The following is a 144,179-nucleotide window of genomic DNA, read 5'->3' as shown; positions in this document are numbered from 1 at the left end:
GGTCGTTATAGATCTGTGTTCTATATTATGTAAAGCAGTATCTGTACCTATTATGCGGGTTTTGGTCTATGTGCATTGTGCACGTAGCTCGGTCCAGATTATTGCGTGCGCTATTTTCCTAGAGCTGCTTCGGCGCTTCGCGCAGCAATTGCTTCGAAAGACTGCTCAGGAATCTTATGCCTCCTCCACACTACTCGCGAAGTTCCTCGGCGAAGTACTCGGCCGAAGTTGACTGAAGTCCGCGGTGCTACACTACACACTCGTTCAACTTCGCGAGGAACGCATACGTTCATATTCAGAACGAACTTCAGGTAACTTCGTGCCCTTTGACTCGGGCGCAAAAACCGACAACAAATAGAAGTCGGCCGAGGCGAGGTAAAGTTGGACGAAGTAAGCCGAAGTGCCTCTCTACATTATTCTATTCGTCTAACCTCGTTCAACTTCGCGAGTAGTGTGGAGGAGGCATTAAACGTAAACTAACACTAATGGAAGTTACAATAATAATATTTTAAAGGAATTATAACTCACTCGTAATTTGGCTGTTTTAATCTCGATAAAGCTATCTATAAGAATAATTGACCTAGATAAAGTTAATGAGACACGGGCCTTCTATGAGGGTACAGGCACATCCACCACGCTGGCCAAGTGCGGGTTGGCGGATGACACATGTCGTCGAACTTTTGATTCTTCGACCTGTCGGTTTCCTCACGATGTTTCCCTTAACGTTCGAGCAGTGATGTTACAATATGCGCAGATAAATTGAAAAATCTATTTATTTTCTGTGCGCTCGCCTGGTCTCGAACCCCGGACTTATCGATTCGGTCTCATCACTGAGCCACTACTGGTCTATATTTTAGCAATAGCCGACCACTCCACGTTAAGCTGTTTCAGTAAAATATTATACAAAATGTAACAATAAAACAAATTGGCCATTATTCCAAGTGGTTATCTCAGTCAAAGGTGAACGTGGTCATTAGATGAATTACTTTTACAAAATTGAAATCTCAAGGCCGATGGTCCTTCGAATATCTAATTGGATCCTGCCTTTACGACTGAAAGGAATTCTTATCTATTTCAATTTAAGGCTGTGTTCATTGTGTTTGATTTTAAAAGAAATTATATAATTTAAAAAATTACGATTTCATTGATTAGTACGTAATATAGTACCTACTTACATAATAAAAAAATTGAAACTTGAAAGTTAAAAGTAATTGTGAATAGTAGAGTGAAAGTAGAATAGTATAAAACAAAGTCGCTTTCTCTGTCCCTATGTCCCTTTGTATGCTTAAATCTTTAAAACTATTTTTTTTTATTTTTTTATTAATAGATAGAGTGATTTCAGAGGAAGGTTTTAATGTATAATTTATTAGGTTTCAGATAAAGCGGGCGAAGCCGCGGGCGGAAAGCTAGTAAATGTATAAATACGATAACATTACTAAACAAATAATTAACTATTTAGATTTCAAGGAAAGCCAAATTCGGAGTACCTATATTTATTATTTTGAAAACAACCCAAAGAAAAAGGAATTTTTAAATATCCATAAAGGTCTCTAAATTATGACATAATCAGGCTTCACTTGGCTATTTATATACAAATATTTTTGCAAATCTGGCAGTTGTATGAAAAAAAAAGTTGATATCCTTGTGAACGAGCCTTTACGCCAAATGGACAATTTTCCGATACGAACAAAGAGGGCCCTGATGGTCCTGATTGTTATTGTATTAACAAAACAAATATCGAATAATCAAATAACGTTTTGATTTTGCGGTAAATTAATGAGATATTCTATATTATAAAGGTTATATCGAAAGCTAAATAAAGCTCGATCGAAATGTTCGTACTCATATTCAGTTGTAAGAGTATTATAATAGGTATGTATTTTATTATGAATATACTTTGGTATTACAACTATGAACCAAAAAAACGGTTAATAGTTATTATTATTACCTAATCTATAATATAAAATTGAATCGCAAAATGTGTTGGTAAGCATAACTCGAGAACGGCTGAACCGAATTCGATAATTCTTTTTTATAATATCCCACGGTTCTTATAGAGAGAAAACGTACCTTAACATGTACCACGATTACGGTATATTTGTACCGTGGCAAAGAAGTTTCACTTCTGACACGTGTGTTCGGCGCTCACGCTCTTTTTTACGAAACTTTTTTTGTCTGTATATTATTAAGCTATTGCATAGCTTCTAACGCGGGCCTTGAGCGCGGGGACCGAATCGAGAAATTCCGTAGGTAACGAAAAAACCTCACGCTCCCCACTCCGACGGGCGGAGGTGTGGCTTGAAGGCATAGCATGCAATAGCTTTACCGCGGCCGCGGCAGTCCCCGAGTGCTACACGTCTTTTTATGTATGTGTGTTAAAACACATTTTCCTGTATCTTAAACCCACACTAAGTACTGAATCCAAGAGGCGCTTGTCAATCTAATGGATTTGCGGATCAATATTTGGTCAGGCTTGCTGTAAGCTTGTGCAGCTTTGATCTTTGTAGAGGTAAATATTGTGTTTCAATTATAGGTGTGTGCTATCAACGATAGAGATGCAAATCTTAATATATATAAATCTCGTGTCACAATGTTTGTCCTCAATGGACTCCTAAACCACTTAACCGATTATAATAAAATTCGCACACCATGTGCAGTTCGATCCAACTTGAGAGATAGGATAGTTTAAACATGTAAGTATCACGGGCGAAGCCGGGGCGGACCGCTAGTAATTCTATAAATAAATGTGTAAATATAGAAATAATGTTTATTGAATAACTACGACACGCCAATAAAAACCAAGAACAAAAAAATGTGTGCGTGTACTAGTGTACACACGTAAGAAGTGAAACTTCTTTATCACCTTATTTTTCAAAAAATAATTTACTATATGCAACTTTACAGAAATACGTTGAATCACGCGTGGTAGGGATAATAAAAAGATGGCGCGTAACGAAAAATGTCACGTTTAACGAAAAAATGAAACACTAAATTTTCTTTCCAACCCCGATAAAGAAGTGTCACTTCAAAAAGGATGTGTTTGTTTCTTAGTTTGTTTATAAGTTTGAACTGATTATCTGATTTGCTGTTACAATTTCACGAGTAGTAAGTAGGTGTATTATTTCTCAACATAGATTTATTTTTTAGCTTTAAACCTGGCATGGTCGCTATTTTTAACCGACTTCAAAAAAAAAGGAGGAGGTTATCATTTCGGCCGGTATGATTTTTTTTTTTACCGATTACTCCGAAGTTTCTGAACCGATTTACGTGATTCTTTTTTTGTTCGATGCGGGATGGTGTCGAATTGGTCCCATAAAAATTTTATTCGGATAGGCCCAGTAGTTTTTATTTTATAAGCATTTTTGTCTGTAGGTATTTGTAAATTTTGCAAGTGCAAGTTTGAAGTCGGTTGTTTTTAACGCAGTTATCACTTGTGAGTAATATTATTTTTGAATATTCTTACAAAAAGGTCAATTTTAACAGAAGCAGAGTATATAATAAAAAAAGACGTGTGGCACTCTGGGACTGCCTCGGTAAAGCTATTGCATAGCATGCATTCAAGCCATACCTCCGTGCCCGTCGGAGGGGGGAGCGTGAGGTTTTTCGTTACGGAATTTCTGGATTAGGTCCCCGCGCTCAAGGCCCGCGATAGAAGCTATATATAAGCAATAACTTAAAAATGATATCATAAGCACCTGTTTGTAAATAGTCTGACAAGCTTATTTTCCCTAGCTTCCCAAAATACTACCAATAAGAAACAAACTACCTTCTACACGATGTTAAGAAAAACGTATATATCCGGTGGTTTAGTACAAGCAAAAACCACCCTTATTACAAGTTAATTAAAACTATACGTATTAGAATCTACGAAGCGAATATCTCTCACCGAAAACGGCCGAAACGTCAAACGGAAGAGATAAAGTTCGCACATAAATCGGCAACGTCGCACGATCGCGATAAGTTCGGCTGACTGTTACACCGAATTATAAGAGATAATGGTAATAGAATTAGTGGGGAATTAAAGTATTATGTGATAATATGATACGTTGTAATACAAGGCTGCATAATTAGTGTTGTTACACTGAAATGGAATTCAAAATTGTAATTGTTAGTAGAAAATAAAAATGGCTTTCGCTTTATGTTGCTCGTTGTAACGTAAGGTTAAAATTGTAGTAGTGACTATCCACTATACAGTGTGGCCCAGATTTGATGTAAAATCAAAGGAAGAAGGAGGAGTATTATTTTAGATGCTGATACTTTATCTGATAATGTATGAAAAATACGTAAATAATTGGCAAAAGGACTATCAGGGACATTCAATTAGCAAGCGGGGAATCAGCCCTAAGTATTGTAAAAAAGTACAGTTCGATTCAAACTCAAGGGCGGTTCGTTAGGTGCAGGTGCGAGTGCGGGTGCGCACAGGTAAACGTCCCGCTAATACCTTCCTTTCTGCGCATCGGATCGTACGATATTCCGAGCCGCCACTACTTACTAGTAAATCTTAGCTAAGAAATCTTGTACCTATACTCTTCTTGTTTTCTCCTTATAACTAAGTACATGTAAATCCTTTAAAACCATACTAAATTCTAGAACATTGTGACAGACAGTCGTTCCTCTACGTAGAGTCGCTTGACACCGGAATCTAGCAGTTTATGGTAATGGGATTAGTAGATTTCCATGTTTTACGGTTCTATACATCTAGAAATATCCTTGAAACTTCTTTTTGATTAGATTATATTGTATGGAAGTCAGGTCGTTTGTTAGGTTGGAGAAATTAGGTTTGTAACAAGAATAAGTGAATGAAGATGAAGAGCCATAGTATAAATATGCTGTTAAAACTAGATGTAGTTTTGTTAGGTTCGGAATGATGAGTGTGCAAGACTGGGGTCTTGGGGCTTCAAAAAATCAAACCATCTAAAGGTTCTAAAGTATATATTTTGATAGTTATTACAATGACTCGTACAAAATATATAATGAAAAGGACAATAGCACGCCTATAGGAGGCGTGTGTCGCGTACGACGCTCGAGGTAGAAGAGAACGGGGCCCCGGCTCTGAGGAGGGGCGCGGGGACGGCGCTCGATCGGGGAACCGGTTTCTTGATGCCGTCCCTGCGCCGCTGTCGCTAGGCGGATGCCTAGACATACTGGGGGCCGTTGGAGACTTCAGGCTCCAAAACCGTTTCTGCGTCATCCAGCAAGGGCAAAGGTACTTCACACCTCGCCTGTAGGAGCCGGAGGTGGTGGCGACTTCGGCCACTCGTAAAATTCCATCAGCTCCAGGGAAAAGCTTGGTTACGCGTTCGAACCTCCAGTTTAAGGGAGGAACATTGTCCTCCTTCACCAACACCAGGTCGCCTTGTTGCAGGCATCTGACGGGAAGACGCCATTTCGTCTGCTGCTGCAGCTCCGCGATGTACTCGAGGTCTCAGTGGCGCTAGAACTGCTGCCTGAATACTTCGAGTCTCTGAAGCCTATCTAAGCAGTTCTGGTTATGTCCGCCGCGCACGGCGATGGCAGCGACGTCAGCGCACGGCCGATGAGGAAGTGACCTGGAGTAAAAGGTTGGAATTCGTCTGGAGAGGAAGATAAAGGATCATAGGAAGGACATAAAGGTCGGCTGTTCAGGATGGCCTCTACTTGACTGAACGAAAAATGCCAACTCTTCAAATGTCAAAATGTGGGCATTCCCTAAAATTATTTTAAGATAAAACTTTGCGCATCGTACTCCTGATTCGACCAGGTCGAAAGAACGAGAAGAGAAAGCCGGTTCGAATTCAAACTTAATCCCCTCGTTTGAAGCAAATTCTGAAATTGAACTTGACTTTATAATATCGTTAAGCTATTGCTCCGACAAAAATTTAAACAAAATAAATTAATAAATTAAATAACATTTCGTTATTTTACATCCCCTCCCACGCATATAAGTAATAAAAAAAGGGACCGGCTAAGTCAACGCAACACTAATGAATGTGAACGCAAAAACGAATAGCAGCTGAGGAGCAGCACTGTAGTAAACGCTAGTGCTCCTGCTGAAACAACAACTTAGTCAGCTGAGGAGCAGCATTGTAGTAAACGCTAGTGCTCCTGCTGAAACAACAACTTAGTTAGCCGGTGCTTGGCATGGAGAAGAATGGGGTGACACATATCAAGTGTAAAATAATAAATAAAAATAAAAATGATTGGGTGTCGCGAAGAATTTTCAATTCATTGGGGAAACTATTCTGCTGTGCCAGCCTACACAAATGTTAAAGGACGAGTCAAGTTCCTCAGGCTGTAGAACACCGCTATGTTTATTATTTGTATATCGACAGTTATGAATAAATCGTAATAAATAAGCGAACGCGCGCTGTAATATCGTAAGTTTCGAATATCTGTCAAAATCAATAAAATTACCTACATATTTATTCCCCAATTAAATCATTAACGGCAACATTAACCCTTAATTCTAATAATAATAATGCTAATGTTCATTGCAAATCGCGGTCAGTTGCATAGAGGCTTATGTAAAAAAGACAAAACAAAAACAAAATCACAAATTAATATCAAATAGCCTACTACTACTACAGGCTTCAACACAATGCGATGCGTAATCAGCCGGGTTCATTGACGTGGGCACGTGACGCCATTCATCGTCTTCAGTAACTAAAATACTAGCAATGCGATTTGACACAAATGTTTTTAATTTACTATAACGAGATTTAAGCCAACCTGAAAAAGTTAATGAATCGGTTACATGAGTCTTGCCAAAATTTAGTCAGCGACTCGTTAAAACTGTGAAAGATGCACAGTGTATTGTATTGCAAAAATGAATTAAATAAAATGTCGCTTGATCTCGAAGGGGCGCTAACTGGCCCGGCAATTACCCAACCTAACTTCGACTTGCGCATAACCGGCATGCCCTGACCTAACGTAATCTGCTCGGATCCGATTAAACTCCAAAAAATGTCAGCACCGATTAATATATCAATTGGACCGGGCTGATTAAAATTGGGATCTGCGAGTTTGATGTTACGCGGCAAATTTAAATGAGACACGTCTATGTATTTATGCGGCAAATTAGCGGAAATATTAGGCAGAACTAAACACGATGTATCAAAAATGACATTATTGTCATGTATAGACCTAATTTGCAAGGCGCAACGTTCAGGAGTTTTAAACAATGAAATATTACCTACTCCTCTTAAATCATCAGAATTGTGTTGCGGCGTTAGTTGCAATCTATGTTTTAATTCATTAGTTATTATCGACGTCATACTGCCGGAGTCTAACATCGCTCGTGCCGTCACGTGGTCGTTGCTAACGGGATTGTATACATGAATGAGCGCTGTAGGCAACAACACCTGAGTTGAATGGGAGACGGCCATATGATTGGACGCGACTCCGGACTCGCTCCGCGACGGCGTGGGCGAGTCCATAGTTTGTGTATTATCAGCCTGAGTAACCTCCCTATGTAGTAAAGTATTGTGGCGCTTCTTACAAATACGACAGGGTCGAGATCGGCAACGGTGTGAGGTGTGCCCCGCCCTAAGACAGTTGAGGCAGAGCTTCAATCGAGCAGCGCCGGCGATTCGATCCTCGATGCTCAAGGACCGGAACGACGAACAGTCGTAAATGCGATGACCGCCGTTGCAGAAGAAACACGAAGCCGATGGGAAAGAAGAAGCAACGGGAGCGGCTGAAATTGTGAAGGTTTTCATGTTTACGGACTTGTCTGACTTGTTATGAGAAACAAAGTGTTCCCGCTTACTATTGTTATTATTAAACGATTTATCTAATAATTTATTGCGCTGTACTGATTCTAAAACGTCAGCACGACCCTTTAAAAATTTATTAAAATCAAATAATGACGGCATTTTATCGTCGTTGAAAGAAGTATTTTTAAATTCTTCCCACTTCAAATTAGTATTATTGTCGAGCTTAGCCGAAACCATATGTATAATTAAAGTATCCCAATGATCAGTGGGCTGCCCCAATGTATTTAAGGCGCGCAGATTTTTAGACACATGATCAACTAGGTAACGCAAAGATTTCGCCGACTCTCGGCCTATAGGTTGTACATTAAACAAAGAATTTAAATGGTAAAAAATTAATTGTCTTTTGTTGTTATATCTCTCGCAAAGGAGACGCCAAGCTACGATATAATTGCAATCGGTAACCTCTAAATTGCTTATAACTCGAGCTGCTTCACCTTCTAAGTACGAGTTCAAATAATGAAATTTATGAATGGACTTGATGCGCTCGTTATTGTGAATAAGCGATTCAAAGGTATCGCGAAACTCAAGCCATTTAAAATAAGAGCCATCAAAATTCCCTATATTTATCAAAGGTAATCTAAAATTGATTTCGTTACCTTGATGACCGCAATGAGCTTGATTTTCGGACTTTACACTTGCTAGTTCACAGTTATTCTTGTCAAGTAACTTTTGGGCGCTGGCTATTAGAGAAATAAAATCTTGTTCAATTTCATCCCTTGCATCAATTTCGGCTTCCATCGAGGTTGGATTCTCGATTTCGATGCGCGTTTGCACATCGTCGAACTGCGTGAACAATGCACGAAAACGATCCAACCTCAATGCAAGTTCATCCATTTCTTGCGAAGAAATATGATCGCTATTAAAAAGATTATTGATATAATTCTTAAATTTAGTTAAACGTCCCTTAATGGAGGATCTAGTATTTACGTAAGAAGTCATATTTCGAACAAAAATATATTAATTATAAATCGACAAGAAATGGAGGAAGAATTAAATTCAAATTAAGAAAAATAATATAAAAGAAATACGTAAATTAATCCGGCTTATATTCACTCGGCGCTGGCGCAGGGCGCGTGCGTAGTAACAGCTGGCGGCAGATAACGGGACTCGAGCCGAGTCACGCGGTCCGGCACTGGCAAGCAAAGCGAAGCGTTTAGGTATCTAATGCAAATTGCAATGGAATATTTACGTAGGAATTTATGAATTTTAGCTTTAAATTGATGGGATGAGTGCAAGTTTATTCAATAATTAAATGAAAATACTAATGCCATTTATGAAATAAAATAATAAGAGAATATAGACAAGCAGCTTTTAATTTAATAGTGCAAAAAATATTGCGAATAGCTCAAGTAAGCCTGTATAGCATGAAGCTAATTAATTTTAATGTAATGAAACTCCTCAAAAAAATAATAAGATAAAGATTTTATGCAGATATGTGCGAGCGGATCGATCGGCAATTTAGATAATTTCGAAAAATAAGGAAATTAAAGCCTGAAAAATCGATATTCACTTGCGCAGCATAGGCAATAAAAATGCGACTAAAGCTTGGCCTAGTGAAAGTAAGAGTGGCAGAGCTTGATAGTCAAGAAGAGAGGAAATTTGTATGGAAAGAAAAAAGGAATAAAAGGAGTGGTTCACTTCCCTGCTGGACCGTGGCTGCGGCACCTGGCGGCGTCGGCGGGTCGGCGGGTCGGCGGACGCTCCTGAGTCCTGGGTGACGTGGCGGGCTGCACGAAGCGACTGGGACGGCACGGCGAATAATTGCTGTCTTAGTCTTCGTACTCGGTCTTCCAAATTGGTCTTCCAAATTAATGTTCCACCCGAAGGCGTGGCAATCCGTGACCTTTGTCCGTCCTTCTGTGTGCCTTGCTATCACGTCGGGGTCACCATGTGCAACACTGGGGTGGTGACCCCGACGTGATAGCAAGGCACACAGAAGGACGGACAAAGGTCACGGATTGCCACGCCTTCGGATGGAACATTAATTATTGTACTACGTATTTGGAAGACCAATTTGGAGGACCGAATACGAAGACTAAGACAGCAATTATTCGCCGTGCCGTCCCAGTCGCTTCGTGCAGCCCGCCACGTCACCCAGGACTCAGGAGCATGTGCAAGACTGGGGTCTTGGGGCTTCAAAAAATCAAACCATCTAAAGGTTCTAAAGTATATATTTTGATAGTTATTACAATGACTCGTACAAAATATATAATGAAAAGGACAATAGCACGCCTATAGGAGGCGTGTGTCGCGTACGACGCTCGAGGTAGAAGAGAACGGGGCCCCGGCTCTGAGGAGGGGCGCGGGGACGGCGCTCGATCGGGGAACCGGTTTCTTGATGCCGTCCCTGCGCCGCTGTCGCTAGGCGGATGCCTAGACAATGAGGTTTGTAGCAAGAATTAGTTTATTCATAATGTGGTTCTACACCACAGCATAAAAAATGCTGTTACAATTAGATGTAGTTTTGCAACATGGCTTAACCATGTTGGTTTACGTGTATCAATTACCTTATATATTTTGTATCATTGAGCCTTACACAATATTTACATCAAAAAGAAAGTCTTGATAGTTTCACTTAAACTTGATAGAACTGAAGAAAGACTTTTAATGATATGTACTTAAAACATGAACAAAGGTTAAAAAAAGGGTCGGAGCCGAACAAGATTTAGAAACTAGTTAAGAGATAATACATAATTATTTTATTATTGTAGGTATAATGTAATTTAAATTTCCAAAAATATTAAATTTAAAACAAAATTTCAATATAGAAGATCTGGCAATATACCCTATACCTTTCTACCATAATATTGACTATAATGAATTATGAAACACATTAGGTATATAACTTATTGTTTAATGTATAATGCATTTCTATTAAAATTGGTAATATGGGAGATCTGGCTATACTATTTACCATAAAATTGTCAACAGGAAGTAAATATTCATACATTCACACCAAAAAGCAAGGCACAAAGGCCCCATTACTGCATCCAGACTCACCCAGGTGTATCTAAAAGCAGCCATATTTTAAGAGCATTATACTTCCATCGCGAAAATATTCTCTTTACGTTGAAGTGAGTATAATATTGAAAGCGTTGGTACAGCGCAAACCTTTGTCATCATAAAGATCTCTCTAAAAACTGGAGCTCCGTGTGGTATAAGTTAAAGTCAAGAGCGGATTTTATTATAATAAAATATATGTGGGAATAGGATAAAATATTAAGATGTATTTCATGATTACTAGTTTTATTTTTAGTCTGTGTTTTTCTATTATTTAATCTGTGGACATGTTATCTGTAGACTGTAGATTTTTGGTTGTCTATGACTTGACTTTGTGTTTTTTGGGTACGATGTAATGGAGGATTGTTAAAATGTATTTTTGATATGTAACCGGTGTCTGGGAAATAAATCGATTGGGCGAATTTGGCTTTTCATTTACACCATCCCCACATAATTTGGGGGCTCGTCCGGGATACGGGATGGTGGAATAAAGAAAAAACAGACGAAGACTATGATGCCGGTGATTTAACCTGATTAAGAATTTACGAATTACGAACGAAGACTAAGATTTAAAGAAGCGATTATACGATTACGACTTGAAGACTATAAAACTTTTTATTTACATTATTCAACATGCCGCCGAAACGAGTAAAAGATGATGATGATTGTGGTGAACCATCGCCGCGTATTTCCTTCAATGACTTAGAGAAATCAATGACGCCATTTTCGGGTGATGATGCCTATGGCATCGAAACATTCGTAAAAGATTTTGAAGATATTTCCTCTTTAATGCAATGGGGCGAAATAGAAAAACTCATATTTTCGAAGCGGCTTCTCGCGGGAACCGCCAAGCTATTTTTACGTTCACTAAGTGGGACCACCACGTGGGATACACTTAAGTCTGAGCTCCGTGAGGAATTTGGTAAGAAGTTGAACAGTGCAACTGTTCACAAGAGACTTTCAACTCGCCGGATGAAGATGAATGAGACTCATCAGCAATATTTTTTACATATGAAGGAACTTGCAGTACTTGGGAATGTTGAAGATGAAGCCCTGATGGAATATGTCATCGACGGTATTAAAGACAGTGAGTCCAACAAAAATATTTTATATGGCGCTTGTAACATTAAAGAATTCAGAAAGAAATTAGACATTTATTCAGAAATTAAGAAAAAATCATATTCACCTAATAAGATTCAAAGTAATTCAGTATCAAAGTCCATTGGCATGAAAATTCAAAAAACACTACGAGTAAAGAGATGTTTCAATTGTGGAGATTTAGATCATGAGTCGCCTAATTGTACTAAAGGCATTAAATGTTTTAAATGCAACTTGTTTGGCCATAAATCAACTGAATGTTCTAAAAGTATAAAAAAGAGTTTGGAAATTATGTCAACTAAAAATAATATTGATGTGAGACCTTTCAAGAAGCTGAAAATAAATAATATTGATGTAGAAGCCCTGATTGATACCGGAAGCGATGCTAATTTAATAATTATGTCTTATTTTAGGAAGATTCAAGGTGAAAAATTGTTATCTTATAGTTCAGGAACAACAGAAACTTTAACTGGAATAGCTGAAAAGGAAATTTATACAAAAGGATCTTTCACAGCAAAAATTGAAATTGATGATTGTTATTTTGAAACTTTATTTTATGTTGTTGATGATGGCGCTATCCCTGTCAACATTATATTAGGAAATCCTGTACTGAAAGAAGTAGAAATCAATTTTAAATCTGGAACTATCACTGCAACAAGAATATTACACCTTACAATGCTAGAGAATGAAAATGAAGATATCACAAATATTGAAAACAAAGAATATAAGAATAAAATACAGAATATTATAAAAGAATATAACCCCAAAAGATGTACTAAAGCATCAAATGTAAAACTTAAAATATTATTAACCGATGATGTACCAGTTTATCAGAATCCACGACGATTGTCACCTTTGGAGCTTAACATTGTTGACAAACAGATTAAAGAATGGCTTGATGAAGGAATAATAAAAACAAGTAAGTCTGATTATGCTAGTCCAATTGTGCTTGCAAAAAAGAAGAATGGAAACTATAGATTGTGTGTTGATTACAGGAAATTGAATAAGAAGATTATTAAAGAAAGATATCCACTACCACTCATTGAAGATCAATTAGACAGATTAACTTATGCAAAAATGTTTACCTCGCTTGATTTAAAAAATGGATTTTTACATGTGAATGTTCATATTAATAGTCAGAAGTATACATCATTTGTAACACCACGAGGTCAATATGAATTCATTAAGATGCCTTTTGGCTTATGCACTGCTCCTTCTGTTTTTCAGAGATTTATTAATGATATTTTTCAGGATCTTATTATGGATGGTATTGTTCTATCATATCTTGACGATCTCATTTTACCATTTCAATCTGCAGAGGAAGGATTTGTTAATTTACAAAAAGTATTTGACAGAGCTGAAGAGTATGGTTTATTATTTAACTGGGATAAATGTTATTTTATGCAAAAAAGTATTAATTACTTGGGTTATATTGTTTCAGAAGGTGAAATTAAACCTTCAGTGGAGAAAATTGCCGCTGTAGAACATTTTCAGACTCCTCACAATATAAAGTCACTTCAAAGTTTCCTCGGACTAACAGGTTATTTTAGAAAGTTTATAAAGGATTATTCTTTAATAGCAAAACCTCTGACTGATTTACTAAAGAAAGGTACTGTTTTTAATTTTAACTTAGACTGTGAAAAAGCATTTCAGAAATTAAAGTTTATTTTATGTCAATCTCCAGTTTTGAAGATTTATGATCAGAATTTAGAAACAGAACTACACACAGATGCAAGTGCTGAAGGATATGGTGCTGTATTATTGCAAAGGAGTTTAACAGATAATAAGATGCATCCCGTTTACTACATGAGCAAGAAGACATCCGCTACTGAAAAAAAGTATCACAGTTATTATTTAGAAATATTAGCTATTGTTGAAGCTGTTAAAAAGTTTAGAGTATACTTGCTAGGTATTAAATTTAAAATTGTTACAGACTGCTCCGCCTTGACTATGACATTGCAGAAAAAAGACTTACCTCCGAGAGTAGCTCGCTGGGCGCTCTTACTTGAAGAATATGACTACACGATTGAACATCGGCCTGCAGCAAGGATGAAACATGCAGATGCTCTCAGCCGACAGCCTATAAAGAATATAATTGTACTTACCGATACCGCAGCACGCCTGCGAAGAGCTCAAGATGATGATCTGCAAATAAAACTAATAAAGAAAGTATTAGAAAAGGAATCTTATGATGACTATGTTTTAGAGAATGGAATGTTATGGAAGATTAAGGATGGAAATAAATTAATGGTTGTACCTAAGAAAATGCAAAATGAAATTATAAGAAAACATCATGAAAACGGACATTTTGGTTGTGTTAAAACTGAGGAATTAATAAATAGAAATTATTATATAGAGAATTTAAAGGAAAAGATTAAAACAAACATTGATAATTGCGTGGAATGTATACTTAATTCAAATAAAAGAGGAAAGAAGGAGGGATTTCTACATGTAATAGATAAAGGAGATTTACCATTGTCTACTTACCATATTGATCATTTAGGACCGTTGACATCCACCAATAAAAATTATAAATACATTCTTACCGTTGTAGATGGATTCACAAAGTTTACATGGATTTATCCGACAAAGACACTATCCACCAATGAAGTAATAGATAAATTAAATATTCAACAACAGACGTTTGGCTCGCCGCAACGAATCATAAGCGATCGCAACACTTCATTTACATCCAACATGTTTAAAGAATACTGCGAAGAAGAAGGAATTATGCATCATACAATCACAACTGGTCAACCGAGAGGAAATGGTCAAGTTGAGAGAATACATAGAATTATTATTGAAGTTTTAAGCAAATTATCATCAGACGATCCTACAAAATGGTATAAACATATCAGTAAATTGCAAAGATGTTTGAATAACACATATCAGAGAAGTATAAAGATGTCACCTTTCCAACTTTTAACAGGAATCAAAATGAATGATAAAGATGATGATATTTACAATAAAATACAAGAAGAGTTTCAGCAACATTTTTACAACGACCGTGAAGAACTAAGAAGGATGGCGAAAGCAAATATTCAGAATATACAGGATGAAAACATTAAAAATTATAATAAAAGGAGAAAGAAGTCAAACAATTACGAAGTAGGTGATTTAGTAGCGATTAAAAGGACACAATTTGTACAAGGTTATAAACTTTATCCAAAATACCTCGGCCCGTATGAAGTTATTGAGAAGAAGAGAAATGAACGATATAATTTAAGGAAGATAGGTCAGGGTGAAGGCCCTCTGAGAACCTCAAGCTCAGCTGACATGATGAAGCCATGGGTAGCGACTGTTGACTCATCTGGGACAGATGATTCTGCAGGATGACCGTGTGGGAATAGGATAAAATATTAAGATGTATTTCATGATTACTAGTTTTATTTTTAGTCTGTGTTTTTCTATTATTTAATCTGTGGACATGTTATCTGTAGACTGTAGATTTTTGGTTGTCTATGACTTGACTTTGTGTTTTTTGGGTACGATGTAATGGAGGATTGTTAAAATGTATTTTTGATATGTAACCGGTGTCTGGGAAATAAATCGATTGGGCGAATTTGGCTTTTCATTTACACCATCCCCACATATATAAAATATTATAATTTAATAATAAAAACGGAAAACCATACTTTACTTTCTATTAATATTATGAAGTAAATAAATTACTTCATGATTAGTATTATTTGGATCCAGCTGTAGCATAAACGACTTTGTTATTTTAATTTGTGAGTAGGCGTCTACGTATTTCCAAGATACTTACGTAAAATTGAAACAGAAATAAAAAGGTTCTTAATTTATTATTAAAGCTTTTATTGTACATTGTTTTCATCATACTACTACCTATTGTACCTAACAGTTCATTTGGTATAAGGAAGAAATAATAATATTATTGGTTAGTTTAAACATTGATAAAATTGTTATAGGTTTTAACTTGAAATCGTTGAACATATTCTTCAACCCTTGTGATAAAGATACAAGTGTAGTACAAGATTCTAAGTGATAAAGATAAAGCAATAATAATAGATAATGTGTGACAAAATACATTTACCTGTAGAAATAATACAAATTAGAAAGCTAAAGCTTATAAATTAGACCACTTTTTAGTTGGAATTGGCGACGAGCCCCAACTTTTAAATCACGACGAGGCTGCCAATCGGGAGTTTTTATTTTACCTCCCCGATGGCTGAGACTCTATATATCTCTTTATTACTACAATAACGGGTAGAAATTCGTGAAAATTGGAATCTTCGTGAGGATTTGATAAAATGCTGATAAATTTTAAGTATACCTAGATTGCAAATTTTTTTGAAACTTTCCATTTAGGTAGATAATATTAAATGATAGGTATTTATTTGATTATTTTAATGATAATTTATTTATTTGCGAAATTGGTTCACTGGAAATGTAAAAATCCGTCTATTAGCAAGAACCTATAACAATGAACTTTCGCATATTATACTTACTTTCGCGAAATATGAATTATTTATGACTAAATATTCTGTTCTGAAATATTTACTTAAAAGCTACCTACGACATATCACAACGGGGGATAAGCCTCTAAAGGACAAAATTTGGTTAGACTCATATAAATGTAAGCAAGAAAGAAGATAAAAATGTTTTTATCTTCACATATTACGACTTATACCCGTTATATATAAACCGTTTATATATTAAACTTTTATATTATGAATAGCCAAGTTTATTTACTACCATATTCTCAAATCAAAGAATAGAAAGAAGAGCGTGTGTGCCCAGTACTCGGGTCAGAAGTGAAACTTCTTTGGTAAGATTCAAAGATACCAAAATCGTCGCCCTCCATGACGTGACTGTATTGCCATGAAATTTTACCCTCAACGCGCTTAAAGAAATTTTACTTCTAAACTAATCGTTTTTATTAATTTTATACTGGTACTTTTTATTGTATAATAAACGTTTAGACTTATATTTTTTTAAGTCTTACTAAAATTATACATTATCTATAATAAAGATGTAAGTAAAACAATTAACGAACTAATTAGGTATTTCAGAGCCTAGTTCCCTCGATGGCGAATACAAGGTGTGCTCGTTAAAAATATCTGCCTCTTGCCGTGACCTGATTTCGATTTTAATTTGCAATTCGTATTTATGCAGATCTAGCTCTCTGTACCTATACTTATTATAATGCATTGTTCGTTGAAATTCATTTTATTAAATTTCATTGTTTAGTTTTATCATGTTATATTGTATAAAAATTAATTACAGTAAGAACGATTTTAGCGTACCTACCATTCTTGTGTTTAAAATGTTATCATATAATATGATTGATTAATGATTATGATGAAGATGTTTTTTTTTAAGGAGCACATGATGTGATTAAAGAGAAATGGGCAAAAAACTAAACGAAAGAAGATATCAAAATAAATGTCATAACTAGAAGAAGGTGCTTCCTTTGGGATAATTGAAACATTTTTATGTAGGTAGGTACCTTTCACAGTCATTTTCAATGCCAGCTTTTCGAAAAAAAGGATACAAGATATTATTTAAACGTACGAAGATACTTTAAATACAATGTAACAGGAAATTATATTATTTTAATGTTATTTGCAAATTAAAGTAATATAAATTGACTTGAAAGACTTTTTAAATTATTACAATTTCAAGCTTAAAATTACCTACATATTGTTAGACATATGAAATAGACTCTAGCTCTAGCAAAATATGAAATACTACGAAAAATTCACCTTTCTTCACAGAAATATATCTCACGAAATAAATCCGCCTTTTCACTTACAACTGAAAGCTCTTCAAATTTGAAAGACACTATGTTACATAGAGCGTATAAGTAGATAGGTACCTACATTACTCTACACATCCCATTTTTCCTATTTAGGGGCCCCAACGTGAATATTTTTCGTACTGGACAACTATACTATGTAATGCGTTGTACATGTACATACCTGTTATAAAATACGTATGTCAATATTTAATTATGTACCACCAGTATGAAACTATATACCGAATCGTTGGTGAACTATTTTTTTATGTAACATGACGATTCAAGAAAGCTTTAAAAACGTTTAGAGAAAAAATTGTTGGACAATAAGTCCGATCCATAGTTTAAATAGATGTTCAAGCTAGTATACAATTTCAAAAAGTTAAATCAGCCAGAGAGTATTTTCAATAAATAGCATCTACGGAAATTGTCTAATAAGAGCAGTTGATGCTAAACTAATTGATTCATTCTTTAATAATAATAATTTCTAATCATCAAGAGGATTTTTTGCTTAGCGACCACCTAGTCCCGTAAATTCCATTAACAATCAACACTTAAATATAAAAAAATATAAATACAAACTACAGTAAACAATACAATCGTTTTAACTATAGAGGATACTTTTAAAATACTGGTTACGTTAATATCATAAGGAGCAATCGCAGATTCAATACACAATATTTTCTTTCAACCTCAAAATCAAAATGAAAGTCGTAGTAAAAAGTGAGAATGCAGAGCGTCGTCAAATTTCGAGTCAAATCTCATTGAAAACCAAATTCAGCCAAGTGTCCTTTCTCGTGATTTGCATAAGCAAAGCCTGATAACAGAGTCGGATTTGGTAGTTTGTTTTTCTTTTTCATGTTATGTTTGTTTTTTAAAGATATTTATTGAAATTAATGTGTCTTCTTTGGTTAGGTTCATAGATTCAGTTTGTAGATTAGTTTTATAGGTAATATTTATTCGAAATCAGAACGCCTCGTGTTTCGAAAGGAAAATAAAAAACGTTACACACACTGGTTTTTATGAAATATAATTAATAGCATAATAATATGCAACTTTAATTTTTAGTAAGTAATAATAATAATTAGGTATGTACTTAAATATTTCAAAATCGGTGAGTAGCTATGGATGTTTATTTGTTTTTATGCAAAATTTGCTTGTATAGTCTGAATAATTAGCGTAGGTCTATGTTACTTTTTAATCAGGTACCTACGTGTACCTACTTACCAAGTGGATAAAGTCGTTGTCTTTTTCTTATACTTAATATACTAAAGAAGTATCTTAATCAGAAATAAAATATAAATAACTTCAGGGCCCTAAATCTCCAAATCCGTCCCAACAAACGCCAGGTTAAGTTTTATCTCGAGCTGTGTCGAACTTCGAATGGGTGTGGGAACGAGCCATTTGTTAGAATTAATGCTTGCAAATACAATTTATAAGAGTATTTATTGTTTTCCATCTAACTTAGCAAGGCTTTGGGATCAGATAAAACTCGATTTTGTAAAGCTGTTTATAAGTGCTCGTTGAAAATGTACCTACCTACTCGTTTTTGTATCAAATGATTTAATTATGTACCTATTGCCTTACTAAGCTAGGGCCAGCTTTACCCGGGTCGACCCGAAATATTTGTTTTGCATAATAAAGGTACCTACTAATATTCAGTACCTACCTATAGAGTAAGGCTGGTTGCAGAGCTTGACCGACCGTCAGTGCGTACCGTCGGTCCTGACGATACGAATCAACAATTGTATGACTATGACACTAATGCGCATGACAATACCTACCTACGCGAGCGTATGGTCGGTCTAGCTATGAACGGTTTTATGAATTTCCATACATATGACAAGCGCGACTGACGTACGCACTGATGGTCGGTCGAGCTCTGCAACCAGCCTAAGATTTGGGTAGGTAATATAATTTGATATCGGTTCTATAGTTTTTGCGTTCAATTAGTTATTATTTAACTCATATACTACGTACTTAGCTACAAATAAACGAATAAATCGAATCTATTTTCTTTGTTATATTAATCTAGTAAACACACGCGGCTTTGAATGTTTTATAACTACGTGTGATTCCAAATTCAACAGACTTTCTCAATTCATTCCATATTTTTTGGCCTTCACATTTAAGCAATCTTTTATTACCTTCCTTTTTGATTATAAAGATCTTCACAAGAATATCTTCGTCATCCATCACGATCCGTAACTCCAAACTGACTTGCATATTCCGAATTCTGATAACTTTCTATAGGAATAAATCTGGGGACCTTTAAAAAGTTTTCCGATGAAGGAAACTTCGATTGATTCGTATTCATAATGTTAAAACGATTTGCTTCTGTTAGATTTTGGATTTTGATGTCTTCTCTCTAGCTACTTACGTCAAATTTTTGTGTTTTTTTAAACTATAGTCTGGCCGGTTGGCTTGGTTGGTAGTGGCCCTGCCTTCCAAGCCAGAGGTCGTGGGTTCGATCCCCACCCGAGGCAAATATTTGTGTGATGAACATAGAAGTTTGCTCTGTGTCTGGGTGTTAATTATCTATATAATTATTTATTTAGAATTATATATGTAAGTATGTTTATCAGCCATCTGGTTTCCATAACACAAGCGAAAGCTTAGTATGGGATCAGATGATCAGATCGTGCCGTGTGTGAAAATTGTCCTGAAATATTTATTTATTTTATAGTCACATTACAGTGCAGATTACATTATTTACTTTATAAGACATATTTTCTCTTTGAGTATTTAACTAACTTTAAATATAAGGAGGCTCACCATTGTCTTGTATGGTGAACTAGCTGAGCTCCGCGGTTTTATCCGCATAGCCCGCTCCTATTTGCCATGATTAAGCCTTCCTCGATAAATGGACTTAAAAGTAACATTGAAAGAATTTTTCAAATATGAGCCATAGTTCCTCGGATACGTACATTCTAGAAACAAACACACGTTTCAGTTCAGCTGTAATTTAGTCAATCTAAAATGATCTTTGACATCTTTACAATAAGGTATAAAATAAAACACAATGTCGTTGACTAATTATTTTTATTAGAATATTTCTCTATGTTTATAAAAATATCAATTACAGTAACAATATTCTAATACTGATTTATAAGTACATAAATAATGGCATCACATGATATAAAATTGATATTAAAATGCTTTTAGACGATAATAAATTCATAGGTATGTTTTTTGTCATTTACATAGATTTCTTGATAATAATTATATTTTGAATGAGTTTTATTTATCTTATAAAGACTTTGTTTTAGTATTGATTCGTCATAAAATAAAATAATAAATAAATGGTTAAAATAAAATAATTATAGTGATAACATTTCAAAATGGCCACAAATTCTAACAACCTACTTACTCTAAGATTATATCAATAATATAAGTATTTATTATTTACTAAAATAGTATTATTTACAATAATTATAAGATTAAACATTTATAATAGTGTAACTCAGACAATAATTTAAACCGAAAAAAAATCCATTGGTCTATGAGTGCTTAGTAGGTGCTCACTACACTTAACAAGCAGTAGCAGGTTCAAACCCATACTTGAGGTGTCCAACATAAACTAATAATATTATTAATTACTAGCTGCTCCGCGCGGTTTCACCCCCGTGGCTCCACTCCTGTTGGTCGTAGCGTGATGATATATAGCCTATAGCCTACCTCGATAAATGAGCTATCTAAACACCGATAGAATTTTTCAAATCTGACCAGTAGTTCCCGAGATTAGCGCGTTCAAACAAACAAACAAGCAAACAAACTCTTCAGTTTTATAATATTAGTATTGATTATGTATTGTTAGACGTAACTTTTGATTTAATATTTTTGTGGATGAATAGTTGTCAACATAGTTGTCATTATTAAAAGTCTGAACATGCTTAGCTGTCGAATACTATAAAAAGCCGCTTTCCTTTGTCTCGTGGCGCATTCGTACGAATCGTGCCTAGGGGCTCGGACGTTGTTTATACGACGTTCGACCCAACTACCTTCACTTTGCTAATAGTCGCTGACTCGCTGCGTTTTGTTATCAACTACCTACATCAATTAGGTAGCTGTGTAGAATCGCAGTACATTCTTATTACATTCAAATTAATATTTAACCCGGCCTCGCGTGTTATTTCTTACATCAGAAGCGGGATAGAATTCAAGCCCATACTTTTTAAATGTGTTTTGAGTTTACGTAGTTTTGTAACGGCATACTGGCGTTTGTGTTTTTTCGTGCGTTGTGTGAAGTAAAAGTTTGTTGCGTGGATTATTGTAACGGGAATGTAGTTCATCGAAGGAATTGTGTGTGCTATCCGGACTGCGCCCTGCGGTCCGGGGTAGTTGAGCCTTCATTTGTGTTAAGCGAACGTCGTGCCTATGTCACAAATGAGTAGGTGTTGTTCCCATGATACGCGAACGTAGTGCCTATGTCATGTGGATGTGATTGTTGTTCTGTAAGGTCAGTGTGGCCGAGGCAGGATGGTTGTGTAATCCCGAGATGAACTACCGTTGTACTGTAATACGAGAAAAGGCGTACGAGGACGTACGATTGTCAGTATGGCCGTGTTAGACGTAACTTTTGATTTAATATTTTTGTGGATGAATAGTTGTCAACATAGTTGTCATTATTAAAAGTCTGAACATGCTTAGCTGTCGAATACTATAAAAAGCCGCTTTCCTTTGTCTCGTGGCGCATTCGTACGAATCGTGCCTAGGGGCTCGGACGTTGTTTATACGACGTTCGACCCAACTACCTTCACTTTGCTAATAGTCGCTGACTCGCTGCGTTTTGTTATCAACTACCTACATCAATTAGGTAGCTGTGTAGAATCGCAGTACATTCTTATTACATTCAAATTAATATTTAACCCGGCCTCGCGTGTTATTTCTTACAGTATAATTAATGTTAAAATATTAACAATTAATTTCTCCAAAGATACAGAACTAATTTAAATTTATTTTTTATTAAACTAGACGTCTTTTATTATTAACACATACTTAGATAACAATAAAAGAAACAACTAGATAGTCCCTACTTTTAAAATAATGCTTTAGATAAGGCACAATACTACACAATTCATAAAATGTCTATATATGAATAATAATCACAGACAAACTGTCATTTAAGATTCCTAACTATTTCTAATCACTCATCTTCCCCATATTATAATTTCCTAATAAATAATTTTTATTTAAAACATTCCAAAAATATTTCATTATAATATTATTATCTATAAATAACACAACCCTGTACTGAAAAAAAAAGACGTGTGGCACTCGGGGCCAGCCGCGGTAAAGCTATTGCATGCTATGCCTTCAAGCCACACCTCCACCCGAGCGTGAGGTTTTTCGTTACGCAATTTCTGGATTCGGTCCCCGCGCTCAAGGCCCGCGATAGAAGCTATGCAATAGCTTAAAAACGAAAAATCATGTATACAATATGCTTTATTACAATGCTATAAGTAACAAGGTGTAGATAGGTTACCAACACAACATTCGATCTTCAAAAATGGCACACTAACGCACACACGATTAGACGTCAAAGTGAGATGGCATGATTCAACTATCGTGAGTGGAAAAGGGACACCTGAAGTAAAATGAGGCTAAATAGCCCTTTGAACAGAGCGGATAGAACGTTCGGCATATTGTTGGATGACGAGTTGTTCTTTAGTCATTCAATTAAATGTGGTCATTCAATAATCACTCTAGTCTTCAATCAAATAGCAAATTCCTCCAGATAACTGCGACATATCTAGTATCTTATTAACCACATTTCAATGTGCCATTCCGGAGCGATGACATCCTATCTACATCTTTTTACATATTATAATATCATTGGATAATTATTAAAAAAAAATATTCCAATTTCGATATGATTCTAACAAAATAAAGAGATAAGTGGAATATATTTAGTAGACGTAAGTAATGATTCTGATATTATGAGGCTCTAAACAAACTTGTTTGTATAACAGGAAAAACAAAAGTATATTAGAATATTTTTACATTAGATAGGTAACAATAAACATTCCTCGTTTTTATCACAGCGCCATCTAGTCCTAAACTAAGAAAAGCTTGTACTACAGAAACATAATATTGATACGCACAAAATTCATATAAATTAGAATATTCATCATAAATACATATATATATATTATTATTTATTACCAAGCCACTAGAAGACTACAATATTGTCTTCAATAGCAATGAAATCCAGAGCCACTAGAAGACTACATAATATTATGGTCTTTAGTAGCAATCAAATCCACACAATTTATTGTAATAGTCATAGACCATTACAAAAATACGTCCATACTATTATAAATTTTTATACATCTCCACTTTTAAAAAGTTTTACAAGATGTGAGACAGAGATATACAACATTTTGAATAATCACCTCTATTACGCTATCTCTCTCATACTTCAAAATACATTTTTTTTTATTCTTCAAAGCTAGTATAAAATGCGAATTCATCTATTTCATTCATTGCTTCTATTGAATAAAAGCTAATAAAAGGCACCTTTCTCTTTAGATCATCTTTCAAAACCTGTACAATCCCTGTATTGTCACACACATACAAAAACTGCTCTCTAATAAATAAATTACACTAACAATCTCAACACGTCATAGTCTCGTCCTCATAGGGGACATTTTGCTATCGTACACATCAAATATTTTACTATTATTAGTAGAAAACACCGGTTTTAGCGCCGGTTTTTCATCTTCGACTATCGTCTCAATAGTTTTGTCAGAAGGTTCTTTTTCCTCTGACGTTTTTTCGCGTTCCACAGTAGTGAATGTACGCTGTCTTCCGGGCATTTTTCGCGCGATTTTGGCCACTAATGGATGTATGAGGCGTTCGTCGAAATTGTCCTCGTCCGTGCCTGTGATGTAGCCAATCACGATGCCGCAAAATACGCACACAAGCGTGCCTATAACGGCATACCACATGTATGATATTGAGTAGACTTTCATGAGCGTGTCAAATCTGGAAAAACAATGTTTATAATTTTATATTAATGTTACATTTGAAAGACTATGTATGTAAGTATGTATGTATGTAAATAAATCTATACTAATATTGTAAAGCTGAAGAGTTTGTTTGTTTGAACGCGCTAATCTCGGGAACTACCTACTGGTCCGATTTGAAAAATTCTTTCGGTGTTAGATAGCCCATTTATCGAGGAAGGTTATAGGCTATATAATACCATCACGCTACGACCAACAGGAGCTTAGCCACGCGGGTGAAACCGCGCGGCAGTAAGCTAGTAAGAAATAATTAGATTAATTAGAAAATGATCGTAAGTATTAAAATATGTTTAAACCATGGCAATTAAAACAGGTACATTGTAACTAAAATTTTACACTTGAAATAGAGAAGAAAGCTAAGAAATATTCGAAAAAAGGGAAGAAAGATAATTTATTTATTACCACAGATTAATAAAATAAAAATAATAGACTTATGACTAAACAGTCGGTGCTAAAAGGGCAAATACTCAGCATGTGCTACTTGATGTGAAACTCTGATTTTCAGTAGTAACTTATTATTCATTGAATATACTCACAATAGATTCTCAGTGGGCGGTCTAGGTGTGTGCGTGCTGTCTATAGCGTCGAATACCGTCGCGTACTGTGTGAGTGTGCGGTTTACAACTACCGCCATTGGTTTGGGATTTAGTGCGCTTAGTGTTGCGTTTGGACATGACTGGAAGGTAAAACGATGGTGTTAAAATTAAGTCTGAGATGATTGAATGTTACACATAACTTGTGTAAAGGCTCTAATGTAATAAAACTCAATGTACATGTAGCAACAATGCGCATTTGTAATGTTATCCATTCAAAAATCTTAACTAAGTTAAAAAAAATTCAATCGGATAAATCTACATAATTTCATTATTCTTGAATTAAGGCATCTTCTAGATTTCGCTCCAGAATTAAAATCAAATTATTATTTTCCTATTCATGTAAATCCAACAGGAACACGCCGAGCAGAGCACTTGATGTTGCTGACGTCACTAGAATGTTCTTCAACTCCTAAAATCATCTATAACATGATTCTTACCTCAACAGAAAGCGGCAGCATGGCCATCTTCGCGTCCACATAAATAAGTCTCCCCAGTGCCATCCAAACAGTCAGAACATGCGATATGATCATCCCGCACAAAGCTCCCTTGGCATTGGCCATCGGGAACAGAGCGCCCAATAGGAACACGCCAAGCAGAGCGCCGGATGTTGTTGACGTCACTAGCATGTTCCTCAATTCCTAAAATTATCTATTATAACATTATCCTTACCTCAACAGACAGTGGCAGCATGGCCATCTTCGCGTCCACATAAATAAGTCTCCCCAGTGCCAACCAGACGGTCAGAACATGCGATATGATCATCCCGCACAAGGCCCCCTTCGCATTGGCCATCGGGAACAGAGCGGCCAATAGGAACACGCCGAGCAGAGCACCTGATGTTGCTGACGTCACTAGCATGTTCGCTTCTACTACGCCGTTGACCAGACTCACGAATAGCGACATGCCCATTATTGTTACAGCTGGAAGAAAAAATAATTTATTATGAGACTAGTTTTCTATCCGCGTAATCAAGGGAAAACCTGCATAGTTCACGTTCGTTTGGAATTTTTGGGATGAATCATTTTTCAGGTCTCAAACAATCTTTGTACTAAATTTCATCCAAATCGGTTCAGTAGGTAGCTTAAGAAAAGACAAACAGATTTAGTTTCGCATTTATAATATTAATTACCATAAGTTTTATGGACGGGCAGAACTTATGGAGCAGGTACGATAAGTTTTATGTTTTACGACCTCTAGATATTATGTTCTATTTAGCCATGTGATTTAGCTCTGTCAGTATATTGTCATTCAAGTCTATATTGTCATTCAAGATAATATTATAGACTATTATCAGATTTATCGGTAAATGATACATACAGCCTTAGTAAGACGTTTATCGAAGAGACGTTAGTTATTAAAATTTCTCTAATCCTAAGTTAGAGATAGAAACTACATATAAAAATATATTTTTTTGCGTTTTTGTTTGTATCTTCTGATTCGATTAGTTAGACAGATTGATTAATTAATTATTAATGGAGGTGTGTGGATTCGATTATATTAATCCAATCAAAAAAAAACAAATTCTCGTTACAAAAATGGCATTTAAAGTAAATCATGCTTACCGTAAATGACGCCAATGACCTTAATGATCGTCAATTGTTGTTTGTCACTTATGCCCCTGAACGCTGGTGCAGTTGAGATAAAATCTTCCCATGTAACCGTGGACAATGAGTTTATATTGGAAACCATAAAACTGTAACAATATTATATGAGAATACATCAATTACTTGTGTTGTTAAAGTAGTACAGAACATACATACAGACTATCCTCATCTATCAACACAAAAAAAGACTATCAACATCATTAAAAAAAATGTGTGCGTGTACACACGTAAGAAGTGAAACTTCTTTATGACCTTATTTTTCAAAAAATAATTTACTATATAATATGCAACTTTATAGAAATACGCCGAATCACGCGTGGTAGGGATAAGAAAAAGATGGCGCTAACGGAAAAATGTCACGCGTAACGAAAAAATGTTACACTAAATTTTTTTCCAACCCCGATAAGAAGTTTCACTTCAATAATATTTTAAGTAGATATCAATGAAGATTGTCTTACTAAAAAATTATAATAAATCGAATTTATTATAGTATAACAAAAGAAAAACATAACAAAGACGTGCATGTGTTGATTTATAATGGGAAAAAATACTTCAACTCAGGAACAGAATTTTACTGAGCGGTATTTACTAAACAAATATTTTAATAATAGGTGAAATTAATTAAAAAGTTGCGGAACCAGGGCAAAACAATTTTTTCAATCGTAAAGTAACCTAATACATTATGAGTCGTGCAATATTTTTAGCATCATCCAAACCAATGACCTATTATACTAGTAGACGCGGCATACGCCAACATCATTGCACTAAAAAACAGCGTAATTAATACATACCTACTTACTAACGCATTATCACCAATACAGTTGTTCTCTCTTTCACTCTCACGCACGAGACATAATACATGTCTCACTCATGTACTTCGTAATAACAACTGCCGATTAAAATACAAAAAGAACGTCCAGCCACGACGCTGAATGGTGCGTGACTAAGTGAAACTCGGGCACTTACCTGAGTTTTTTCTTGCCAAAATAGAGAGCGGGTAATGTATCTAGCTCTTTTATAATATATCATAGATCCAAACATTATATGTAAACAAACGAAAAATGAATAATTATACAAAACTAGGTATATCTCACCTCAAAGCGCCATTGAAGATACTGCCCAAGAACAACCCTAGCATTCCAGGCAAGAAACCAAACTGATCTTGCACATAAAAAGGCAAAACTTCATCGGGTTCACTAATTCTACCGCTCATTAGCGGATCACAATATCTATATAGACCATATAGCGCCATTCCAACAACCCAGGACAAACTGAATAGAATACAGAAGGCAGGAACATTGGCCAAGAGTATCTTCCTGACTTTGGCTTCGCTTGGCATGGAACAATAACGTTGGACCAATGTTTGTTGGCAACCGTAGATGGATACGGACATGAAGAGTTGGCCAAGGATGGCCGAGAATGTGTCCACTCGTACTGTTGGGTCCCACGTGAAACTGGAATGTAAATAGATGAATTTTTTTTTAATATTTCGGGACAATTTTCACACACGGCACGATCTGATCCCATACTAAGCTTTCGCTTGTGTTATGGAAACCAGATGGCTGATAAACATACATAAATATAATTTTAAATAAATATGTATTGGATAGATAATTAACACCCAGACACAGAGCAAAAATCTATGTTCATCACACAAAAAAAATTGATAGGAGTTAAAAATATTATTGGGAGTTATTGATTCAGATAGAGAGTTTGGATTATTAGTATCAGTCCATCTAATTTTAATTAAGCATGATGTTATTGGTTTGGTCAATTTTATTTTGACTTGTTAGTTTAAATATGAATGTCAAATCGTGTGGGAATTAAACTGGGTATTTTAAACTTTACTAGCTGCGATTCGCGGTTTCACCCGCATGGCTCCGCTCCTGTTGGTCTTAGCGTAATGATATGCCATCCTCGATAAATGGGCTATCCGAAAGAATTTTGCAAAATAAATCGGATCAGTAGTTCCTGAGATTAGCGCGTTCAAACAAACAAACAAACTCTTCAGCTTTATAATATTATATAGTTTAGATTAAAATGCGACTTAGAAATGACTTTTTTAGTTATGGCTTATGCAATCAGCAATAATAATATTATAAAAACATAATTAAGTAGGTAAAATTAATAAAAAAACAGCCTGTAGTAATAAATCATGTTATCAACTCACTTGAAGAAGTTCATCCTTCCTCCCTCAATATTATCTCTTACAACCTTTACTGGACCACCAGACTTGATCGTAGCCTGTATTATAAACGCACCGCTCACTAAAACCATTGTCAACGTTTGTATGACATCAGCTCTGAAAAAAAAACATTAATCATTATGTTTGTACATTTTTAGTCGAAAAAGATTAGGCAGGAATATCATTAAAAAATAATCAATTTCTTTCTTTTTAGATTGCACTTTTGTCGGTTCCATTGCAATTAACACATCATTCACTGAATCGAAAACTTCAAACTTAAGCTTGTTCAAAATATGAGTAGTTTTCGGAAATATAGACATTATTAACTATTTCCATGGAGTAATTCCACAAGAATATTTTGTTTCATTACCTACATAATATTATCTAAATTCCTTTTTTTTATAGTGGGGAAATCTTCCAAAGATACCCACGGCCCCCGGGGAAGGAGCCGTGGGTTATGTCGGATTCTCACCGACTAAAACCCCACTGTGTTCCGTCGAGCCGCTTTAATGATGGGGCCGCGGGTATTGGTTAGAATTCTTCCGCGACGACAGCGAGGTACCTCCTTATATTTTATGTCAATTACTCTAAAGACATACATCATTCAAGGCTTTTTTCAATGACTTACCGTATAGCAGCAGCCAAGCCGCCAAGTAAGTTGAAAACCACAGCCACAACTGTGAGCGCAGCAGCCGATGCCCAATGAGGTAACCCCAGAATAGCATGTAAGGCTACTGTAGGAGTATATACTGTGACAGCGAGGTTCAGAATCTGACGTAGGAGAAATGTAGCGGCCGCCATACGACGGACTGATTTAGACCCGAATCGCATCTGAAAGGAAATAATTAGATAAATAATAAGAAATAAATCGTTTAATAATTTGTTACAAACATTTAATGACCTAGGCTCCTAGTCTATGTATACTAATATTATAAAGCTGAAGAGTTTGTTTGTTTGAACGCACTAATATCAGGAACTACTGGTCCGATTTGAAAAATTATTTCGGTGTTAGATAGCTCATTTATCAAGGAAGACTATAGACTATATATCATCACGCTAATAGCAACAGGAGCGGAGCAACGCGCGTAAAACCGCGGGGCACAGCTAGTTTAGTTATAAATTGAAGATCTATTAATGTTTATAACTGACTATATTACAATTAAATTGGATGTTTTCTTATGCGAGTTTTTATATAGTCAAGTTTTTGTACGCCATATAAATAATTTTAGGTTACGAATTATGTATTGAATTGTGGTGACCTTTAGTTTAGACTTTGTTCTTGTTTCTTTTTCCAAAGAAGGATCATTTTTATCTCTATTATTTATTAATAAGAATACACTGAAGTCCACCAATTAAATAACTAATTTACATTCATACTAGCGAATTTATCCAATTATAAGCAACTGGCTAAAACCTAACAAATTACATACATACTAAAATCTTCCTCGAGAATAACTGTCTATCAAAAAAAAACGCATCAAAATCCGGTGCGTAGTTTTAAAGAGCATAGTGACTTTGTTTTATACTATACTAGCTTACCGCCCGTGGCTTCGCCCGCTTTGTCTAAAACTTAATAAATTATATACTAAAACCTCCCTCTTGAATCACTCTATCTATTAAAAAAACCGCATCAAAATCCGTTGCGTAATTTTAAAGATTTAAGCATACAAAGGGACATAGGGGCAGAGAAAGCGACTTTGTTTTATAATATGTAGTGATGATGATTGTAGTGTAATAAAGAGTTTTAAAACATACCTCCAAATACTCATAAACAGAATTGGTTTGCAGTCTAAAGTACACCGGTATGAAGACCCAGCAAACAATGGGAAAGGCTAAGATCATGCCGTACAGAGTCTCCCACATTGCAGATCCGAAGTACACCAGCTCGGAGGGGAAGCCTGGAATTTACATTACATTTTTTATAAGATCATAAAAGAGCATTTCTTCATTTTGCTTTGCATTACTTAAGGCGTGCGTTTGTTATTAATAATTTGTTATCTATACCTACTATAATATATAATACTAGCGGTCCGCCCCGGCTTCGCCCGTGATACATGTTTACGTTTTATCTACATAAGATCCATCCTCGTACTTCAAGAAATATAATAAAAAAAGTATTATCTAAATCGGTTCCGCCGTTCTCGAGTTATGCGCTTACCAACACATTTTGCTATTCATTTTTATATATAAGATTATAGAAGCTGAAGAGTTTGTTTGTTTGAACGCGTTAATATCGGGAAATACTGGCGCGATTAGAAAAATTATTTCGGTGTTAGATAGCCCATTTATCGAAGAAGGTTATAGGCTATATCCCTTAATTACTCGCGTGGGGTATATCTGACCCCACGGCGTATTTGAAGCGTCGTATCTCCGCCATTTTTAAAGCTACCTGCGTGCCGTTCTTAGTAGCTGCCTAAATACCTTCCCCGCCGCGAATCAGTCGCGAGCGCCGCGTCAGGAGATCGCGTCTGGGGTATATATTGCCCCACGCGAGTATTCGTGCAACTTTTTTTGGACGAGTGAGTATGTGTATTTTTATTTTATAATGTGCAGTACATATACTAAATAGTTCGTTTTTTACTTATCTTTGTTTTCTGTTTATTTGTTTTAGGTTAGAACATCTAAAATGGCAATTAAGCGTCTTTCTGACTACCAGATTGTTAAGCGTTTGGAAGACGACGAAGAAAGCATCATAGATAGTCTCGATGAAGATGAGGTAGACGAGGACGTGATCCAGAGTTACCACAACTCAACCAAATGTGTGTTAGCTATAACGTCGGCAAAATACGTACAAAATATGGCCTATGGTTATATTTACCACACTGCCTAGGGCCATACAAAAACGGCTAAAAAATGCTCAAGTTCAGGATCCTAGCCCCACTTCCAGAGGTGGTCCATCGACAACTTATAAAAGGTGCCATATCTGTCCAAGGTCAAAGGATAAAAAAATAAGATTTATGTGTGCAAAATGCCACCAGCAAGTTTGTCACGACCATTCCACTATGATATGTGATAAATGTATTGATTAAAAACTTCCTAAATTTAAAGTTTCATCTTTAAAAGTTTATTACATTTATATTGATTAAAGATAGTAAATAATTTAGAACAATGTTGTCTCTTTCTAATTTTTATAATAAAAATAAAAGTATGTCATTAAAAATATGTTTTATTGTACCTTTAAAATTGGGGTTAAATATACCCCACGCGAGCGTAAGTGTAACTATATGGACGCGAGTAATTAAGGGATATTATATCATCTCGCTGACAACAACAGGAGAGGAGCAATGCGGGTGAAACCGTGCGGCACAGCTAGTACCCAATATGTATGACAAAACTAATCGGAATTTCCGTTATATTTCACAAGAATAACAAAATACCTACATAAACTAAAAAAATAAATTACAAATTTTCACATCATTGTAAATTTTAAGATATTCAACATCCGGATTGTAACAAAGCAACAATTTAATAAATTAACAATTTACTAATTCTCAGTTTAAACAAAAACTATTAATAATATAACTACGAATAATTAAAATATTGAGTTGAAACTAGTTTCTCAAATATCAAATTTAGCGCACATGAGGCTTTGTTTTTTTTATAATTTAGCGAACTTGATCATTAGTGACATTAAGATAAAGAAAAAAGTATAAACTAAGCGCAATACACATTGAACTCGCCGGGCCGCCGACTGTCGGAAACTTTTGTCAGCGGTCTAGTTGCCGGCTTCACTTATTACAAGCCGGAAAATTTTGTCGGCGGCTTGAGATCAGAAATTTATTTGGCAATCAACTACAGGTCGAGCGTCGCCAGGCCCACAGAACTATATATATCTCGATATAGTTCTGTGGCCAGGCCACTGAGCGCAGGCGTACCCACGCCGCCAACATGTCAGCGGGTAACACGCGCAGGCGCATGTTGCCGACATGCGACATGATTCTTTTCATACAGGAAGCCGCGGTGTTGTATCGCCGGGCTATATCGGCGGGTACTTCTTGTCAAGGAATCTTTTTTTATATTTTACCTATCGCTCAGTCTTCACTTCATTGATTGATTTTCTTTGCATTTCTTAGTATTGAAAATAATGTAAACAAAAATGCGTCTGTCAACAGGGTTTTTATTTTTGCAATTTGGAAATAAAACGAAGTTGTTTTATGAATACCTATGTGTGTTTGGCAAAAAATAATTATCTTTATACTTACCTAACAGATTTGACGTTATATAATAGATTACTTGTTGTACGAAAAAGTGTTAAAATACCTATGTATAACAATTAACAGACAATAATTAATTTTAATTGTATATATTAGACGTGAATAATTCTAACATAAGTATTACATTTAGGAATTAAACTATTAAAATATATAAAGTAGGTACCTACTTACCTACTTTTATATTTATCCCGACACTTCAAACATAGGTTTATAATTTATTCAAGTATTAAACACATTGGTTTATTAATTTTTAATTGCTTCACTTATCATATTATCTGCTAGTACAAAACTATCACAAGAAAATGCTAACATATTTCATGTTATTTTTGGATTAATTGATCCAAAACTAAGCATCTTAATAAAAAATTTATATATTATGTTTATACCACACTATACATAAGTACCTATAAATGTATTGTAACTGAGACTTTGAACTAAATTATGATATAACGTATTTCTATATAATTACTAATAAATCACCAAGCGCCAGGGAATCGGTAAAACCCATATGAATAAAACTCTTATAAGTATTCATTTACTGATAATCAAATTACTTTAGATGTGGGTAATTTAGTATGAAATTGCGATATTGATTGCAAGAAATAATTATGGGAACACCATTTTTGTATATATATTTTCATGCACTACCTTCTACCTGAGAGGTAGAAATATATATGTATAATTGCATAACTAGCTGTGCCCCGCGGTTTTACCTTCAATACCTACTCTGCTCCTGTTGGTCTTAGCGTGGTTACTGATGATATAATATTATAGCCTATAAGCCTTCCCCGATAAATGGGCTATCTAACACCGAAAGAATTTTTCAAATCGGACCTAGTTCCTGAGATTAGCGCGTTGAAACAAACAAACAAACTCTTCAGCTTTATAATATTAGTTATTGGAGTTGAGGATAATATGGACGATTTATGCTTTGGTCCGTAATTACTCATTTCTTACTAAAGCCTTATTATAATATCTTATAACGAGTTTAATTTATACTTGAACTTCCTCGTTTTTGTGAATTTGTTGAATGATAAATATATTTTCAAATTCCTGATAATTTATTAAAATTATTTACCTATTGCACAAAATATCAATCGATGGACGAATAATTAAAGAATTATTATCCATAGATATTTCCAACGATCGCGTATGTTTCCGTTATACTTTTATTCAATTTAAATAAAAGTAAAAAATGTGAAATTGTCCGTTCTATTATACAAAATATATGATTAGCAATAATAATTGTACAGTAAAAGACTAATATAGAGTGTAAATAAATTATGTATTAAGATTAGTATAGTCATTAAACGCGAGCTGTCAACCGAAACGCGAGTAGATATAAACTATAGCTGCCCCCCTAGCCAAGTGGCTTTCTGTTAGCGTAGCGTTCAAAAGAATAGACTATAGACTACGAATGTATGAGATTGACGTAAGCTGTAGATAAACGTTATCTACAGCTTACGTCAATCACAGCTTACGTCAATCTCATACATTCGTAGTCTATAGTCTATTCTTTTGAACGCTACGCTAACAGAAAGCCACTTGGCTAGGGGGGCTTTTAGTGTTAAAAAAATTCTATAAAAGTGTCAAATGATGCAACTCATATTTTGTTTCTGCTAAAGTAACATGCAACCCCCCCTTAATATCAAATATAATATGTAATACCACTTACCCAAAAACAATCTGACTCCCAGCGTGCCTCTAGCCACAGATAAAACCATAGCCAGCACGGACACCCCTCCCCCTGCGAAGATGTACGCTCGCTTCGCGTTCCCGCCCGCCTTCGCGTCCTTCTTGCGTTTCCATAGCGGCGCGAACGACGAAGCGAACACGAATATGCCAAACACGACGCACTCCCATACTAGCCAGCCGGTGTTCATGATTTCTGTAATAAAATGCAAATATGGTAAAATATAACAGAATCCAAACTAATATTATAAGTGAGAAAGTAGCTCTGTCTGTCTGTGTCTTCTCAACGCTTCTACCACTGAATCGATTTGGATGAAATTTGGTACAGATATAACTTAAGACCTGACAAATGACAAAGGATAGGTTTTATCCTGGAAATTAAACGGCAACGGGAACTATGCGGGTTATTGATGAATACGCGGACGGAAAGCTAGTAACTAATAGATATTGAAAGCTTTTATTTCTACTTTATATAAAAAAACCCTATTAAAATTCAATTTTGCATATTATAGATAGGTAGGTCAGGTCACATAATAAAATACCAGATAACGTGTATTGCACGTGTTTATCAAAACTAGTTTTGCCATTCATAAAAATAAAAGGTTTTCGACTAAGTAGACGATATTTACAAAATGTATCAAAGTTCAAAAATCTAAGGTCTTTGGCGCGTCCTTCACTTTGTTTTTGAGATTTTTTTTATAGATATTTTATTGTTAAATTATTCTATTTAACAGGTTTTTTCTATATTAAGAATTTTTCAACTATTTGTTTTTAACAATTTTTAATATGATTTTATATTGTTATATTTTTTGAATAAAGTTATTGATATTATACTCCTACTAATATTATAAATGCGAAAGTTTGTGAGGATGTGTGTGTGTGTGTGTGTGTTTGTTACTCTTTCACGCAAATACTACTGAACCGATTACAGTGAAATTTAGCACACAATATACAGGGTGTAATCGTTAAGTGTGCACAGGCGATTTTTCCGTAACTATTACAGATATCAAAAAACTTTAAACTGATATCGAAAGTATTTAACCTAATGAGTAAAATGGCCATAATAAATTTTTAAAAATAAATATCTAAAAAATTAACGTGAAACCCTCCCATACATTTAGTATGAGATACGAATTTCCCATGTACATGGGTTGATCCAAAAGTAATGATAATCAATATTAAACAAGGCCATTACAGTTATAATAATTATGTAGTTCTCTAGATAGTTATTCTAACTAGAAAATATACTTCAATATTTTTTTTCCTAAACTTAAAAAAAAACTTTGACTTCATCCACAAAAACCCCTCCACGCGGCCATCACTTCGCTGTCGTCTTAAAATAATTTATTGCTAAGAAAAGTGTTTCTTGTGCCGAGGAAAGAGATAAAAGTAAATAGGAGCTAGATCTAAAAAATAGGGTTCAATAGGTGTTCAAGCATTTGGAATGCCGATTTTTGAATGGCAGCCGTCGCAACTGACGCTTTGTGATCTGGTGCGTTGTCTTGGTGAAACAGCGTTCAGGTCCGCAGTTTGCCATGTCTCTTTTCCTTACTAACCTACCGCAATATTTTAATTTGGTCTGTTTAGTAAGAGCCCAATAAAGTGGCTACCTTTTTAAAATATTCCACCATAATTATTCCTTCAGCGTCCCAAAAAACTACCGCTTTAATCTAACCTACTGATTTTCACTTTGAATTTCTTCATCGTCACTTTGGTAGCTCGCATCCAGGACATTGATTGTTTTTTGGTTTCATTTTTGGATCACAAAACGTGACAAAAAATTATCCTGATATCGTTAAAAATTTAGAAATTTACCCTCTACATGTCGAATCGTTGTTTCTTCTTTTCGTCGGGAAACATTCTGGCACGCACGGTTCACATTCAAATTAATGTAAATAATTGGAAACGTGGCCTGTTGATATGATTTTTTTGTGATTACTTAGTGAATACATGAGCAAGCAAAAAATATTTATTTTATATTTTTATGTGCACAGAAAATACCCAATTATCATTACTTTTGGATCAACCTAGTACATTTAATATGAAAGATTTTAGCTTTTTCTGTCTTTTTTTGGTTTTCTGCTTTAATTACTTCGCAAATTTGAAGGGAAGTTCATTTAGAAACTGTAAATAGAGCTCCTCATTGTATTGCAAAATGAGGACATCACTTCGAAAATCTGCTATGAATACAAAATGTATGGGAAATAAAATGTATGGGAGCGTTTAATGTAACATTTTTGGATATTTCTCGTTTTATATTTAAAAAATTATTATGGCCATTTTACTCATTAGGTTTAGTACTTTCGATATCAGTTTAAAGTTTTGTGGTATCTGCAATAGTTACGGAATAATCGCTTGTGCACACTTAACGATTACACCCTGTATAGAGGGTAACTTGGGGAACGGGAACTATGCGGGTTTTTCTTTAAAAACGCGGGCGAAGCCGCAGGTGGAAAGCTAGTTATTGATATTTTGACAATTGGCGTATTTGTGCAGTCTCAGTCGTCAATTGACAATTACCTACATCATTAGGTGCACAGTTTTTCTGGATGTGCTACGTGTTCTAATTTATTTGGCAGTGTAGTTTTGAGAACGAACAAAAATACTGATAAAAAGATATTTATTATATCATACTAATGAATTTAGTTGTTTAGCAGGTAGCTTAGGTAGATGTGTCATATTATGATTTGTAAGAAAAAGGGCGCAAGGGCGCGTTGAAATTAAAAACTTTCAAAATTTGGTATTCTACACGATAATATTGCCGAATGCACTATTTCTGTGTTCATTAACTTTAACATAGATTAAAAATAATAGAAAAAAAATTAAAAAAAAAATTTCAATATTTGTATGACGCAAAAAATGGCCTTCAAAATTATGGTCAACGGCCTCTTAATTATTGTCAAGTCAAAAGGTAAATAATTTTGAATAAATCATCGTCACATTTTTTACTCCCCAATCATTATTTGCATTCATTTATCAAATGAATTAAATGATAAATCATATAGGTAATTATTTGAGATAAAATGCACATGTAGTTATGTAGGTACTAGATAAGTAGGTACATACATTGAATTAATGTAATAGATTATAATAATTACTAGCCTTCCGCCCGCGGCTTCGCCCGCGTTTTCAAAGAAAAACCCGTTCCCGTAGGATTTCCGGGATAAAACCTATACCTTTCTCGGGTATCAAAATATCTCTATACCTCATGCAAATTGGTTCAGTAGTTAAGGAGTGATGGAGTAACAGACAGACAGACAGATAATTCTAAATATTATTATGAATTCATGACATTTTCATGTTGGAATGAAAATCTATTTTTAGGCAAGCTCTGTAGCGTAAACATCTTCGAATCGGCTTATTTATGATGATTTGTTATTTATTTGAATTTTATTACAATTTATTTAATTCAATCTATAAGTGACTTTACAACTTAATTTACAACTAACTTATCAGACGATTTGTATTAAAATAACTAATTTGTTTAAAAAAACAGGTTATTCAACGTCAAAAGTCAAAGGGATTTTCCTTTGGGCGAAATAATTTATGCGTGACGTCACGTATCAAACTAAATTAAAAAACTATATAGGTGTGTATATATTCTGTCTGTACAATTTATTGTCTGTTACCTGAATTAAATGTAATAAATAAATAAAAATAAATAAAAATAAATAAAAATAAAAAAATAGCAGAAAATGTGAATACGTCATGTTTGTGTAAGCAAATATTTGTTGATAAAGCCGTTATTTCATTCAACGAAGAAAATTAAGTTATCATTAATTATTATTTAAACGTATAAGTCTTATAAATAAATATCTTAAAATATGAAAAAATCCTACTATAGTATTAATACGATCTAAAAATATAAGTGAATGCTAATATTTGGGAACAGAATATTATAATGTTATTGTTATATAGTAGAATTAAAAAAAAATGTGTGCTTGTACTAGTGTACACACGTAAGAAGTGAAACTTCTTTATGACCTTATTTTTCAAAAATAATAATTAACTATATATGCAATTTTACAGAAATACGTCGAATCACGCGTAGTAGGGATAAGAATGGCGCGGCGCGTAACGAAAAAATGTTACACTAATTTTTTTTCCAACCCCGATAAAGAAGTTTCACTTCAATAAAATAAATGGGAAGTTATTGGTTAGTGGTTAGTGCCCGTATTCGCCACTTAGGGGTATAAAAAATAGATGTTGGCCGATTCTCAGATCTCGCCAACGAACGGCCAAACAAACAAAACACAATTTCATATAAAATTTCATGAGAATCGGTTCAGCCTTTTCGGATGAATAGGTATGGTTGCTAACATTGTGACACAAAAATCTATACTTAATATTATAAAGGTGAAAAGTTTGTTCGTTTGTTTGAACGCGCTAATCTCACGAACTATTGGTCTGATTTGAAAAATTATTTCTGTGTTAGATAGCCCATTTATCGAGGTAGGATGTAGGCATTATATCATCACGCTTAGACGAACAGAAGCGGAGCACTGTGGGTAAAACCGCGGGGCACAGTTAGTACTGCATATAACCACTGCACCAATGCGACAATAATGGATCCGTACCCGTAGCAAATGTCTGCAGTTACGCAAATCATCGCACAAAGGGTTATTGTTTTCTCGTCAGCTTGCTCACAATATAACACATTATATAATATGCATGTATATGTTATGTAATAGTTACAATAAAACGGTATTATCATAACTCAAAGTCCTTGGTCGCTGCAAGTTAGTTTTTAACTGTAGATATCTATAAAGAACATTTCTAGTGATATTATATTATTGGAGTCATCAATGTAGGGGCTTGTTATGTGCGGGTGTAATAAAAGATGAAGGTTATATTTCGTTAACTACATATATTTATCCGTATGTAATTAATATTCGACCTAATGCGACCCACCCGCGTCCCGACAAGCCCGTGACTGTCCGTGTACAGGGCACGAACTGTTTATATACGAGTTACCGTGTGAACTTTCTTTGGGCTACACTTGAAATTCGATAACCCGTAAATTGGCTTGTCGTCGCTACAATATTATCACCACATTATCAAAGTTATGTGTTGTAGAAACTTCTTCGATGAAATTAAACTCATTTGATCGATTAAACTATTTTTTTATTTTTTTTTTTTTGGTATAGGTCTTTACTGTAAATTCTAAAATATGAATGTCCTGGAAGAATAACGTTTAGTTTGCTTTATGTAATACTAGCGGTCCACCCAAACCCACGGGTAAGAAGCAAGTATTTTTACAGGTTATGTGTTATTATGGTAGGTAAATAAGCTACATTACTGCAATATATCATAAAAATCCAATCAGCTGTTTTCGCGTGAAAGACGAACAAACTTATATACCTACCTATATACTTTCACGTAATAATATTAGGAAGAATAAAGATACATCTAACTACGTACGTTTTCTGTGTTAAAAATATTTATATTTATTCCTTATTCATTAATTAATATTATTTCAATGTCAGCGTCCAGCAATATGATCTATACAGGGTGTCCCACTGTTGGTATACTAAGCTCAAAGGAGGTTATAGTTTTGCATACGCTGAGTACGTAAAAAATACTTATAAAATTCCAGACGCATTTTTTTCAAATAGATGAATTCTTAAATTCTATGTGTATACCCATAACAATCAACCCGCCCAACTTTGCCACCAGCACGTGAGCTATCGTTTTAGATTATGTTTTCATAGACAAAATGCTCACATTAGAGAAGCGGTACATATGCCAGCTGCGCGAAGCTAGAGAAGAAAACATGAACTTTCAGGAAAAATTTAACAAAAAACATTTTGACGTAATTTTGTTGTTTAATTATTTTTAACGTGATCAGTGTATGCAAAACTACAAGTCCCTTGATCCCTTCGCGCTTAGTATACCAATAGTGGGACACCCTGTATAAGGTAAGCATAGTTTAATTGTTCACATTATAGTACATATAAACGATACATCACAGCTCTTTTACATACGGCTAAAATGCCAAGTAATTATGATAAATGCTACAGCTGTGAACATTTTTAATAGCAACACCTATTATTTATTTAACAATACTAGAAATTATGTTTAAACACCCTGTTTATCGAGGTCTTTAGATAAGGATTATGATTTATGATTTACCAAAAGCTTTCTTTTGATTTTTTTCTGGGTGTAAAAGGGTGAGGCTAAACTTATTTTCAATGCCAAGCGGACCTAAATTTGAAGTCCCATGTCCCCAGTGGGGTAAGGGGCAGATGTATTATTCAAACATCTGTTTCACTGATCGATTTTATTTAGGGACAAGTTGGTGATCAGCCTTCTACCGGCTGCCAGACCGAGACATTTTTTTTCTACGTCTCCACCGGGAATCGAACCCACACGAACCCCTCGGTTCTACGCTCACGCGTCAACCATTGTACCAAGGAGGCAGCGGACAAGCTAGTCTATAAAGAATAAGAAACAATAAAAAAATATGTAATGGACAATCGCGAAAATTTAACGGCACCTGATTGTTTCTTCCAAAGATACATCTGAAGCTTTATTTTCAATTTTCATTCCAGGTAAATTCGAGCGAAGCAGGCATTTATTTTCAGAATATACGACGTTTTATGGATCAGCTAGTACCTATATACATTAAATATGTACCTACATCATGCAATTGGTAAATAGTCGACATACAGTATCTTGCGAATTGGGTAATTCTGTGAGATTACTATGACCTTGAACAGGTAACAGATTATGTCGAATCAACGAGTCTTTGAGCATCTGTGAATAGCATCTGCGAAATAAAAGTGATATGTAACAGCCGTGAAAAAGAGGAGACATGCATGTTAAAACGCATTATAACCATAACAAACATTTACCTATATAATGCATAATGGCATATTAATACATGCACAAAGCAATATTACATAGTAGGTATAATATTACCTATGACATAGTAATATTAAATACTAGCTGTTCCCCGCGGTTTCACCCGCATTACTCCGCTCCTGTTGGTCTTAGCGTGGTTATTCCTGGATAAATGGGCTATCTCACACTGAAAGAATTTTTCAAATCGGACCAGTAGTTCCTGAGATTAGCGCGTACAAACAAACAATGAAACAAACTCTTCAGCAATATAATATTTCATACAGAAAAATTCGTCGTTTTTAAATCGTTTCGGAGTTTGGTAATAATAATAAACAATGTGACAATTTTTACATAATAATATTATAGATAATAATATAATGATAATATGTAAGGATGTTCGTAGAGCCTGCAAATTGCTAACCCATTACCTAGTTTGGTTTAATAACATTATTATGTTAAGTCGTGTAAACGTTATTTGTGAGATTAAATTGGTATTTATAACTATTTTTGAATCCACCTTACTTACTTAAAAACTTCATCCGAATCAGTCTAGTCATTTTAGAGTTCAGTCATATTTATACGTATACAAAATTGAAACAGAAAAGAGAAAATCAATGCAGGTATGTATTATGTAATTCGATCATTGGATTAAGTTACTCCTTTTAGCAACAGCTATCTGTCAGTGAAAGTCCCGTCAAAATCGGTACAGCCGTTCAAGAGATTAACCGGAACAAACAGACGGACATTTTTTTTTAAATATGTACTATTTTGGTAAATGCACCGTGCATTTACAATTTTATTATTGGTGTTGATAAGCAATATAAACAACTAAATAAACGCAGGGTCAAAGGTCAACTAGGCGTCATATTTCTTACTAGCATTGGAGTACGGCCAATTTTATTTGCCGTCACGTGGCGCCTAGATGTTACATTATGTAAATAATAAATAATAACAAAGCTGTACATAGTTTGAAATTGTCTGAAAATTCAATATTTCTCCGATAATTACTTGGTATATTTTTTTTGAGAATCTTAGAGAATTAAACCAACTTGGGAATCGACGAGTATGATTTGGGTTTAATTTTTATCAATAAAAGTTATTTTTAATCAATAAAAGTTTTTTTTATTCAATAAATAATTTAGTATTTTTTTAGTTTAACTGTTACCTAGTAAATCTTTTATCTTAATAATATTAATGTCAAATACTCTAAATAGTTCTTACCGCCTACTACCTACGTACCTATCTAAGAACTATATTAGAGTAAGTTTATATTTTGTTCTACAGTCTACTATTTTTCTTCTGGCTCCTGCTGTTCTTAGCGATGAATGGGCTATCTAACACCGAAATAATTTTTCAAGTCGGACCCGTAGTTCCCGAGATTAGCGCGTTCAAACAAACAAACAAACTCTTCAGCTTTATAATATTAAGTATAGATGTGCCAACCGGATATGTAAATTATGTCACGTATTATTGTTATTTGTAAGTATTTTCATCTGAGAAGAAAGAAAGAAAGAAATAACACGATCGATCGATCTCACGAAATGAGACAGTTTTATAATAACTTACATAATAATATAACATAATTATTAGATATTGTTTAACAAATCCGTAACATTAAAATAACAATGCGATATTATACCCATTGAAAACTATTAAAATAACTCTGATATATTATCCCATAACTAAGTATATAAGTACCTATGTTATTAATTATTATTATCTATTATCTTGATTTTCTATTAATATTGATATTCTTTTGTTTAACTTTACTTCAAATATATCTATTTAGAAAAGGATTTATTACATAACTAGCTTTCCGCCCGCGGCTTCGCCCGCGTTTTGAAAGAAAAACCTGAATAGTTCCCGTTCCCGTGGGATTTCCGGGATGAAACCTATCCTATGTGTTAATCCAAGTTACCCTCTATATGTGTGCTAGATTTCAGTAGCATAATTTGCGTGAAAGAGTAACAAACACACACACACACACACACACATTGAGTATTGGCACATCCTCACAAACTTTCGCATTTATAATGAAGTTAATTATAGTAGGATTCGAATGGGATTTGTTAATTGTGTTTTTAATACGTCAAGAATTTTAATAAAATATACATTTTTTACATTATAATTTAGGTAAATATAGTTTTAAACTGTAGGTACGTAGTAAGTGAATGAAATACATTCCATTGAAAACGGTGAAAAATTCAATTACGAAGGTATAGTTCATAAAAAATAAAAATGTCATAAACATGTGCTATTTCAAAATATCTACTATTTTTCTTGCAGTTTACAAGGAATAAAATAAAACTACGTAACCTAGGTACTATCTAGAATATATTATGTAACAAGTAATAACCGGGAAATCTCTCTTTTCATATTGCATTATAATGTTGATTTTAATTTTTAACGAAGGCTACAACGATTTCGCAGAGTTCACGTAAGAGCAATGTCGCTCACCATTGTAGGTACCTACCTACGGAATAATTATATCCACACAATATAATAAACATACTGGCATTTTTAATTATATGAAACATGTGACTTTTCAATATTCATACATAATTAAACGTGTCGTTGAAAAAATAAGCAGTACATTAGATTAATTAAACATCAACTCATAGCCATAAAAAAAAAATAAAAAAAAATAAAAAAATTGGTGATAATACGAAAATAATGGTCGCTAATATAAATGTCTGACAATTGAATTGGTAGGTTCATGCTCATAAAACGAACGATTACTTTTTTATTAATGTGTAAGTACCATATATTTAAAAACTAGACTATCATCATATTGCTAACAAGTTATAACTGCGTTAAAAACAACCGACTTCAAACTTGCACTTGCAACATTTACAAATTCACACAAAAATGCTCATAAAATAAAAACTACTGGGCCTATCCGAATAAAATTTTTATGGGACCAATTCGACACCATCCCGCATCGAACAAAAAAAGAATCACGTAAATCGGTTCAGAAACCTCGAAGTAATCGGTGTACATACATAAAAAAAACATACCGGCCGAATTGATAACCTCCTCCTTTTTGTTTGAAGTCGGTTAAAAACCCCTACTAACAAGGAGTTAATTTTGAATACATTTTCCTCTTTTACATAGGTAAAACATGTTAAAATGTAGGTAAAATTAGACTTAAGAATATTTCTCAACCAATTTGTTCCATAACGGATTAAAAGAAAACCAACGAAGTGGAATAATGACTGAACATGCGGACAATGCAATAATCTATACTAATGTTATAGAGGTTAAATATTTTTTGTATGTTTGTATATCTAAGCTCCGAAACTTCTTAAACGATCTTGAAAATTCTTTCACTTGGAGAAAGCTACCAGCAGCACGCAGGAAATATCGGTTTTATAAATAGTAATATAAATAGTATATGATATATCAGATAAATAAATAGTTCAAAACGGGAAAAGGCCTCGCTAGTCTAGATATATCCTAGCTATTAAATAAAACCATTCCTATCCTTCTTCACTACCTACATAACTAGTATAGAACAAAGTTTCTTTCTCTGTCCCTATGTCCCTACCGTATGCTTAAGTCTTCATTACCTCATACATACCTAGTATAGAACAGTTTCTTTCTCCGTCCCTATTAGGTAGTCCCTATGCGTATGCTTAAATCTTTAAAACTACGCAACGGATTTTGATGTGGTTTTATTTTATAGATAGAGTGATTGAAGAGAAAAGTTTTAGTATAAAATTTGTTAGGTTTTAGACAAAGCGGGCCGCGGGCGATTTGAATTTCAGAAAATCAGGCAATTCAGCCCATAAATTTGAAGACGCACTGAGAAAATAGGTTTTAAAACAAGCTGGTACCATATTACATACATTATATCATAATATATTATCTATACGTAGGTACATAAGGTATATTATAAAATAATAGGCATTTTTATTTAAATAGAAATGTAACACAATGAATTTTAAACGTACCAAAAAGCCTTTTATCTTTCGAATTTTATATACCTACATAACTATATAGGTACCTAGTAGGTAGGTACTACGTAGCGCAATTTGCAACAAGTTTTACATTATATCCAAAATTTCGCAGACAATGCCCAATTAGGTATACCAGTATATTATATTCGAATATAAGAAAAGTAAAAAAATAAGTGCCTCCATGGTTCAGTGATTACCATAAGCGTAACAAAGTTCTAAGTTCATTTGTAATAAAAAATACTATATGACAACATAATACTATTAAAGTCTAATCATTATTGTAAAATATATTATGTTCACTAGTTTGTTGACCCGACTCCAGTCGGGTAACGATTTTAAGTATTTTTGCAAGCTAGCGGAGATAAATCCAACAGATTAAAAAGTAAAAACATTTAAAATATTAATTAACGAATCGTCAAAATTCTTTCAACCGTACTCGTATCTAATTAAAATTTTTAGATTAAAGATTAAGTGGTCTAATTAACCTGATTTTCTTTACATAAATACCTAGGTTTCTTCTTTCATACATAAATAGGTAGATACTTTTCATACACTACATACCTACCTACCGAAAATTAAGTTTACCGGATCTATCCATACTAATATTATAAATGCGAAAGTAACTCTGTCTGTCTGTCTGTTACTTAATCACGCCTAAACTACTGAACCAATTTTAATGAAATTTGGTATGGAGATTTTTTTGATACCCGAGAAAGGACATAGGCTACTTTTTATCCCGGAAAATGACGCAATCCCGGAAATCCCACGGGAACGGGAACAATGCCGGTTTTTCTTTGACTGCGCGGGCGAAGCCGCGGGCGGAAACCTAGTTGGTTATAAACGAACGAAGCCGCATCAGCAAGATATATTTTTCTAGAAAATTATAATTAGAACTTCCGTCATCTCTCAAATTAATTGATATAAAACAACATAGTTAGGTACGCAAGCTTAAAATTAATTAAAGTTTTTTGTTCGGGTTAAAATTTACAACCTGTTTTGTTTGTAAATTGTAACCAACCGAGTTTGTTCAAGATTTTACCTATACCAGCTATTTTATATAGAAAAAAATAACTAATTGTTATGTATTCTTATGTAATAAGTATTAACGTTTATTCTAGAATAAAATTTAAATTATAATTTATAAACTGTAAAAAAAAAAGAAAAACAAACTATCTTTTCGTTTTCATTGCTCTAAATATGTTAATGAATGCATTTTTTTATAGGTACTGAAATGCACATACCTACTAATATTTTTATTAAACCTTATTATACAAAAAATTGAGAATGTTCTACCTTACTGTTATTATTCTACCTTTATTATAATTAATATTCTCTTAATAATTGTAAACATATTTAATAAACTTCAATTTTTGTCCAAAAGAGAAGACAATAAATCCACTTTTCAACACGTCCAAAACCTTAAAAACATATCCCAAAAGAAACAAAAGCGTACACTCATTTAAAAACATACAAACGTTAATATAATTTTTGATACGCAATCACTACAACCGAATGACACAGCACAAACACATGAACACATAATAAATAATATGCACTTACTTCCGTATTTGAAATAGATTTGGCTATAATCCACACGTAGTATTTATTACGACACGTGCGCACTGTACGAGATCCCGCGGCGGAATGAAAACTGCCGCCAAAATAAGACAAATCTACTAATATAGTGCACAGAGTAAATAGATTAGGCGGGCGGATTGAGATTTTTCGACTACAGTTTGTCAGTGTCTATGATTATTGATTTGTTAGTTTGTTTGTAACGTATGTTTGTGATAGCCGATGGGTAAGATTATCTTTTATTTGAAATTTAAAACTTAGAATTTTTGTATAATTAACTATGTAACTACTTTGAAATGAATAGACGCAATAAGTAATCAATGCGAAACTTTCGTTCAACACAGAAAATAAACTCCTCCAAAATAGCTTGATTGATTTTAGTGATAATTTGTGTCAATTCGCTAGTTATGAGAATAAATCGTAGTGTTCTGACAGAAAAAAGTTTCAGAAGATGTAGAAGTGGTAAATAATTTTTATTAACATAATATTATTATAACTAATACCTACCAAACACTACGTTTATATTTTGGAGGGAGTAAGGATTATTAATGCCAATAGCACGAAATTTATGAAAATTAAGTGTCACAATTGAATTACTTACATGAATAAACGGAAATGTCACTGGGTGACTGGAGACATACCAAAAGCTTAAAAAACAAACTTTAATCTTTATTGTTTCATTATTATCATGCAAGTTTTTAAAACCGTTTATTTAAAAGAAAAGCAATGTTTTTTTTGTCTATGACGCACTGACTCTATAGGTAAGTACGCAAATTGTTTTTTTTTTTCGTTCTAAATGCTTTTTACATGAGTTGTCTTTTTTTCTAATTAATTTACACATGACTCAATTATGAAAAAAAAAATTGATAAGCTCAAGTTTTTTTTTATGACACATAAAAAATGTATGAATAATAATGAATGAATGAGAAATATTTTTATGGTTCAGGTGGAAATAAATGTCGAATTTTTACTATATTGTTGTTTTATTGAATAACTAGCTGTGCCGCGCGGTTTCACCCACGTGGCTCCGCTCCTGTTGGTCTTAGCGTCATGATAGCCTATAGGCTATCATGCATAATGCCTATAGGCTATCATATCAGGAAGGCTATAGCCTTCCTTGATAAATGGGCTATCCAACACCGAAAGAATTTTTCAAATCAGACCAGTAGTTCCCGAGATTAACGCGTTCAAACAAACAAACAAACAAACTCTTCAAAGCTTTATAATATTAGTATAGGTAGATGAATGGACAAGGAAAAATCTAAGGAAAGAGTCATTAGCATTAATCTATTTCTGGGGAGCTGTAACAACGGAAAATTGCTTCAATGAGTAATATTACACCTACAAGCAATCCTGCATTTAAATGGCAATTGAAATATGCGGGTTTAAATCATTGACGTACAATAAACAACTAGACAAACAAATAACAAGCAAATAACAATCACAAAAATGGTCAAGCTCATACCCAACCTTTATTTATTCAATATACATCTTCTAGAAACCTGAGAAGCACTTTTGAATCGTCATTACAAATTTTTAAAATTTACCAACGATTTGGAAAGCAGTTTCTTGCCGCTTCTACTCAAATTGAAATTCAAATTGTCTTTATTTGCTGAATGTAGTTACATAGCTGAGGTAGGTACAATCTCCATAGATCTCCATAGATATATGGAGAAGAAGCGGGAAGAAACTCCATATATGCTCTTATCATGTCAATAATACATTTTAATTTTACAAATTAATATGAAACTACATAATATCTTAATAATGATGCCAAAGAACTGTCCTGCGGTTCTTACGCGCTTGTCGGAAGCAACAGCTGCAAAACTCTGCCTGCACATCCATTGGGCAGAGTTTTCTAATGAGCGATAAAAGCAATCAACCATATCAACTTTTAAAAATAATATATAATTCCAGAAAGCATGACTATATCCATGGACTATATCTTTATGATTATTTAGGTGCATTGAAAAAATGTAGATAAATTTGTATTTACGTCAAAATAAAAAAAAATACATCGAGTTTTACGGTAAGTCTATTGGATCGTACGACCGAAACACATACTTAATACACAGACGTAATAATATAATATCTAAGTACTTAATTAATACTTAATTAATATCTATTAACTATATTACATATGTATAACATCTATATTCTATAATAATATCTATATGCTAGCATTGGCTAGCACATACACATAGTATTATTTTGGTATTATTTATAACACAGATTTATAATAATCTTTTTATTATCTGTGATAATATATTCATCTACCCGCCATTATGTTGCTAATGTCAATTTTTGCCGGTATTACCTAATGTCAATTTGTAAACAATTTAAACAAAACACATTTACACATAGAGATTTCGATAACGTAAAATAACTATATATTCTGGATAATAGTTTGAAAGGAATATTAAGTAGGTACCTAAGTACCTGGTTTATTGATACAGGAAGATGCTCGCGAGAGTAACAACACTGTGATATTTTTTTTGCAAAGTGAGTATTTAATTTTATTTCATTTTATAAACAACTAGCTGTTGCCCGCAACTTTGCACGCTGGAAAAGAAACGTTTTCATGATACAAACATTCATGTCCTGTTTTGTAGCCTTGGGGATTGAATTGATCAAAATATTAGCGGAATTTTTTTACTTAGAAGTACCTAAGTAAAAAAATTCAGGCAGTTCTAGTTCATTTACATATAATAAATCATGACTTCATTAGATAATTTTTGTTTTAATGAAAATAGTATTGTTATTATAATATTATACGGAGATAGTTTTAATTAAAAAAAAAAAACATGACATTGATATAATATGTATAGGATTTCAAAAAATGTAAAAATTAGTACATAGTGAGACAAAATGTAAATAATTTAGGTTGTGTTGCCTGGTTTGACACAAAATAAATATAGATTTATCTATAACTAGCTGTGCTCCGCGGTTTCACCTGCATTGCTCTGCTTCAGTTGGTCTTAGCGTGATGATATATAGCCTTCCTCAATAAATGGGCTATCTAACACTGAAATAATTTTTCAAATCGGACCAGTAGTTCCTGAGATTAGCACGTTCAAACAAACTTCAGCTTTATAATATTAGTATAGATTTTAACTTAAAATTGTATAAAACTTAACAAATCATCATAGTGATGCATTTATAAATTTTGACTTAAATTCATGTACCTATATAATCTTTTTGTTTGCCTAAGAATACAGTGTATCTGCCATTTAGGAGAGAACTTGCTATGTTAATAGCATATAAAATTATTAACAAGTCTGGTACATGTTCGGTATCAGACCCTGGATGTACTATAATTTCTATGTACACCTATCATAAATTTTGGAAATAAAGTTATTGTTTATTATGTAGTAGTAATTATAAACACTAACCTAGGTTAGGTGTTGACAGAAAGTCTAGCCCTAAGCTAGACTTAAACTAGTATATATGTATAAGAAAACAGCTAAGCAACCTTTTTCCATTGTACTTACATCAAAATATTTAAAGCTTGGCTAGCAAATTAATAGGAATAGAATTATTTTTAATTACTTAAATGTTATTATCAATGCATTATTGTGAGTTGTGACTAAATTAAATGATTGTAAGTACAATAATTATGAAAGAGAATTTAAACCTTTTTTGTATAATAAAAAAAAATGAGACAAAACGTTAAACTTTATTTTCATTTATTTTATTTTTATTACCTAAGTATATCAAATTTTTTTAGTTTCTAACAATTTAATAACTCAGGCCCCGGAACCACAGACACAATAGAAAATCTATTGTGTCCGGGACCGATCGGGTCGCTTGGGGCTCAATGGGTTAATATTTACTACTAAAACGAAATTCCAAGGTTTTAAAGTTTTTCCAGGATACAAATTAATTTCAACGGATATACTTTAAACTAGTTTTCGGTATTACATAAACGACCTACTTCCTTTATCAATTAATACTTACGTTCCGGATATGATTCATACACACTGATAAATAATTCGGAAGGCTTTTAAATGCATTATAGTTCTGATCTAATTTTCTTTCATGGCAGCCCAATTTTTATTGAAACTGTATAGGAAGCAGCTTAGTTTAGTTACTAACATAGTTGCATTCCGTTGCCTGTCCGTCCCTATGTATGCTTAACTTAAAAACTGCGCAACGAATTTTGATGCGGTTTTTCTCATATACAAAACAGAGTGATTCTTTGGTATACAATTTGTTAAATTTTAGACAAAGCGGACGAAGCTGTGAGCGAAAAGCTAAAAAAAGGACAAATCACGTGAAAGAACTAGGTAATTAGTATTATAGGCAAGTTTTACGAGAACTACGAATACAAAACTCAAACATTCGTTTATTCAATTAGACTACTATTTAGTAGCACTTTCGAATCGTCATTATATAAGTATTTTTTACATTTACCACCGATTCGGAAAGCAGTATCTATGGAGAAGAACCGACAAGAAACTCCATAGTTAGTTGCTCTTTTAAAATCATGTCAATATTACATAATATGTAACTTATATCTAACTACATAATATATCATAATATATGCCAAAGAATTACTGTGGTTTTTACGCGACAACCCTCCATGGGTTTTTATCGTCTTATGTATCGAATTATGTATTATGTAGTTATAAATTAATAGATTCTATGTACAACCTGATATTTGATAACGGCGTTATACAACATTGAGACAATGCCGTATATTCACGTTATTCAATGAATTAAAAAACTTTACGTAGGTACTATAGAATATACCTTTAGAGTTTGTTTGTTTGTTTGAGCGCAATAATCACTGGGAACTAGTGGTTCGATTTTGAAAAATTATTTCGGATTAATAAAAGGAGCGGAGCAATGCAATTTTCGAGATAAATACTTTCCTATGTGTTAATCCAAATTACCTTGTATGTTTGTGCCAAATTACATGAAAATCTTAAAACAATATTTAGTAGGATATTAGTCTTTCTGTATTTCTTTCTTTCTAGCTTGTTTTATATGAATCAGGGCAGAGTCATAATTATTAATCAAATAGATTATGCACATTTCACCGCAACATGAGTCACATGTACTACATCACGCGGTACCCACGGTGTTTGGCCGGATTTCCATGTAAATATTTGTTATTTATCTTCGGATCAGTCTGCTGTTGATCCTCTTGTTTGTACTTTGCATTCGATTCATAATTTAGTATTACGGTGACGTATGGAAGGCATTTTAGATAACATGGGAGTAAATTTAGAAGCAGGTTTGGAGTTCGATTTCACTTCTGAAAAGGTGGATTATATTATAAATTTATTTTTATTAATGTAATCTTTATTTGTAAGATATTTTACAGACATATTATACTGGGTGTCCCACCGTCGGTATTCTAAGCTCAATGGAGGATTTGTTATAGTTTTGCATACGCTGAGTACCTACGTAAAAAATACTTAAAATCTTTTTAGATGCATTTTTTTCAAATAGATGAATTCTTAAAACTCTTTGTGTACACCCCTAACAGGCAACCCCTAACAAGTAACAATTTTGCCACCCGCACGTGTGACGTGAGCTATCGTTTAAGATTATGTTTTCATAGACAAAATGCTCACATTAGCGAAGCGTTATATACCGGCTGCGCGAAGCTAGAGAAGAAAAAATTTTTACGCAATTTGTATTTTTTACGTGATCAGTGTATGCAAAAGTACCTACAAGTCCCTTCGCGCTTAGTATACCAATAGTGGGACACCCTGTATATTTATGTAAACGGAAAAATAAAATTACTAATCGTTTATTGAATAAATTATGCTCTATTTTTCCAAAATTAGGTGATCTTGTGATAGACAAAATTGCATAAATAATAAATTTTGATAAAGGTTATAAAAATGTTTATTATATTTTAACACATAGGTAGGTCAACAATCCTTAATATAGAAAAACCTGTCAATTAGCAGGGCCGGACACGTTGCACCTATATGGACGACGACATGACTCCTCTGAGCTCTGCTCGATGGAAAAACAGATGGACGTAGAAATCGAGGAAGACCAAAGCTCCTATGGTTGGATGACGTGGAACAGGACTTCAAAACGATAGGTGTGAAAAATTGGAGGACCCAGGCAAAGGATCGAGAGGTCTGGAAGAAAATACTGGACCAGGCCAAGGCAAACGCGTGGCTGTAGAGCCTCAGATGATGATGATGTTAATAATGATGTTGATAAGTTAGTATCGATACTTGTCTATTAGCTTTCCTCCTGCGGCTTCGCCCATTTTATCAAAATCTAAATCTTAACATATTATAATATTATATTATATAGAGACTAGCTTTCCGCCCGCTTTGTCTAAATACTGATAAATTATATACTAAAACCTTCCTCTTGAATCACTTTATCTATAATTAAAAAAAACCGCATCAAAATCCGTTCTGTATTTTTAAAAAACTAAGCATGGGGAAAGCAACTTCGTAGTGATTATTATTCCAACATCATCTCCATGTTTTGTGCAATTCTAAAGTGTACCTACATATTAGTCATCAGAATAATTACGAAAAAAATTTGCGCAGTTTAATACGAGAGCAAGTCATCAATATTCAGCGAAATCATAAAACTAATCAAGCAGAGAAGTAATTAATGTACCATTGTGAATTTCCACGCTCATAGCTTCGATAAGCGATGGTATGTGACCACCATGTGTACAGTACGGTTTATCTTACGATCCGAAGCACGATACGCGATTTTGGATATCAGCGGGATTGTCAACTTGACTGCACTGTCTGCGCGCACCTGCATTTGCAGCTAACCGAGCAGTACTTACGTGTCTTGTAATAAATATACATGCAAACATACTTTCGAATCTTTAATATTGTATATTTATTAAATACGCATACTAGAAAGTTAAAGTGAATAGTAGATTCTAGATAGCTTGAGCTAGAATTTGATATTTTTGGTTTTAATATGGCATTCAAATGGTTTATAAATATAAATTTGAAAAGAACAGAAAAAAATCGATCACGGGGTGGGACTCGAACCCGCATCCTTTCACGCCAATCAATGCCTGACCAACTCAGCCACTCATGACTCTCCAGATCCATCGAAATCGGTTCTGCCGTTCGCGAGTTATGCACTTGCCAACACATTTTGCGATCCTAGTTATATTATAGATGATATTATCTACATCTTATGTTCTCAGACAAAAATATAATTAACTTTTGATAAATAGATACATAACTTTAAGTTTTATGAAAAAAATGATGTGTTTTTTAGCAAATTATTTCAAAGAACGAATAAAAATTTGTGTCAGAAAAAGCTTTTACTCATAAACGTTTATATTTACATATATAGATATGCACAAATTGATAAAACGTGCCCAAGAAATAATTTAATATGAAAGTAACGTTAATTACTTTAAGAATAATTAAACAACCATCTGTTGTTTGAATTTATATGTAACATAATGCGTCATTTGTAGATACAATTTGCAAAAATGTACCTATATATATAAATTTATTATTTAAAACCATATTATGTAGAGTAAATAAGAAATTTGTGTAGGTAACTACTGAAATTCGTAATAAGTTATATATTTGCCTAAATATTATCTACTATTTATATATTTTAAAACCTTCGCCGAGTCTGTTTCTACGTTCGCGACATACGCAAAAACAAGTGTATAGATTTCATTATGTTTTCACCAATGGCTCACTGCGGTTCTCGAGAAAGGTTTTTAAAATCAGTTCAGCAGTTTTGCGTAACAGAGTAACAAGCAAACATAAACTTTCGCATTTTTTAATATGTAAAAATATTAAATACCTTCCTCATATTATATTTAAAAAAATATATGCAAAATAGCTTATCTGTGCAAGATTTGACATTTATGCTATGCATCCACCACCTTCGTGTTTACGATAAAATCTCGATTCAAAAATACTCGAGAACAAATTTTGATGATATTCATCTAAATTGATAATCTATCTACTGTTATTTATATAACCTATTTTATTATCACTGAGTGCATATATTATCTGCGTGAGATCAAAAATCTTTATCATTTAAAGTGTCAATGAGAATAAAATATAAAAAAATCTCATTTCTAAACGAAAATAGTTTATCATAGGCTTTTAATCCCATAAATAGATAATTTTGTGATATTAATAAACCTTTCTTATTATGTTTTTATTTCAGTAGGTATTCACAAAAAGTTTTATGAAATATAGTCTATTTTTTTCGGACTCTTATTTTTTCAAATTCTCTCATGTAACTAGTATAATACTTGGATAATCTTAAAAACGTCTTTCACAACTAATTACAAAAACTATAATTAGGTAGGTAATTAAGTTGTTAGTTCTACATGTAAAACTTATTTAGAATAGTAGTTAGACCTATGATAAAATAACATTATTATAAAACTACATCTCATCATATCTATTACTAGCTGCTCCGCGCGGTTTCACCCCCGTGGCTCCACTCCTGTTGCCCATAGCGTGATGAAATACCTATAGCCTATAACCTTCCTCGATAAATGGGCTATCTAACACCTATGTTCGATAGCCCATTTATCAAGGAAGGCTATAGGCTATATATCATCACGCTAACCCCAACGGGAGCGGAGCAATGCGGGTGAAACCGCGGGTAACAGCTAGTCCTATATTACAGTCTACAGACGTTTTAAAGCAATACCGTATAACCACAGTATTACAATATTATTTGGTATAACCTAGTATCTAATCTGTGGTATAAGTATTAACTACTAACTACTAAGATTTTATTATGTTCGGTAAAATTTCCGAATAGGAACCTGTATTAGGATAAAATGTACGAATACAAAAATAAACGATCAGAAAATGTTTCAAATATTACTGTATTTCTTTGATTTAAAAATATTATCTTGTAAAGCTCAGCCTTCAGAGGTTGATTTGGCCTGACATTGATATGGGTCGAAACTCGAAACAGATTTTTTCATCTTTCGCTGTTGAAAAGTTAAGTAGGTGTAGGTATTTATTTTGAACAAGTTTAACTTACGGATTCACTCGCATATACAAGTACTATCCGGATAAAAGTCTAGATTAATCTATCGCTTTGCCAAATTTCACCAAAATCTGTTCATTAGTTCATGGTTAACAATGTTACATTTATCAAATTTTTAACACGCTTTTATGAGCTTCACCTGTATGTTTGCATGTAAACGACTCCTTTAGACGATTTTGACCCACTTTAAACCGACAGACTTTATTCAATCTTTGTACACTTATCAAGGATCGGTTATAAATTTATAATACCTACAATAATTTCATGAGTTTAATTGTGTGCATATAACTATTAATAGATAACAATTATTTACCCAAATGTTTTGTAATAATTATCAGAATTATTATCACCAAGTCATAATTGAAGCAAACAGACAACAAAATTGTGAATATATTTACAATACCATAAACGATTCAACGTGTAATATCTTTTTATTACAACGTCATAAAATCAACATGAAACCGGTTGATTATTTACTGAACTAATAAACAAATTATGAAATTAATGGGAATTGTTTGCTTTCTAAATAACTCTGATTCAGTGTTTGCTTATTGAAGGAAAATTATGAGGTATTGTGTGTACACACAATAAAACTAGTTATGCGCCTCGAGTTCTTTTAGTTTGAAAAGATATGTCTCAAGAATCAGTTTAATAATTTTATTGTATTTTTTCGATGTTTGTATTTAATGTCAATGTATTCAAATCCATACTAATATTAGTCTGTGCTAATATTATAAATGCGAAAGTAACTCTGTCTGTCTGTCTGTTACTCAATCACGCCTAAACTACTGAATCTATTTGCATGGGTATGGATATATTTTGATACCCGAGAAAGGACATAAGCTACCTTTTATTGCGAAATATGAACCATGGGCAAAGCCGGGGCGGACCACTAGTTACCTATATTTTTTCCTTTATTTTACCACTTTTCTTTTTGTCATCTTATTATAATGCTGAGAATTTGTTTGTTTAACCATGGGACCGATTTGAAATATAATTTCAGCGATAGATAGTATAGGTATATCTCGAGGAAGGGTATATATAAGTACCTATTATAATCACACTAAGACCAATTATAGAAGTGGAGCATTGCGGTTGAAACTGCAAGGAACAGCTAGTTATTTTATATATCTATGGTATCTTTCTATCAATTATTAACAAATAATTATGTACTACTAACGTTTAAATGTTTCATCCGTTCTTATTAATTATCTTAACTACTTACTTTCATCCTGTTATTCTTTATTTTTCTTTATTTGCTATGTATATAATATGTATTAATATTTGTATTTATTTATCTATTTCCTACTTTTATTTGCACCTTCTATAATGCCTCGCTATGCTCCTTCTACTATCCAATTATTCATTTTTCTTCATACTTTTCCTATATCCTAAGGTTGCCTGGAAGATATCGCTTCTTAGCGATAAGGCCGCCTATTTGTACCGCTTCATTGTTTGTGTATTATTTTTGTTTGATTTTGTTTTGTATTGTGTGTGCAATAAAGTGTTTTTTATTTTTATTTTATTTATTTATTTAAAATATATAAAATATTTGTTTATTAGCGTTAGGTAACTATCTTTAAATAAGTCAACGAAGAACCAATATAAAAATTAATTAGGCAAATGGCTTTCGGTAGAACCGGACACCAATAAAAATAAATAAAAAACAATTTAATCGAGTGGATACTTGGGTACTTTGTCCTTTGTACTTTGTACGTAACAAATGTGTTTACTGTAAAGAAAATTATTTATTGACTTGGTAATTTATCTTGGTTCTTCTCTGTGCCGAGTCAGCTAATAATTTTATAATAATAGTATAGTAAAATCAGATTTTTTTAACCTACTGAAATATAAATACTAGCTGTGTCGCCTTTCTCCGCTGCTGTTGCTCTTAGCGTGTTGATAATAATATAATATTATAGCCTGTATAATATTATGTTAACCCTATTTGTTTACTAACATAATTATAATACATTATAAGTATTTTTTACATACTCAGCGTATGCAAAACTATATCCTCCTTTGAGCTTAGTAGGTAAACCAACAGTAGAGACCCTGTATATTCATGAAAAATTTGAAGTAAATCTATCCAGTAGGTACTTTTTTAATTTAGCCCGAACATACATGTTAGCGCGATTAATTTAACGATAAAATTATAATTTAAAAGTAATCAATTGATGAACTTAATAAAATGGATAAAAGTATTAATAATCATTTAATTATCAAATAATAATAATATTACATGTCATATTCAAAATAACGATCAAAACAACACAAATAACACCTGCGCTGACTCACACAGTCACGCCACTCGAATAGTTGTTTTGATCGTCCTATAAATAACGGTCGTCTGCAGTTGCGAGTCATTCTTGTACCGACTTTGGTCGAGTGAAGATGTCTAAGAAATATTGTATCAGTATTTAATTACGTAATACAACCACGCTCTAACATCAGAAGTAGAAGATGAACCAGCCCTTACTCGGAATCCTGGCAGGCTGGCACAAATTCTTCTATCATACTACATGACAGTGTGCAACTGTCATTATCACCATCATGACAGTATGCGACTGTGGACTTCAACGTTCGTAAAAATTGGATTAAATTGACTTCAAGTAAACAAGGATGAAGGAACTCGCACAGTGTGTGTTTTCTTGTGCGTTGTGTGAAGTAAATGTTTGTGGTGTGGAATATTGTAACGGACTTATGGTTATCACTTGAGAGTTGAGATACAGATGAGATACAGAAGTCGCTGTTCGCAGCTGGAAAAACTCGTTGAGCTATCGAATCCTATGTAAATATCAAATCACAATAATACTTGACAATGATTGCTATGAAGCGAAAAGTACAAGCAATTGCTAAACTGCTATTGTGTCCTATGTACGTGTAAGAATAGTACCAAAGCAGAATTTAGATGACCGTGTTAGCGGTAAAGGAAACTAATTATGATAATTAATCGAATGCCACTTGTCTGTACGGGTCTTCTATGACTTAGTCGGACAACTGGGCAGATAATAATACAATCGAATGCCACTTGTCTGTACGGGTCTTCTGTGACTTAGTCTGACAACTGGGCAAATAATAATACAATCGAATGCCACTTGTCTGTACGGGTCTTCTGTGACTTAGTCTGACAACTGGGCAGATAATAATAGAATCGAATGCCACTTGTCTGTACGGGTTTTCTGTGACTTAGTCTTACAACTGGGCGGGAAATAATAATAACCTGATTGTCACTTGTCAGTATGGATCCAGACAGTGGTTTAGTCTGACAACTGGACAAAGAAACAAATAATTTGAATATTATGTACTTAAAACAAGTCTTAATGTCACCAGCTGAAGTGAATTATTTCATTGATATTTTGAGTTTTGAATTACCGCTCAGAGCACGAGCTTTCTTCAGAATGGCCGTGTTAGCGCGATTAATTTAACGATAAAATTATAATTTAAAAGTAATCAATTGATGAACTTAATAAAATGGATAAAAGTATTAATAATCATTTAATTATCAAATAATAATAATATTACATGTCATATTCAAAATAACGATCAAAACAACACAAATAACACCTGCGCTGACTCACACAGTCACGCCACTCGAATAGTTGTTTTGATCGTCCTATAAATAACGGTCGTCTGCAGTTGCGAGTCATTCTTGTACCGACTTTGGTCGAGTGAAGATGTCTAAGAAATATTGTATCAGTATTTAATTACGTAATACAACCACGCTCTAACATACATACAGACAAACAGACAAAAATTCTAAAAACTAAATTTTAGGCTTTACTATTGATCTAGATCACGCTCCAAGTAGTCTTTTAAAAAAAATATTCAATGGACAGTTTTGTCTTTCCTTTTTTTTAAGTGGGGAAATCTTGCATAGGCCATCATCCCTCGGCCCCAGTAGAAGGAGCCGCGGATTATGTGATAATAATATGTCGGATTCTTACCGACTAAAACCCCACTGTGTTCCGTCGAGCCGCTTTAATAATTATGGGTCCGCGCTCCGCGGGTATTGGTCATCGAGATATAATATGTACTACGTAGTACATATTATCTCTATGGTATTGGTAGGAATTTTTCCGCGACAGTTTTAACTTTCCTACGATTGTATTATATGTACCTATAACTAGATTTAAATATTTCAAGTAAAGCCAGGTCAGCAAGCTAGTAATAGTCGCTTCCTTTGATAAATCAAAGACGTCACACTCAAGACTATCTAACAGCTACCGCGTGTTAGTCTTATCACCTTATCAATAAGATGATACTCAATAAAAATCATTATTTGACAATCGATAAACGATCACAGATTTGAGCTGATTTTCTTGAGAGCATGAATTGAGGAAGTGTAAAATAAAAATAAATTTTGATTGGTACGGAAATTAATATTAGATTAGATAATAATTAAATGTGGACTTTGAATAAATACATAGTTAAATAAAATAAAGACGTGTGGCACTCGGGGACTGCCGATGCCGCGGTAAAGCTATTGCATACTATGCCTTCAAGCCACACCTCCGCCCGTCGGAGTGGGGAGCGTGAGGTTTTATCGTTACGGAATTTCTCGATTCGGTCCCCGCGCTCAAGGCCCGCGATAGAAGCTATGCAATAGCTTAAAACATACTTGTTTCTTTTTCTCTGGGTCAGGCATTACACACGAATTCAGAAGGTCAACTTGTTAACTTTTCAACAATAATGGAATGTTTCCTTTTCAATCTACAGTACCTATATTATATAGTATACTAGCGGTCCGCCCCGGCTTCGCCCGTGGTACATATTCACGTTTTCTCTACATAAGAACCATCCTCGTACTTCAAGCAATATAATAAAAAAATAATTATCGAAATCGGTTCAGCCGTTCTCGAGTTATGGAATTACAACGAAAAGTGGCATTGATTTTTATATATTAGATATATATATATATATATATATATATAATATAGGTACTGTAGATACCCTCCAGGTGTTATTAAAAAATTCCACCCTAACTACTTATACAATAGCTGATAAAAAAAAAGTGTATCTACCGAATTTGGCGCCTAGTAAATTAGTAATGTTTTCTTTTTTTTTCGCAGATATACACATAGGTACATGGAGGCTGACCACCCTGTTGTATGGAAGAGACAGCTGACCTGGTGTAGCGTGCCCTGTCTGATTGTTTTACGTGTACCTTTTTCTTGGTTCTGAATTATATAGTTAGGTTACAATAAAGAGTTTTCATTTATCTCCATATTATAATCGATCCTATAATCCTACTATCCTACTAATAGGTATTATAAATGCGAAAGTTTGTGAGGATGTGTATGTGTGTGTTTGTTAGGTACTCTTTCTCGAAAAAATTACTGAACCGATTACAATGAAATTTAGCACACATATAGAGTAGTAATACAACACATAGGGTAGGTTTTATCCCGAAAATCCCACGGGAACGGGAACTATGCGGGTTTTTCTTTGAAAACGCGGGCGAAGCCGCGGGCGGAAAGCCATCCATATAATTAAAACCACCGTGCGTCTCACTCGCTTCGTTCTCCGTACGGTGAAGCTATATGGAACGATTTAGGTAGGTACTACTTGCAGTGTTCCCGAACAACTACGACAAAGCGTATTTGTCCTTAAAAGTGTCCCTATAGTGTACCTATCTATATTGGTGGTGACCACTTAACATATTCTAAGTTCTAACATCTACACTAATATTATAAAGAGGAAAACTTTGTTTGTTTGTTTGTTTGATTGTAATGAATAGGCTCATAAACTACCTACTGGATCGATTTTAAAAATTCTTTCACCATTCGAAAGCTACATTATCCACGACCACGAGTAACATAGGCTAGGTTTTATCCCGGAAATCCCACGGGAACGGGAACTATGCGGGTTTTTCTTTGAAAACGCGGGCGAAGCCGCAGGCGGAAAGCTAGTCTGACATAAAAAACAACCCTTTTCCCCTTATCTTTTAAATACGGAAAAAGGATATACAATTCCATCGCATCGCTAAAGGTCTTACCTCTGATCATGGGCGGAGGTGGTATCACGCAACTCAGCACAGTTACCAACCATATGACATAGAAATTTGATAAAAATGACGCAAGTAAATCTCTACTGCTACAGATGCATACAGCAGCCACGCTTCAAATCAGCCGCTGATCACGTTTCAAGATAACGCATCAGTTAAATTTAAATTTTAATCTCGATCTAAATCAATTCTTATTTTTATTGTAATACTTTAAATATATTGTAGGCTAGTCATTGTAATTTTCAGGTAAACATTGTTCAAAAAATTTCAAAAGATAAGAATAACTAATCGTTTTTGTATTATTTATTTTGATTACGTTTACTTGCATTTATGAATTTTGTTCTGGGTACATATTTGTATTGAATAAATAAGTTCATTCTAATGTTTTAAGTATGATAAATTGATGAGTAGATGTCCTACTTAATTTATAATATGTAATAATATTGCTGCATCTCATTTAAACTATTTCATATCTCAAGTAGTAAATATATTTACCTAAATCGAACGTAATAATTGTCTCCTATGTTAAATTTATTATGAACTAAAATTATGAACATAACTAAGTATCTTATTCTTCTAGAATAGACCAAAAATATTAAATAAGCGTGTGAATGCTGCGGATGATGCTATTTTATAATTAAAAGTAGTGGATAATAAAAACAGCCTCTGTCTCTCTTATTTAATGTTAACTTTTCCTTATAGGTAATGTTAACTAGAAACAGAAAAAATATTTGTCGTGTGACCCATGTCAGTAAATTACCTAATGTTTAACAATCTGTTATTAAAAATTAGATAACTAGTAGTACCTAACTAGATAAGCTTCGCAATCTTCCAAAAAACTTTTTCAGTACCTAAGTACCTATTGTTAAAGTAAAATGGCTAGGTACCACAAAATTAAAATTGAACAAATACTTATTTCACCTCAAAAAAACTTATTGACACAACTGAAAAAATTGTATACCGACTGAATCATCTTTATTATTCAACTTCATGGATAGTTAACTCTTCGTATTATAAACTACAATGTAAAATGTGATGACGTTCATGTGCATAGGTACCTATGTAAATATTATTTGTGAGTTTGGTTTTAATATATTGTATCGATATATAAATGACAAAAGTCCCTTTGTGATGTTGAGGCAGATTTAATATTTTTGTTGGTGGATTGTTTACGTTCGTAGTTATGTAGGTTACTTTCTGTATCGAATCAATCGATGGTCTCAGGAACTCGAACGAGGCAGAAGTTAGTTATCTATACTAATATTAGTTTGTGTGTTTGAACGCGCTAATCTCAGGAACTACAGGTCCGATTTGAAAAATTCTTTCGGTGTTTGATAGCCCATTTATCGCGGATGAAACCGCGGAGCGCAGCTAGTATTATATAAGAGAAGATGAGAGATAACAGTGGTAAGGTATAAGTTGGTAACGGGCGACATGAGGCAGCAGCAGATGACGTGACGCAGCGACACTACTTGCATAGTTTATAGAGAACACTATGGCTATGCTACTGTTTCTATGAAATGACCGCGTTGCTTCGTGTTGCTAGTACGAGGGTCATATTTACTATAAAAATAGTCGTAGGTATATAAAAAAAATCAATTTCGAGGCGTTATTCGATTCCGCGTCTTTCGCGGGAACGGGAACTACATAATATGAGGGTTTTCCTTTCACTAAGCGGTTGAAGCCGCTGGCGGAAAGCTAGTAAATTATAGGTACACCTAGTGGGAGTCGAGCATGCTTCGGCACGAATTGGGCCACGCTCGCACCGGGGAAGGTACCACACCCTCACAGAATATCGGCGCCATAGTGACAGTTTACTGTCGCGTTCCGTACGGTGAGTGAGGGGTCCGGAGGCCCACATCCCTTCCCATCCCCTACCCATCCTATCCTTCCCTATCCTCATTCCCTTCCATCCCCGCCCCTTCTACCTAACTCCTTCCAAATCCCTTTGAGGACAGCAACACATCCACTTCCAAGTGGAGTGGATGCTTATGGGCGGCGTGTATCGCTTAACACCAGGTGACACGTCTGCTCGTTTGCTGTCCTATAGCATAAAAAAAAAACCTATATTCAATTATGGTAATATTTTTGTGAGTTTGTGTAGTTAGTAATAAATAAAATTTTCATACTTAAACACTTCCATTATTTTAGTCAATTAAATAATATTCTACCTGTATATAATTATGAATAAATTGGCTTCAGATAAACGACGGATCGAAATTGAATTTTGTATGAAGTGGTAGAAAAAACTCTACCAATGCATTTGAGGATGCCACAGGTAATAATATATAAACTAAAGGAAAATCATTTTGATTCTAAATAAAAACAAAACATTTTAATTAATTTTATACTTAGGTAGAAATTGTCTGAATTGAATTTTTTATAGTATATACCTAATAGCTAATCGATATAATTTTACGATACCTACAGGTATCGTCATCATGTCTGTTCACCTATATCACAGGTTATATCTAGTACTTATATAAAATTCTCGTGTCACAATGTTAGGTAGTTACCTACCTACTCCTCCGAAACGGCTGGACCGATTCTCATGAAATTTTGTGAGTAGGTATATCGCTTAAATATCGGGTAGGTCTGAGAATCGGACATTTATTTTTCAATCCCCTAAATGATAAGATTAAGGCATAACAATGTTTGTCAGAAAATATAGATTGAACAATTTATAATATTCATTTGTTACTCGCATAAAAGCAAACGATGTCAGAACGTTTTTCTCAAACTAATAAAAAATATGGTGATCCACATTATCTTATTGGGTGAAGGCCGCCTTTAGGCTTTATGTTTATTTGGTTTAATTTTATTGTATCAATATTTACCCGTAATGCGGTTAAATGAATGTAAACAATGCATTTATTTTTGGTGCTAGGGTGTCAGAGGAAAATCTAGATTTTATATTTTACTAGCTTACCGCCCGAGGCTTCGCCCGCTTTGTCTAAAACCTAATAAATTTTATACTAAAACCTTCCTCTGGAATCACACTATCTATTAAAAAAAACCGCATCCAAATCCGTTGCGTAGTTTTAAAGATTTAAGCATAGTATTAAAGCGACTTTGTTTTATACTATGTAGTGGTTTTTACTTTTTAGCGTCCGCTTTGGTTGAGTGTGGGTTCCCAACGGAGACATAACTAAGACACTTAAAGTGTATGGTAAAGTCATTTTTGTAAAAAAATCGATCATGATGTTAAATTTTTGTACCAACTGATTGTTTTATTGGCAATAGAACCGACATACGTATTATGTTTCAATGCAAGTAACTACGTGTAACTATTATAGTACTTACCTATTATATTTTTTTTATTTTTTTTATTTATTTGATTTATTTCAGATAATTGCATCCATATAATTGTTAGTATCTTTTTACCTTAAAAACTATGTTAGTATCAAATTACACAAATAATTATTAACACTACTAGATATTTTAAATCATAATGTGCTTGAGACATGGATTTTAATCCAATGTCTCAAGACATTGCTTTCCCATTTGTCTAAGAAGACAGCTAGGATGCTGCTGGACGATTGCCGGACACGGCGCATCATGGATGCCGCTCTTTTTCGCATGATTGCGTGGAATCCGTCAGTGCGCGCCTCCGCAAACATTCCTGACGCACTGCAGTATCTCGGCAACCCCAGCAACATCCTAAACATATTATTATACTGAACCCGGAGGGTATTGATCGCCCTCTGAGTGTAGCTAACCCATAGGCTGCACGTGTAAAAGGACTGGCAGAACGCTTTAAACAAACTCACCTTTACTTCGCGAGAGCAGCGTGCAAACCTACGGGCCAGCATGTTACCCCTGACGGCCAGCGCCCTCCTCTCCCTCTCAATGTCGGCGTCATCCACGAGTTCGTCCGTGACCCAGTGGCCCAGATACTTGTATTGAGAGACGCTCTGTAATGGTGTATTGTCGAGAAACACCGGCGGGACTGAGTCAACTTTAAAACCACGCGATTGAAACACTAAAAGGTTACTCTTCTTTACATTATATCTGAGCCCGTGGGCCACGGCAAAATCTTCACATTTTTCTAAGAGCTTTCGTAATGCACTGATTGACGGAGCCAACAAAACCATGTCGTCCGCGTAACTTAAGTTGTTGACAAATTTACCGTCAATGGAGCAGCCGACACCAGTTCTATTGAGCCCACCAATCAGCTCGTCCACATAAAAGTTAAAGAGCCGAGGAGACGTCAACCCCCCCTGTCTCACTCCGCACTCCAACCCGTACGGTTCAGAGAACACATTATTCCACCTCACCGAATTAATCTGGTGGCCATACCAATACTCAAAAACACCAATTAACTCCTCTGGAAGCTCCGTTTTATTCCTTAACTTCTGCCAAAGGAGATCATACGACACCATCTCAAAGGCCTTTGATAGATCAAGAAAACAGGCATATACGGGGGTTTTCCTCTTAGTGTAGTATTGGACCGTTTGCTTAAGACAAAAAACAGCAGTTTCGGTAGACGAACCAGCTCTAAAGCCAAACTGCGCCTCGTCCAACTCTAGGTGTTTGCATAATTAATATCTGTCCAGCAAACCGTCCAACACTTTCGCCAATATCGTGGCCAACGAGATGGGTCTATAGTTCGACTTATCCGAAGAGTCGCCTGTTTTATTTTTAAGTATTGGCACGACCACAGTTTTAATACAATCTTTCGGCAAATATGAGTGCCTAATGCATAGTGTGAAAAACATAGCTAAAATTCGTATTAACCGTGATAAATTTTACAATCCATACTTTTACTAATATTATAAATGCAAAAGTAACTCTGCCTGTCTGTCTGTTACTCAATCACGCCTAAACCAATTTACATGAAATTTGGTATGGAGATATTTTGATACCCGAGATAGGACATAGGCTACTTTTTTTCCCGGGAAAATGACGCGATTCCGGAAATCCCACGGGAACGGGAACTATGCGGGTTTTTCTTTGACTGCGCGGGCGAAACCGCGGGCGGAAATCTAGTACAAAATAAATTTTACCAAATATTATCTATTTAATAAATGTTTTACGAAACATACGAAAATAATAATATGAAAGCTCTACAACTTAAATAATTTTATAATTTTTTTACACAAACAAATTATCTGCTATTATGTTGAGTCTGGTTGATTGTGGGTTGCGCAAATTATGTTTTGCAGCTTGGTTCCTTGTAATTAAATTAAAAATACGCACTAATATGATAACTAAGGGTCTTGTGTAATTGGATGTATTGACCTAAACAAAAAAAAAGGTGTAAGTATCATATTTAGATATTTTTCACTATAATCCAATCTTACCTTTATTCTCAAAATATCTCACTTAGAATCCAATATTAATAAGTAAGTAGTTATATTCAGAACAAAACACCATCACTAATTTTCACCGACTCTATCGAATTATTAAAAATTACACTAGCACTTCAGTTTTAAAATAATAAACTAGATTTTAATTTAACATAGAAAACTGCAAGCTGTTTCAATAACTACATAATACTTAGGTATGTACTACGTGTGTATTTACATGGCAAATGTATTGACGTAAGTAAAATATATTTCTTTACATAGAGACAGCGCTATTACGTGTAATTTTGTAATAATTATTACGTCGTCGGTATATAAACTAGTATAGTATATTATCTTATTATATACCTAAATCTATAATAATATTATAACGCTGAAGAGTTTGTTTGAATGCGCTAATCTCAGGAACTACTGGTCCGATTTGAAAAAATATTTCTGTGTTAGATAGCCCATTTATCAAGGTAGGCTATATTATTATATCATCACGTTAAGACCAACAGGAGCGGAGCAGGGCACAGCTAGTATACTCAATATAAATATTATAATAAGGAAACATTTAATTTGTTTGTTTATTATTTAACTATGAAAATATATTAAGTAATTAGCATTAAACTTTGTCATTGTAACATGTTTTCCTATATTTTTTGACTGATAGAGAACCTTGCAGAAGGAAGGCTTATGAATCAAATTGTTAAGAGGTAGGTGTGCCTATAGGTACCTACATATTTAAAATTTATTTTATGTTTAAAATGCAGACTGACGATGATTTTAAAACAATTTCTTTAATCGTGTTCTGTAACATTATGTGGATAGTCTGTGATCGATCTGATGATGCTCTATATGATGATGTAGAGATATCAATCCGTTTATTATAAAGAGCAAACAAAAATTTATTGCTAAAATAAGTAGGTATGTAGTTAAGTAATACCTACGTTCTGCAAAATAAATATTAAAATTGTAACAAATGCTTAAAGAAAAGGACAGGAAAATTAGAAATAAAAAACAATATCATCATAATATTTTATTACATAATTATGTAACACTTAAAATAACATTTATAAACAAAATGAGTTTAAATTATTACACGAGTATATTTCAAAATTATCAATTGCTTATCGTGATATATTTGTCATTATTACACTTACTGTCAATAATATAGAAACACTTAAATCAATATAATTTGTTCTACTTGAAAATTCCGATAAAAATCATAAATTACCATTCATTACATGAAATATTATGTTCTATATATTTGTATTATAATCAATTAATATCATGATGTAATACGTTTTAAGTTGAAAACGCAATAACATTATTAATCCTCTTAAATTTGAATATGAAGCAACAACTATTTGTATTCATATTAAAATTAAAAGTGATAAATAATAAAGATATCGCGTTTTTGTGTCTAATTAAATAAATGGATTACAAAATGTGGTAACATTACTCGTACAACATAACTTGTTTACATTGGAATGAGTCTATGTACCTATTTACAATGAACATGAATAAAATCGTAACTATTTTATATATTATATTTATATTGTAAAGCAGAGGTACCAAGGCACATTTTGTCATTACTCCGTTATTCTTCAGTTGTCTACAAACATTCTAATAACCTAGTTATTTGATATTAATCACAATATAACGCATGAAGTCTTCTTCTACTCTCATGTGAATATGCAAACAAATTTAATAATTAAATTTGTGTACAATTCTCTATATTATTAATGTGATTTTTAATTATCATTCAACACATTTTACAAGTCATACTAAGATTCATAATAAACTAGCGGTCCGCCCCGGCTTCGCCCGTGGTACATATTAACGTTTTCTCTACATAAGAACCATCCTCGTACTTCAAGGAATATAATAAAAAAAGAATTATCGAAATCGGTTCAGCCGTTCTCGAGTTATGGAATTACAACGAAAAGTGGCATTGATTTTTATATATTAGAGATATACTACCTATCTATTCATTTATTATGTTTATCAATTTCACGTAAGTATATAAAATAAGGTCAATAAAATATAATTCCTATATATTTTAATTTATTATGACACATATCTGGTAATATCGCTTTGGAACAATGGCATTTCGTTTAAATATTATCACAATATTAAATATTATTCTAATGTTACAATTTCGGTGGCCTGCAGTGTAAAGTATGAGCAATCTTGTATAATCTAATAAAAAATATCGTCCCCGTAGATGGAAAACTAAATAACTCATATATTGTAGTTTTGAGATAAACGCGTTTTAGTGTTTTTTTTTCAGTTAATGTACGTTTGTATAAAAATGTGATACAATTTTACTGTCCATAATTTTATATTTTGTGGACCTGATTACTTCTCACATTGTGCTTTATCAAACTGAACTCTATCTTTAACTATAAATTATTAAAAAATAAAAAATTAAGTTGTTTAATTTTGCCACAACTGTTATTTATAACGTTACTACACTTAGCTATTTATTTCGGCTATTTATTTAGTTTTCCTACAAGCCAAATCCATTTGGTAGAGTAAAATTTGGTGAAATAAATGCAGTTATTGAATTTATCAAACTCGAAATATTATTAAATGTAAAATTTAGTGACTTTGCACGTTAAATTACTTAGATTTATTTTTTAACTATTATTGGTCTCATTTAAAATAAAAGCTGTATAACGAAATTAATAAAATTTTATTTTGAAAGAAACACAATTCCACTAAAAACATTTCGTTATTAGGCAAGTAAAACACAATAAAATCAAAAAATAATATGACACTAATCAGATACTATGTACATTGAGTACACCAATCAACAACTTCTAATATCAATTTACTTAGAACTAAATAAAAATACCTTCCTAAGAAAACAAAACATAATTTAAAATTCAAAACAATTGAAACTACTGTACCTAATAAATACTTAAATGTTGTTAGGCAAGTAAAACACAACTTAAATAAAACTCATACTTAAAATAATATGACACTTATCAGGAAAACTGAGTACACCAATCAACAACATGTAATATTATCTATTTACTTAGAGCTAAAAATACTTTTTGACAAAATAGAACATAATTTAGAATTCTAAACAATTGAATTGCCTGTACCTAATCAACACTTAAATATTAAGTAAAAAAGACATAAACATACCCATTATTTCAAACACAGCGTATGTATAGTTCAAAATAAACATAATTTATTAAAAAACAACTCGAAAAATCAACATCACGTTAAGTTAACAACACAAAAACCAAAACCCTGTTCTATTTTACGCAGACTGTTAAGTTTTAAAACCATCAATTTGTAGAGTAGGGGGCTAATCTAAGCTTACTCATCGACTTCAGATGAATCAGTGGAGCATGGTGTACCCTGGTCTTCTTTTAAACATGGTAAACTTTCGTACCAGCCGTGAAGCTCTTTCGGAATAATATTTTTCTTACAGAGCTGTAAAAGGTCTTTCTTTTTTAGTTTTGTTATAGGAAGACATTGTTTATATGCCCGGGGAAGATCTTCAGTATTTAAAGTTGGCATTTCAGAGTTTACAGTTCTCCTAGTCAATCTCCCTGGTTTACAAAGAGTATTTAGTAAATTATATGGCCCATCGTAATCATATCTGTATTTAATAAAACCGGGTAATTCCTTTTCAAATCTGAGACATTTTATTTTCAACCAGCACACTTTCTCCCCATTCTCAGCTATAGTTTTGTTTTTAATTATTTTCAAAGCAAGTGCTTTTACATCAATCATGTCTTGGTATGACAATTCAGTTACATTATATGGAGTTGCATTTTTATTTTGTCTTTTTGATCTTGCCCGTAGCATAATTCCCTTCCAATCTATTATAGAATACGTGTCTGTATACTTTTTTTCTTTTTCTATGGCACTATGCATTGAATCTACTTCCATAAAGCTATGACCACTTTCTAGATACTTCTGTTCCAATATTTTGATTGTCTCATGCGTTTGTACTACATACAATAAAAATGCTGCTACGTACTGATTTCGGTTCTGTCCCGAGCACGTGTCGGAGTAAATGGTGACGTGCGTTAAAACCTCGGGGAGTTTCTTTATCCATAAATAAATAGCAGATGCTATTTCAACACTGCCTCTTTTTCCGTTTATTTCCGTCCAGATCATGCAGTGAGCATCGTTCTGTGGTGGTTTAAACTCATAAATAGATAAATTATATAAATTTAATTTTCTGGAATAGTACATCAGACTATCTGCAGTCGATGGAATCTGCAGTAGACTTTGCAAGTCCATGGTGACACATAAATATGATTTATCTTCTTCCGACTTCTTTTTATCCAGATTTTTAGATCTATAAGATGCCTCTTTTCTTTCTATATGTTGAGTATACTCATTTTGAATATTTATATTGGTTTTATCTTTTATATAATTATTACACGTGCTACATTGGTCTTTCTTGGGGTGATAGAACGCTAAATTGTATTCTGTACCAAACACTTTCTTATAAATGTTTAATTTTACAGGCAATTTATTGATTTCTTTCATTTTCTGCACATACAAATCATACATTTTTGATATTGACAAGGTAGGGTCTAAGTATTTCCTGTTTGTTTTTTTTCTACAGTAATGGGAATCAATTACAGGAAAACTTTCAATGTGATTTTTTACCTCTTGTATCTGTTCTTCAGGAGTTTTGTTTGCAGGCGCTCGCCTGCCACGATTATCCAATTTTGAAAATACACCATGATCATCCACGTGTTTTACTGCAGTTTCGATTGGACCAGTAGAAATGCAAAGAGTAGACATAAAAAAGTTCTTGCATACTCGTTCAAATACAGTCTTACCTTTATAGAAACCATATACTCTGCTAGAACTTCTTTGTTTGTCGATCGATACAGATTTTCTTGTAGTCTGCACGGGCTTAATGATTATGCGCCTAAGCAAAAACTCTTTTTGCAGATTATATGATGCTATAGACCAATAGGATTTGCAAATTATCTCACGCTCGATTTGTGTAAACTTTTCTGTGCATTTTTGGCGACAATTTTTGCTGCATTTAGGGTTTTTAGGTGATTTAGCTGCACGAAGCTTTCCAGTTTTACTCTTATATGGCAAACATTTTCGCTTCTTCTCCAGCTCTTTATTTCTTATCCAGTTTTTTTTATTTTTTTTTTTCCATCTGAAGATTTTTTCTTCCTTATTTCCTGTTATATCTATTTCTGAATCTGTTGTTTCAGATTCGATTATCACATTTTGTTCCATGATTCTTCTATCAGTTATGATATTATCTGTTTCATCTTCAGAATCACTCGATAAAATGGGGTTTATACGTTCAACTCTTTTTTTCTTCTTAGCCGTTGTATGATTGATGTTAATTAAAGAACTACGTCTTCGTTTTGTTTTCTTTTCTTCGTCTGTGTCCGGAATCCATGAAGATCCAGAATCAGAAAAAGGTTCTTCATCAGTTGTAAGTGACATTGGTTCGATACCCGAAATGGGACTTGACCCTCTGATAGGCGAACTGCGATCTTTATAGTTGTATAATATTATGTTGTCATCTTCATTTAAATTAATTTTGCTGCTACATAAAGACATGGGACTGACATTTACAGGCATAGGTGCTGATTGGGGTGGGTTCATGTTGTTAGTAATCATTTCGCTAGCCTTTATTGATGCTGGAGCCGATTCACATGTAATAATCTTAAATTCCTCATATTCAGGAAACTTAGGAACATCAGAAACTAACAACTCATCCGGCATTTTTTCTATCGTTATATCAACAGCAAAATTTATGTCGTTGCAAACATTTTTGTTCATTTCGGACGGTGATTTTTGGCATGTTGTAACATTATGTTTTTGTGGGCTGACAATAACGGTACTTTGGTCCTGTTTCTTGATTGTCTTATTTTCGTCCTAAAACAATAAGAAACTTTACTGTAGGTATTTAATTAATAAACAAGTAAAACAATAGCCAATATGCAGTGCAAGAGAGTTTATGCAGTCAAGTTTGTCAAGTCATAGCACACGTTTGGCCATCATGTTCTGGAAGCCTTTATAGTTGGAATTCGCCAACTATGACACTGTTAGATACATTAGGTATCTAGGTTGGTTAGGTCAGTTAATTTACTTATAATGTCAGCCATACAACAAGAGTTAGGTAAGTACGTGAAACGGGATCACCCCTAAGAACTATCTGAACACCCGGTAAACAAAACTGTCTTGCAAAACAAACAAAAAAAAACTTTCTTGCTACAGGTAACTATTTACTAATGTTTTTCTGCTGCAAAATATTTACTAATTGATTTTACTATTTAAAGTAGTTTAACTATAAAAAATGTTTCGGAAATACCTTACAAAAAATAATTTGTGTGACAAGCTAAAAGTAACCTTAGTTCTTCAAATTAAGAGTCAAAATTCAAATGAAAGCAGAAGAGTTATCAACTTCTCCCCCAACTCAAAATGATTGATATTCAAACTCGCGTAACTTAAGAAAAATAAATAAAAACATGTTTCTTGCATGGGAGCCCCCTTTAATTTTTAGTTTATTTTTATTTTGATGATATGTTGTCATAGCGGCAACAGAAATACACATTCTGTGAAAATTTCAGCTTTCTATTTATTACGGTTCACAAGATACAGCCCGCTGTCAGACAGACGGACGGACGGACGGTCAGACAGTGAAGCCTCAGTAATAGGGTTCCGTTAGTTACCCTTCGGGTACGGAACCTAAAAACGTACATAAGTTAATTTCTAATTCCTCGTAATTACGTACCTAATCGTATTGTTTATTATTTCTTAATTTAATTTGCAAAAAAATGTTTTAAATGATTGTAGGTAAATACCTCAGATGAATCTTCTCTCTTCTGGCACATTTTAACCATACATCTTCCTCGCGAATCCATAATTGGTGTCTCTAGCGTCAACGCAATTGAAGGTCACGTATAACACTAAAAAGCGCGAGACGCGAGCGATGCATCAAACCGCACGCGTATCCCCGCGCTCACCCCCTCGCTAGTACTTTGACAATATTTCGCGCCAAATTTTCTTAAAAATTCAATGATAACTTTCTTCAACTACATTTGGTTGTATGGCAATTATAAATAACTCTATTTATAAAGTTTTATTTGCCTAGCATCTTGTAATTTATAATTGTCTAGTTGTAGAAGAAATAGATAACACCAAGTATTTATGAACTAATGTACGTTATATCAGAATTCTGAATAGCAGAATTAAATAAATAGAGTTATTTAGTTTTCCTAGAACTTAGTTAGTATTGTAAAAGAATTTTTAAGTTGAAGAAAAATTCAATAACTCATGTTATTCAATTTATTTCACATTCAACTTATCATTGACCACAGTTGTTGATTTATTTACTGAGTTATTTATTTTTTCTTCTAAAAATTTGTGTTAGTCTGAAGATATTTATTATTCCATCTGTCCGACATAAATGGCTATATTTTTGGAACGGAATAAGATACGAAAATGCCTGTAAGGCTCAAATATGCGGCATATTTTAGGTGTTTTGAAAATAGGGAAAAGTGAAAATGGCTAAAACCGGACTTATTTAATTTTCCAACTACGGGGACGATATATTTTTATCATCCATTTACAAGTGATTACACTACGTTAAACGTTTGACTAAATATTAAGGTATTTTTTAACATGGAAGACCTTTAATAAAATTTTAGTATAAGTAGTAGTCGTAAAACAACAAGAAGATACAAATACTTTTTCAGTTAAAATCTATAGTAGTTTTAACAATATGTAATAAATTATTTATTAAATCTTTGATTATGTTAATTATTAACATAATATGTATATATTCTAACTAGTATTAGTTAGAATATCAAATAGTTTTTATTTTTTACTAAATTGTAAGTGAATATAGAGTCATATACATATAAAACGTTATCAATCGAAAAAGCCTAATTGAACAGAATGCTTTTTCAATAGTTAAATATGGGGATATTTCCTTTATGCAATAAAATGTTCACAGGTCAAATTTTACGTACAAAATTATAAAAATATTTTCAATGTAACTACGTACTTGTATGGGAAATTTATTAAAAAAGAATATCTTGATTTATTTAATCTAACTGTAACATACACATTACAATTACATTAAAATCTACAATATTTAAACAACAAAAAACATAAACATAGGTCAAATAATAATCAAACTGTAACGTTTTACATTTTTCATTTACACTTGTAAAAATTATTACATCGCTTCAAGAAAGGCTGGTTGCAGAGCTTGACCGACCGTCAGTGCGTACCGTCGGTCCTGACGATACGCATTAACAATAATTGTATGACTATGACACTAATGCGCATGACAATACGCGTATGGTCGGTCTAGCTATGAACGGTTTTATGAATTTCCATACATATGACAAGCGCGACTGACGTACGCACTGATGGTCGGTCAAGCTCTGCAACCAGCCTAAGTTGAATTTAATTGTCACGAAAAAACTTTAGATAAAACCTGACATAATAATCTTTAGTTCACATTTACTGTTTCAACCACACAATAAAAATAAATAATAATATAATTAAGCATTTGTCTGATTTCGTTTCTTCGGCGGTGGTGTAGGCGCTTTCTCATTGGCCGGCGGTAGTTCACACGTATTCCTTCTTTTTGATTGGTACAAATACGAATTCCTCGGTGACAGTACTAGATCGTAATTATATCTAGTGGGTAGCGGGTTCGATTCTAGGTTATTATTCTCGCTGTCTAGATCTAGACTTCTGTGCGATTGTTTTACCGGCAGCGGCGGCGGCTCTTCCTCATCTTGGTTTGAGTCAGTGGTTCCTGTATTGTATTGTGACTTTAGTTCTGATTTTTAACGGATTTAAAACGCGTTTTAAATATCGTAGGCAAGATGTAAAATGCGTTTAAAATCCGTTATCAAGTAAGTTATGTCACCTAAATAACGGATTCAAAACACGCATAATATTTAGATGTGTGATATTTTTAATTGAGAAATAAAACGCGTTAAAAATCCCTTTCTGACGTTAGTAGTGATATGTAAGTTGCCCTTTCTTAAGTTAATGGCTTAGTCATCCAAACTTTCAATAAAGTATATCGTTCTTAACGGATTTAAAACGCGATTAAAATCTCGTGTTAGGGCAATATAAAAATTGCGCTTAAAATCCGTTACGAAAGTTAGTAGTAAAGTCACACAAACTCTAAAGTGATGCTTGAACAATGAACATGCTTCTTGCATGAACCTCAAGGGGAATTTAATATTGAACAGAGTTTAGGTAAAAGGTTAAATAAAAATCTCTGCCGTATTCGTAATTAATTTATTTGAGTGCATCAATACCAACTGCATTAACCTTGTTAGTTTATCCAAATACCAAATTCACATTTGGGATCTTAAAGCACCGTACAAATACAATCTATAAAATAAGATATTATATTTAAAAAGGGTTATCACATTTTTAAATTTAAATAATAAAATTATGCATTGACAACCCTCAAACTTCCAGAAAATTCTTCTGCCACGTTCTAGTCTATTTCTAGTATAATTATTCTTGTACGTATTAGTAGACTGTGCTTCAAAATTCCATCTTTTTCTTTTGTTTCCAATAATATGAAATGCATTACATACCAACAATTTACTATAATTACTTAAAATTGGAAAATATTATGATATAGGCACTAAAGGTCCGTTTCTGTCTCAAAAGTTTGCAGATAATATTATAGGGTTTTATATTCTGTTTAAATGTCAAAAAGGAAGTATCCTTTAGGGATTTAATCATTCGATTAATAATACAGGAAGTATCCACATCTGGTGTCTATTTTTTCTAAATTTTAAATTGTAAAATAGTTAGAGTAGTAAACGTTTTAGTTTTATATGGGCATAAAGAAACGAACCCTTACTCCTTAAATAATGTAACATGCGTTTAGTAATAATGCATCGCGAGCGAAGCAATTAAGTTAGTACAGTTATCATGCAGAGTGAAATAAATGAAACTGAGCTATATTATTAATGTATTAAGGTCCATATTATGAAATTGATTTTGTAAGATATATAATATAACAATTAACATTGTTAAATAATATGTAAACTGTTAAATAAATTGTTTTTTTTGACGTTATAGTTAACTACTATTAAGATTTATTTATTTACCAACCCTCGGTTCACATTTTTCGATTCGTTTACAACTTCACAATGTATGAAAATATATAAGTATTTTATGCAATTGTACTATCCCAAAAGAATTGAAAATAAACTATTTTAAAAATAAAAATAAGAAGGGTTATAAATAGTGCGCTGTGAAATTAAAGAAATAACATTCGCTTATACATATTTTCTTGCACATACAAAGATGTTATAATGACATCCAAACAAGAATCAATCTATTGAAATCATTCATACAATAAAGACACCATGCTATCATTCTTTTATTTATATTGTAATTATAATAATATTCATTGGATTTCTATTTAAAAACATATATATTGCTACTTTCTAACTATGGATGGACACAGGTTGTAGATTATACAATTTAGCGCCGATTTTGCAATCCTTGGTTAAAATTTATCCGTCCAATAAAGTATTACACGAACATTTTAAAATGTCACCTGTAAACTGACATATACGGACAATTAGAATACATTTTTGAAATGGTAGTTTAATACGTTATTCGTTGAACAAGTTTTAACCAATGATTGAAAAATCAGCCCTATTTTACGTTTCGTACATACTATGTATTTTGAAATAAGGACATTCATAAAAGAAAGAAACTTTTTAATGTTAGTTTTGTACTAAACTTTATTGATACTATTTCACAGCCTACTTTGTACCTACTACTGCAAGGAAATAACTATTATAAAAAAAATGTCCAAAAATAAACTAAATTAAAACACGCCTTCGTTGCTGACCGTCCGTTTGTAATAGTTGCGCCTTATGTAGATGGCGCTATTTAATATGTAATTAGTAAGTATAATATGTTAAACTTATATACATACATAAACATACCAAAAATATACGATCCATTTAAACCTACATTAATGAACCATAAATGATAAAATAGTAAATACATAATATCATTAAATAAAAACAACCATTCCTAAGCCTAAATAAGTAACAACTTAATAAACCAATATAAATAAATAAACACACACACCACCAAACAAAACATCCTAAAACAACCCATGCACCTAGAAATTAAAGAATAACTGATTTTAAACGCGATTTATTAATTATGAAAATATCCCAACGTGCACACTTCACACCGAACGTTGTACAATGAATAAATCGTGTTTAAATCCGTAAGTCTTTTGGGCCCTCTTCACAATGAGCAGCGTTGGCCCAACAAATGATCGTCGATGTTTCCCGCCATTACGGCGATTATGAATAAACATCTACAATGACGACCAATCATAAACATTTAAGGTGCTTTTTCACCAGATGTGTGCGAGGATGCGTAGCGAGGTTTGTGTTTGTAGGAACCAATCATATCGCTTAATTTTGCGTTTAAAGCGATACTATAAATGAAGAGATATGATTGGTTCTTTACAAACAAATCGCTCGCTACGCATCCTCGCACACATCTGGTGAAAAAGCACCTTAAATGTCTATGATCAACCATCACCGTAGCTGTTTATTCATAATGGCCGTAATGGCGGCAAACATTGAAGACCATTTTCTGGGTGATGTGATCGGCCTACCTATGATCGGCCGTCTTTGTAGGTGTTTATTAATATAATTACTGAATCGGTACCTACTAGGAAAGCGCGTACCATCTTAGACCACATCTTAGCTTCCCATCAGGCGGGATTGTGGTCAAGCGCTTTCCTAACTAGAATAAAAAAAATGTGTGCGTGTACTAGTTTACACACGTAAGAAGTGAAACTTCTTTATGACCTTATTTTTCAAAAAATAATTTACTATATGCAACTTTACAGAAATACGTCGTATCACGCGTGGTAGGGATAAGAAAAAGCTGGCGCGTAACGGATAAATGTTACACTAAATTTTTTTCCAATCCCGATAAAGAAGTTTCACTTCAAAAAAAATCGCCGTAATGGCGGCAAACATCGACGACCATTTGTTGGGCCAACGCTGCCCTATTGCAATTGCTTCTTTTCCCAACGCTGCCCATTATGAAGAGGGCCCATTTAATTTCTAAACGTATACGATAAAACCCATGCATCATTCACGAACGTTGCGAGCCAAGATGGCGGTTACCTAGCGAGTCCCGGTTGGACGGCGGTTCGGATGACGTCACCAGACTCGTCCGCTGCGACAGTCGCCGCTCGACGTCCGCGCGGAGCGGACGCTCCGTCACCAGCTGATTGAGTTATTTTCAACTTAGATTCGATACTTTTGTGTGTATAAACTATATTTTATATGAAGTTTTTTTTAAATAAATTTGTTGAAAAAAATCTGTGTTTTCTTTTAATATAACCCAAACCTTCTTAAAGTTTTTTAAAGATCAGTGTATTATTTTCTATTAAAAATCAAATATGTAAGACGTAACAATAGTTGTAAAAAAGTCTATAAATTTATTCATCGAATGTAGGGGTTTACATAATAATTACTATAAAGTTTTATAATATATGCTATATAATTATATATAAATGTATTTATTATGTTTAATTTCGTCATGGTCAGCTTTCGCAAAAGCCAAATATAAATACATAAACGGATAAAATACGAAATAAGTTTAAAAGGCAATACTAAGCATTAAAATAGTTCAGCATTTTACAGTAGTTGATAATACCGATTTACAAGCTCAAAGCAATTGGCTTCTAAACAATTATTTAGAGAAATATGGTCTATTAAAAATAAGAAGCCACCAAATTCAATATTTGGTCGACTAACTAAAATATGAATTAAAAAAAAGCAGGAAAGAACATGAAAAATACTTGTTTTCTACTAATTATGATGGTAAGAATTAGCATTACCATTTTTACATGAATATAATTCGCTTGAGAGTAAATAACTTTCTTTTAATAAGTGATGTCTGAGTAAATGTTGATTAAATGGACACTAAAGCGAATAAGCTCAAAAGCTTACTTTTACAAGCTGGATGTTATTATTATAATTATGTTGACAATATTGACATTGTATCGAGGCTCATCGAACTAATTTTGTTGTTACTTATAAAATTATTGTTCTAATATTTTTAAGTCAAAGTTAATGCTCTTATAAGCTAAATATTAATTGATAATGAATGTCAAATAATCTCACCTCCTGTCTAACTCGAGATTGTTGTATTGAGGCTCAAGGAACTAAATCTGTTGTTGTTATTTATAAAATTGTTCTAATATTGTTCCCTATTATACCTAAATATTGTTTTTATAAGTAAATATTAGTTACAAATTAAAATCTCACCTCTTGTCTCAACTCTCTGAGCGGCGACACTGTTGTATCGAGGCTCGACGAACTAATACTGTTGTTGTTGAACGCACTAACTATGGCTGTGTTGATTGCGCTGTTGATTGCACTGTTCATATATTTGTCGTTGTTGTTGTTGTATAACCATCTCACCTCTTGTCTCAACTCTCTGAGCTGCGACACTGTTGTATCGAGGCTCGACGAACTAATACTGTTGTTGTTGAACGCACTAACTATGGCTGTGTTGATTGCGCTGTTGATTGCACTGTTCATATATTTGTCGTTGTTGTTGTTGTATAACTATCTCACCTCTTGTCTCAACTCTCTGAGCGGCGACACTGTTGTATCGAGGCTCGACGAACTAATACTGTTGTTGTTGAACGCACTAGCTATGGCTGTGTTGATTGCGCTGTTGATTGCACTGTTCATATATTTGTCGTTGTTGTTGTTGTATAACTATCTCACCTCTTGTCTCAACTCTCTGAGCGGCGACACTGTTGTATCGAGGCTCGACGAACTAATACTGTTGTTGTTGAACGCACTAGCTATGGCTGTGTTGATTGCACTGTTCATATATTTGTCGTTGTTGTTGTTGTATAACTATCTCACCTCTTGTCTCAACTCTCTGAGCGGCGACACTGTTGTATCGAGGCTCGACGAACTAATACTGTTGTTGTTGAACGCACTAGCTATGGCTGTGTTGATTGCGCTGTTGATTGCACTGTTCATATATTTGTCGTTGTTGTTGTTGTATAACTATCTCACCTCTTGTCTCAACTCTCTGAGCGGCGACACTGTTGTATCGAGGCTCGACGAACTAATACTGTTGTTGTTGAACGCACTAGCTATGGCTGTGTTGATTGCGCTGTTGATTGCACTATTGACGCCGTTTGTTGTTGCTGTTGTGTACCATTGGCTTCCGCTCGATTGAATGCTTACTTCGCTCTGGAATATATAAGGTTTTTATTGGATTTTTTTAAAAGAAGATATGAGGGAGTATTGTTTATTCATTTATTTAAAATTGAATACAGGTATATTAAGAGTACTGTTGGGTTACATTAGGAGTACTATAGGCGTTACATTAAGAGTACTGTTGGGTTACATTAGGAGTACTATAGGCGTTACATTAAGAGTACTGTTGGGTTACATTAGGAGTACTATAGGCGTTACATTAAGAGTACTGTTGGGTTTCATTAGGAGTACTATAGGCGTTACATTAAGAGTACTGTTGGGTTACATTAGGAGTACTATAGGCGTTACATTAAGAGTACTGTTGGGTTACATTAGGAGTACTATAGGCGTTACATTAAGAGTACTGTTGGGTTACATTAGGAGTACTATAGGCGTTACATTAAGAGTACTGTTGGGGCTTCCACGCTTCTGTAGCGCATCTCAGATGTATGCCAATTGCCAGACCGACGATTTTTTCGCGATAATGAGGAAAAGGGCAGCATCTATGATGAGGAGAATGCGTGAGAGTTCCAATGGTATTCTGAAGACATTAATTGAGAAAGTAGACGGACCATTCCTTAAGCGGTGGGCAAATTTACATTGTATGCAATAAGTATAATTGGATAATGGATAATTTGAATAATATTTAATGGTTTTAATCTGTGTTTGAATTTAATTTGTATGGAATTTAATTTTATAATCGTATCAATTTCAGGAGCAGCTCGCAACTCATCAAAATTATTTATTTATTTATATATTAATTATTACAACAATGCGATACAGTTCACAGTTATCTAAAGGTATTACGATTGGTAATTTAAAATTTAATATAATTTAAAATTATCCAATAAAGATTTACTTAACGATATACGATACACGGATCAATACTTATGTTTTTATTTTTTTCAGTGTAACAATAAATAGCTGTATGAATTACCATTAGTTGCTGTTGCAAGAAGTGTATTATAGCTTCCTTTTTAAATTGATACAAATATTATGTTTACCTTCCTACTTCTTTTCTTATGCCTCGGTGTAAGAGTTCCACTACTGCTATTTCTGTAAACAATTATTTAAAGTTTGAATACGTTATGGATATTATTATATTGTTCATAATTGTACAACACATTTCAATTTGCTTATCAGTTTATAAGTAATTTTTGCATACCTTGTCCAATTAATAGCTGATATGAATTTCGACTTCGATGGTGTGCTGAAAGAGAAAAATAAATTTCGATTAATATAAATATTTAACTAAAAAAAAACTAAAAAATCGATTTTTTCATAAATATTTGTTTTTTAACTGACAGAGAAGCTTAAGGGAACATATTATCCGGAAATTGTGAAACTGACTACAGGTATAATTTACAACATTTTAGTTCAAAAGTATCCAATCATCTTTTATATTAAAAAAATCGAGGGTACTTGTAAAAAAAAAATCAAACCTAGTCTATAGATATAATACTCACTCAGTCCCCGTAGATATATCAGATATCCTGTTGTTCGTCAAACTGCGTGTCTCTATATCTGTACTGTCACGAGAGTTCACTCGCAATTGAACGTCAGAGGACGCTTCGCTTGTCGCGTCGAATTCTAGCGTCTGGAAATAATTTAAAAGCTGTTAGTATATAGAACTTATGGGTTTATTTATAAAACTAGCTAACCGCCCGCGGCTTCGCCCGCTTTGTCTAAAACTTAATAAATTATATACTAAAACCTTCCTCTTGAATCACTCTATCTATTAATAAAAACCGCATCAAAATCCGTTGCGTAGTTTTAAAGATTTAAGCATACAAAGGGACATAGGGACAGAGAAAGCGACTTTGTTTTATACTATGTAGTGATAGTGATTATGGAACTCACTTCAAGTTAATGAACCGAGAAATAAAAAAAATCTCAATCATAGTAATTATAAACTGCGATTTCGCTTACTTTTCGAAACTCAAAGATGAATTTGTTTTTTTTTAAAGAATACTATCTTATACTAATATGCTGAAATAATTTTCTCAATGTAAAAACGCTTTTACATGGCCCTAGAACAATTAAAATTGACCCAGCATAGTACATTATAAAATTTAAAACAACAGTGCAACTACAGAGTTTTTTGCTGGCTCCTTTGTAGAAATGAGATTCCGAACCGGTGACGATTCAAAATTGCTTCTCAAATAAGTCTAATTGAATAAATAAATGTTTATGTATGTTTCAAAATCACCACTTACCCTCAAACCGAAGCCTTGTTGCACTTTTTGTTGGTGATCGTGGAATCTCTCCACGAGTAACGCGTGCATTTTCTTATCTGGTTCTCTAGATGCGTGTACTTCCAAACCTGTAGAAATATTGTTTTTTTTTTTTATGATAAAGGATCAAGTCAGGTACATACATGCAGTATGTAGTTACGTCAGGATGCTAATTTGCCAATTCTGGCATTTTTTTTATCCGTTAATTAAATAAGAGTTTAAACTTTAACGCCTTAGACATTTAGGATATTATTAAGTACTTCTGTATTCTTTAATCTGTTAGACTCTTTAGCAATACTATAAAATAACTTAAATTTTTGGTTGTACGTGCTAATAAGGCACCTGCTAATTAATTATCCATACTAACTATTTATACAGATTCTTATAAATAAAATTACGTTTTCTTTTGCATAAACGTTGCCGAAAAACACGAAATTGTCAAAAAGTCGAAAATAGTTATAGATTCTTTATTGCACATAATTTTAATTTTATAATACAAGGACATCAGAAGCAATAGGCGGTTTTATATCAAGTTTTCAAGAAATTACTAGACACTTACCCAATTTAAGTAGCGGCAATTGTTCTGCAATGAGATCCTTCAGCCTCTGCAACAGATCCACGTGTTCCGGGTGCCGAGTGGAGTACTGCGGTGTGAAGAACGCACGTTCGTAGTTTATTAGACCGCCTTGAACACGTGGGTCTAGGATACCTGCGTTTTTTGGAAGGTTAGTAATTTTTATTGAACGAAGTAATTTCATGTTTTATGTCATCTATACTAATATTATAAAGCTGGAGAGTTTGTTTGTTTGAAAGCGCTAATCTCAAGAACTGGTCCCATTTAAAAAATTGGTTGTCTGTTAAGTCGGTTTACTGACGATAGTTGAACGTGACAACGATTGTGCTTCTTTGTCGCTCGTTCCGCGCTCTCGCTTGCACTTCAAGCCTTACGGAACGCCTCAGAGCGAGGTAACGCCGCATAAGTCATGTTTTTTCGGGCGTGCAGCCGGCTCTATCGAATTATAAGACGTTGTCACGTCAAAAATTCTTTCGGTGTTAGATAGCCCATTCATCGAAGAAGGCTATAGGCTATATATCCTCACGCTAAGACCTTTCAGAAGCGGAGCCACCGCGGGTGAAACCGCGGGGCGCAGTTAGTGTTTAAGCACTAACTTCTACTAACTAGAGTAACTAACTAGAGTAACTAACTAAATAGAGTAAGTTTTACATTTCATAACTACAGAATCGACTCTCAAACCCAGAAGAACTTTTTAGTTTTTACCTAAGAACAGATATTCATAGCAAAGCATCTTACTACCTATATGCCTTTCAACTATCGATGCGTGTTACTAGAAATGAGATGTCATTCGTAATGTGATGTGATGTAATATGTCACATGTGATAGAATGGCGGATGATTTTTTTATTCAATTAAATTTAGATGCAAGTATTTATGTAATGTAATATATCACTATAAAGTATAAAACAAAGTCGCTTTCCACCATCTGTGAGTGCATGTGATCTTTAAAATTACGTAACAGATTTTGATGGCCATAATTTTTAACTAAAAGAAACTCTTTTACAACCAAAGAATTATAAATATTTATAATCAATACAAAATATACAATTTATAATTAAAATCAAAATCTCACCTTGTAGCCTCATAGTAAGCGGGTGTAGTATCACATTAGGTGATTTTGACTCAAGTATGACCCGTTTCAATTGCCTATTTGTATTGGACATAGTTTCTACGGCCACTTCGAGCGGTGATATTAAATATGTCCGTGAATCTACTACCGGAAACCATCTTAGTATTCCTGAAAAAAAAATTGAAATAAAACATAGGCTTATAATATATCTTATAAATTGCTGGATTTCGTAGCGTTTATTATCTGATAATTTTAAAAGTAAAAAGTAGAAAAGATGGCCATTCCACAGATACGAGTTGACGATACATTTTTAAATGTCTACATTTAAAAATGTATCGTCAACTCGTTACACAAACGTTCGTTCGTTCGTTACCTAAGTTAAACAATCACATCAAAATAAATAAATCCACACAAAAACTAAATTAATCTCTTACTCTATAGCTAACCAATAGCGTACCAGTACAAAAATTCCATTTTTTTTACAGCATTAAACGCATTATAATGCATAATATCTCACCAGGTAAAGGATCACTAATCTCCAGTTCAGTCCTCTCCAACCATCTAGTAGCAAATTCATTAGTTCCCGATACATCATTACTAGAAACGTTTATTGCGTCTTCTGTAAAGGTAATAAAAAGAAAAATAAAATAAGTTGCTTCATTTCTCATTGTAGAACATGCCAAAAACGCATAATGCAATACAATTTTACAAAAAAAAAAATACCTTATAACAATTATTTTCATTCTTAAAAAAAGAGTGTGTGTACTTATGCACACGTGTTAGAAGTTATACTTCTTTGGCGTATGGAAAAAAATACTAGAATATACAACTTGAACATAGTTACATACCACCTAGAACTAACTTCATGCTGTTAAATTTAGGTGTCGGTGTGCGCGCGCATCGTAAAAATTCACTCTTATCATTTTTCTCCATCGCGCCAAAGGCAGTATAACTTCAAAATGTAAGTTAATATTTTTGTCTATTAGCATGTTTTCAAGTAGAAAAATACAAAATAAAGAAGTGGAAACAAAGAGCAATCACGCAGCATATTAAAATTTAAGTTTAAAGTAATATCTACTCTGGGAATTCAGTACAACCTTCTGTTGTTCTTTCTATACAGTTTTACAGAACGATTGCCAAGTAAAATACTAAACACTAGCTGTGCCGCGCGGTTTCACCCGCGTGGCTCCGCTCCTGTCGGTCTTAGCGTGATAATATATACCCTATATTACTCGTGGATAATGAAGCTTTCGAATGGTGAAAGAATTTTTAAAATCGGTCCAGTAGTTTATGAGCCTATTCATTACAATCAAACAAACAAACAAAATTTTACTCTTTATAATATTAGTGTAGATAACAGGGTCAAAGAACAGTCCCCCTATCAGCCCATCACTGAAAGAGTAGAATGAACTCTTTTTTTAAATAATTACTACAACACATTATTAATAGTAAAAACTCACCATTCCTATGTATAGGTCGGGAATAAATAAACTTATTGACGTTATTGTTCTCGTAATACTGCAATATTCGTTCGTCAATCTGTTTGTCAGCGAGGTGTGCCCATTTTTCCGAGATCACTGGCGTTACCGCGTTTATTTGTAAATCTGTTTTTGCGGTTAAGGATATACTTATTTTGAAAATATATTAGATTTTTTGTAGAGTTTTTTGTATATTGTTACTTTATTATACTCTACAAGATGAATGTACAAATTTAAATGGCAAAAATAAGCCAATTTTTAGTTTGAACAAATTGTTTTCCAAAGGTTGCTAAAAATTTGGCGTCTTTTAATATATTTTGAATTACTTTCTATTGAATTGTTTAAACTTTAAAGCAATTTACTTCGCTTACTTGTAGTAAGTACCAAAATAAACATTTACTAAGAGTATTTACATAAATAACCTTTTTCTATTACAATATTACATATGAATCTACATTTCTTCGCATGCTCTTAGCATCATGTCCTCAAAAATAGAATTTAAAATTTAAAACAAGGAAAACAAATCTCTATCTGTTTATTGTTAAAATATATTTTCTAGTTGAAAAGGATACATTGTCCATCTGACTCCGTGATGTCCTCTCCCGGCTCGTCCAATTTTAATAAAACTTCAGCCTCCGGCCATTCATCCAACATTCTCTCTTTGAAATTGTGTAACATGTCACACTCGTTACCTCGATATACGAAACCCTGTTAAATTATAATAAGTTATTAAAACTTTAAAAGAATAGAAAAAAAAATCGATCACTGGGCGGGATTCGAACCCGCGTCTTTTGCCTATTCGATTATCAAATGTTATCAAACAAATGTAACTTAATGACAGAAGAGTATCAAACGGTTTTCCAGGAAATTTTCGCTTTAAAAATATAGGACACAACAATTAGAAGTGGTATATTATTCGAACTACAGAGACAGTGGCAAATGCAATAAAAAATGTGTAAAAACTTAAGAATTTTATGAAAAATTGTTGGAAAGTAAATTAAAAGATTTAAATCTTCTTTAAAAATTTTCTTTTCTATATAAATTTGATATAATGGTCTATTTACTTATTTAATAATGTGTATCCCATCCTAACATATTAAGATAAGTCAAAAAGAGAATAATAAACAAATACCCTATCTTTACGATATTTATTATTTACTTTAGAATGCACAAAAAAAGTACGCTAATTACCTTAGAATTTAACAGATGCGGCGGGAACCCTTTACCCAAATACCGGACCCTAAAGTACGAATTCGGCAACCTAGTCTGGTGCAATGTAGCTCTATACAGCGACGCCAAAGACTCGTGTAAATCCGCTAGTGCTGTATAATCTAATGCTGTTTGTTCGTGAACTTGGACCAATTCCTTGACCACTTCGACCGCGGCTTCCCATTGCCGCCCGGACTCTAAGAGACGCGCCATTTCTTCGTAGAGGTATATCTGTGAATGGAAGATGTCTATTAATCTTAAAAGTACTCGATCGATTTCGGTAGATAAAAATTCTGTTTGATCTCTGTTCCATTAGAAGACCAGTTACCCAGTTATATAGCGTATTTGTGGTTTAATATTGTAATTTCATGTACCGTACATGCAGTGCGTAATTAAAAATGAACATACAAATACGCACGCCGTGTTTGTATGCGTGAGTAGCATACAATAGGCATGACGACAGTATCAATAAATGATCGAATCAGTGTTTTTAAGGGAAAATGTATAATAAATAAATAAAAAATAGAGACATTTAAAACATTAAGATTAATGAGATTATCAATAAAATAAAACATTGAAATATGTTGTGAATACGCATTTTTATTTATTTTCTATTGTTTCACGTATGCTTTATCGACTCAACAGAAATATAATTGTAAATTCGCGAATACGTGGTTTGGATTTCTCCGCGCGAGCTTTATACAATCATTTCTTATTATTTTCTCGGTTGGAACAATTACTAACACTTTTTATGGCAATTTTTTATGTGGATTCACACTGCAATACTGCACATCACTTATAAACTTTGAAATGCGTTTCTATAACACATATTAATTAAATAATTTGTTCAGTCTCTTCCATCAGCGTACAGATAATGACGTATTTACTATACAGTGACGTCACGCTGACGCCATGACACCTGCGAGCTATTTTGGCACAGTTAATAAATATTTTTTGAAAAATGGCTTTTATCTTCGTTAAATTTAAGTATATTAGTGAAATAAAAGGTTTTTCTTGTATGGTAAACATATACACATATTATGGAAGAGGATTTCAAAATCTTTCGTCATGCCTATAGTTTATGTTTGGAGTTGTGTGCGCGCGTGCGTGTTTCTGCGTATGCGTAAATATAACGGAACACTCGTTCGTGAATTTTTGTGGGTATGTGTGTTTCGCGCGCGGTTTATACGTACGGATGTGTGTGTGTTTATAGTATGTATGTGTGTATGTATGTGCGCACCTTGAGCGCCAGGTGCGTGTGGTGTCGCGATGTGCAGTCTATGTGCGCGCGTACGTGTGTGTTGTTTGTTCTGTATGCGTGTTACATTAGCGTGTATGTGTGTATGTGTGTGCGCACCTTGAGCGCCAGGTGCGTGTGGTGTCGCTGCGCGGGGTGCTGCAGGCGCGGCGGCAGCGGGCTGTGCGCCCACTGCAGCAGCTTGCCGTGCAGCCGCAGCGTCAGCCCCGCCTGCTCGGTGTATGTGTGTATGTGTGTGCGCACCTTGAGCGCCAGGTGCGTGTGGTGTCGCTGCGCGGGGTGCTGCAGGCGCGGCGGCAGCGGGCTGTGCGCCCACTGCAGCAGCTTGCCGTGCAGCCGCAGCGTCAGCCCCGCCTGCTCGGTGTATGTGTGTATGTGTGTGCGCACCTTGAGCGCCAGGTGCGTGTGGTGTCGCTGCGCGGGGTGCTGCAGGCGCGGCGGCAGCGGGCTGTGCGCCCACTGCAGCAGCTTGCCGTGCAGCCGCAGCGTCAGCCCCGCCTGCTCGGTGTATGTGTGTATGTGTGTGCGCACCTTGAGCGCCAGGTGCGTGTGGTGTCGCTGCGCGGGGTGCTGCAGGCGCGGCGGCAGCGGGCTGTGCGCCCACTGCAGCAGCTTGCCGTGCAGCCGCAGCGTCAGCCCCGCCTCCGCGCACTGCCCCGCCGCTCGGTGCATCGCGCACAGACGGTGCACGTAGCTGCAACACATACGTCATCATTGTTTGAAGTTATACTTCTTTTGGTGCGATGGAGAATGATGAGAGTGATTTTTTACGATGCGCGCGCACACCGACACCTTAATTTAACAGCATGAAGTTAGTTCTAGGTGGTATGAAAATTGATAACTATGTTCAAGTTGTATCATCATCATCATCAGCCCATATACGTTCCCACTGCTGGGACACGGGCCTCCTATGAGGGTACAGGCCATAATCCACCACGCTGGCCAAGTGCGGGTTGGCGGATGACACATGTCGTCGAACTTTTTTAATTCTTCGACATGTCGGTTTCCTCACGATGTTTTCCTTCACCGTTCGAGCAGTGGTAATGTTACAACATGCGCAGATAAATTGAAAAAAATCAATTTATTTCCTGCGCGCTCGCCTGGTCTCGAACCACGGACTTATCGATTCGAAGTCCGAGGTCTCACCACTGAGCCACCACTGCTCTTAGTTCAAGTTGTATATTCTAGTATTTTTTCCATACGCTAAAGTAGTATAACTTCTAACGCGTGTACATAAGTACACACACTCTTTTTTTGTTTATTTTAAGCTATTGCATAGCTTCTATCGCGGGCCTTGAACACGGGGACCGAATCGAGAAATTCCGTTACGAAAAAACCTCACGCTCCCTACTCCGACAGGCGGAGGTATGGCTTGAAGACATAGCATACACCTTCATCAGCATCAGCCGCCGCTACTAGTTACCCCAGCATTTCTTAAGCTAGAACAGTTGGCACATAGAGCTCCGCAAATAGAGACGAAGTGAGTAAATAGAGCAGAATAGTCCCTCTACTTACCGTATATACATGTGCGGGCGCTCTATCTGTTCATAGAACTTCAAGACACTCGTGATAAGGTACATTCTATGCGAAGTGGGCGCGGCTCTATACTGCAATAGAGCGTCCAATTGCCTAACAATTGGCACTACTAGAGTTGCCCCAGCATTTCTTAAGCTAGAACAGTTGGCACATAGAGCTCCGCAAATAGAGACGGAGTGAGTAAATAGAGCAGAATAGTCCCTCTACTTACCGTATATACATGTGCGGGCGCTCTATCTGTTCATAGAACTTTAGCACACTCGTAATAAGGAACATTCTGTGCGAAGTGGGCACAGCTCTATACTGCAGTAGAGCGTCCAATTGCCTTACAATTGGCACTACTAGTGTTGCCCCAGCATTACGTAGACTCGGACAGTTGGCACATAGAGCTCCGCAAATAGAGACGAAGTGAGTAAATAGAGCAGAATAGTCCCTCTACTTACCGTATATACATATGCGGGCGCTCTATCTGTTCATAGAACTTCAACACACTCGTGATAAGGTACATTCTATGCGAAGTTGGCGCAGCTCTATACTGCAATAGAGCGTCCAATTGCCTAACAATTGGCACTACTAGAGTTGCCCCAGCATTTCTTAAGCTAGAACAGTTGGCACATAGAGCTCCGCAAATAGAGACGGAGTGAGTAAATAGAGCAGTATAGTTCCACCACTTACCGTATATACATGTGCGGGCGCTCTATCTGTTCATAGAACTTCAACACACTCGTGATAAGGTACATTCTATGCGAAGTGGGCGCAGCTCTATATTTCAGTAGAGCGTCCAATTGCCTCGCAACCGCCGCTACTAAAGTTGCCCCAGCATTACGTAGACTCGGACAGTTGGCACATAGAGCTCCCCAAATAGAGACGAAGTGAATAGATAGAGCGGAATAGTCACCAGAATACTTACCTCTACTTAGTGAGTAAATAGAGCATAATATTGCCTCCCACTTACCGTATATACATGTGCGGGCGCTCTATCTGTTCATAGAACTTCAACACACTCGTAATCAAGTACATTCTGTGCGAAGTGGGCGCGGCTCTATACTGCAATAGAGCGTCCAATTGCCTAACAATTGGCACTACTAGAGTTGCCCCAGCATTTCTTAAGCTAGAACAGTTGGCACATAGAGCTCCGCAAATAGAGACGGAGTGAGTAAATAGAGCAGTATAGTTCCACCACTTACCGTATATACATGTGCGGGCGCTCTATCTGTTCATAGAACTTTAGCACACTCGTGATAAGATACATTCTGTGCGAAGTGGGCGCAGCTCTATACTGCAATAGAGCGTCCAATTGCCTCGCAGCCGCCGCTACTAGAGTTGCCCCAGCATTTCTTAGACTCGGACAGTTGGCACATAGAGCTCCGCATATAGAGACGAAACGAGCTCGCCACGCGGCATCGCCTCTACCGGCTTCGGCTAGCACGTCTAGCTTGTCGATTAGTTCGTTCTCGAATGTACGTAGATTGCCTTCACCTGGAAGAAATATTTACATAAAATTACTTAGTCAAAAAATAAAATATATTTATTTGCTCGTATATGGTCATTTAAGGGTGTTATAAAACATTATTTCTCACATATACTGCCATTTTAAATAGCGTGCAAATTTTTTTTACAAATTAAATCATCATTAATACAATATTTAAAAACACACAGAGATACTTATCAATTATTTGCAATATTTAAACTTACCGTAAGTCTCTTGAGTATGATTGAATTCCGTCTGCATCATGTCAAAGAAGAGCGGAATAATGATATTTCGTACTTCATCGTCGTTGAGAAAACTAACTTCTAAGAATGTGCCAACTAGTTGTGGAATGAAATATCGCTTATGGTCACCTGAAAACAAACAAAAAAACAATCAATAAAACAATGTATAAGGTTTAAACTTTCATTATTAAAATAATTTAAAAATTTCTAAGTATGTATTTGAAAATGAAAGAAAAGACCGCGTTCGAATCTCGAAAATTAATATATTTTTTTCAATTATTTTAAATTTATAAAGTTATAACGTGTTAAGTGTCCTGTAATTAAAAAACATTCTCACCAAGGCTATGCCACATTTCCGCTGCAAGCGTAGCCGCACTTCTTATATCACCATAGAGCATCAGAGCTCTATATTTTCTCTCTATAAGTAAACTCTACTGCTCTATCAACTTAAAATAAAATTCACTTACCAAGGCTATGCCACATTTCCGCTGCAAGCGTAGCGGCACTTCTCCTTATATCACGATAGAGCATCAGAGGGGTTAGACAAGTGGCTTTCGTTTAGCGTAACGTTTGATAGAATAGATTATGAATGTATGAGATTGACATAAGCTGTAGATGAATGTATCGACAGCTTACGTCAATCTCATACATTCATAATCTATTCTATCAAACGTTACGCTAATAGAAAGCCACTTGTCTAGGGGGGCAGAGCTCTATATTTTCTCTCTACTAGAAAACTCTACTCCTCTATCAAGTTGAAAAGAAACTTGATACTCACCAAGGCCACATCTACGCTGCTAGTTTAGCGGCACTTCTTCTAGCATAGAGGCGATGACGACGCTACCAGACCGACCGTATTGAACCAGTCTGATAGAGTTGAGTTGATACGACTCTATCAAGTTGGAAATAAATTACTTACCAAGGCTATGCCACATTTCCGCTGCTAGTGTAGCAGCACTTCTCCTTATATCACCATAGAGCATCAATGCTCTATGTTTCCTCGCCGCTGGCAGACTCTCCAATTGTAGAGGCGAAGACGAAGCTACCAGACCGACTGTATTGAACCAGTCTGATAGAGTTGAGTTGATACGACTCTATCAAGTTGGAAATAAATTACTTACCAAGGCTATGCCACATTTCCGCTGCTAATGTAGCGGCACTTCTCCTTATATCACCATAGAGCATTAATGCTCTATGTTTCCTCGCCGCTGGTAGACTCTCCAATTGTAGAGGCGATGACGACGCTACCAGACCGACCGTATTGAACCAGTCTGATAGAGTCGAGTGTATGCTGCTCATACTGTCTGTGTCGGTTGGTTCTAGAGCTGAAAGATTGTCGCGCAGCATTCTTGCTAATAGGCTGTTGGATAAGGTATATATATGATTATCAGGTCTGGTGAATGATCGTTACCACTTCAGAAATATTTAAATACTTCTGAAGGGGTAATTTGTAAAGTTATAAAGCGAGTCTTTTTGAAGTTATTCTTTTTTTGACGCGATGGAGAAAAATGATGAGAGTGATCGTGAGAGAGTGAGTCGATGCGCGCGCACACCGACATCTAAATTGAACAGCATGAAGTTAGTTCTAGGTGGTATGTAACTATGTTCAAGTTGTATATTCTAGTATTTTTTTCCATACGCCAAAGAAGTACTTCTAACGCGTGTACATAAGTACACACACTCTTTTTGTTTCAGCTGGTATAAGCTATATTATACCCATTGAGTAAGATTTTTTTGTTTTATTTCTGGGTTGAACTGTCTACCACTCTTTCGTAAAAAAAATACTAATATACTATATTAAGTATATACGACCACTTCTCAATTAACAATTAAAGATGACGCAATTACTGAAATAAACGTTACTTTCTGTTACATCTTGACAATAAGTAAGCTTACTTTTGTCCAAGTTACCACATTCATTAACACTAAACCTTACAAAGCATTCGGCCGCCTATCACACCAGCTAACTCACCGCAGCGCGTGCATCATCACATAGTGCTGCAGGTGCAGCATGTCCGCCCAGTGCGGTCTGAACACCGGCCGCGTGAGCAGTGACGTCATCAGTGCCAACGCGTCTACCACCAGACTCTCCGAACGGCCAGAACTCTCCGCCTCTACTGACTTCATCACCATGGTGTATTGCTCTTCGGACATTTGGCGCACCATGTCGAGGAGTACGCAGATTAGTTTCCGCTGAAGTATTTAAAAAAAAATTAAGTTTACATCCCGTAAGATATACATAACATGTGATCAATTAAAATTTACTTTTTGCTAGCGATATTGCATCGCATTAAATATTAACGTTTATAAATTTAGCTACAAAACTGTGGTTTAATAAAAATTTTTGTTACAACCTTTTTTTTTCGTTTATCATGGCAATAAGACTAAACTATTTGCCAGTGTCAAGTTGTTACAACCTCCAAGTTTAAATGTCGTGATTTTTTTTCCAGTTATTTAGTCACTTTCCATTTCTATATACTGGTAACAAGTTATTTTTATCTATGCTATTATATTACCAAAACAAACGAATAATAATCATCATCAAAATAACAAACGAAATCCCTAAACATGTTTATAAGGCTCACCAATAAAGGATCATCATTCGCTATCCCATCCTCCCTCCTCTCCGGCATCATAGTGACTGCTATCTTCAGTACTGTCGGTAGAAGAGATCTCGCTAACATTCCTCGATCAGCCTCCACAGGCCCGACGTCATCTCGACCCAGTAGTGTTACAACTTCGCCTAACGTCTCCACACATAACTCGACCTAGATAAAATTTATTTGCTTAGAAAATGTTCAAAGAAAGGTGGTATAAAGATATGAAGAGCAAAACTAACCTTCACTTCCACCCGATTTTAGCTGCATAAAATCATATCATTTTTTATTAATTCTGACTTCTGAGTATGTAATCTATTTCTAAGTTAATGAATGCAAAGAGAAGACTTATTCCATCAGTTTTATAATTAAAAGCTAACATTACAAATAAGAACTTCAAATTTTATGACTTAAAAATGCCCACAATCTACTATCCTCGTTCTCGGGTACAGCAAGCAGTGTACATTATAAAATTACCTATCCAGTTACCTAAATATTCAAACTTATATGTGTCTATGCTTATTAATCTATCTAGTCACCTAATTTCCCACCTTACTTCCTCTAGTCGTGTAGCGTCACCTAATAAACTTATTTTACGCTTAGGGTCGCCGGTTCGCCGCTCTTTTGGTGTGAGTTGACCCTTATTCTTAATATGCTTATTTCTACTCCACTTTCCGTAGTGTCAGCAAATAAAGCAAAATTAATAACCTACTCACTTATCATCTTAATTTGCCTACATAAGTCTACCGATCCACGAGTTGTCTATCCGAGTAGGGTCAGCAAACCGAGTGTTCTTAATATCCTACTTTTTTATTCACCTAAATTTGCCTACCTTTCCAATCCTTGTCAATACTTGTCCATTTACCCCAAACAAGATATACGTACAAACTGCTGCTGCTGCGTGTGGTCGACGAGCCGCGCGGTGTCGGCGCCGAGCAGCCGCGCCGCCTTGCTGAACGAGCGCGACTTTATCGCCGCCTCGCGCTCCCACTGCACACCGGTTACGCTCACCGACCATTGTGCGACACTGATCATTTTTTGGGACTAATACGCGGTTTGACAGACTAATAAATTAAAAAACGGAACGAAAACGTAAAATAAGTTATCTCTATTTTCTGCTATGACGCCGATTTGCTTAACTCTATCCTCTTTTACGTTGGATACGGTCGAAAGCAAAGATAATGTTCGTAATTTCTATTCTTGGATTTGGATTTTTTGTATTATTTACAACAAAAGTAAATTCTAATATTCTAAATTCTAGAATATTCGAAATATTAGTGTGTCCAAAATTCAAAAAGGTCGAAAGCACGCATATAATATTGACAATGTTCGGAACCTGCAGGTATTTTTGTATTCTTTGCAAGGGTCTTATACATTTGTAAAAATATAAATTAAAACAGAAATATGAACAATTTACTTCGATAATAATTCAAACAAAATCGAAAGGAGATTAAAACATTTAAATGAAGAGATGACTATTTTTGTAAAAACAATCGCGATTAATTTAAAAGGACAGGGCGAAAGAATGATCAGTGTCGCTATGTTATTTGTTAGACATTTAAATGATCACATAATTAACATCTATTTAATACATTTATTGGTTTCCTAAGGAATATTGACATTGAACAATGTGATCACCTAAATTAGCGTCAGGTCGGTTGTTCGTTATAAGCGTACACCAAAATTGTGACGAATCATTGTGAATTAATGTTTATATGCCGATCATAGTTGCATCTATGTAGTTTGCCCAAAGTCAGAATTGACCAGCTGGCTAACAGTTTAAAGCAGATCAAAATACAGACTGACCTCATCTGAACCTTACAAGGAGATATTTTAGAATTTTCTGTCTTCTTTCCTTCATTAATTCACAATAATTGATCACAAATCTCACACAGGAGACGTTTATAATGTACCAAGTACATTATATTAAACGTGTCCTGCAATGAGCATGCGACATCTTCAGTTTGCACACAATTCAGCAAGCTACATCGAAAGCTCGCTTGTTATTATTTATTAATATCAAAATTAAAGAAAACTCGTTCTCTGTTAAATCAAAAACATCGTCTGTTTTATTCTTAAAAAATATAGTAAATATATAAATACATAGTGTCTGTGTTGTACATAACGTGGTAATGTAAGACAATGAATCTTGTGTATAAAATTGTCACAATAAATGTTCATGTATATAGGTAGGTATATAAAGGAATGGACAAAACATGTAAACAGTTAGTACAAACACTCACACAAAACAGGACAAATAACACACACACATATTATTGGTTACAATAAGATTTTTAACCATTATCGTTAAGTTCTTAAAGATTGATTGAACTAATAGGAAATCATCTCTATGATATGGACTCTTACCATCACCTGTAGTTTATGGATGAAAACCAAGTATTCCTTGCAAGAAGGTGAGTCTTTGATACCTTATTTTTAAACAGAAAATAAGGATGGGATCGTTCTTTCTCCATCTTTAGTTTTGAAACGGAATTTTCGAATGAATTATGCAGAAAGGCATTATTCACAATAGTTAATGACAAAAGCTGAATTGCCTTTGTTTCGATTGACTCCTCCCATGTCAAATGATATTATTCCCCACATTTACAAAGCCAATGAAACAATGAATTGAAATACCCCGATAATGAGTTTGAATTTGATTAACGATTATTATTTTTAACATTTTAATAAATATATAAGAATCATAATGATAAATGAAACCTTATTGTAAGCAATAACATAACACACGTGATTTACCATGCGTGCACACACACATACAAACCGGTGAAAGTTAGAGTGAGATAAATAACCCTACATATTATCGTATGACTTATTAATACATTTTGATTATATGATATCAACTGTGAAAGATTTAGATTTGTGTGCATACCTCACGATGCGGGTGCGATAAGTCGTATCGTATGGTATAAATGGACTTGCAAATTTCCTTTCGAATACTAGTTATACATATTTGAAAGGTATGGAATACTACTTTTGAGAATTAAGTGTTAGTTAACAACCATGCAATACGAACAACACAATAAGCAAAAATACCAACCTTGTGTCCTGATGAACCCCTTATTTTTGGCTCCTTATTAAATCAATTAAAGTACCCATATCTTTGACATGTATGTAACTAACCCCGATTTGTTGAGACCCTGATAGAAAAGCAAAGCAACAATTATTGATGCTTATAAACCTCTACCAAATACAATAAAATCGCTAGCACACACTAGGTACACGTATACAATATTTAAATATGCCATAAGTCTGTATAAAGATTAACAAGTCTGTAAAAAGTTTATTGCCTATTCAGAAAGTCATTTCTACCACCTATAAATCGAAATTTCCTGAAAAAGAACCTTATCTATCAGGGTCTAGTAATCCTCCTAATCTATCCCTTTTATTTTTTCCTTACACATATTAAAATTAAACATAAAGACAAAAACAGTGAACAACAGGCGTCATGCGTAGCGTGCGCTTACCTTAACGTCCTCGTCACCGACATATACCTGCCAGCCGACTCTCGATCTTAATGTATCGGGATTAGGACGAAATTCCAACTGTTTTATTTAAATATGAAACAAGTTCAAAACTTTTTCGTAATTAAGTAAACTATAAGTGATCTGGTGAGTATTTTTGTTTGATTATCAAATACATATTATAAGATTGTATGAATGGATTTGAAACACGATTTATTCATAGTGTCAAAGATTAAGAATTGTTCATTAGAACACGTTAAAAATAGTAAATTTCTAATGGGATTGAAGAATTAATTTAACATCAAACCTCCAGCAGAGTCATATCAAAAACAAAACAAATGCTGACAAAAAATTAAGGACAAATTATATAAAAATTTCCTTTAAAAAAAGTGTAATTTCGTCCTAACCCCGACACAACCTGTAGCCATAGTGCCAAGTGCATACATACCATCACATGTGATGTTTAACACGGACGTACACAATACATTCGTTGTATATAATATATATCTAAACGTGCGTTTCGATTTAGAATCAAATATTTTTACAAAAAGAAAAAAAAATAGATTTTGCCGAGCACACGTGTCAGGAGTAAAATTATTTGGCAAGATTCAAAGATATCAAAATCGTCACCTTACTCCATGACGTGACGGTATTTCCATGACGCGACCGTTAAAGAGGTTCCACTTCATAAAAAAAACTTAAATCTATTAAAGAATTGTTTTTATTATGAATACTGCACTATTTAAAAATGTTCTAGTTCAAAACGCACATACACTACCAACTAGGTGTAAACACATATAATAGGAAAAATACAATTGTTTTGTAAATAAAAAATTGACTGTATTTTTTATTGGTTTTACAAAACAATTGTTTTTATACAAGTATACCTTAATATTTTTTATTTAGTATTTTCTAGTGTTTGATTTTACGCGAGTATTATACATTTAGAAATTAAAGACTTTTTAGCAGATTTTTATTTTTCACGGTGAGACTCGTGGCGTGACCACGCTCGCTGTAAAGTGTTCGAAACGTCGGGAAAATAATATAATGAATAAATCGCGTTAAAAATCCGTTAAAAAGTCTTTAATTTCTAAATTTTTTATGTAATCAAACATAATAATATGTTCGATTTAAATTATCCACATGAAATAAGTGTTAGATTATGTCGTGTTAAGTGTGAATATTAATTTAGAAGAAATAAAAACAATGAATCATACCCATGGTATTATTTTATCCCATTTTAATATGAATCCCACATTGATTTGTAAAGATCAACTTTGTTATATTTATGATTTGAAATCCTTTTGTTATTTATGATCGAATCAAACCATGTTATGTCATTTTAGTTTTGAACTATGAATGTGAAAATTATTGTCAAAATACAATTTTATAAGTAACTGTTTGTGTGTTTGTTCAATGTGTAGTGTTTTATGTGTGTATTTTACTATTATAATCAATTTAAACTGCGATCGATTTGTATCTTAATTTCCTTTTTCTGTATCGAATATGTTGATACAGCCTTTCGTATAGTACCTTATATACCCAAAAAGTATACTTATTGCATCATTTTATACAAATTTGAATAAAAATAATAAAAAAAAAAAAAAACATTTAATTGCAGTTCAAATCCAAAAAAACATTGAACACTCAATAATAACTCTTATTCCCAACGAACAAGATTCAAAATCGATTTTTTCTAAAGATTACTTATTGCATAAAGTTTATACCAACTTGAATAAAAATAATAAAAAAAACATCAAATCGCAGTTCAAATAAAATGTCCATAATGGAACACTGGATAATAACTCATATCCCCTATACGAATAAGATTCAAAATCCAAATTTTCCCTCAACAATTTTTATTAACTCTTATATCTATAGACATAAGGTTCACAATCTCACCTCAGCGGGTGCCCTCAGCAGCGCCCGCAGCGTACTGGCCAAGTGCGGCAGCAGCACGGCTCTAGCGCCAGCACTGGCTCCCAGCGGCCCGCGCACTAGCTCCAGTAGCGCGTGCAGTCGCTGGTTGGACAGACGGCCTAGCGGTAGCGCTTCCAGTGCCCATACTGTGAATTCGCTGCAAATTATTGGGTCCGATATTAGCTCGTGATAAAATTGCGTTTTGTTACACGAAATTTTATGAAATACTAGCTGCTCCGCGCGGTTTCACCCCCGTGGCTCCACCCCCGTTGGTCGTAGCGTGATGATATATAGCCTATAACCTTCCTCGATAAATGGGCTATCTAACACCGAAAGAATTTTTCAAATCAGACCAGTAATTCCCGAGATTAGCGCGTTCAAACAAACAAACAAACAAACTCTTCAGCTTTATAATATTAGTATAGATATGTGAGAGAATTATGGCTCTAGCGCCAGCACTAGCTCCCAGCGGGCCTCGCACTAGCTCCAGTAGCGCGTGCAGTCTCTGGTTGGACAGACGGCCTAGCGGTAGCGCTTCTAGTGCCCATACTGTGAATTCGCTGCGAATTGTTGGGTCCGATATTAGCTCGTGACATTTCTTTTTGTTACACGCAATTTTATGAAATATATGTGAGAGAATTATGGCTCTAGCGCCAGCACTAGCTCCCAGCGGGCCACGCACTAGCTCCAGTAGCGCGTGCAGTCTCTGGTTGGACAGACGGCCTAGCGGTAGCGCTTCTAGTGCCCATACTGTGAATTCGCTGCAATTTGCGAATTTTTATATTAATAACACTTATTTTGGTGAAAGATAACACGACATTGGATATCTCAGTCACTTGCTGTCTGTCTGTATCCTTATAGGCCATCCACACGACCACGAACGAAAAGTGATGTACTTATTTCCTTCTCGCTTCTCTGTATAGCGCCGTCCCTATGTGTTTCTTTGTTTGTCACGTTGTTCGGCAGACGTGTGGATGGCCTATAAGATCTTATCTCAACGCATTGTGGTCACCAGAGCCACATCGCGAAATTCATGTTGTGGTAACGAAGAAATGCCAAGACGCGTGTTGAACATAAGCAATCATAAAATTAACTAATCCACCACCATAAACATATTTTCATGGTTTTCTAAAATTGTTCGTGGACCCTTAAAATGTACGAAAACCTTGATATAATATGATAGAAACGACAGAAAAAAAATGAGAACAAAATCCATTTTTTTTAATTTTTGATACATTAGACACAAATACATTTTTTTATTGTTTTCTTCCTGCTTATAGTGATCTTTTTGCTTTTACCCTGGTTGCCTGGAAGAGATCACTTATAAGTGATAAGGCCGCCAAATAAGCTGTTCTCTTCCTTTTTTGTAAGTAATTGTAAGGTATTCTCTATGTATAACTGTATCAAGTTTAAAATAAATAAATATTACCTAAGCTTAGTATCTGGATAGATCTTGATCATGTGCGGTATGGCGTGCGGCAGGTACTTTAGTGCAGAGCCCTGGCAGGTTAGCGCGTGGTCACCGCAACGCATTAGCCATACTAGGGCTTCTAGAAGACTCTGGAATATTAATTTATATGCTATTAATTATAAAGAAAAGACAATTTGTTTTAGCTAGAGAATATATAGAAGGATAATAACGGTTTCTAGTGTTATTATCATTCATTTTTTATAGAATTTAAATATACACGGAGTGGCAACGCATCAACTATAAAAAGGGCTTCTAAAAGGGTCTAGAATGGGAGATTTCCTGTTTAGTTTTGTTGGGAGTAAAATTTCAAAGTCACTGCATGGCAATTACCGTCACGTCATGGTGTAAGGCGACGATTTTGGTATCTTTGAATCTTGCCAAAGAAGTTTCACTTCTGACACGTGTGCTCAGTACGTATGTTCTTTATTATAAAAAAATACACATATATAAGTATTATTTTAGTAAAAAATACCTCCAACTGTGGACAATAAGTAGCGGAATGCTCCATCCGGCCGGCACTCGAACCCAACGCAGCTCTCAACTGTCTCGACCGCACCAACACACGCACCAGACTTTCCAGACATTTCATACACTGCAGCAATCTCTTCGAGGCAAGTTCCCCGTTTTCCGCCGAACGGATCGCCCACACCATTATGGATATGAGTTTCCTGAAAATTTTAAACAGGATATTAACAATAAAAAAATAGAATTTAAATAATATTTATTGTAGTTTTTATTGATAAATTGTCATTGATTTATTAACAACGAAATCCTATAAATTACCTATTGAATATATTTATTTCAATACTCACTCATACGCAAGCGCGTCACAGAAGCTCTGCTCAATATACACATGCAAAACCGGCTGAAAGTGTTGGTATTTGTGATCTGCTACTAACGAAATGACCACGAGGAGACAATCCAACACTAGTACTGCGTAACTTTGTTCTGTGTAGTCTGTGCAATCTTCTTCCACCTGTGAAATGACATAATATTATATGTGTGTCAAATATCATTTGAAAAAATTTACCTAGAAATTATTTTTCAATTTTATTTTTTTATTGAATTAATACCAATATTGTCAAAAATGGCGCTGAATAGATCCTATTCGTAATAACTCAGCCCCCGGAATCACAGACACAATAGAAAATCTATTGTGTCGTGGTCAGATAGGGCCGCTGCAGCTGGGGGCTCAATGGGTTAATTGGATCGTATAGTATAACCGTTTTTGTTCAGTTTCAGTTTAACATAACACCTTAATTTCTAAGAATGTGGCATTTTAGGATACGTTAAAATTATTTTTACTTTTCAATTATTTTCTCTATAAAAGTAATGTGACAAATAACGTGTGTTTATAAAAACTTGAACCGAAAAATCTATCATACGAGCAAATAATTCAAAATGTTCACAATTTACCTGAGTAAGTATAGAAAACAATGCATCCAATATATCTTGCAAGAATTTAACCAATTCATCGTTTGGCACACGAAGCAATCTAGTGAGGGCCGCTCGAAGCGTGCCCTCTGCGTGGTGTGTACTCCACTTTAGTACTCCCAGTATTTCCTCTGAAATCAAATAAAGGACAATGAGTAATGGTGGGCCCACCTCTCAATAGAAGTGAGAAACTCATGAATGAATTGGTATTTTTATACCGAATAAAACTTAGTATTACATCAAAGGTTAAAAGTCAGTACTTTCGGAGTTATACTGTCATAAAAGTGATCCCAATCCCTGCAATTAATTATCGTAGTTTACTTCAATATATTACCGAATAGTGTTAGAACCGTATTACATGTAAATTATTAATTACCGTAATAATTATATTATAATTTACCGTATTAATTGATCGAAACCAAGTTGGAAGAAACGCGATAACACAATATTATTGTACTGCTTGACCGGACGGCGAACTGTAGGTACTTGCGCTCATATAATATCTTTGATTTGGTACCTAGGAGTTGGGAGATATCAACCATTCGGCCCCCGCGGCTTTTTTAAACGATGTAATTGTTATCGATGTACAGGACGACGAATAAATCTTATTTAAAGTGAAATACGTGTATTATTACCATTGTACCTTTAAAAATCCATAAATAATAAGTTAGATTAAAATACTTTAAGACGCCGAAAGTACTAACATTTGACCATAGTTGTAATAATAAATAATGTTTCGCTTAAAAAGCCCTATGCAATGGTATATCACATGTTACTATTGCGGGGTGGGCCCAGACTCCATACATTTGTTTCCCATTGTCCTTTAAAGTGTAAATATTTACTCTAATAAATAAGGAACTATGCCGCATAACATCACTACATAGTATTAAAAAAAGTCGCTTTCTCTGTCTCTATGTCCCTATGTATGCTTAAATCTTTAAAACTACGTAACGGATTTTGATGCGGATTTAATAGATAGAGTGATTCAAGAGGAAGGTTTTAGTATATAATTTATTATGTTTAAGACAAAGCGGGCGAAGCCGCGGGCGGAAAGCTAGTATTATATAGAAAGTAACTATAAAATAAGATCAAATTTTTATTCATTCATGTAAACTTTTACAAGTGTTTTGAGTAGTCATTTATTCTAATATAGCCTTAATTTTGCAGGTTATTTCTACTGAGAAAAATCGGCAAGAAACTTCATAGTTGCAGGAGTAACATTTTCATGAATCGAAAAGAACAAATACATAGTTCCTTCCTGCTTTTTCTCTGTTTTTCGAACCGAATTATTTGTATTTGTACAACGATTCATAACGCGCAGTAAGCTGACTGATAAGTCACCGTACATAGTTTTAATAAACGCTACAATTTTTATTGTTTTTCTTTGTTAGTTTTCCTCCTATATATCCACACTTACCTCGTTGAGTAAGTTTAGTGGAACACAACTTAGTGCCCACCACGAGTGTGTCCCTGTGCACCAAGGACAGCGGCCCTCTTGTCAGCCCTCTGTCGGCCCCGGCCGGCAACTCGTCCCTACGAGATGGCAGCCCTAAACACGCGGCCGCTGCTTCGGTTTCGACTTCACTCGTTTGTGAACGCTTGTGGTCGATCTGTAAGGAGATGTAACATAATATAATAAATCACTCTGTGGGGAAAGAACAGATAGAACTTATAACTGTACCAAGAACAACTATGTAAAAAAATAACTAGAAACAACCCGACGTCAATGTAATATCAATTAATAAGTACGCACGACGTCGACGCAATATCAATTGATATAATATAATTACTTCTATTGCTATTCCTAGAACAACTGTTAGTAACTAGTTATTTAAAAATTCGTAGGAATTGTACATTTTTAAATACACCTCGGCTTCAATGTATTAGAGTTTGGCTAACGAAAGATGAGACTGGGTTTTTATTTCGAAAATTTATATGGCAACACTTATAATTACGTAATTGTCATTAAAACCTGAGTTGTTGATGTGTCAAAGTGAAAATGATTTCCGCGATTTTAGTGATTTCTAATTGAAAACGAGACGAAAACATTGAAATGCGACTTAAAAAAGGTTCTTTTTATTATGATTAGTAAATTTGAAAAGAAACAAGTTGAAAGAGATGTAGTTTTCAAAGAAAAATAAGAGTGTTTACGTGAAATATCTCAATGCATTGTTAAGTGTGACTTTGATATTTTGATACTATTCATTTTGATTGCATTGTTTAATATTTATTATTTTGCAGGTAACATGGATGATACCAATAGTCCAGTTATAATCTATTCAAGCAACAATAAAAAAAATTGAATGATCTGTTTCGTTCAAAATGTTTAAAGACACAAAATCAGTATCTTGACGAGATTTCTTCTATGACCGGACCATGTTATTCGTGTTGAAGATAGTATAAAAAACGAAATGTAATAACTGCAGAAATGGAAGGGTTCATAATAAGAGTCAGAGATAGTGATAGTGATTCTTACTATTCACTCGCGGTTGAATTTTTACATTTGATATGATTATATTGATTAAACAAACTTTAATTGTATTTTTATTGTGTTTTTTCTTGCTTTCATTCGGTGTTCTTTTTTGTCTATCTGTATCACTTAACTGTTCTAAGTATATTACATATAACAATATTATAAAGATGAAGAGTTTGTTGTTTTTTTTTTGTTCGTAAGAGAAAATAATAAATAAAAGTATTAAAACTATATTTCCAACTATAACCTAAGTTGCCATATGTTGATTTTTTGAATTTGCCGCCTTTTTCCAGTCTCATCTTTCGATAGCCAGACTATATTAATTCAATAAAATATAACAGTCACCCGACGTCGACTTTATGTTTATTCAATAACAATATGATTACGTGCGAACTGTTACTGTCGGCAATCCTTATCTCCTGCAGCCGCTATGGGCCGCGGGTGTGCAATATTGGCGCTTTTTCCGTCAAACCTACTATTATAAAATAGTAGTCACATAAATTAAGAATTTAAGCAATAATATACCTTATATACAGCCAGCTGGTGGTTAGTATCGGGTGTAGTGGTGCCCTCCCGTTGCATGAGACGTAAGAACACTAGCGCAAAGTGTCTTTCACTTCTATCTTTGTAATTTAAACAAGTTTTATTGCTTCAAGCAAAACTATACCTTATATACAGCCAGCTGGTGGTTAGTACCAAGTGTAGAAGTGCCTTCCCGTTGCATGAGCCGTAAGTACACTAGCGCAAAGTGTCTTTCACTTCTATCTTTGTAATGTAAACTAAGTTTTATTGCTTCAAGCAAAACTATACCTTATATACAGCCAGCTGGTGGTTAGTATCGGGTGTAGTGGTGCCCTCTCGTTGCATAAGACGTAAGTACACTAGCGCAAAGTGTCTTTTACTTCGATTTTTGTAATTTAAACTAAGTTTTATTGCTTCAAACAAAACTATACCTTATATACAGCCAGCTGGTGGTTAGTATCGGGTGTAGTGGTGCCCTCTCGTTGCATAAGACGTAAGTACACTAGCGCAAAGTGTCTTTTACTTCTATTTTTGTAATTTAAACAAGTTTTATTGCTTCAAGCAAAACTATACCTTATATACAGCCAGCTGGTGGTTAGTGTCCGGTGTAGTGGTTCCCTCCCGTTGCATGAGCCGTAAGTACGCTAAAGCAAAGTGTCTCTCACTTCTATCTTTAGCTTCGTTTGAACTGCGATGGCGGCATAGGAATACTATGTGTGCTTCTTTGAACTCCTCGATGTTTAGACACACCTGGAAAAAATAATATAATTCTTGTTTATGTCAAAATAACAGACTCTTTCTTAATATCAATTATTTATTATTATCACTACATTGTATAACAGTCGCTTCCCGCTGCATTACATGTTTTAAATTACGCAAAGGATTTTGAGGCAGATTTTTTTAATAAACAGAGTGATTATCGAGGAAGGTATTTATCATGTAATATATTAAGTTTTGGATAAAGTGGTCGCAAAAGCTAGACAAATCAATATATTAAATAAAAGTATGTGTGAATTAGTTGGTGTAGTCTAAAACATTCAGTAGTTTTAAATTATTGTCAATTAATTATATTATTTTCTAAATTATTGTCAATTAATTATATTATTTTCTTACCTTAAACACCTCTTGCCATCTCGGTCTGTCATCGTGATAATAAACAATTGACGTATATTCATTTACTAGTGGCACTCCTGCTCCTATTGAAATAACTCCCTGAAAAAAAGACAAACATTTAAAAATATAATATGATCAAATGTCGCGTCATTATAAACAACGTTCCAACTTTTAGTTGATAAATACATAAAACTGAAACTATTACATGACCCATCTTGTGCGATCGACCTAATATGGTCGCAATACTAATGTATTGCTGCACTCACTGTACTTTACATAGTTTTTATTTCCATCCCGTACCTAACCTATTTTCGACAATCGACCAATTTACTGACCAAAATAAACAAAATTATCATACAAACCGGTATTATCTGACCATTTTTATCCACAACCCTGGCGACGAGCTCTATATTCCTCTCGGAGGACTTCCCCCCACCCCTAGAGAACGTCCCACTAACGAGCGTCACGTACAGATCGTTCCGCGCGTCCCCGGGGAGGATTACTTCGGGGAAACCCATTTTACGCGCGAACGCACTGTTGCCGACCACTATGTGCGGGTTTTCTTGGCGTATCTGAAAGGTAATCGTGAAATATGTTTATATTATGTATACGATATGGCCAAGACTCACTTTGGGTCCCTGCGCCACATTAGTAAGTAGTAAGTAAGTAAGTATACGATATGGTATTATTTCTGAATTGATAGTTTAGTTCGGCTAGTTTGAGCGCTAATGTAGTATAAATTCTCAACAATATAATTATTTATTTAAATAGCTATGAAAAAAATCTATCACATTTCTAATGTTCAAAGAAAACTTATATTTATAATAATATTGAATATGTTGAAATTTTCGCAATTATAACACTATTTATTGTAATCTGAATTAAATAACCAACGTTTGCAAAATAACGAAGTTTCGCAAGCATGATTAAAAAAATTAGATATATTCAAAATGTAGAAGTAGGTAATACTGTAACAATTCATAGATAACGTGCCAAAAAATGAACCTTATGTCCATACAAACAATGTTTATTTTCCTACCTGTTTCAAATCGCCTTCAAACATCTGCAAATACACCCACAGTCCCTGCGTATGCTTCTGATCCTTTAGATCTCTGTTCGATATCACTTTCTTTAGTAGAGAATCCATGTTGTCTTTGTCACACCTGAAAGGGTAACTTTTTGTTCGTTATTAGAAAATACTGTGGAAGAAATTAAAGAAAATAAATTTATTGCAAAAAACACAGCCAACAACATTACAAAATTTATCTTAAGATTAGCAAACGGATACAGCCTCAGCAAATTGTGTTGTATTTATAATCTCAAATGAATAATTTATCATGTTTAGGTAAAGAATAATTAAAACTATTTTCAACACATAAATAAACTTATAGCAACCGTGATATTTATCGTGAAAATGTTAAATTAAAGTGTGGTGATATTAGTGGGACTATACTGAAAATCAGCAACCGGCATTCGCACAAAATTTTATTTTACACATAAAATATATCATCGACTTTTTTTTCATTGAATAATCGTGCATGTATTAAAATTAGTAGTACTATTTTTTTTCTTTTTCTACATAATATACACACTCACGCATAAAACGGCAGCTGTATCTCCTTATCAGCGTGCTGATTGGCCAGATGCAGTGTGACGTCAGCGAGCGCAACCCCGAAGGGCCTCCGTAATGTCGCCGCACTTGTCGTTTGTACCACACCTGTTATTGTGCTGCGTCTGGAAAGAAATATTCAGTGCTCAAAGGATATTAATGAAGTAAAATCATATCTTAATCTTAATACTATTATAAAGGCGAAAGTTTGTAAGTATGGATGTATGGATGTATGGATGTTTGTTACTCTTTCACGTAAAAACTACTGAACCGATTACAATGAAATTTAGCACACATATAGAGGGTAACTTGGATTAACACATAGGATAGGTTTTATCCCGGAAATCCCACGGGAACGGGAACTATGCGGGTTTTCCTTTGAAAACGCGGGCGAAGCCGCGGGCGGAAATCTAGTAGGACATAAATTAAACGCAAAATTGCGAAAAATAACTTGTACACATAATACATGCACAGAAATTCATTATAGTGTGCGTAAAGCTTAAATATTCTTATTTATGACACTATACAGTGTACACTAAACTTTAAGAACTGTGTTTATCACATTTAAAAATAATTCTCTTGGAAAATGTACCTGTGGTCAACGTTTTGCGGTTCCATTGAACCTATCCTCACAACTTGACAGACAAGGAATATTTTCTCCTTCTTGATATCGCTGCCGAGATCCTGAAAACAATAAAAATATACTATTATTAAAAAGGATAGTAACATTAAATACACTACAAAATATAAGAGATGGCGCTGTAAACAATATTATATAGATAGCAATTTCCACGGTGGACATTTGAACACGAAACTCAGATATTCATTCAGTTTTCCATGTATAGTTTTATTAAAGAGTAATAAATAAATAAAATAAATATATATATTTAAAGTAGAATCATATAATTCAAAGTAAACACAAAAGATGGCGGTGTACACAAACCTTCAAATAAAATATGGCCACTTAAAATCTCTTAATATCTTGGTAAAAACAAGAGATGGCGCTGTGAACAGATCCACAACTAAGTTCTGCGGCAGCCATTTTAACAAGACACTCGTTTATTTTATTTCCCGCCAAGTTATGCAACGATAGTGACAATTCAGGAATAAAACTAAACGTAATTCACTGTAAAACAAGAGATGGCGCTGTAAAGAGATCCACAGCTAAATTCTGCGGCGGCCATTTTAACAGGACACTCTCTTATTTTTATATTTATTATTTCCCGAAAAATGCTCTACTACAGAATAATCAGCAACAATTTTTATAATAGCTCACCGTAAAAACAAGATGGCGCTGTAAACAGATGCACAGGTAAGTTCTGCGGCGGCCATTTTAACAAGAAACTCGTTTATTTTATTTCCCGCCAAATCATGCAAATCTTATGATAATTCAGTAATTAATTTTGAAATAGCTCACCGTAAAAACAAGAGACGGCGCTGTAAATAGATCCACGGCTAAGTTCTGCGGCGGCCATTTTAACAGGACACTCTCTGTTATTTTATTTCCCGCGGAATCGTGTAACGCTAGTGATAATTCCGCGACATCGCTCATACGACAGACGAAGTTCTTAACATTTGCTACTACTGTGTATGTTCGCGCTGTTGGCGTTTGGCTTGTTGGCCGGCTTGATGGTGTTGTCTCCTGCAATGTGGACTTTATTATTAGGGGGATAGGGTTCAAAATGAAAGTTTGAACGAAATTTAAATATCATGGTTATTTTTGTTTTGTTTAACGATTTTTATGTTTGTGTAAACATTAGCACAATATAAACTATGCAATAAATGTGCGGGTAGTTCAGTTTTATTGGCAATATTAAAAGAAAAGTATGTGTCGATATCTTGGTTTGTTGAAGAAATATAGACGAACAATGTTAAATTTGCCATAGCATTTTTTCAAACACAAACATTATATTTTCTCCTTGAAATCTACCCGCAAAATTCTTAACTTCATCGTTATTACTATACTATTTCTTATAAAAATATTGAATAAACAAGCATACCATATTCTTGTCAATCCGCGAATTAGCATCGTCATGTAGTGCATTCAACTTGAACGTTGAAGTTGTCAATGGATCCACCAATTGCCCGCTCATAGTCCTTACAGCTAACTCCATACCTAATGTCCTGAAAATGAGAAATATGGTTTTAAAGTTCCATAGATGAACGAAGACCTTTGTACATTAGAACAACATTAGAATCACTCATCAATTTCTTAAACTTGGACTAGTGATATGGCACTGATTACTATAACTAGGTTTTATTAGATTTTTGCATTTCAGCACAGCTTTTACTGTTTTAAATTGCCCATTATTTTGTTTTTACTAGAAAAAATGCTTTGAATATTTTTTTTAACTGTGGAAACTTTTTTCTCGTATCAGTTGATAGGCCATAAAAAGTAGTCTAAAACTTAAACATCTGTGTCGAACAGATGTTTAAAAGTTTTAGATTGAAATAATTTGCTTTCTCAATCAACCCCAAGTCATGTCTTGTTCATACGTTTATTACACTGTGCTCAGCGCATTCTTACCCTTATCTACATTTACCACTAGGTACCTCTTTTCTATTTCCGTTTTCTGTGGTTTTGTTACATCTTCTATATTCTAATTTTACTATGGATTCTTACTTATTTCCCCTGTCTATAGTTTCTACCACTTACCTATTCCCCTTATCAATAGTAAACACAGCAGTTCTAGCGACTCGTCGCAACTGATCTTGCGGCAAAGCGCCTGAAGCGGCCTGAGCCCGTAACTCCAGTAGAGCCCTCATACTGACTTCCATGAACTTGAAGCGTTCATCGTTTTTCTGAAAAACATTGTAAATGTATAAATTAAAGAAAAAATATACAATAGTCATAATATCAAACAAGAAAATGTCGTAGTTGTAATTAAAGTAGGTATTTATTCAGAAAGTAGCAATACGTAATTGTAAGACAAACAGTAAAAGATAATCCTGCTTAATACAAAGTCAATAACATCAAAGTTAATCTTTATGATATAATTATGTGAATAAAAGGTTACCGAAACCTATTCATATTGGTCAGGATACATTTTCCTTAACACATTTTCAAATAAATTATTTGAACTTCTACTTCTTTGAAATCCGTTTATATAAAACTAGCTTTCCACCCGCAGCTTCGCCCGCACAGTCAAAGAAAAACCGGCATAGTTCCCGTTCTCGTGGGATTGCCAGGATAAAACCTATCCTATTCCCCGGGGTAAAAAGTAGCCTATGTCCTTTCTCGGGTATCAAAATATCTCTATACCAAATTTCATGCAAATTGCTTCAGTAGTTAAGGCGTGATTGAGTAACAGACAGACAGACAGAGTTACTTTTGTATTTATAATATTAGTATGGATTCTTACCGTATATAATGCTTTCCAATGTTGGAGCCATTCTCTCAACGTGATCGCAATATCGTGTACTACGCCCCCGCCCCCCGCAGATGCAACCACCGTTTCGCCACATCTAGAAAACATGCACATAAAATAAATAATGTGTTTAATTATTTATCTGTACTAATATTATAAAGCTGATGAAGTTTGTTTGTCTATTTGAACGCGCTAATCTCGGGAACTACTGGTCCGATTTGAAAAATTCTTTCGGTGTTAGATAGCCCATTTATCGAGGAAGGCTATTGGCTATATGTCATCTCGCTGAGACTAACAGGAGTAGAGTAATGCGGGTAAAACTGCGGAGCACAGCTAGTAATTAAGTATTTATTTACTACTTAGTTATTGATAAACTTTCTTCTGAAACGCAGTGAATTTAGAAAACTAATCTTTTTTGAGAAATAAATGTCTTAAACCATAATCGACTTCTATAAAAACAAATAGAACGAATATGCTCTTTTCTAACATTCGTTTTTGAATGCCTCTTTATACAGGACTGAAATATTGGAGTGACATATAATTACTGGAACTAATTATAAAAATGTGAGGAGCTAAAGGTTACGGTTTTTTTCCTATCCTGGAAGAACTCAAAGCCTACAACTTCTAAGCAAATGACAGACTAGTTATTTATTAAGATAACAGATCATCAAATCAGAACTACAACACATATATTTGTAACTGCATTCTTGCAAATAAATGTAATTTGAATTTGAATTTACATCCTCTATCAAAAGCCAATCTTATAGCCTATACAGAACACGATTAAACCAATTCATACCACAATCCACATTCATTACTTCCGACCTTGCCACCGGGCATAGATTAAAAATTAACATTACTTCAATTACAGCGAGGTCCATGATTCATGTTTTATCAATAGTCTGACCTGATGATAAGTGAATGTATGAACTCTCGCAAGTTCATTGTGAACTTTGTCCTGATTTTATTAATGTTTTTTTGGGGATATGATCATGCGGGCTATTATAATGGTTGGTGATTATGTACCCTTTAATTTAAGTAAATATAAAAATAGATGGATAATGGTTATATTATGGAAAAGTAAAGGACAAAGGATGCATTGATGTAGATTCTGTTTATATAACATAGTAATTCATAAATTATTAAAGTCATAATGTGAACCTAAATTTTGTTATAATATGCTTAATCTTCAGCCATTATAAATGCATTATAAACTTGTAAGGTATGTACATCAAAGATACCTTAGGCAAAAAAATACCTATATACTGTGAATTACCAGTTAGGAATTTTATGTGATTTACTATAATTTTTCATCAGATAACAATTTTATATTCCAGTATTATTTGTTTATGTATTTGTACGGCAATATTATTTTTAAGCTATTGCATAGCTTCTATCGCGGGCCTTGAGCGCAGGGACCGAATCCAGAAATTCCGTAACGAAAAAACCTCACGCTCCCCACTCCGACGGGCGGAGGTGTGGCTTGAAGGCATAGCATGCAATAGCTTTACCGCGGCAGTCCCCGAGTGCCACACGTCGTTTTATTTTTTAACTTTAAATAGACTGCAATAGCAATAATATTGTATCCAGAGAAAATACTTATTTCGATACTCTCAATAGAATTATTGAAAAGGTCATACTGCATTCGCTCTCTTGATAAAACCTAGCCTAGATTTTATCAAACTAATCGAATTGCTAATGGCCTGATTGAATAAATCGATTCCACTTTTTATACAAAATGAAACTCAAATAAGAGTCGAGTTCTTTATTGCTTAATTAATGCTGAAAATGATTCACTTATAGGAAGAAATTTAAATATTAATATGATTAATGCTAAAGTTACTGATTGTCTGTTGCGGTTATGTCTTAACTGATTAATGGTTTTAGTCAATAAGAGCAATAAGAAAAAATATATAGGACACATTTCTAAAAACTGAACTGAACGGCTGTGGCAAGAGAAAGCCTAAATAATTTTATAATTTTTCTCTGTCCCGTATAATCTCTTACTGTTTGTTATGTTACCATTGAAATAAAACGACTGAGACCACTCCATATGGCTTCAAAATTGAACGATTCAACATTACAAATTATAAGTGATATTAAAATAGTCCCTGTGTTGAAAATTTTCAAATATTTATACATATAAATACATCTTATTATTTATAATGTGTGTATAAATAAACGTTTTTTTATTTATTTTTTTTAAATTTACCTTACCAATGCTACAAAACCATTACAGTACTTCACCCACCTCTCAACATGGCACTCGCGTATCACCACATAACTTTTCGGGAAGATCCCCCGCGCGTCCCTCCGCAGACTCTTGCCATGGTACCAATGTTTGCACTGCCCCTCGATGTGCACTAGCTCACCAACCTCCAGGTGTAGGTGGTTTGTCTTCGTCGTACTGTAGTTGTAGAGAGCTGTGGATCGAGAAAGTAATGTTAAGTGATGTGTAAAGACAGTAAAATTGAAGTTGTTAGGTTGATCCGGCTCGAAGGACCAATTTTTGGTAATATGTATGTATTGTATGTTGTATGGAACGTTTTAAGTGCAGAATTTATTTGTGATTTTGTAGGCGTTTTATGTTATTACATATGAACATTTTAACCCTGAATAATTTATGTTGAATCATGCAAATATCACATAGAAGAATAATTAAGTTATTGTTAATTAACAATACCTACATTTTATAATTTTGGAAACATTAACGAAAATAACACATTACACTTAACACCAAAAACCGCAGTTACGCGACCGCATTATTCCGTAATAAACATAAAATAAACCGATAAACGGATATATTATCCTATGCAAATATAACTCCATAGAGTTGTATCCGTTGAAAATATTTTGCCCATTTGTAAATTGTATTCTAATGAGCTCTGGAAGTAGTGCTTGACCATTGTGAGGATAGACTGTTATTACCGTTATACATAATATTAATTATTATTGCTGTAATCTAGCCACTATTTGCAAAAGGTATTACAAATCATTAACAATTTTTCAACCTACACATTACTGAATTCAACTTTGACAAAAAGTTGCTTTTTCCGAGATTGGACAATTTTTAATTGAAATAGATCTCGGAATCGGTATGTGCAGAGGCTTTTTATCCAACCCAAGCAAGCTTAGAGTGAACGAGTACCTACTTGGGAAGCTCGTACTATCTTAGACCACATCTTGAGACGAGATTGTGGTCAAGCGCTTTCCTATCTACAGTAAAAAAACGACTCGGGGACTGCCGCGGTAAAGCTATTGCATGCTATGCCTTCAAGCCACACCTCCGCCCGTCGGAGTGGGGAGCTTGAGGTTTTTTCGTTACGGAATTTCTCGATTCGGTCCCCGCGCTCAAGGCCCATGTTAAACATGATGGCCAAATGGCTTTCGCCCGTGCAATAGAAAAAGCCATTTCCTTTTATATGTCTCAAATACAAACAATAAACCCATATTTAGTATGTGATAACCTAACGCTTTGTGTATCAAGTATCGCGTAAGACAAAATAACGAACCATTAAAAAGAGGGAAAATCTTAATCAAAAACCGTTTCCTACAAAAGGTTGTATCTTGAGCTCTTTGTTAATATCGAGTACACTTAATACCGCTTTCAGAGTACGCTTTTTAACAAACATATGGTGTACTGTTGTATAACACTGAAAAGCTTTTTATTGTACAAATCTTGAAGCACTAATTGAACTTTAGTGTTTTGTGCAAAGTAATGATATATTGAATTTTGAATATAATAAAGGTCGATGAACTTTTGAACAGTTCCTTGTTCTTCAAAACATTATTTTGTTTATCATCCTCTTTGCAAAGAATATAAAAGCATATAAATTATTTCCTTTGCGAATAATTAGCATCCTATTTCGTCCATTTCGTTATTTTCAAAATATGTACCTACCTAATAAAACAAACATTATATTTTATGATTATCTTACGAAAACTCGTAATTAATTCATAAGCTCGGTAATACAAGATAGAGGTCTAGGCCGTCTAAGTGATAAAAATATCTAATTTTACAGTCGAGCGATCGTTCTTATTCAATAATGTTAATCCAACACGTAATCAATTACTAACATGACTCTTTTCAAAACTGTAAACAATACTTTAGTATACACGAATTAAGGATCAATTTCCTGTAACATTCGGATAATATACTGTTCGCTTAATAAAGCCATGTCCTAATTTGGTATAACAATAACATGGAGAAGCCAAAATCAAGCCCAAAGGGATAGGCGCGGTCACATTTCAAGCGATATTGTGTTTCTGAACATGTTTGTGGAACTAAATTTAGCAGTTAGTTTTTGACAAGGGTTAATATAAAGTTAAGTAATACTATCGTAAAGGCTGATCGTTTTTATTTGACGGTTTTAGCGTTTCAGGTGCTTTCAGTGTCATTTGTTATGAAGATTTGGGGGTGTAATTTATCGAGATTTGTTTATAATTATGATTGTTGACAATAAGGGATAAAATTGCAATTACACCTTTACTAACGTGCGCTGTGATAACATTATACCTATACCGTCATTTAATATAACAATAATCTGAAAGGAATTAATTAATTTTTAACTTGTGCGATTTTTTTTAAATTCGTGAAACGGTAAATTTATTTGATCTATAAGATATTTAACACGACTCCTTATAGTTTTTCATAACTGTATGCCTCATTATTTCCTGTTTCTTATGAACATAAAGTGTGAATGCATTCATACATTGTTTAATACTTGAATGAGAGGGCGTTTACAGTCGTGAGAATCCGACTGATCATTGGCTGAGACTGATAGTGAAATTTCAATTACACAGGGTAGAAAAGGCTCAAAAACTCATAAAACAATGTGATAAAACGATATCCCGGAGCGGACAGGAAAATGGACATCACTTCATTGTTTCAATTATAGGAATTACAATATAAACTGATATACTGAAAATCAGTTTTACGCAGTTGTACATAATTTATTAGTTGAGGCTTCCATTGCAGTTTTTGAAGTAAGCACACAAGTTTATGTAGCACTCAATTTCTTTCTCTTATAAGTAAGTACATTTTTACTACAAGACTTTATTAACACTTGTATCGGCATTGTAAAAAATATCCTTTTTAGAAAAATAATATAATTCGCTATAACTCCGGCCACCGGTACACGAAATTACAATCAAGGAACTTATTGTAGGCGAACCTCCGAGAAAATTAATAAAAGCTAACCTTATTACGGCCACAACGTAGGGCTGAATAGGTTTACTGCTTTGTCGTTTGTGATGATCACTTGGCGAGATTATTCATGGGTGATATTTTTAATTGTGTACATGTGTTTGTAAGAATTGTATCTATAAGTACGTACATATATCCTTACTAACTAATATAAGTTTTGTTTGGCTTTCTTGCACGTCCCAACAGAGCGATTATATGATATGATTTTTGGTGTCTGACAGGAAGCTATAGTCAGAGACATTGGCTATTTTTTACAGCAGGTACACATTTTATTTCTATGAGAATTTAGATTGACCACGCGGGCCTAGCAACATAAAAATGCAAATTTTATAAGGAAGAATTGCGGGGAAAAGCTTAAAAGGGAAAGGGTAAAGCTAAAAAATTGCCTCATAAAGCCGTAATACGAACATGTGGATGTATGTGCCTAATTAGAAACTGCCGTATTACTTCGATACAATACTACCTATTAATTCAACAATATATTTACATTTAGATTTTGTATCTATTATTAATTTTTATCTATACAAAGATATATAATCGTGTAATAAGTTTAAAAACAATAGTTTTCTTGTGGTTTCCATTAAACAGAAACTTTCAAAGTAGCTCTCCTATAAAACAAACAAAAAAACTATTTGAATAAATAAGTATAAGTTTCTGAACAAAGTTTCAAATGTAACTCCACTAAGTTAGACTGTCCTTTTTCTTAGTTGGTTGCAAGTTGAACACTATTAACTTAGTATAAACTTAGCATTGACGTAAGTACTTATGAAGTCTAGACGTAAATATGACAAAGAGTATTGATAATATGTTTTTATTAAATGTCGTGGTTCATTTGTTGTGGTCAAGGGGTAATTTCTACCATAATCTGAACTAAATAATATGTGCGTCAACTTGATTTGATTGACTTTAGGAACAAAAAGGGTCCGTTCACACAGACCGTCTCGGAGAGCATCGGCGCGCATTTTTCTTTTCACACAGACCGGATCGTATACGCTTGGAGTTGGTCGGAGCGGAGCCGCCAATTATTTCACATAGACCGGCTGGAAGCTATCTGAAAGCGGATGCGCATGCAATCGGAGCCGAACGGTTGCGCGAACGAGAAAAAGTACGCGATCCGAGCCGGTCGGCTCCCATTATTTCACACCAAGCGCGTTCAAGCATTCTTAATGTCAAAAGCAGTGTACACGCAAAAAAAACTTTATTACAAATACTAAGGGTCCGTTCACACAGACAGGCTCGGAGAGCATCGGCGCGCATTTTTCTTTTCACACAGACCGGATCGTATACGCTTGGAGTTGGTCGGAGCGGAGCCGTCAACTATTTCACATAGACCAGCTGGAAGCTATCTGAAAGCGGATGCGAATGTAATCGGAGCTGAACGGCTGCGCGAACGAGAAAAAGTACGCGATCGGAGCCGGTCAGCTCCTCTTATTATTTCACACCAAGCGCGTTCAAGCATTCTTAATGTCAAAAGCAGTGCACACGCAAAAATAAACCTTAAGTTACAAATACTAAAAACTCTGTTTTCATCGTGATAAGAATCTGCTCTCCTCTCAGAGCCGGTCTGTGTGAACGGACCCTAAAAACTCTGTTTTCATCGTGATAAGAATCTGCTCTCCTCTCCAAGCCGGTCTGTGTGAACGGACCCTAAAGAAGTCCCATACCCCGTAATGGGTAATGGAACAGATGCCTTATCAGTTATACTGATCGATTTCTTTCGTAGAAGTTTGTTCATATCAAGAATAATATAAAATGAATCGCAAAATATTATGTTGGTAAGCGCACAACTCGAAAACGGCTGAAACGATTTCGTAGATTATTTTTTATGATATATTCCAAAAAATTATTGAAGTACGAGGATGGTTCTAATGGAGAGAAAACGTAAACATGTAACACGGGCGAAGCCGGGGCGGGCCGCTAGTCAAGAATAAAATAGTTATGAAATGCGATATGAGAATAAAAACCGTAATTTTATCTAAAAATTCAACTAGGATTAGAAAGTGATGGTGATGAATGTTTATAAATAACTCGAAATATTTCCATAACATTTAAATTTTAAACATAAACAATAATAAATGATAACAACAATACAATTTCTCGGTACTGATTATCTAATATCATTGATTAGTGATAAGACCACCCTTTTTTCACGTTTGTTGTAATCTTATTTTATTACTAGACTAGATATCCGCCCGCGGCTTCGCCCGCGTTTCAAGGAAAAACCCGAATCCGCATAGTGCCCGTTCCTGAGGGATTTCCGGGATAACAAGCCTATTCTGGGTCTTCAGCTACCTACATACCAAATTTCATTGTAATCGGTTCAGTGGTATTTCTGTGGAATACTAACAAACATCCATCCTCACTTTCGCATTTATAATATATAAAAAAAATATTCTATTCATTCCTGACTTCAAACTTTTTAAACGAACAATTTACATAATGAACATTAAACACAAGGGTCAGCCATATTAAAAAGATGTAAAGTTAAAAAAAAAAACACAATTTCCGTCACAGAGCCAGTGAAATTAAAAATGAACACCAGATGTTCAAGCAATTACTTAGCGTCAACGCTAACTTATTAATAACTATAATCGTTCCAACTTACATGGGAATCGACTTGTTTAATTGTAGACTAAGAGCCGGCTAATGATATTGCTTGTTAATTATTATCATCTGTTAACATGCGTATTGCGTAAGTTTAAAAGGTTTGTTATTTGTAAACAATCAAATACCTAAGTCACTTCAAATCTACATAATAATAACTTTAAAACTTTAAATCAAAACAACCTCTGCCCAAATATGTTGATAATAATTTAACAGACTACATAAATTAGTGATGTGAAATATAGTAAAATTAAATTAATTAAGTTAAAATTTCAAAGGTCCGTCGTTTTCGTACCTACCTAAACTGTTTTGCCAAATGAAAACAAAGTTTTTGAAGGTACCCAACAAAGATTAAATAAACCACAGTTATTTAATCAGCGGCTCTTACACAATTATTAATAATAAGCACAATAGGGGCGGAATGCGTGATTCACGCCCGCGAAGCGACGACGCGCACCGAAACTACATACGTATGCGCGCGCGCATTGAATGACGATCAACTGGCGTAGACTTGTGCAGATAATAGACGAGACATTTTTCATAGATCATTAAATAATAATATAAAGGAATACATTTTAAGTTCATAAATTTTTAAAGAATAGAAAAAAATCATGTACATCAGTACACACACTCTTTTTTTTCTATAAATTATAATATAAACAGATATAATGACAGCAATATTGTATATTGTAGCTGTATGTTGTTTTCCTTTCAGATAGAAGTTTTAGCAATTTGCCTCAATAACGTTTCTGGAAAGTTTTACATTTGGATATTGCAATGTTAGAAAAAAACAGCTAGCTGATGAACTCAATCTAGATACAATTGATATACTTAACATAAAAATTGCAATTTATAAATTGAATTAACTAAACCGATACGTCTTCTCCTATAATATGTCCCAATCCCACTAAACTATCTCAACCATTCCTCATCCACGAAATGACCTAGTCATCTAAAACACGCAAACTCAAGTACTAAGTCTCGTCTCCAAAGACTAACCAATCGATTCACACCAGATGCCCTCTCCTAGATGGCTAGCTCTAAGTACCTATATCCAACACCTGTCAGCCCAATGAGCCGTAATAACCGAGACAAACTAGCGTTGCGATAATATGGGATAGTTTAATTGCTGGATGCTGTAATCATTGCGAGATTATCCTGCCATTATCGCTGACTGATTACATTTCAGCAGATGTCGGCTGCTGTACAATATTTATCTGTTTATTTGTATGCGTTGGAAAGATTAGATAGGTGTATTGTGGTCTACGTTACTATGTAAATACCGAAGTAAGCTTAAAATATTATTATTTTTTTCTGGAGAGGTATAATCTTTGTTTCGGAGTATTTTTCTATCTGATGAAAAGCTATCTTATGCAATAAGCAACCGCATTTATCATAAGATCATCTTAAAATATTACAACAATCGACGTCTGAAAGGTTTCCAAAAAATGGAAGCAAACGTATTCTTTTCATACGCATCATCTCATTTAGAGCGAAAACAAATTAGTAAAGTTAATTAAGTAGTAGTATTAATTATATGGTAAAAGACTTGAACCTGTAAAACGATCTTGCTGTATCCGAATAAATTACCACTTTATCACTACGCCTTTAATTATATAAACTCATTTAGATTACTAACCCATTTCCACGTACCATCTGACGCTCAATGAAATCCAATAAGAGATAAACTACCGTATGTAATATTAGATAGTTTAATTACTTCGGATGCAGCGCTGATTGCGAGATTAATGTTATTCCTTATCTATGAGTGTTTAGATTGATTCCATGTCAGTGGGTGAGATTGATTTATGGATATGGGGATCGTTTGTAACTATTTCTGTATAGATAAATGTGAAAATGTTAGCAATTTGTTATCAAAGCCTATCCTGTGTTAATTTTCGTTGACAATCTGTCCTTAATTTAATTTTCTCAATTTTGCTTGAGGCTAAATTAGTAAAACGTATAAAGCTGCGAAGGACAAACCATCGCATTAATATTTATGAACATGAATATATAAAGGGACTAATCCCTGATGACATGGATTGCGGTGATCCAAACATTGTGTTATTGTTACAGACCACATTTAACATTAATATATTTAATATCACCCAAAAATTTCTTAATCTTCTGCAAAATTTGCGAAGTTCCACGAACGTATTCAGAATAATTCCCAGTAAAGAGACTGCCCTGACCTATAAACGTCTTCTGTTACCAAAGAAAGTCACTACCGAACGTTGGATCAAATAATAACGTGGGTAATAACGTAGGTGCGTCACGTACGTTTTGACAGCGCATAATTGGACTTCCTCAGGTAGGGGCTGGGCGGGACGTGAATCAACAATGTCCGCAATTGATTTGTTCTGATTCAATTTTCGTCAGGGATTTTCTCACTTCATCATGTTATTAATTTTATTGCAAGTCTGACATGTGGTTACGATGATAAATTTATATAATATAATTAGCTCCGAATATACTTGTTATTACGAATGAATCCAATTTGGTAAAATCAATAAAAAATGTAACACAATTTTTGAATTTGTAAATAGTTAGCTCTTACCTTACTTACAAAGTTCTGGACATAAATTCCAGGTATGGAGCCTTGAAAAGGGTCGTTATTCACAAACTAACTCTAAAATATAAAACTTCGCTAGCAAACCTAAAACTTGGCGTTAATTAATTATCAATTAGCACAAACAATTCGATCTTACACCTCACTAAACACGCTTCGAAAACAATATGGCTAATCACTACATATTTCCGTCTGAGCCAAGTCCCAAGTGGTATAGAGCGGATAAATTTCAATGTTCCACAGTTCTATTTTTCTCTAATGATAACTCAGTTGGGAATTCTGCATTCTGATAGCTAATATATAAATTCACTTGGGGATAAGTAGTCAATGTAATATTAAACATGTAAATAGATTTATTTATAGACTAGCTGTCCAGGCATACGTACTGCCACTCTTATCACTGGGTTATGAAAATTAGATGTTGGCCAATTCTCGGGGACAAAATTTCATGAGAAAGGGTCCATCTGTTACGGAGGAGTATGATAACTAACATTAACACGAGCATTTTCTATATATAGAGAAGAGATTTCATCCAACGCTAGGATGTAAAACATCTCGATATTCATTTAAATACCTAGATATCTACAACAAGGTTAGTTACTACTTACTACTTTAGGCTATGTAACTAACCTAATTTGGGAGTAGGGATTCAGCCTCACGGCCCATCCCCAGGCAAATTTATAGCTCCGAACATGATTAGTTTACACATTACACATATGGAGTACATGAGAATGTATTCGTATAAGGCAATTATGAATAATTATAAAAATACTAACTGCTCCGCGCGGTTTCACCCCCATGGCTTCACCCCGGTTGGTCGTAGCGTGATGATATATAGCCTATAACCTTCCTCGATAAACGGACTATCTAACACCGAGAGAATTTTTCAAATCGGACCAGTAGTTCCCGAGATTAGTGCGTTCAAACAAACAAAGAAACTCTTCAGCTTTATAATATTAGTATAGATTTAAGTATTTACTTGTAAACATAAGTATGTTCTGACGATGTTTTCAACATCCTAACAATCAACATTCGATTTGGACTAAATCTAAATTATCTATTTACTTAAATCGTCTGTAATTTAAATTTCCCTAGTTATAAAAGTAAATAATTTCTGAATTTAAAGGCATTCACCTACATCAAAAAATCAATTATCAAGCAGGAAATAACGTATAGTTGTTTTTCATAGATAAATAATACTCTTTAGATTATACTATAAAACTATAGACCTAACATTGTTAGCAATAGACGATTGATTTGATCGTGATATTTTGTATTAAAAAGCCTCACAATACATAGTTTGAATCCTAAATTTTGAATACAAAATACCTATTCTGTTTATCCAGAAGGTTTCAACAAATAGATGCGGTTTCATTATGAAGTCTTACAACAAATTCTAGAGACCTTTCAAGATTAAGGAAACCTACAAAATTAAACATTCCTTTTGTTCAGTGTCCACCATTAGTAGGATTTGTTAGATCTACCTAAAGTAGTCCAAAGCTAATCTAAGCTCGCATGAAAAATAATTCACCTCAGGCTTTCGTGAAAGTGCGAGAAGGCTTTTGATAAATATCACAAGTACATAACATCTGCAAATATAACAAAAGGAAGCAATCGCCAAACTGATTAGGAACTTATTAGAATAAAGAAAACTCTTATGAATGAACTCTCTCCACAAAGGCGGATACCATACTTATGAAAACTTATATACCAGGAAAATACAGGGTGGCTCTGAAATACGTTGACAACTTATTTTACGATTTATTTTATTTTTCTTTTACACAGTATATCGGTGACTACTTTATAATAAAAATACAGTATTATTTTAATGTAAATATCTATTTATTTTCAAAAGAATCACCTTTACCTTTAATACAACGGCTTAAAAGTTTTCTGAAGTTTACGACGATTTTCCGTTCCTCCTCTTCAGATACTTTGTCCCACTCACGAGTAAGTGTTGCCGTCAGCGCATCTACACTTCTGTGTGATGTTGCACAGGCCCTCGCCTCTAGAATTGACCATACGCTGAAATACATTCGATTAAGGTCTGATGAAAATGGAGACCATTCCTTGGAACTTATGAACTCTGGGAAATGATCCATACATCACTACTGTACATTTGAGGCCCTGTGAGATGCAGCAGAGTCCTGTTGAAAAGTCCACGGTTGGTCACCGAAGTGCTACTGGCTCCAAGGAAGAACTCCACTCTCTAAAATATCGCGTCGGTATATTTCTTGATTCATTTTCACACCTTTTTTTACGAAAACGAGGAGTTTTGCCTGTTGAGCAAATGCCACGCCAAATCATGACTGAAACCGGTCTTTGCCGATGGGGGATAATTGCTGTGGCTTCAGGGCGACTAGAAGAGTAAACTCTATCGTTTTGGCGGTTATGAGACTGTTCAATCTGAAAAATTTTTTCGGTCGGTGAATAAAATATTTTTCCACCCTTCACCAGCGGAGCGCGCTTTCAGTAAGCGACATCTTTCAAGGCGTATTTTTTTATCTTTATCATCCAACCGCTGCGCTTTTCGTAGCTTGTATGCTGTTAACTTGAGCTCATTTTTAACTACCCGTTGTAACGTTGAATGACTTACACCTAAATCTCGAGCCATTTTTCTTACCTTGGCTTGTGAATTGCGGGTCTATCTTTGTTTGACGATATGTCGAAGCCTAGGCGTCTTTACAGTTCTTTTTCTGCCTCTTCCCAGACGGTCACCAAGATGGCCAAGCTCATCGTAGCGTTTAATAGCAGAAAAAACTAACTGCCGACTGACACTGAGAAGTCACACTATCGCGTGCTGCCGCTTACCAGCCTCATATAAGGATATTATTGCACCTCGTTGAGCAGACATAGTAAAAAATGACAAATTTTTAATTTATTCTCTTCACAAATAACGTTAAGTTGGCGCCAAAACATGTGAAAATAATAATTAAAAAACAAAAACAACGCAGCATGTCCCATTTTTGAAATTTATTATTTTGAAATTTGTCAACGTAATTTAGAACCACCCTGTATAGCAATATTTGAGAACAATTGTATTTACCGTAGTCAGTATGAAAGAATGATAATATAAATAGTTTTAATGTTTTCGAAATTTCCGGTAGATGATGTTACATATACAGAAAAATATATAATGGACTCCAGCGCAATTTTCTACGGACAGTTTCCCAGCTTCTGTTTAGCATAGGTATCGATCAGTTAAAATAACAAATCATTTATGAATAAAACGTCAAAAAGTGTGCAATAGACTACCAGGGACATTATCAGCAAGCTGTGTAACCGTTCGAGTCATAACTGATATTTCACACTTTAAAATACAATAGAAATGTCCAAAACTTAAATTAGTTCTTCAACTGAACGAGCGATCAGAGTACCCTCGGAATGGTACAGAAAATAGCAGCCAAATGACTTGGCCTGGCCCCATGTGAAATTGAATCGCTTAGTACAGTTGGAGTCTGGACGAGAAATGTTTAAAATGAAATGAGATTCTGTTCACTTCATTTTTGTTAACTTTCGTCATATTATTAGAACCAACTCTAAATTACTATGCTGTAAGACGTAGGACTAGGGCGTAGATATTCAGACAATCAAAGGTAACACCTATACCAATTATATATTGCCCGTTTCACTAATTCCAGTTTCAATTGTTCTGTTTAGTTTATCCATCTGTTAAAATAACATTTACGTATGAGAATAATTTATGAGAATTTAATGGTTGTTTATATGTATATTTTTCGGCGTTACTGACCCGCATATTTATAACCTTTAGGTACTAATTACTTTATCAACACTTTCCGTAAGTACCATTTTTATCTTAATCAATGGATTTACAATGACAGCATAAACCCCTTTATTGTAAATTTCGTAATTTTCTTGGAACCTATGATAAAACTTTATTGCAATATTTTCCTTTGAATATATTAAGAATTTAGATACGAAATCAAGAAAGATAGTATATCTACTAAGGCCGCAAGGTCGTGTATGGTATCCCATACACGACCTTGCGGCTATAGAATACCTTCGCTTTTCTTGACCAATCAAAATTTTCTGATATCAAAATATTTACTAAATGCACCCAACAAACATTTTGACTGTACACATCTTATACATCAAACAGTTTATCTATAGGTTATCTGTTATCTCAATAACTCCCCTGCCCAATTTCAATACAGTCTAGTCAGAACGTCTTTACCTGACGTTATCAAAACGTCCCTTTATCAGCTTATCTCTCTGATTAAACTTCCCCGCTTCCTAACTCCGAAACACCGGATCTTGAACAATTTCATATTGTCATACTGTACCGAGTATGCAAAGTTTATTATTTTTAACGAAGCATCTCGTAAAAGAATTTCAATGAATTTTTTCTGACGGTGCGGTGGTGTATCACATTTTTTAGCTTAGTAGTACTGGAGATATTTCATAATAAAACAGATTAAGTTTCATACGGTACCTAAAGAGGCAAAAAAAGCCTTCATTACAGCTTATAAAGTCCCAATAAATAGTGTGCCACCCTTTAATATTATCTTAAGAAGTACGTTAAACTGCATGCATAATAAAAAAAAACCTATGGGTGTTATGTAATAACAAAAAACTATATTTTGTGCGTTCACAAGATATAGGCGGATACAAGTCGGAGAGCGATTTTATACCGTATTTATAATTTATTGTTTACTTGTATCGTAATCGATAGTAAGGACATAATTAAATTAAATGCGAAATAGATAAGAAAGAATAAATATAATTTTTTATCAGTTATTGTTTTATGAATTGAACCACACCCATTATTGATTAATAAAATGTTAACAAATCTGAATCCATAAAAATGGCAACAATTTTTTTCAATATGTTGCGGGTTGCAGCGATTATGCATATTGAAAAATTCTCGCCCGAGAAACGACAACATTTAAACAAAGTTACCAGCAACATTGTGAAGCAACTGTTACTCAACAAATTTTTACCATTAATACGAGGCGAAAATTAGGTGTGTAAGGTGCCAAAATATATTGATAATAGGGTACGTTCAATTCTCTTCTTAGTTTTTGAACTTTATTAATATGAAACGAACCTCTTTACCGTGGCTAATGTATTGGAAAATTTGTTTTGAGAACAGTTGGATCAAAGTGTATAATGTTTGGAAATATTCACTTCAAAAAAGGCACCTATCACTTAGATATGCGTTACTATTTGAACTTCAATATAAAATTAAATAGTTACGATAAATGTTAGGGTTGCCAGAACTTTCATTTTATTGTCTACTTACTTCAATATCTTTATTCTATGTATAACGTAAAAAAAGCGTGTTAAAAAAGCTTCCAAATCGGACGTTTATCTACAGAAAAAAGGTTTTATTATGGGTAACTAGGTATGTTGTTCAACGATGTTGTTATAATATGTAGGTTGATATGCCATAATTGATTTATGTATATAGCAGTTGTAGTTTACAAATCTAAAACGGCGTTCAGATTGACACTTGCACAAATAAAAAAGGCTTGAATAAAATTCAGTGCTGTAACGAATATAGCGAGCAATTAGCATAACACAAAACAATGTCAACTATTCATATATTACGCCATTGTCTACCAACAAGGAAATGTAACAGGAAATATTATTGTTGGCTAAACATCCTATAAACGTAATAATAAATTTGAATTTGATAATTGTATAGCTATTATTTTCTACTAGTAGTTATGGCAACGCCTTGGTGTGAGCTTTTCTATGGCAATATCATAGGGAACATATGAAATGGTTAACTAACTTTCAAAGTTACAATTTTAAGTTTTATACTTGTAAGAATATATAATATACTTTATGTGATTTTCCTACAACGGTGTTCTAATACTACAACACTTTCCTGACTTATCAATAAAATTTTAATTTATTTTTCCCCTACATGTTCAATAAATAAATATTTGAGTTTGAGTTTGAACATACTAACCACTAGACCAATAGGGAAATATAAATTACCTACAACTTAGTCTAAGTAATAAAATATTTTAATTTATTATTCTGTTATCAGAACATAAGCAATCTTTATACTTTTATAATAATAATTCAATTATTGCATACTCTACGACTGGACCACACAAGGTTTATGGATAATAAATTATTGATTAATATGCATGTATTAATAAAGTTTTATCTAAATTCTTAATAGGTTTATTTAGGTATAATAAATTACAATTTTAATGATAAATAATGACGACGCGGTTGGCGCAGTGGTAAAGTAACTGCCTACTGAGCCGACGGTCCCGGGTTCGATCCCCGGTCAGGGCAAATATTTGTGTGATGAACTCAATTATTTGTTCTTGGGTCTGGGTGTTATTATCTATATAATGTATTTATTAAATATTATATTTATCGTCGCCTAGTACCCACAACACAAGCCTTAATTGAGCTTACTGTGGGACTAGGTCGATTTGTGTAATAATGTCCTATAATAATAATATTTAAATAAACATATGCTATGTATTTGTCGATTGCTAATATTAAGATTATAAAAAATTGCAGCATTCCTTAAAAGTAATATTTATTCAACTGTACAAAACCCTATTTAAAAGCAATTATATCAAACATTATCATCTGAAAATATAACCACGACCGCCTCCTTGGTACAGTGGTTGACGCGTGAGCGTAACACCGAGGGGTCCTGGTTCGATTCCGACAAACAAAAAAAAATGTCTCGGTCTGGCGGGACACAGAAGGCTGATCACCTACTTGTCCCTAAAACAAAATCGATCAGGGAAACAGATGTATAATGCATCTGCCCCTTACTCCACTAGGGGACATGGGACTTTACTTTCTTTTTACACAACAAGCAATAATGCATCAAGAAGTTTCATATTATTATGTAAAGTGTGCAATATGCAAATGTAAATCAATAAATTCGATAACCAGTTGTTTGTTTACGTAACAATTGCCATGAGAAAGTAGCATTGGTGTTATATGTCACAGATAACTTAAATTGTTTTATTTTTAACACACTTTTATTAGCTTCAGCTGTATGTTTGTATATAACCGAGTCAGAACTAGATTTTGACCCACTTTAAATGGACAGATTTAATTCAAACTTCGAAAACTTATTTTTAACTAAGTAAGAAAGACTAAATTTCTAAATACTAAAAAAAGAAACAATCATTTAGATGCATAAACAAATTTGTGTATTCTTAATCGCCTGATCATGATTAAAATAAATATAAAAATTTTTCCTCAGCCATCAATAGGAAAAAATAAACCATGTCAAGGTGCCTGTCCCCCTATAGAACGATGAGAAATATATTTAATTGATAATGTCACTATAATTTATTCTAAAATGTATTCCGTGCATATTTTTCCTTCTGATTAATAATTGTATTAAATGAGGAAAGCGTTGATAGAAAATGGTGGCTTTTTATTTTCGGCCGGCCATCAACCAAGCCTTGTTTTTTTAATATGAAACACATACAGTTTGAACAGTAAATATTCAGTAATATAACAGGGAAAAGCTGATCGCTTAAATTTAAAGTATTATTTTGTGGTATTACCTATTATGAAATGCATTTTCTCCGCAGCCCACAAGGAAATAAGCCTTGATTTATTGGAATTATTAAATGAGAATCCGCTGTTAGAATCTTTACCATCATAAATAATTAATTCATACTTCATTACTTATTTTCTTAATTTAAACTTTAATAAGTATATAAGTACCTATTAGGGAAAAGGTATATACAACTAAAATATAACTAAAACAATACTGAGCCTTATAGGTTTGTTAACAATTAAATAAAAGTAGGAAATATTATGCACTAAACAATGATAACATAGATAAAAAAAAAGTTCAGAATAATCAGGAATGTTATCAAAAGTTTTTTTTTTTAGTTTTTTAAGTTCAGCTTCATGTATTTTGAAGCGGAAATGAATGGTGTTTAGAGAATAACATAAAATACATTACAATTAGTTTGTTTCAGGATGAACTAGGAACGCTAGGATATGAGACAATGTTTATATTTATCACTCAGTGGGAGAGAAATCACAGGAGATGAACGAATTTCGATGAAACATTTATAACAAACATCACTTACCAACAGCGTAACATTCCTCATTTTCCAGTTTTTGCCACACAGTCATATTTACGAATAACACTTTTAAAACTATTTTATTAAATAATTGTAAGGCTCGTCATTTTTATCACGGTCAAAACTTTTAACTTTGTCAAAACACGTTGTCTGTGGTCGGGCGTAGTGAGTAGTGACTAGTGACACTAGTGATGGTGTATCAATGGCGCGTAATTCCGATAACGCGCATGTCTATGGTTATGAGACAATACCGATTCGAGCAACGATATGTTTATTAAAGTTTAATATTACACAATATGAAAATTTTATAATCAATTCAATATCGCGATAACTAAATTCAAATACATATACCTAAAAAAATAACAACCTAAATCTAAATTGATTGAACTTTGAAATTGAACGCACTTCGCAATCAAAATATGATTTTTTCAAATGAATCATTGACGCAGGCCACATTAGAGTGTAATATATAGTATATACCGCGATATAATATTATACTGATATGGTACCTACTTACTACTGTACCTAATATTATTTACTATAAGCAGGCCACAGACGCAGGCAGTGTAAAGAAAAAAGACGCAAGAAAGTAAAAAAAAAAAATATAGTGAGGAGTATGTACTATTTTTTTTCTTTTATTTCAATTGTATAGATATTCAGTGATTGATGATTAGGAAATATTATTAATTAATCTTTTACATTTGTTAGAACCAAGTTAGAACCATGTTAACTAGAACATAATATTTTGCATATTTGAAAAATAATCCTGAAGCCGGTTACCAAAATAATGAAGAAAAAAATATTTTACACCCAAACGGTTTTATGTATATCTTTAATTAATTTGTAACTAATGCTTTTGTCTGTGATATAAAAAATATGCAAAAATTAACACAGAAGGTTAAAAATCATGAAATGCATGTGTACGTCATTGCTAAGCCATGTTATACAGGCGTTTGAAAATAGTAATGTTATTTTTAGAATTTTAATTAAAATGCAAGTATAATGTAAATGAATAATTAACGCTATCTTTGTGAGACAAGCTACTGTACGAGTGTGTAAAGTCTAGTCTAGGTAGTGATAAAGCCGGCTGTGCAGCAATTTCAGGGATGAGGGAGTACATAACGTTATGTTTATTTATTTAAATAGGTGCACACGACAGCTGACAATTTTGATTTTGATTATGTGCTACCTTTTTAATTTAAAAATCAAAATAATATGTAATGTATTATTTCGTTTTGTTTTAAAATTAATAGGTAGGTATAGTATAATATTATATACCTATTGTGTACCAATGGAAAGAAATAAGAAATATTTAAAATATTTATTTCCGTCAAGTATTCTACAGAAAAGAAGATAAGTAAATAGAATAGTTAATGCTCGAGTCGTAAATTTTTATTCAAGAAATCCAATAAGTGACAAATGTAACGGAAGTGACGAGAAATTGATAGCCTACAGGGAGTTATTACGGTTCGTAACTAAGTTAAGGTCATAGGCGTAATATAGTAAAAGTTCCATTGGGAAAGATTACGTGCACCATGTTAATATTTCTCATGATTTTGTGCTTGGTAACGCCTGTCAGCCCTCATTAACCCCCCATATCCTAATCTGACGCGCTCGAGTAACATTATTTCCTTTTTTTACCCTATCTTGATTCTTCGTAGTTCCACGAAATTACCTACTAATATCGGCAGATTAAAATGTATTAATTTATATAAATGACGTCCTGGAGATAAAAAATAAAAAAATATTTTTTTTTATTTTATAAAAAAATAAAATTTTTGGAAATAAAAAAATAATTTTTTTTTATTTTATATTAATGACGTGATGTAAAATATCAACATGTAAAGCGCTTGCGTATTGCCATGCCACTGTTTTTCTTTTATACAAAATGGAAACATTATAGACCTTTTTTTCTTGCTATCGTCTAATCTTCCAATTCTAATAGGTTTCCGTGACGCTCGAGTACATCCACATTTTGCATCATGGGCTCCCCTACTATTAGGTACGCTTCAGTGTATTATTAAAATACCCAAGTAGGTAACATTTATGTACATTGCAATATATTGCATTCATGTGCCGCAATTTATCTATATTAGGTAAATATTATAAAAAAAGAATCGCCAAATATGTTGCTAATCGTAAAATTCGATAACACTATCAACTCGGCTAATTTTTATATCGTTTTGGTTCACAATGAAGGTTCTTATTGAGAGAAAACACGAAGGGGCAATAGGGCAGATCAACGTCTACCGGGGCAACCAGTTGTATCTACATCTATATACTAATATACTTAATATTATAAAGGTGAAGAGTTTGTTAGTTTGTTTGAACGCGCTAATCTCAGGAACTACTGGTCTGATTTTAAAAATTATTCTGGTGTTAGATAGCCCATTCATCGAGGAAGGCTATAGGCTATATATCATCACGCTAAGACCAACAGGAGCGGAGCAACTCGGGTGAAACCGCGGAGCGCAGCTAGTATTATAATATAAGTAGTTAAAAGGTCTGACGCAGTTGGACTTAAATGGTCCGCAATGCGTTCGGAGGCTGGCTAATAAATTTTCTGCCGCAGGTGGCTACCTTTTTTTGAGAGAATACAATTAAGTTATTTATTATTTAAGTAATTCGAATTGATGTCTATTGTCTTGCGAAATATGGGGCAAATACAAATCGTACCTATTTGTAATTAATATCGTAGTTAATAGTTCTAAGCGTTCTTTGAATCAAATAATACTAAAATTTTATATTTAGGTATACAGCATTAGAATGCTATAATCATTGAAAGAATTCTTGTTAACAACTCGTTAATATAAATTTGATATTCTATTTTATTTTAGTTACCAACCTACTTTACTACATCGAATAGGTATCTAACTATGTAAGTTAGATACAGTATATTGATACAGTGTACTATCTAAGTACCTACGTACTTTTTCCTTATACTCAACATTTGCATTGAAAACCAGCGTTCAGTTGTGCTCTACAGCCTACACACTTTATTACTTTTTCATTACTATGATTGGGACCATAAACGGCATGTAGCCAATATTGGTATACCCGGTATGTGATCTGTGTCACATACTCATAAGAAATTTAAAATTAAGTACCTGTAATAAATCATTAATCCATAGAAGCAGATTATTACGCAAAATCTTCACCTTTATTATCCTTCAACTTTCAAGAAAAATTTACTCAATGAACTTCAAAAGTTTCCAATCCAGAATTTATATTTTGTGCTTGTTCTAGCCTTCATTAAACTTTCATAAAGGAAATTAAAAGTTAATTAACGCCAGAACAAAAAGGTTGAAACAATGGAGCCATTCAAATAAACCGTAGCCGCGAGGTACGTGCTTCAATTTTTTGGTCTTTTTGGTGGGTAATTATTTTAGATTAAATTGTTACGTTAAAAAAGTTTTGCAGACTCTGTGCTAGTAACCTTTCATTTCCGCAATCTAATTATTTAAGTAGTTAATGTAATCTTAATAATAAGAAATTTAACATTACCCTTATGACTTTTGTTTCAGAATTTTATTGAGTTCCAAATACATAGTTAAAAATGAAAAGCACTGCAGAACTGTCAATAACATAATATATTTTTATACCTACAGTTTAATGAATTATTCTTGAATCGTAATAATTAGTTATTGTAACCGAATATCAAAAAGATAATAGAGCAATTAATTTTCGATCTAAATATATCCAAAATCAGTAAGAAAAATGAAAAGCGTCATTATTCGAATGAATGAAACTTAATATTGTAGCAAGTTCGTTACGTTTTCCTTAAGTGTAGACAAGGACTTGAAATAATCCTTTGTACAATGCGATACGATTTTTCTTGTTGCTTTATACCTAAATACATAAAAAATAAGTAGATTAGATTCGTTCTAATTTCGAAAACGAAACCAAAATTACCACTAACAATTAGAAAATATTGATACCACAATATTATTTCTCCTTACAATTACCATATTATAAGTATTACCTACTCTTTTTTGGGAACTCTAAAGCACAAGGCACAAACTCTAAAGGAATGCTACGTTTTATTAATACTCTACCAACCTGTTCACAATACATAATTATTTTCATTATCATCATTATCATAATCCTATAAAAGTGTGGAGAAGTGAAGGACAACAAACTCTATAGGGCAAGTGACCCGGTTGTGGCCACCGACCCCTTTGTGGCCATTTAGAACTTCAAATCGTTATAACTAAGGCAAAGACAAATATTTTACTCTATTGTTTACGGGATTAAAAAGATCTATTATTGGCAGCACTGATAGCGTTGAAAGCTGATGTTTCAAACTTCACTTCAATCCAACAAGTCGTTAGTTTTTGAAGAGCGTCAATTGTTCTTAGTCTTAGCAAAACGGGTAAGGCGAGCGGGTGAGTAATCAATAATTATTTTTTAAATCCTTCTTATTTTTTTAATGTTTATGTTAATTCTTCATAAAGAATACACTGTCTAATAACACACTAATGTTATTTTATCGCTATTTGTTTATTAAGTGAGGTTATGAACTTATGAGAGGTGGCCACTAATGGAGCCAAAATGAATGAATTTTCCCATCTTTGGCCACATGATTGGCCAAAAGTGGTGCACGTAGAACCCCACTTTTGGCCATTTAGTTTTTATCGTGATTTTTCAACTTAATTACTAAGCTATTTTGATATAAGTAATCTATTCATTTTCAGAGTTATAATAATTATAATGCCTCCATCGAAACCAAATACTAAAAAAATCGGTGTCGTGAAAAGAAAATTGTTCCAGTACTCACCGCATAAAATATCATTACTATTGAACGCAATAAAGAATGGAATGCCCGTTGCCACTGCTAGTAGAGATTTTAATGTACCTCGAACGACATTGCGTCACAAAATTTCTGGAAAAGCACCTGAAACTTCTGGACATGTAGGGACCCAGTCAGTTCTTGGAATACAACTAGAAAACGAACTTGTCATATGGATCAAAGATTGCGCTCGCGCTGGATTTCCTATTAACAAGGAAGGTTTACTGGATTCTGTTAAGAAAATTGTTGTGAAGGGCAAAATTGCTACACCTTTTATAAATGCGATAGACTTCAAGATCCTGGTTCGATGGATTTATGGCGAGACATCCTGATTTGAGCCAAAAAACATGTCGAGTATATTAATAAAGCTCGTGCCTTAATAACTGAAGAGAAAATTCGGAACTGGTTCCAAGAAATTTCTTCATTGCTCGGTGATGAAAATTTAAAGATTCTAAAAAACCCTGCGAGAGTTTGGAACTGTGATGAAACAGCTCTTTTTCTAGCTCCAAAAGGATCTCTTGTGTTAGATTATAGATATCTACCTCGTATATAATGTTGATCTCCATAATTGTAATTTTAATTCAAGCTGAGATATTTTATTTCATATATGTCGTCAATATTATGTTAGCTATTTTATCTATTTTTGGTCGTAAAATATGCGATTTTCGAATAAATTTTTCATTACTTTGAATTATCTGCTTTTTATTTTTGATGAATTTGATGATGGCCAGAACTGGCACATGACATGGCCAGAAATAGGGTAAATCTGGCCAAAAATGGCACAAACTACCATTTATTTTTCTTTCCTAGAGGATTATTTTTCCATTGAATCCTTATGAAAAAAAATATATCTTTAGGCTAGATTTATACATATTTAATCACGTTTTACAAGAAATATGTCCGTCATAACAAAAACTGTAAAATTATATAGCCTCAAAGTCTACAAATTTCTTAAAATGGCCAAAACCGGGTCACCTGCCCTACGATATTCGATTTTCAGCACGTACCTATACTATCTGTAGGTAAATAATATATAAAACGATCAGTGAAACAGACATGGAACACATATTTTCTATATAGCCAATTCGTCACTGTAAAATTATTGTCGTATTTAGAAAGCAATATCGTAATGAACAGTCGTATCGTGTAAAAGACGCACGAAATTTGTCTCTGTTATCATAATTTAAAATATCTCCATTCTTCAGATCCGTATCTTCCCTTGTCCCTAAAATTAGACTCTTTTGTTTTCTTACTTTTCCTCTTTAAACAAGAAAGCAATTTGGATAAGGAAAATTGAAATTCTTATGGGGATGTGAGGGTAAAAATTAGAGTTGACGAAACTGATTTTGATTGGATGAGTGTAAGCTTTACAACGAATTTGGTTAAGATTACTATAAAGTACCTTTTGTGCATAGATCACTCTATAGTCTCTAGTGGTCTCTATAGACTAATAACTGAATGGAGATAGGAGATTATTAGGTATACAATATTCATGCAGAGAATTTGTTAAAATGACCTACTTACTAGTAATTGAGGTTAAAATGCATTCTAGTTCGTAGGTACATTATGTTTGAGTAGTTCCTGAAACAAAATATTTTATTGCAAATAATTTAACTCATTATGAATATTGGTGCCTGCGTGGTTGCCTAGTAGAGATCACTACTTAGTGATAAGGCCGCCAAGTTAATTGTACTCTGTTTATAGATGTAATTAATTCTAAGGTTTCCTATTTGTAGATACAGGTAAAATAAATAAATATTTTATATCTTTCGTCTAGGTACTATAGAAAGAAACAATATACGTAAACCCAAATGAAAATGTAGTACCTACATACAAACTTTTTTTTATTTATATAACCTACATTTTAGCATTCTATATATACCTACTATACCTACACGATGTACTCTCACAACGTGAATAAAAATTCACGTATAAAAAAATCTTATTTTTTGCCGTCTTCAGCCACTTTTCTTTTAAAATACGTGCATTCCACTTTCACGATATTTTCATATTTTCCTTCCCATCTTATTCATAGACTTGAGTTTATTAGACTTGAGAAAGTTAAGAGAAACGCGAACATTTTCTGGTTTTTGTACTCACATTAAAAATTCACGAGAATGTAGTATATAAATATAAATGTATGAAGTATATAAATTTAATTTCCTCGAAATTAAATGGGCTCTTTGAAAATTAAGGACAAAGGTTTCTATTTATAGCTATATTCACGTTTGCATTGTAGGAGAGAAAGGTTCCTAAAACATGCTGAAAGGTCGCCATGAGGAGAAAAATCAAATATTTCTAAAACTTATGTGGTATTCTGATGCTATTTTACTGAGGCTTCATCCAAATCCGTTTTTATAATATAACATTATAAGTAGGTAACATAATATAAGTATAATTATAATAATAAGAAACTATATATTCGATTAAAACACAGAGTAAATAAAAAAAAAACATTACGTAGTATAAATAGTAGAACACTATTGAAGGCCTATATCCCTGCAGAACATGGGCTGATGATGATGATAAGTCATAGAAGCTGTAACGTCGTAGCAAATTCTTTTACGTCCTAGAATAAGTCACTCGCCTTATAGCATAAATGAATGTGAATTCCATACAAATTCTCAAGAGATATTTTTCTAAGTGCAATCAGCCGGAATGAACCTATCAGATACACACACATGCATGGGTTCACACACATACATAAGCCTCTGTGGACGAATAGCGTGACTGAAATACAGGAATGTTTTCGTCGTCTAAAATATTTAAGTTGCAGTATTTTATGGAATCAAGACATGAATTTGTTACAAGCTTTCAGTATTTTATATAGTGATTGATAGAAAGATGAGACCTTTGTGTATTTTGATATAATTTGTTAAAGATGTTACTATTGAAAAGAGTTTGTTTTATTTCAATATATTCCCTTCTTGTAATGTTTTCAATCAATGGTAGAGTTTTTTTAAGATAAAGAGAGTAACTACCTATAATTATTATAAATCAATTATTATTCACTGTTATTGCTGTCCCCTCTCACTTTTAGATAAAACAACTAAATAAGTGATATATAGTTTTTTTTCTAAAATATTCCTTGAAGAAGTTACCAGTTACAATACAAATTACCACTCCCGTAATTGCGTATCTCTAATACAGATAGATGACCTAGAAAAACATTTTTATTCGTAAGTATAAAACGCGACCGAAGCATCGATATATCACTGACTATATATTATACAAAGTAATATCATAAAATACACTCTCTATTTCATGCCAGTATTTTTCAGCACTATTTTCAATTTGTATATTTTCTAAAAAGTCAAAATTCCCGCCATTTCTACAACACGAATAGATTAATTGAACGCGATATTATCTGTGGCCGAATTCCGAATTAAATTATGCAAATGAATTGTGACCACCAGTTAACAAATGGTTTGAAACTTGCATTCAATGCATACGTTACTAAATCGTATATAACTGATGTATTTCAACATAGTAGATCAGTAGAAATTAATTGGTTTAATCGGAAAACAATCAAATAGAGCTTTATCTGCAAACTTGACATTAATTGTCAAATTCATTGATCATTATAAATTGATGTCCCTGTCTGATACCTTTATCATCAGCTGTTTCCGTAGTCATATTTCCACCAATAATGTCAAATGTGCAATTATCGCACATTATTGGTGGAAAAGCACCCTTAGGTAGGCAAAATAATATTAAAAATTCAAATGAGCTATTTGAATTTTTAATATTATTTTGCTTTCCTAAAAAATAATATGTTCGATCGATGGATAGTTACTTCGATAAAAAATTTTGCTGTATTTTCGTTTACCAATACCCATCAAAAGTAAAACTAAACGCACATCTTTAAAGCAAGTTTAAAGCTATAAAAAATTCAATCAGACATCTTCATGAATTGTAAGATTAAGATATGGTTGAATTAAAAAACCTGCCACGGAAAGTCGTTCGAGAGTTAGGTCCTAGGTTCTTAATTATCTCACATAATTATGTTTACAAGCACTAGAACAAGTCTATAATATTGAATACACACACAAGGAACATGCAATTAATCAAGGTGTCCTACGAAGCCTCTAATATTTCAATAAACAACGTCTTGTGTTGACGTCAATTTGTTATATTCCCGAAATTTTCTCGGGTTTCAGCCTAACCTGTCATAATGTTTGAACAGTTGTGTTTATCAAAATTATAAGGATATTTTAGTAAAGTGTTTCGAAGGCATAATTATGATAAAAGAGCAGTGTAATTTCTGTGTTATAATAATTATTAGTATTGGACTTTTAAACTAATTGTTGTTTTAGGAAGGATAAAATCCTGTCACGAAGAAACCAGTCGTTGTATTTGGGCAAAAAGTAGCCTGTCGCTATCCAGGCTTTATTCTTCATCTTGTAACTATTTTTGTTTACCTATATAATTTGTGGAATGTGTCCCCATTTAAGTAAGTACTTAATTAATATATAGAAACAGTTAGATCAAGAATTACCAAACCAAAGCACATAAATCAGGAACTATTGGAAATTATCCCTTGTCACATTCCTGACACGACCACAAACTTGGAACTCTCAAATAAAAATCGATCATTGAAACAGATGTCAAACGCATCTGGTCTTCTCGGTCCTCTGAATTGGAAACCAGGGTAAGATTCACGATAATTTAATTAGCCGGAACGCAAGAAGTTCATGGCATACGGCCAGTATGTGATGCCAAAGTTGAGATCCGTGACTTAAATATTTATAAAATACGGATACACGATACCTGCTTTTGAAATAAAAATAAAGCTTGTTTGGGAAGAAACATCTTGTTGTTAGCGCTTTTTTATAGATACAATTTTTGTGTGTCATGTTGAGAAAAATATGGAAACGTACCAATAAAGAATTTCCCTTTTCTATAAAAAGAAGACAGGGACAAATACTTTGTTCTAATCAAAAAATAAAAGGATCTTAAAAATTCAATCACATTTTATATCTACCAGTTTTTTCTTAAAAATGAAGTCATAACAAATCATCCAATTTTTTTAGATTTTCGATTACTCTTATTATAATTCCAGAAGAGCGTAACTTTCTTTGAAACCTGTACAATAAGGTACCATATAGAAAACCGGTCCATCTCATATTTTACGAGAATTCCAAGGTAACTAGAGATATTAAGAATAAAAATTCAAGCGCAGTGGTCGACATACGTGCATACTGGCTTCACCGTTTGGCAACTTGCCAAAATGTCAGGTGCCATAGCTTTTATATTATTATAATCATGCAGATGATGATCGTATTATTACATCAATACATTATGCGACGTTATGCAGTTTTGGCAAAATGGGAGCGAGAAAGAGGAACTATGTCATGAGATAAATACAGAAACTTTAGCTTAAAGGAAGATGAGTATATTTTACCTAATAGGTACTTAGGTTTTTTATGCAACATACATAATAGGTAATTTCAAGTATGTATTATAATATTTATGATGATATGAGGTATATTACGATTGTAACAGGTATATACACTAGTATTATAAAGCAGAAGAGTTTGTTTGTTTACTTGAACACGCTAATCACATAAATTACCTGGTCCGATTTGAAAAGTTCGATTCTAGATAGCTCATTTATCCAGAAAGACTATAGTTATATTTATCACCACGCTAAGACCAATATGAGAGGAGCAATGCGGGTAAAACCACGGATGAGTGTAAAAATATAGTCTAAATGTAAGTATAGTTTTTAATAAATACTATTGACCCATAGGCCATAGGCTGTAATAACATCATAGTAGTGAATAGACATGATATGATTCAGGCTTTCATCCAAATTGTACGTGACAAAGTATAAATAACGCCAATTGAAGTTCACTTGTATCTTGTATGTGAGCCAGAATTTAGTTGGTTTTGAATTTATAGGAAAATACATATTTGTCAATATTATGGTAGGTATCTGGTGATTTCTTCTGAGAGATGGTTAATGATTGGTTAAATTTTGTGTATGTACCTAGCTACCTAGTGTGTAGTTTTCGACTGTTAATAATAAATACATCTATATTTTTAAAAATAATCTTATCTAAGGTAACTAGGTATTACAATTTTATAGGTACATGTTATTATAATTATAATTGTCACCATCGTCTCTTTAATGTAACATTAATTATTATAAAACTTAAAATAATATTGATGATATTTTTATAAAAAGTGTTGCAACATTTGCTAAGCTCGTTAATTAGATTCCTACGACATTCCGAGTAGAAAAGTTTTTACGTAACGACTTGCAACATTTTTCTTATATTTTTATAATTGACCATGTGAGAGAACTAATTACGTTTTAAAATTAATATGAATGAATGAATGAATGAATGAAAAATACTTTATTGTACACCAGACATGATACATTTTATAAACTTAACAACAAATTAACCAATGTACAGTAGGCGGCCTTATCGCTGGCAGCGATCTCTACCAGGCAACCCAAAAAATATCTAATTACGTTCTATGATTAGTTTTATTTTGTTCGTTTCTCATTTCTCACAGATGTGTTATATATTATTGCTATTACTTACGTCAGATTAGTCCTATTTATGTTTGGTAATTATTATTTTTGATGATTTTTGGGTCGCTTAGAATTTAGAATCAAATGTCTGAAGATTTAAAACCAAATCTATACTAATATTATAAAGCTGAAGAGTTTGTTCGTTTGTTTGTTTGAACGCGCTAATCTCAGGAACAACTAGACCGGTATGGAAAATTCTTTCGTTAGATACCCCATTAATCGAGGAAGGCTATAAGCTATATTCACTATCATCACGCTAAGACATAATAAAAGCTACCTGTGCTTATTCTTTCACGTACCTAGTTGTGGAACCAAGAAATCCTATGAATTGTCTATTGAGTTAGGTTAAACCTGTTAAACAGAATTACTAGGTACCTACTACTGAAAATTATTTTATTGAACCTATAAAAGAGATAAACTCTCCCTAAAAAAACTCAAATTCCGACCATAAAGTGTCATTATTTTGATATAGATAAGCAGAAGTACCATAAAATGCAAAGTAAAACCAAGTAATCTTACAGTACTGCATTATTCCTGTACATTATTTAGGATTTGCGGTGCATACTTTAGTTTACAGATTTTGGTTCCCGAGCGAGTTAAAGGATTAAGCTTGCCACAAACTTGGTGATTTTATATTATGCATTTAATTTTATATGTGAGGGTGTATTTATTTATTTAAATGAATGAATTTCACTAACGGTGCATTTACATCAAACGAACATAGAGCTAGAGCAAGAGTGATCTTTTAGTGTAAACGAAAACTCGTATTCAGTGTATAGAATTGCATTGAATCTTTACGAACGCACTAAGAACAACGAAAGAATGCTCTACGCATGTTTACACTAAAATAATTTAAAATAGCGATTGGCGGGGTTAGAATGACGTGTAGTGTATGTAAATCCATACTAATATTATAAATGCGAAAGTAACTCTGTCTGTCTGTCTGTTACTCAATCACGCCTTAACTACTGAACCAATTTGCATGAAATTTGGTATAGACATATTTTGATACCCGAGAAAGGACATAGGCTTCTTTTTATCCCAGGAAAATGACACAATCCGACGGGAACGGGAACTATGCGGGAGTTTCTTTGACTGCGCGGGCGAAGCCGCGGGCGGAAACCTAGTCCCATATAAATAGTTTGAGTTATTCTTGTAAATAAATAAAAATAAAAACTTGTAGGTTAAAAAATAAAAATTTGTGTTTGTGAAAATATTAAATTCGGGAATATAAGGAATAATGGATAGGTACAAAATAAAGAAATAATCTTTTTTAACCATATTTATTTTTTTAATACTTTCTTTTATATTACAGGTGGCTTGGGGTTGAAAAAATCGAAGAAAACAACTGCTTTTATATTATTGTAGAAATTGCCAAAATAAACATTTTGAACTTGACTGTTTTTTGAACGTTGTATCCATTGCTTAGGTACTTGCTTGTGTCTGTAATCACCACTGATGAATCTGAAATTAAAAG

The 144,179-nt window shown here is 33.9% G+C and overlaps 4 protein-coding genes and 1 long non-coding RNA gene across 5 annotated transcripts; 1 reads left to right on the top strand and 4 right to left on the bottom strand.

Moving 5' to 3' along the window:
* Positions 1 to 5,475: 5,475 nt before the first annotated feature.
* LOC123702652 lies at positions 5,476 to 22,516 on the bottom strand. The gene is made up of 4 exons (XM_045650414.1): positions 22,504 to 22,516; positions 7,172 to 9,015; positions 6,565 to 6,708; positions 5,476 to 5,573 (listed from the first exon to the last, which is right to left on the bottom strand). Exons 2-4 carry the CDS (start codon positions 8,691 to 8,693, stop codon positions 5,476 to 5,478), a joined length of 1,764 nt encoding a protein of 587 aa, XP_045506370.1. The 5' UTR covers positions 8,694 to 9,015; positions 22,504 to 22,516.
* Positions 22,517 to 23,253: 737 nt separating this feature from the next.
* On the bottom strand, positions 23,254 to 47,370 carry LOC123702838 (sodium-coupled monocarboxylate transporter 1). Its single transcript, XM_045650655.1, has 10 exons — positions 47,292 to 47,370; positions 34,913 to 35,125; positions 30,779 to 30,921; positions 29,652 to 29,854; positions 29,009 to 29,140; positions 27,933 to 28,292; positions 26,797 to 26,927; positions 25,904 to 26,154; positions 25,175 to 25,314; positions 23,254 to 24,597 (listed from the first exon to the last, which is right to left on the bottom strand). Exons 2-10 carry the CDS (start codon positions 35,118 to 35,120, stop codon positions 24,234 to 24,236), a joined length of 1,932 nt encoding a protein of 643 aa, XP_045506611.1. The 5' UTR covers positions 35,121 to 35,125; positions 47,292 to 47,370; the 3' UTR covers positions 23,254 to 24,233.
* Positions 47,371 to 70,220: 22,850 nt separating this feature from the next.
* LOC123702846 lies at positions 70,221 to 74,698 on the bottom strand. The gene is made up of 2 exons (XM_045650668.1): positions 74,414 to 74,698; positions 70,221 to 73,484 (listed from the first exon to the last, which is right to left on the bottom strand). Exons 1-2 carry the CDS (start codon positions 74,471 to 74,473, stop codon positions 70,929 to 70,931), a joined length of 2,616 nt encoding a protein of 871 aa, XP_045506624.1. The 5' UTR covers positions 74,474 to 74,698; the 3' UTR covers positions 70,221 to 70,928.
* Positions 74,699 to 75,907: 1,209 nt separating this feature from the next.
* On the bottom strand, positions 75,908 to 131,522 carry LOC123702685 (dedicator of cytokinesis protein 1). Its single transcript, XM_045650463.1, has 39 exons — positions 131,376 to 131,522; positions 115,188 to 115,359; positions 112,931 to 113,033; positions 112,225 to 112,370; positions 111,569 to 111,692; positions 110,986 to 111,210; positions 110,161 to 110,252; positions 109,556 to 109,693; positions 108,999 to 109,122; positions 108,322 to 108,531; positions 107,960 to 108,058; positions 107,420 to 107,596; positions 105,269 to 105,461; positions 103,834 to 103,982; positions 103,230 to 103,393; positions 102,890 to 103,085; positions 102,376 to 102,506; positions 100,929 to 101,103; positions 96,430 to 96,534; positions 95,533 to 95,715; positions 94,920 to 95,140; positions 94,069 to 94,307; positions 92,930 to 93,076; positions 92,422 to 92,713; positions 90,341 to 90,392; positions 89,798 to 90,196; positions 88,423 to 88,671; positions 87,804 to 87,939; positions 87,214 to 87,357; positions 86,271 to 86,372; positions 85,757 to 85,921; positions 84,668 to 84,817; positions 84,091 to 84,197; positions 83,341 to 83,471; positions 83,040 to 83,084; positions 82,879 to 82,930; positions 81,689 to 81,868; positions 79,772 to 79,874; positions 75,908 to 76,383 (listed from the first exon to the last, which is right to left on the bottom strand). Exons 1-39 carry the CDS (start codon positions 131,419 to 131,421, stop codon positions 76,124 to 76,126), a joined length of 6,126 nt encoding a protein of 2,041 aa, XP_045506419.1. The 5' UTR covers positions 131,422 to 131,522; the 3' UTR covers positions 75,908 to 76,123.
* LOC123702686 lies at positions 105,740 to 106,501 on the top strand. Its single transcript, XR_006752902.1, has 2 exons — positions 105,740 to 105,920; positions 106,093 to 106,501. It is a non-coding gene; the product is annotated as an uncharacterized LOC123702686 (long non-coding RNA).
* Positions 131,523 to 144,179: the final 12,657 nt, after the last annotated feature.

This window comes from Colias croceus, chromosome 24, assembly GCF_905220415.1.
Source record: "Colias croceus chromosome 24, ilColCroc2.1".
Taxonomy (NCBI): Eukaryota; Metazoa; Arthropoda; class Insecta; order Lepidoptera; family Pieridae; genus Colias; species Colias croceus.
This window is presented reverse-complemented; position numbering and strand designations above follow the sequence as displayed.

Coding starts and splice junctions, on each gene's coding strand:
- LOC123702685 (XM_045650463.1), bottom strand. CDS start 131,421: ATGACTGTGTGGCAAAAACTGGAAAATGAGGAATGTTACGCTGTTG. Junction 112,371..112,930: donor ATTGGAAAGCATTATATACG/GTAAGAATCCAT, acceptor AATGTTTTTCAG/AAAAACGATGAACGCTTCAA. Junction 83,472..84,090: donor AACAAGGCTTCGGTTTGAGG/GTAAGTGGTGAT, acceptor AATTATTTCCAG/ACGCTAGAATTCGACGCGAC.
- LOC123702846 (XM_045650668.1), bottom strand. CDS start 74,473: ATGGATTCGCGAGGAAGATGTATGGTTAAAATGTGCCAGAAGAGAGAA. Junction 73,485..74,413: donor AGAGAGAAGATTCATCTGAG/GTATTTACCTAC, acceptor TTATTGTTTTAG/GACGAAAATAAGACAATCAA.
- LOC123702838 (XM_045650655.1), bottom strand. CDS start 35,120: ATGAACACCGGCTGGCTAGTATGGGAGTGCGTCGTGTTTGGCATATTC. Junction 29,855..30,778: donor CTGTTTATGAGTATTTGGAG/GTATGTTTTAAA, acceptor ATTTCCTTTCAG/ATGCGATTCGGGTCTAAATC. Junction 28,293..29,008: donor GGAAGGATGAACTTCTTCAA/GTGAGTTGATAA, acceptor TTTACATTCCAG/TTTCACGTGGGACCCAACAG.
- LOC123702652 (XM_045650414.1), bottom strand. CDS start 8,693: ATGACTTCTTACGTAAATACTAGATCCTCCATTAAGGGACGTTTAACT. Junction 6,709..7,171: donor TGATGATTTAAGAGGAGTAG/GTAATATTTCAT, acceptor TAACTTTTTCAG/GTTGGCTTAAATCTCGTTAT. Junction 5,574..6,564: donor ATCGCATTGTGTTGAAGCCT/GTAGTAGTAGTA, acceptor CTTCCTCTCCAG/ACGAATTCCAACCTTTTACT.